General features: G+C 44.9%; 1 protein-coding gene and 1 long non-coding RNA gene across 5 annotated transcripts; one reads left to right on the plus strand and one right to left on the minus strand.

Annotated features, from left to right (window-relative positions):
* The first annotated feature begins 25,407 nt into the window (after window positions 1-25,407).
* On the plus strand, window positions 25,408-29,322 carry LOC309372854. Its single transcript, XR_014169711.1, has 2 exons — window positions 25,408-27,562; window positions 27,601-29,322. It is a non-coding gene; the product is annotated as an uncharacterized lncRNA (long non-coding RNA).
* A 3,256-nt stretch (window positions 29,323-32,578) lies between these two features.
* Window positions 32,579-115,885, minus strand: TRAF3 (TNF receptor associated factor 3). Of its 4 annotated transcripts, none has more exons than XM_081912108.1 (13): window positions 115,610-115,885; window positions 113,981-114,041; window positions 79,402-79,521; window positions 71,784-72,042; window positions 66,160-66,211; window positions 60,664-60,768; window positions 58,771-58,938; window positions 57,112-57,192; window positions 51,606-51,680; window positions 45,357-45,449; window positions 39,875-40,015; window positions 39,327-39,501; window positions 32,579-36,069 (listed from the first exon to the last, which is right to left on the minus strand). In XM_081912108.1, the coding sequence occupies exons 4-13, from the start codon at window positions 72,020-72,022 to the stop codon at window positions 35,498-35,500; spliced, it is 1,701 nt and encodes a 566-aa protein (XP_081768234.1). In that variant the 5' UTR covers window positions 72,023-72,042; window positions 79,402-79,521; window positions 113,981-114,041; window positions 115,610-115,885; the 3' UTR covers window positions 32,579-35,497. The 4 variants fall into 4 exon arrangements, with proteins under 4 accessions (XP_081768234.1, XP_081768233.1, XP_081768235.1 ...); XM_081912107.1 differs by lacking the exon at window positions 115,610-115,885 and adding an exon at window positions 114,616-115,538; XM_081912109.1 differs by lacking the exon at window positions 113,981-114,041.
* Between the last annotated feature and the right edge of the window lie 28,294 nt (window positions 115,886-144,179).

Consider the following 144,179-nt stretch of genomic DNA (forward strand, 5'->3'; position numbering starts at 1 on the left):
TTTTTGCCCCCCTCTCTCCCTGGCGGCAAAATTAGGACAGAGTCTCAGAAGCAAAATTTGTAACACTTTCCCTGATCTCTCAACATGTGAGAAATAGCAATGCTTTACTGATACCACCAATTTTCTGCAAGAGTGCTTACCCTCTGCATCTCCTGGTTATATAAAATAGAGATTTCATAACAGAAATCTTTATTACTTCGATAAACCATTTCAGTGGTACCTGCAGGAAGTCCCTGCAGCCAATCGGGAGCTGCGGAAGTCACTTTGGATGTTCAGGTTCCAAAGAACGTTCATAAACTGGAACACTCACTTCCGGGTTTGCGGTGTTTGGGAGCCAAAAAGTTCAACTCACAAGGGGTTCAGGCTCCAAAGTACAACATCATCATCATTATTATTATTATTATTATTATTATTATTATTATTATTATATCACAGGGCAGTTCACAACATAAAAATACAAAACGAGAACACAAAATATATAATAAATCAAGAACAAACCAATAACTCCCCTCCCTCAAACACATTTAAAAGACCAAAGAATGTTATTCAGCCAGGAGGTCAAATCGGTCATGATCAAATGGACAGAGGATATAGGACATAGTCTGGAGATCGTCCAGAGACAACGATGGAGGCCTGCCTGATGAGGCTGCCCGATGGCCTTTGTCTCCCTGGCAGTATCCCAACACAGCCTCCTCCTCATAGATGAGGGAGGTCTTACTCAGAGTCGACCTGGCATTCAGCAACAGCCGCCGCAGACCAGGTAGCTGGCTGATAGGTCAACTACAATTCCCCAGGTTGGAGGAGGGGCTGGTACAGGGCACAGCCATTCTTCAAAATGAAGAATATTCATAACATCACCCCAGTCCTTCCAGGCATAGCTTTGCTGGAATGCTCTTTCCCAGAACAGCTTCCATCACCTCCACACCATAGGAGTCAGTGGTGGCAGAACAAGGCAATGGTCTTTTGCATTCCTCTGTCCAGGGTCCTGAAAGGTCTTGCCTTGCCTCCCCTTGCCTGAATAGCACTTTGCCTCACCTGAGCATGGCTCAAAGCATCCGTTACCCCTCTGCTAAGAGGTACCACAAACATAACCTGTTCTCTGGATGCAAGTTGGAGCCCAGCTGGGGGAGACCAGGACAAGTGCATCTGCTCCTATTTCTAAAAAGCTAGATTATACAGAGGGACCGTTAAGAATAATAATCACCATTCCAGATCGCAGCAGTTTCTTATTGAGGTTGCACCAGTTTGCCATCTAGCTAGGGGCTAAATTCACGAGGAATCAGGCTTCCACATATGTCTCCCTAGGAAACCACAGGCACAAATGTTGGCTTAATGAGCAGTGCTCCTCTCTGTTCCTTCTGCCAGCGCTGTGCACATGGAGACATCTTTTAAAAATAAGTAGCCACACATACCAGTTCTTTGGAAGGGGTACAAGGGTACAGAAGAATAATTACTCCTCCCAGCATGACTACTGATTCCCAAAGAGGGTTTCACATTTGAAGCCACAGCTACAGAGTGTGTCTATAGCTGGAGAGCAGCCTGCGTCTATTTCTGCAGTCGTGTTGATCCCTTTTTTCTTGTTGACTTTGAAAAGGATGCATAAATACAGCCAAAGTGGTGTTCTGAGAATAGAGATGGGCAGATCTGCCAATTTCAGCTCTTATTTGTCCAGTCTTAAATGAGGTCCTCCACATTTCTGCAGCAATTTACATTTTCTTTAATTAAAACAAACCCAAAACCCTCAAGAAAATTCTTCAGCCTGTTAGTGTGAATTTCTCCTAATAAACAGTTTTGACTAATGTACACATTTTTTTGCAAGAAACTTCCTCTAATACTATGCACTTGTATGTTATTTTCACCAATATATTCATATATATATATTTGCGCCTATTCCCCTAACATATGCTCTTTTGTGAATGGGCCTTTTCTGCAGTGGTCTCCTGTTTGTGGAATGCTCTCCCCAGGGAGGAGCCACACTCCCCACAGAAGTGGAGTGGTGGCCAAACTTGGATGGCTTTAAAAACGGATTAGACAAACCCAGGGAGGACATGCTACAATCGCCATGTAACTTCACTTTCAAAGGTAGTTTGTATCTGAATATCAGTTGCTGGGAACCGCAAGTGAGCAGAGTGCTGTAGCACTAAGGTCCTATTTGTGAGCTTCCCATGGGTTGACTTCATTGAGAACAGGGTGCCACATTAGATGGGCCATTGGCATGACCCAGCAGACTCCTCTTACGTTCTTGACATTTTGAACTGCACTCAGCAGCCAGTGCAGAAGAGTTTGGATTTGATATCCCGCTTTATCACTACCTGAAGGAGTCTCCAAGCGGCTAACAATCTCCTTTCCCTTCCTCCCCGACAACAAACACTCTGTGAGGTGAGTGATGCTGAGAGACTTCAGAGAAGTGTGACTGGCCCAAGGTCACCCAGCAGCAGCATGTGGAGGAGCGGAGACGTGAACCCGATTCCCCAGATTACGAGTCTTAACCACTACACCACACTGGCTCTCAGTGCAGCTGTTTAAGCAACAGGAAGATATGTTCTGTATGACCCAACTTGCTCCAGCAGCCGTGCTGCAGTAATTTTGGACCAACTGAAGTTTTCAAGACATCTCCAAACTGATCCCACGCATATATCCAAATGCAATAGTCTAGCCTGAAAGGACCACAGCAGCAAGTCTATCACTATGTTTTGTTTTGTTGTTTTAAAAAGTTTTTTTCAAGTTTATACATTTCATTAATTTTACAATCAATTTAACATTTCCAAATTTGACTTCCTTCCCCCTCTTTCTGCAGTTCCTTAATTATTATTTTTAATATCTTCTGTATATCCAAATTCATTTAATTTGCTCATTTAATTATCTACTTTAAATATATATTCTTATGAAACTGTAGGTTATTACAATAATCCTGCTGATGTTTTTATCTATTTGCAATTTATCTGTAAATATTCAATAAACCATTTCCATTCTTTTATAAAAAGTTTGTTTATCTTGCTTTCTTATTCTTCTGGTAAGTTTCGCCATTTCTGCATATTCTATAAGTTTTTGTATCCATTCTTCTTTTGCTGGGACTTCTTCTTTCCACTTTGGGGCAAGTAGCATTCTTGTTGCTGTAGAAGTATACATAAACAAATTTCTATGCAATTTAGGTAGTTCTGTCCCTATAATTCCCAAAAGAAAAGCTTCTGGGGGTTTTTTTAAAGAAAAGTTGCTTTGAACACCCTTTTCAATTCATTGTATATCATTTCCCAGTATGCTTTAACCTTACTACAAGACCAACACATATGATAAAAAGAACCTCCTTTCTCTTAACATTTCCAACGCTTGTTTTAGATTTATACATTTTTGCCAGTTTACTCGGTGTTAGATACCAACTATATATAATTTTCATATGATTTTCTCTTAAACCATAACATGCTGTAAATTTTATATCCATAAACAATTCTATCACTGTTAATGAGAGGCCACAGCTGTTACACAATGCTTAGGCAGTAAAAGTTTGCTTAGTTCAGTGGTTTGAGATGGGAATCCAAGAAGGGTCAGTTTTAAGAGCCTCCACCTACTCACTCTGAGCTACAAACCTGATCTTTCCAGGGGAGTCCACATCAGGTTGAAGAATGCTCACCTGATTGACCAAACCACACCAACAGTATCTCCATCTTGTCTGGCTTGAGCTTCAGTCCACAGTGGGGGAGGCTAGCCTGGACACAGTGTATAGTCAATAATTCCTTGAACTTATTTCCCATGCATGGACTCAGGGTGGTGGATATAACAGGGGACAAGCTCCACTTTTCATGAACAGTGAAAAGACAGGCTCTCTTGTGTGTGCAAGGCAGAGCTAGGTTGCAGTAAAATTGTATGCCTTATCATAAGCCCATAGAAATTGGTGGGTTGCACTGGAAAGGAAGGCTAGCTCATAAAAGCTTCAGGAAAGAGGAATGGCTTAATTCAGAGGTAATCACAACAGCATAGCCTGGAGTGTGAGACAATGGCCAGTTTTACCATTCTGCAATGCATCTGGTGTGCAGCTAGGCATTCTCCAGAAAACCCTTAAATCTTAGCAAATATCCACATATAAAAGCAAACGCCAAGTCCCTGCATCCACTGGCGGGTTGCGAGTGCAAATCAAACACGAACCAAAAGGGAAGTTTTTGCTATGAAACTTGTGCTGTTAAAAAAACCACCTGAGAAGCAAATGGCAGTGTTTTCAAAAGCAACACCCTCCAGAGTGGAGCACAAGGCTTGCAGATGCCAAATCTAGCAGCTTGCTCTTCCTCAGCAACAACACCGCTTGAGCAAACTGCACTCACCAACAATCTAATAATAAATTAATAAATGACATACCCGGTGAAGAAATGAAATGATGAAATAGCTGGCCACTTGCTCTTCATTTAAATTATGACCACAGTCAGCCACCTGGGCCAGGGTCCTCACTCTACCACACTCAGGCAATAAATAGGCATGAGAAATCATTGCCACCCATTAGGGATGGGAGGAGAAAGAAAGCAATCCAGTTCACTTTTAAAGTCAAATTTATCAAATTTGTACTTTCCAAAACAATATGGGAATCCAAGCACGCTCATCCTTCGAAATCCCCACTTATCTGAATTTTGCAAGCGTTCAACCAGTGTTTACAAAAATGCATATATCAGGTAAAAGGGTGCATTGAAATGAATGAATTGGTGAAAATAACAAAAATGCATTATGCAAAAAATGTGTTCATAGGTCAAAACTGCAAACACAAATGTGTTATATCAGGAGAAACTCATACCAAAATGCTGAATAAATTTTCATGAGGATTTAAAAAGAAAAAAGAAAATTCACCACTTGCTGCAGAAATGTAGAGATTGGAATGTAAGATTGGAAAAAGGAGAAATCGAAAGACCTGAAATTGACAGATCCACCCATCTCTTCTACCACCTATTTACTATTTCTCTGTTCTTATTAGTAAGTGTATCAACCTAAGTGGCCCTTTAATATGAGAACTGAGAGACATAACTGATTTCTTTTCTGTTTTGCTTTGACTGCTTTCATCCTGTTAACGAACACACAAGCTGTTATTATTTCTACGCGACGCAAGCCAAACTGAACATTTGAGATGGAAGATTGCTGGGATATCTTGTCTAGGCTATTAGTACCCCGCTGTATTTGGCCACAGATCTTCTCAAGTGATGCTGCAATCAAACCACTGGTGTCAAGTCGGCTGCTTTTAATGAAACCAGGATAAAGGAGCTTGATAAAAAAAAACACCAAGCTGCGTTTCCACTGTCTCACAGCCACTCCTCATGGAGCTCTTTGGCATTAAAGCTTCCAGTGCTGAAGGTTCAGTGTCCTAAAAGTCTCCAGGTGAGGAATAACCATTTGGAAAGGCAGAATCAAGAAAGCAGATTATTTTCTGCTTAACTTGAGAAGTGGAGCGTTGGGGAGGCAATGGTTGGCGGGGGGAATCCCTCTTGCACAAGAAGGCAGCCCTGTTTAGGGAAGCTTTTAATGTTTAATAGATTATTGTATTTTAATGCAGTGGTACCTCGGGTTAAGTACTTAATTCGTTCCAGAGGTCCGTTCTTAACCTGAAACTGTTCTTAACCTGAAGTACCACTTTAGCTAATGGGGCCTCCTGCTGCCACTGCACCGCTGGAGCACGATGATTTCTGTTCTCATCCTGAAGCAAAGTTCTTAACCCGAGGTACTATTTCTGGGTTAGCGGAGTCTGTAACCTGAAGTGTATGTAACCTGAAGCATATGTAACCCGAGGTACCACTGTATTCTGTTGGAAGTCACCCAGAGTGGCTAGGGAAACCCAGCCAGATGGGTGGGGTATAAATATTATTATTATTATTATTATCATTATTATTATTATTATTATTATGCAGGTCTTTCACTGGCAGAACTCAATTCACATTCATGTGGCTGTGCTTCATCCTCACTCCACAAATACTATACAGTGGTGCCTCGCAAGACGAAAATAATCCGTTCCGCGAGTCTCTTCGTCTAGCGGTTTTTTCGTCTTGCGAAGCAACCCTATTAGTGGATTAGCGCCATTAGCAGCTTAGCGGCTATTAAAGGCTTAGCGGCTTAGCGGCTAAAAGGCTATTAGCGGCTTAGCGGCTTAGAAAAAAGGGGGGAAGCGAAAAAAATCGCAAGACTCGCAAGACGTTTTCATCTTGCGAAGCAAGCCCATGGGGAAATTCATCTTGCGAAGCACATCAAAAAACGGAAAACCCTTTCGTCTAGCGGGTTTTTCGTCTTGCGAGGCATTCGTCTTGCGGGACACCACTGTATATAACACTTGCTGCTTCTAACAAGTAACAGCAAATCTTCAGGCTCCCACACAAGATGGAACACACAATTTCACACCCAAGGTGACGCCAGCTCATGTTTTTATCTGCCTTAAGAGAGGAAAGGGGTTGTCTGTCCCACCACTTGGGTGGCCTGACATTAAGGCAAGTGACTTTATGAATCAAATGCAGAGGAAGGCAGAAACCAGGGTTTTCTCCAAACCATCTGTATGGATATTTAAAGAAATGCATTCATTTATGTGTCAGTGCTGTAGGAAACATTGGTATAGGCTGCAGGGTTGCCATACGTCCAGGATTTCCCAGACATATCCGGAACACAGGAGTCAGAAGCTCAAAAACTTCCATTTCCTTTGTGAATTTGCCAAAAAAAACAAGCTCAACAACTTTTCTGCCTGGGTTTTCACTGTTTGAAATATGGCAACCCTAATAAACAGAGCAATCATATATGCTACATAATATTGCAGATTCAAGGAGGTCAGCCTGGATGACGTTGGTGAGTTCCTAACCTGCGATCCTGTATCTGAGAGGGTACAATGTATAAGAGAACAAGAGAATGGGCCTTTTCTGTAGTGGCTCCCTGGTTGTGGAATGCTCTCCCCAGAGAGGCTCACCTGGCACCATCATTACATGTCTTTAGATGACAGGCAAAAACATTCCTCTTTACCCAGGGCCTGTGGCTATTAGGTAATCTACAGCCTGTGAAAGTGTGGGGGAGAGGGCTGTTATTATAATGACTACTTTATTATTAGGCTGTCTTTCAGCATGCTTTTTATTATGCTTTTATCATTGATGTTCTGGAATGTGCATTTAATGGGATCGTCTGATAAGGGGCGGCATATAAACTGAAATTATTTATTTATGTATACATACATAAATAAATACATATATACCCTGCCCATCTGGCTGGGTTTCCCCAGCCACTCTGGGCAGCTCCCAACAGAATATTAAAAACACAATAAAACATTGAACATTAAAAACTTCCCTGAACAGGGCTGCCTTCAGATGTCTTCTAAAAGTCAGAGAGTTCTTTATTTCCTTGACATCTGATGGGAGGGCGTTCCACAGGGTGGATGCCACTACCGAGCAGGCCCTCTGCCTGGTTCCCTGTAACCTCACTTCTCGCAGTGAGGAAACCGCCAGAAGGCCCTCAGAGCCAGACCTCAGTGTCTGGGCTGAACAATGAGGGTGGAGAGGTATACCAGTATACTTCAGGTCTACTGGGTTGAGGCCATTTAGGGTTTTAAAAGTCAGCACCAACATTTTGAATTGTGCTTGGAAACGTACTGGGAGCCAATGTAGGTCTTTCAGGGCCAGTGTTATATGGTCTCAGCAGCCACTCCCAATAATAATAGGAAACCAGCCAACCCAGTCCCTTTGTTTAGGGTAGTAATGATATTGGCTGACCAGTTATGTGCTGTCATTTACATACCCTAAGCAATTGAAGTAGAGGCAGATGGGAGAGCTTTTCTCCACTGCCCCTCACCTGGCTGGATGCCACGCCATCCCAGGGTGGGGGACAATAAGCCAATGAGTTTTTATATGTGCATTAGAGTTTTGGCTGGAAGCTGAAGACACAGAAGCTTGTCTTGTCCAGCTCTGTGCTGGATCCAAAGCTGTGACCTAGGGCTTCCCAGGAAACTTAATGGGGAAGCAAGGTTTGCAGGAGTGTTAATGCTGTGAGCCTCTCCATCCTATGCTCAGGTTGTGTACAGGGCCGTCTTTACACGGGGGTGCAAGGGGTGCGGTGCATCCGGGTGCTGAATTCTGGGGGGCACCAAATGTATACCTACTCTCAATCGGCCGCAGTGAAAAGCAATGGAGCAAAAGCCCCCGCCCCCCTCCACCACCGCTCTGTTACTCCGTAGCGTCAAATATTCCCGACGAGACCCGAAACAAAAGCAGTTATTGTGACGTTAACATATGAGAGTGCTGGAGGTGAAATAGTTAAACAAGTTACCCAATCAGAACCCAGGGGGGTGGAGTCAGAGGGACTATAAAACCAGCTCTGGAAGGGGTGGAGGGGGGAGTTAGTTGGGAGTTAGCTGGTTGGTTGGAGTGGGAGTGAATTGGGATAGAGTCAGTGGGTAAGTTGAGTTAGTGTAGCGAAATAAGCTGGGTCAGGAACAGTTAGGGGCTAGGAAGACAAGTAAATATCTGAGAGGTGGTTTAGTGAGTGAGAGCAGGTAGCGGAAGTTATAGGTCTGGATAGGCACCCCATGATTGTAATTGACCGAAACCCTTTATGAAACCACACGCTTGTTAAACTGCAATAAATAAACAGAAGTTTATGTTCCAATTTAACCCTGACTGGACTCAGTATTGTACCAGGTAGGGCCTGGGTGGTGGCAGCGAGAAATAAAGTGGTGGCACAGGAATCGATAGACGGTGAAACGTCCGGGGACCCTGTGTGATCGCCAGTTATTTCCGCTGCATCGTTGTTACAGGTGAGCGATTTTCCTCCCCCAGAACAACTTTGGCTTCCCCCCTCCCAAACAAAAGCACAACAACTTTGAGTTCGTCTCCCCTAAAAAAATCTGGGGGTGGGTAAAAAAAATTTGGGGGCGCTGGGCGGATCTTTGCACCTTGGCAAATAGAAATAGAATAGAAATACTGTATTATCACTGTACCAGTTGTTTACAGTGAGATTAAACGAGCCCCCCCCCCCACAATTTCTCAGTCCCTGTTACACTCTGTGTGCTGTCGTAAGACCACCAGCCCCGAACGTCAGCTGCAATGTTGCTGTCTTCCATTCAGCAGCCTCATGGCCCACGGGTAGAAACTGTTCTTTAACCTGTTGGTGTGACTTATCATGCTTTTATATCTCCTGCCTGAGGGCAGGAGATTAAAAAGGTGCTGGCCAGGGTGTGAGTCATCCCTGAGAATGTTCCTCGCTCTTCTGAGGCAACGGTCTCCTGCGATAACATCTAGCGGACTCCGGGGACAGCCCATGATATCGTGTGCTGTCTTCACCACCCTCTGTAGGGACTTTCTGTCCATGGCTGTCAAACCAGCGTACCACACCGTAATGCAGTATGAGAGAATGCTTTCTATCATGGACCGATAGAAGGAAATCATCAGTTGCTGTCTAACATTGTTCTTTCGCAAGACCCTAAGGAAATGACATCTCTGTTGGGCCTTCCTAACCACCTGGGCTGTGTTGACCTTCCAAGTAAGGTCTTCACTAGGATGGCCTCCCAGGAATTTAAAGGAAGAGACTCTCTCCACACAGCCATCCCTGACATACAACGGGGCTAGCTCCCCTCTCTTCCTCTGAAAGTCCAACACCATCTCCTTTGTCTTGCCAATGTTTAGGTACAGATTGTTCTCTGAGCACTATGTGGATACCTTCTGAACCTCCCTTTGTCTCCGCCTGTAATTAAACCCATTATGGTGGTGTCATCAGCAAACTTAATACAGTGGTACCTCTGGTTATGTACTTAATTCGTTCCGGAGGTCCGTTCTTAACCTGAAACTTTTCTTAACCTGAAGTACCACTTTAGCTAATGGGGCCTCCTGCTGCTGCTGCTGCCACACCGCTGGAGCACATCTGGGTTAGCGGAGTCTGTAACCTGAAGCGTATGTAACCTGAAGCGTATGTAACCTGAGGTACCACTGTAATTGCAGTAGATGGGTCAGATAAAATGCAATCATATGTATACAACGAATACAGGTATGGACTTAGCACGCATCCCTGGGGAGTGCCAGTGCTGAGCTTCAGGGAGGTAGATGTAACAGGCCCAGTCCTCGCTATTTGTGCATATGCTAAAGACGGCCCTGGTTGTGTATATGGGTAAACAGAACCATATACCCTACAGGCACCATAGTTTTCATTGACCTTCCTTTCAAGGAAAACGAACCGCTCAGAGATTGCGATTCACGCAACAGTAATCTCTGTAGCTGCTCCCTGTGCCTGGATGTTTTCTGCAAACCCAGGTTGCATCCTGGCACACATGCACCCTCCACCCCCAGTGCAGAATCAGCCCAGAGTGACCTCCCAGCAGAGACTCCAAGGCCCTGGCAACAGATGAAAGAGAGATGACTTGCTTGGAGAACACCATGACCATTTCTTTGAGAGCCGCAAGCATCCGCAGCCACCACAACTGTTTTCCCTTTTTTCTGAACATGGAAATGTCGTTCCCTGACAGAGAGGTGTGAGGCAGCGACAGCTCAGCGCTGCTGTTCTTGACTCGAGGTGAATCACTTCACCTCACTGTATTTTACCTTTCCTGTCTATAAAAACAAAAGCAAGGCAAAAAAGATTTGAGATAATGATACAGCTTGGAGACACAAATGGACATGAATTGTTTAAAACTACTATTATTTCCCAGGATTGACAGCCACCCACCGAGAAGGACAGCGCAAACCAGCTGCCCGTTTTCTCCATGGAAAGAATGTCAGCCATTTCATGGCACACATTCAATATATGTATTTGTTTGCTTGTTGTTGTTTTTAATTCCCCCCCCCCCAGACATCTTTATTAAAAGTTTAAAAGTACATAATTATACGTAAATAAAAGAGAGAGAAAGAAAAAAAGAAACAGTGTCAGTGTAGAAGGGAAAGTAAAGGGCGGGAAGGGGACACACAAAACTGTATACTTTACAAAGTTGTTATTGTACTTCACCAGATAATAATAATAATAATAATAATAATAATAATAATAATAATAATAATATAATAATAATAATAATAATAATAATAATAATAATAATAATAATAATAATAATAATAATCTTAACCTATTACAGTATTTGTAAGAATGGATTCCAAATATCATTGAATTTGTCCATGGCAAGTCAGCATTTATATGCAAGTTGTTCATATGTTGTGAGTTTGTATAAATCTTCAATCCAATCGTAGAAAGGAGCCGCATTTTTATTTTTCCAATTCATCAGTATCAGTCTTTTTGCTGTAGTAATGGCACAGAGAGTCCACTCGTATTGTCCTTTTGTAAGGTTCCATGTGCTGGGTATATACAGTAATTCAAAAGGATATTTTACTCTGTAAATGTAAGCCTGTTCCGTACTGTTCTGTTGATAGTTTCAGTTAACTTCTGTCAAAACTCTTTCAATATAGGACATATGTTTTAGAGAAGCATTATCCCTATTGCATCTCCAACAGTTAGATACCTTAAATAGCCCTTTTTAAAGCAAACATAATGGGGTCCAGTATAATCCAGATATTAATGTTTTGTTGTATGAGCCTCAATTTAAGGTCCAGAGACGCCCTTGTTATAGCACTTAAAACAGATTCAAACTGTGTGGTCAAAATTAATAAATAATAATAATAACAACAATAATAATAATAATTGCCACTGACCTAGCCACTGTGATCCACACGACGGTCACTTCCAGACTGAATTATTGTAACTCACTCTATGTGGGGCTGCCCTTGAGACTGACCCAGAACTCCAGTGGGTACAGAATGCCATGGCGAGACTCCTTACGGGGTCCTCGCTGCGAGATCACATTCGCCCGGTGCTATACCAGCTGCACTGGCTCCTGATGGAGTACAGGATCAGGTTTAAGGTGCTGGTTTTAACCTTTAAAGCCGTATACGGCCTAGGACCCTCATACCTATGGGACTGCCTCTCCTAGTATGTCCCACGGAGGACCTTAAAGTCTTCAAACAAAAACACCTTGGAGGTCCCAGGCCACAGGGAGGTTAGGCTGGCCTCAACCAGAGCCAGGGCTTTTTCGGCCGTGGCTCTGATCTGGTGGAACGCTCTGTCACAAGGGACTAGGGCCCTGCGGGATTTGACATCTTTCCGCAGGGCCTGCAAGACAGAGCTGTTCCACCAGGCCTTTGGCCAAGGCACAGTGTGATCCCCTCCTTTGGTAATTCTTCACAGAACTCTAGCCCAATGGTTGCCATCAATTTGGTATGAACTGATTTTATAATGAATTGATTTTAGAATGCTGTATTATTTTACTGTTGTTAGCCGCTCTGAGCCCGGCTTTGGCTGGGGAGGGCGGGATGATGATGATGATGATGATGATGATGATGATTATCTACATTGGGAGGAAGGGTGGGGGGAGAGAAGCAGCACCTCCTGCCCACCAAGAGGCCTCTGTAGAGGCAGCATTGGGGGCACTGCCAAGGATGGGTAATATTTTGGTGCCACAGCAATGGCAGCAGTAGTGGGCAATGCATTCCTTGGAGGCTGGATCTGCTGCCCCTGTAGATCCTGTTGCCTGAGGCAGCTGCCTCACTTTTGTTAGTGACTCGAATTGATCCTCAAAAACGTTTGCCCATAGCAACAAGTTTGACCCTGGCAACAGGTCTTCCCCAGCAACAGGGTTGCCCTTAGCAAAAAAGAAAAGAAAAAAGGCTTCTTTTTAAGGCAGGGTCTGGAGGAGAGAAGGCGTCTGTGGTGTGAAGGCTGTTAACTCTGGCCAAGATGGCTGAAGAGCAGTGAGACAGAACGATTCTCTGCATATAGTTCTGTTATGTACTGAAGTTCTCACCCTGGGCCAGCAGGGGGATACTGTAGATAGTTATGCAAATAAGGGATCGAAAGTGACGTTCAGTGATTGGATAGTTTTAGAAAATTGTTACAGTTACGTTGTACTGGAGCTCTATATAAGCAGGCTGACTGAACCCTTCAGTTCAGTTCTCTTCTGGCCTGTGAATAAACAAGAGCTGTTTGAAGAATCGCTGTGTCGTCTGATATGTTCACTCACAACTTAACAAGTTCTATTTCACTTTCCTCTAGACCAGGAGTTATATAGGTTGTAGTGGTAATTCTGCAACAAATACTTTAAGAAGAACTGAAATGGGTGAGGTGTTTATTCCCACGTGGGAGTTCACCAACCGATGAGCGGAACTGAGAAAGGAGATTCTGGAAGACTTTCTGGGTGACTCTGGTGACTGAAACGGGGAACCCCAAAGGACTGGCAAGCTGCACTAACAACCATGCCTCATGGGTGAGCCAGCCCTGGTGCCCTCTACCCAAAGGGCTGTCCAGTCCAAGACCAGTTTAAAGAACCACAAGGCAGGACTGAGCAGTTGCGCATCTGGAACATAGGAAGCTTATTCTGAGTCAGACCCTTGGTGGAACTTTCTGAGTATCACCTATGCTGACAGACCCTGAGGCAGCCTTTCTCAACCTGTAGGTCCCCAGATGTTGCTGAACTACAACTCCTATCACCCCTAGCTAGCAAGGCCAGAGCTCAGGGATGGTGGGAGGTGTAGTCCAACAACATCTGGGCACCCACAGGTTGAGAACCGCAGCCTAGAGGATGGTAGTGGCCATTCTCAGCCCTACTTGGATTGAACTTTCTGCATGCAAAGCAGGTGCTATACCACTGAGCTGAAATCATAGGAGCCAACTCCTAGGGGCCGAAGGGTCTTTTGTTGTTGTTTAGTCATTTAGTCGTGGCTGACTATTCATGACCCCATGGACCAGAGCACGCCAGGCACTCCTGTCTTCCACTGCCTTCCGCAGTTTGGTCAAACTCATGCTGGTAGCTTCGAGAACACTGTCCAACCATCTCGTCCTCTGTCGTCCCCTTCTCCTTTTGCCCTCAATCTTTCCCAACATCAGGGTCTTTTCCAGGGAGTCTTTTCTTATTATTAGGTGGCCAAAGTATTGGAGCCTCAGCTTCAGGATCTGTCCTTCCAGTGAGCACTCAGGGCTGAGTTCCTTAAAAATGGAGAGGTTGGATCTTCTTGCAGTCCATGGGACTCTCAAGAGTCTCCTCCAGCACCATAATTCAAAAGCATCAATTCTTCGGTGATCAGCCTTCTTTATGGTCCAGCTTTCACTTCCATACATCACTACTGGGAAAACCATGGCTTTAACTATGCGGACCTTTGTTGGCAAGGTGATGTCTCGGCTTTTTAAGATGCTGTCTAGGTTTGTCATTGCTTTTCTCCCAAGAAGCAGGCGTCTTTTAATTTCATGGCTGCTGTCACCATCTGCAGTGATCATGGAGCCCAAGAAAGAAAAATCTCTCACTGCCTCCATTTCTTCCCCTTCTATTTGCCAGGAGGTGATGGGCCCAGTGGCCATGATCTTAGTTTTTTTTATGTTGAGCTTCAGACCATGTTTTGCGCTCTCCTCTTTCACCCTTAATAAAAGGTTCAGGGGGATGAACCGGCAAGCCACTCCAGTATCCCTGCCAAGAAAACGCCATGGACAAGGGGTCTTTGCCCCCCCCAATTGAAACATTTGCGATGGCAGCCACCCCCAAGTTGATGGGCATTCCAAAATGCAACCTGGGGAGTTCCTTTCCTTTTTAGTGTTCTGCTCGTCCTTGCATATTGATGAGAGAGGCTTCCTCTTCTGCTTCCTTTACCGCACCAGTCATTGCAGTACGTGCCTTCTTCACCCTTCTGCATGTAGCACTTCCTGCTCTCTGTCTTGTCTTCTCTCAAAGGGAAACAACCCCTGTCATTTCAGCCTTTCATCACAGGCTGCTCCTGCTCCCTTAATCGCTTTCCCAAAGCAACTTTTGCCAGCCATATGCCAATTGCTGCTCGGGTGTTGTTGGGGAGGGAGGGCGAAAGGCATGCATGAGAATGTAACTGAGCTGAATTAAAAGCACTTTGCAAAAACGCACAGACCAGCTATTATAACCGTGCAAGTCTTTGTAGTGATGCCTTTGCCAGATGAAAGGAGGCAGGGACATTACGCTGGTGACCTCACAAATGGATCCTGCTCAGTTAAGGTTGCATTTCAGGTCGAACCCATTCCAAGGACTCTCCCCCCCCCCCCCCGGACATAATGTATGATTCAGGAGATAATGCAAAATTTTGTAGCTTCACGAACAGAGGGAAATGGCCCTGACATATGGCAGCCATCACATTATACTTCAGGATAAATGAAGAGGGGAAATACCTCTTTCATTGGTTTAGCTTAGTGGTGGGGAATCGTTTGGCCTGGGCAGGCCAGATCTTTAAGCAGATTCCAACTACAGTGGTACCTCGGGTTAAGAACTTCATTCGTTCTGGAGGTCCGTTCTTAACCTGAAACTGTTCTTAACTTGAGGTACCACTTTAGCTAATGGGGCCTCCTGCTGCCGCTCCATTTCTGTTCTCATCCTGGGGCAAAGTTCTTAACCCGAGGTACTATTTCTGGGTTAGTGGAGTCTGTAACCTGAAGTGTCTGTAACCTGAGGTACCACTGTACTACATGCTCCCCCTGCATGTGTCTCATGTCCACCCACCCTTAAAAAAATCTGATCCAGAGAACTGGGGGAATACCTAGAAGAGATTTGTGGCCTACACAGGGAGAGGTGAGGGCAGGGATTTCCAATGCACAAATGGAAATCTTTGCACTGATGGGATGCATTAGTTTGATACCCCCCTTGATCTCTCCCTCATCCGGCGCTGTGGTCTAAACCACTGAGCCTCTTGGGCTTTCTGATTGGAAGGTTGGCGGTTTGAATCCCCATGACAGGGTGAGCTCCCGTTGCTCTGTCCCAGCTCCTGCCAACCTAGCAGCTCAAAAGCATACCAGTGCAAGTAGATAAATAGGTACTGGTGCGACAGGAAGGTGAACGGCGTTTCTGTGTGCTCTGGTTTTTGTCATGGTGTTCCATTGCGCCAGAAGTGATTTAGTCCTGCTGGCCACATGACCCGGAAAGCTGTCTGTGGACAAACAGTGGCTCCCTTGGCCTGAAAGCAAGATGAGCGCTGCACCCCATAGTCACCTTTGACTGGACTTAACCATCCAGGGGTCCTTTACCTTTACCATCTGGGCAGGACCACTCACAATCATCTTATGTAATACAGTGGTACCTCGGGTTACAGATGCTTCAGGTTACAGACGCTTCAGGTTACGGACATTTCAGGTTACAGACTCCGCTATCCCAGAGATAGTACCTCGGGTTAAGAACTTTGCTTCAGGATGAGAACAGAAATTGTGTAGCGGTGGCATGGCAGCAATGGGAGGCCCCATTAGCTAAAGTGTTGCTTCAGGTTAAGAACAGTTTCAGGTTAAGAACGGACCTCCGGAATGAATTAAGTACTTAACCCGAGGTACCACTGTAATGAGATGGCAAGTCGGATTGTGCTCCCCACATATCAGCTTATAGATTCAACTGATACTATGCAGGGATTGGGTGTGCAACAGAGGATCTCTGACAGGCTGGAAGTTCAATCCTGCTTTGGGGGGGAGGTTAATGCTGGGGGTGGGGGGGGACATGGAGCTGTTCTTTTGGCAGAGCTGGTGGAGTGAATCCTCCCCCTCTGCCATAGACAAAGAGAGTGGCAACTGGTAGATGACAATGAAAAAGATAAAAACTCCTGCTGATCTTATGCAAGATCTAGAAGACATCCCAGCCTTTTTATGCCTGGCAGCTGGACACCAATTGAAAAGCTGGCATGTTCCTTTGCCAGCAGAAGTTGGTCCAATAAAAGACCAGCATTATTTTTGTTATTTCGCAGATTTGGCTTTCCGTCGCAGTTCGTCAATAGCGGACTCTGAAAGGCGTCCTCTCCATCTCCTTTTATCCTTGCAGGTAGAATTAATGACATGGTTTCTGTGACAGCGGCAGCTGAAGGAAGCAGAGATGACTTTATCACACCCCTGAGATGATTTCCAGCTGGAACCACTGGAGGCCAAATGCATTAATTTCAGTTACTCTCTCTCTTGCCCTGCCATCCACTCCCAGGGCAATATGTGATGATCACGGCTGGTACCTCTCCTTGGCAAACTTTTGGGTTCCAATATGTAGCCTGTGAACAAGAGAGACTGAAGTATATATTACGCGCTCTGCTGTCAGATGCAGTAACTTAAATTTCGGAACAGAAGAAGAGCCTTGCTGCTTTGTTGTTGTTGTTTAGTCGTTTGGTCGTGTCCGACTCTTTGTGACCCCATGGACCAGAGCACGCCAGGCACTCCTGTCTTCCACTGCCTCCCGCAGTTTGGTCAAACTCATGCTGGTAGCTTCGAGAACACTGTCCAACCATCTCGTCCTCTGTCGTCCCCTTCTCCTTGTGCCCTCCATATTTCCCAGCATCAGGGTCTTTTCCAGGGAGTCTTCTCATGAGGTAGCCAAAGTATTGGAGCCTAAGCTTCAGGATCTGTCCTTCCAGTGAGCACTCAGGGCTGATTTCCTTTAGAATGGATCGGTTTGATCTTCTTGCAGTCCATGGGACTCTCAAGAGTCTCCTCCAGCACCATAATTCAAAAGCATCAATTCTTCGATGATCAGCCTTCTTTATGGTCCAGCTCTCACTTCCATACATTACTACTGGGAAAACCATAGCTCTAACTATACAGACCTTTGTTGGCAAGGTGATGTCTCTGCTTTTTAAGATGCTGGCCTTGCTGCTAGATCAGGGCAAAGGCCCATCTAGTCCAGCATCCTATTCCCACAGTGGCCAACTGAGAAGCTCAACAGCACTCTCTCCCTCAGAACTGGCATACAGAGAGAAGCATTTTCCCTCTGACTCTAGAGGTAGAAGGTAGGTACTATAGCTAGCAGCTATATACTCTACAGTATGAATTTGTCTATCCCTCTTTTAAAGCCATTCAAGTTGTCAGAGTGAATTTCATAGTTTGACTTTGTGCTTTGTGAAGAAGTTCTTTGTCCTGAACATTTCAGCATTCAGTTTCACTGGAAGGCACTGCGTTCTAATATTTTCAGTGCCTACTAAAACATTTTTCTATCCAGTTGTGTATTAGCAGGTGTTTTAATCTGGGGTTTTTTAGCTTATCGTTGATTTATTTATTTCCCCCAAAAAATGTTTCAAAAAGGTTTTTTTAACTACTTTTTCTTTCACTGATAATCTTATTTTGTTCCTTTGGTAAGCTGCTTAGAGGTTTTAGGGTTGGGTTTTTTATTTTGTTGATTGTAATAAATAAATAAATAAATAAATAGTTATACAAAGGGTTTATTTTTTTGGGGGGGGGGAATAAATAGGCAATAAAAACTTCTATCCACTGGCAAACTGTGTGAATTTGACAAGATGTCTTCTGCTTCAGTTAGCGTAGTGTTTTGGAAAGGGCAGATTTGGTAGGTGTGGCTTTAAAATGCAAATTGAATCAAATTTCTCCACCAACCCTAGGCACTAGATCCCTGTAAACTAGGTTAGACAGGGGGCCACACATTTTTTTTGGCGCCACGGTTGCTTGAGGTTTTAAAAAGTCAGGAGGGGGGAGGTACACAGGAGGCAACTAAAGCCAGCAATTCTCCTTTCCTCAAATAACAAGCATTCTGAATAAAACCCAAATCTCTCCATGGCTCTGGTGAAAGGGCTCCAAATTGATAAACTGGCAAGAGTTCAGCAATGGCTGAGGTAAAAAAAAGGAGAGAATTTGAGGGTCAAACTGTGCTTTATACGTAATGCATAGTGTGTATCTAAGATCTCTTGTTTTTCTTAAGTTAATTACAGCCACAGGGAGGGAGATGTTTACACTGAATGCCAACCCTTCCACACAGCTATACGAGGCTGAACAAAAAGCAGAAATAGTTTCCGTTGGCAAATTAAGGTCAAATCTACACCATGCCTTTAAGACATGTGGCTCCCCCCCCAAAAAAAAGAATCTTTGGAGCTGCAGTTTATATAATATATAATAAAACTTATATCCCACCCTCCCCAGCTGAAGCCAGGCTCAGAGAGGCTAACAACAATAAAAGTAACACAGTTTACATAAAATCACAATCAAATTAATTGAAATGCATTCTAAAATCAATTCATTCTAAAATCAATTCAAAATCAAATTAATGGCAACCATTGGGATAGAGTTCTATGAGGATTACCAAAGGAGGGGGTCAGGCTGTGCCTTGGCCAAAGGCCTGGTGGAACAGCTCCATCTTGCAGGCCCTGATGTCAAGTCCCGCAGGGCCCTAGTCTCTTGTGACAGAGCGTTCCACCAGATCGGGGCCATGTCCGAAAAAGCCCTGGCTCTGGTTGAGGCCAGCCTAACCTCCCTGTGGCCCGGGATCTTCAAGATGTTTTTGTTTGAAGACCTTAAGGTCCTCTGTGGGGTATACCAGGAGAGGCAGTCCTGTAGGTACGAGGGTCCTAGGCCGTATAGGGCTTTAAAGGTTAAAACCAGCATCTTGAACCTGATCCTGTACTCCACCGGGAGCCAGTGCAGCTGGTATAGCACCGGGTGAATGTGATCCCGCAGAGAGGACCCCATAAGGAGTCTCGCAGCGGCATTCTGCACCCACTGGAGTTTCTGGGTTTACCCTCCAAAGCATTACAGTTCCCAGCACAAATCTACAGTTCCCAGGATTCTTGGGAGGCAGCCATGTGCTTTTGATGTCCTTAACTCTGAGCCCATCAGCTGAACACTGTGTATCCCAATCGATACTCAGGTACATAGGAACCAACTTCTAAGAGCCAAGAGGATGTGGGGTGCTCAGCACAGGAGTCAGTGCAGCACCCAACCTTCTTCCAACCATAGGGTGCTCTGGCGCAAGGTGCAGGGGGCTTGGCACATCGCCCGGCCTTCTCCCAACCATGCAATGTCATGTGAGTGTCTTCACAAGTGCACGTTGGACACCATGCGCATGACGTTACAAGTGCATGTTGCATGTGCAATGTCAGGCCCCCTCAATCATCGGCACAAAGCAGCACTGTGGCTGCCTGGCAGCATGTCTCTGTTAGGATATAGTTCCGTTCCACCTTAAAAGGAACTGTTGTGTGTCACATGCCTGTTTACTTCTAGCAAAGTCTGCTGGGAACTTCCGTTTGTATATTGCTTTTGCTATTGCTGTTTGCTGGACACGAAGTGAAGCAGACATGTTTTTCCTTTGTTCCTGAACTATGCTGAATAAAGGTAAAGGGACCCCTGACCATTAGGTCCAGTCATGGCCGACTCTGGGGTTGCAGTGCTCATCTCGCTTTGTTGGCCGAGGGAGCCGGCGTACAGCTTCCGGGTCATGTGGCCAGCATGACTAAGCCGCTTCTGGTGAACCAGAGCAGCGCACGGAAACGCCGTTTACCTTCCCGCCGGAGTGGTACCTATTTATCTCCTTGCACTTTGATGTGCTTTCGAACTGCTAGGTTGGCAGGAGCAGGGACCGAGCAACAGGAGCTCACTCCGTTGCAGGGATTCGAACCACTGACCTTCTGATCAGCAAGTCCTAGGCTCTGTGGTTTAACCCACGGTGCCACCCGCTGAATAAACGCCTGTAAATAACGCTTACACATGTCTCTGTCCGCCACTTGCGTTGTGAGAAGTTATTCACTCTGCTGATTAGAGCATGCTCAGCTTCTGAACGTATCTGAGGCTTGTGTCACTGATTGATGCTGTTCCGGAGTTTGCCCGGCTGCCGGCCGGTGGGTGGAGCCAGCTAGGACCTGCCAAATGCCCCTGTCTCCCCGGACACATCCCAACAGTCTCCAGGATTTCACACAGAGGTCTTTCACAGTCCTATCTGGAGATACCGGCCAGGAATTGAACCTGGGAACTTCTGCACACAAAGCAGACACTCTGCCACTGTGCTATGGCCCTTCCTTGATTTATCTCCTATATCTTATTCCCTTTCCATTCTTCTTTTCCCATGTCACCAGGTAGTCTGTGACTGCTCTGTCCAAAAGTATTTAAAATCGGATGTAGGCAAACATTTGGGAAGTAACTTTTGCCCTCCTCCTGCTCCCCATCGTGTCATTAGGCAATGGTGCTGCATTATTTGGACAGCACTGCAGGACTGTGAGTTGCCGCACATTTCTGCTCAATATGTTTTCTTAGATGTTATTTTGTTTATTCTCTAGCTACTTGTTAGCTTCAGCTGGTAATAGCCAGAGGCTAGTTAAAAAGAAAATCCTTCTGCTTTTTAGTTTCCAGTATGGAGACGCTTAGGGGCATGGAGGAGTTAGAAGGCCAAACTAAATAAAATGCCACTTCTCCAAATGCAATTTGCATGCATGCTTTTTGTTATGTAAATAATAGCCTTATGGAAACATGAACAGCCTCAGGACAGGGGGCACAGTCGAGAGGGGAGGCTTCTTTCTCTACCTCCAAGGTCCTAACAAAATACTGTCTCTCAGAAGTTGCTCTTTGCTCTATCAGCACAAGAGGCTCGCTCGACAACAGTGCTGATAATCAAGATGTTTCTCTTCCTTAATTTATAACTAGTATCTTGTAAACTTTGGCTCAACCTTGTGTTTGGCGCTGCCTAGCAAAGTGCTCAGCCCAGCCCAGCTTCATGCAGCCTCCCAGTTTAGGGGAGTTAGAACAATAAAACAATGAGATAAAACAATAAATTAAAACAACAAAACGAAGCACTAAAAGGAGTTAAGACGTAAAATGGAAGAGAGGATAAAAACAAGTGCTAAGGGTTGATTATAGAGCAGAAACCTGCCTTAGAGTTGGCCTTAGAGCTCAGAACCCTGGTTCAAGTATTCGGCAGCCATCTTCCTTTTCCAAGAGGGAGCTTTCCTTGAAATGCAAATAGCAGTTTTTGGTGGGGGGGGGGAGATGTACCTCCCTCACCCATCACTCCCAGAGTCTTGAGGTTGTGCCCAGGTTTCCCTGTAGCTAGGGTATTGTTTTTGTAAACTGCTTCGAGGGCAGTGAATATGAATATAAATATATAAATGTTACTGTTGTGCCTGTGTCCTGCTTGTGTTAGTTCCTTTCCCTGATACTCTAATCATGGTCCAAGCAGCTTCTGCAGCAGACATACACAGGTGGCATAGTGTCATCCATTTAGAGCCACCATGGCTGCTGTACTGTGCACATGGAATATACCATAACTGCTGGTTGTGATGGCTATGTAGGCCTAGCAGGACCCAGATCAAGAGCTTATAGGATTCCCACAGGCATTTGGTGCAGCTGAACTGGATGGGACACCTGCCAAGGCAGGAGCCAGGAGTCAGTCAGCAAGAGCTCCCAAGGTGTCAGTTTCAAAGAACAGCTCAAGCAGTTCTTCCCAGTAGGTCTTGCCCCAATGAAGCAGTTGCAAGGACTTGTCTTTCCCACCACTCTCTAAGTCTCCTCCTCCCCGGGGTCCTTCCCAAGCGACCTGAGACTTCTTTGCCTGGTATGCCTTTGCTCTGCCCTCTTCATACCTCTGGTCTCAGTACAGTGGTACCTCAGGTTAAGTACTTAATTTGTTCCGGAGGTCTGTTCTTAACCTGAAACTCTTCTTAACCTGAAGCACCACTTTAGCTAATGGGGCCTCCTGCTGCTGCTGTGCCGTCAGAGCCCGATTTCTGTTCTTATCCTGAAGCAAAGTTCTTAACCTGAAGCACTATTTCTGGGTTAGCGGAGTGTGTAACCTGAAGGGTATGTAACCTGAAGCGTATGTAACCCTAGGTACCACTGTAAAAGGGGAAGACTCCCTGGCTCCTTCAGCAGCCTGCCTTATCTCTGCCTCTTAGCCTCCCCTTCTCTCCAGCCTCCGCTTCTGCCTCCGATTCTGGCCGGCTCTCTGCCACAGCCTCTTCCTGCTCACTAAACCCTGTTCCCTCTTCAGCTTCTGATGCCTCCTCATATTTTGCCCAGGTTTCAAATGGGCATCTGGATGGCCACCGTAAGAACAGGATGGTGGAACAGATGGACCTTTGGCTTGATCCAGCAGACCCCTCTGCACTTAAAATACTAGATTAGGTAGGACTTTGGTCTGATCCAGCAGAGCAGATGGTGGGGAGGGGCGGCTCAAATGGATTGATTTATTGAAATAATCAAACCCAGTCACCCTCTTCCTCCATTTTGTCCTTCTCCATGTCTTTAATTTGTAAGCCATCCATAGCTCTCAGATTTGGACCTGGCAGAATGTCGAAGTCAATGGCATTTTTGTATTGTCAGGAAATCTGTTTTTCTTCCCTTTACAGATAAAAGGGAAATAATATCCACCTATATAGGAAGTAAATGAAAGGAAATGGGTCGGTGACAGATTGTGGTAAATTGTGAGAATGGAAGAAATAAAAAGAAGACGACTCTGAGGCAAAATAGTGTTTGACAAAACTATCTGTCACTTCTAAACTAGAAGCAGTAAGAATAACAAAAAACATTCCAGTTCCTGCATGTGATAATGAAAAGTCCCATGTGTGAATGAACACGTAAAAAAGCCTTTGTAGAGTCTACATCATTAAGTGCGCAGTAAATCCCTGAAGATTTTGTTTTTGTTTCAAGTTTAAAACACTGGGAGGCGGGGAGAGGAATGACTCTTAACTTCCTTTTCAAGAAATTCAGGCTGCAGTTATCATTTCTTTCCATCTCCTGCTCATGCAGAGAGCTAGCATCACACACATGAGAAATCAGCTTAATTATTTCAACTTCATCTGCAAAGGGCATTAGGATTAATCATGCAGAGGCTGAGACACAAAGCAGGCTTTAGGTTTGAGATGAAGTATCCTAATGATGATACTACAGTTGTGTGTCAGCTTCAAGAGTGCAGCCTTGAATTTGATTCAGGAGGTATCTGTAAGATTTGAAGATGATCCTTTGTGCGTGCCTTGCTATGCCGCAGGATTCTATTCAATGTGGTGAACTGGTATGTTAATATTGAGCAAACTCAGACCATTAAACCACGGGAAGCTGTGTGTACAATGTCCAATTGAAACATCTCCTCAGAATGTCTCCTCATTCTGGAGCACGGACAGTTGAATGAGAGAACAGGTCATTCCAGTGGTGGCCCTACATTTGTGGAAAACTCTCCTCTAAATAGGTCTGTCTGGTGCCTAACTGTAATATATTTTTTGTGCCGCAGGGCTTTCTACATTTCTTAACAATTTAATGTTATTTTAATGCAATTCATTGTTAGCCTCTGTTTAGTGGATGACGATTAGCTGGTTTTAGCTCGGATGCGGGTCTTTTAAATTTTTTAAACGTTAATATGAGCATGCCAGCGTTGATTTCTATTTTTTTCCCATTTTGTTGGCTTTGTTATCGTGTTTGCATTTTGATGCTTTCATCATACAGCGCCTAGAGCCCTTCGCTGCATGAAATTGATAAATATATCAGACAAACAAAATTATGGAAAAGACTGAGAAAACAGCGTGAAGTCACAGAGCTGGAAGTTGTCCTTCTGATCCGGAGGCATGTATGGCTCCAACGCCTGATCCTTAAGAACTCCAGAGCATCTGTGCTAGATCAGAACAAAGGCCCAGCAACTTGTTTACCACAGTGCTAACAAAATGCCTCTGGGAAGCCTTAAAGGATATGAGGGCAATAGCTTTTTGTTTTTGCTCAGCAACTTCCGAGAGTGGAAGGAGCATATCGCCATGACGACTGATAGCCACAGCCTCTATGAATTTGTCCAACTCCCAAAGCATGTTCAGGGCAAAGGATGCCAGAACCTTATTTGGTGCCATCCCATTCTGCTCCCAAGAAACTGTGATGCCGAAACCTGAATACTGTACCCCAATCAAGTTCATAGCAGTACGTTACTTCCATACTCAAGTGTCCTGGGGAAAAGGGACATCGCAGCAACCTACAGCACAGAAAATACCACCATTTTATTTCTCAACAATGACATCATTGGGCCTTAAGGTCCGTAAATAGCAACACCCTAGAGGTCCCGGGCCCTAAGGAAGTCAGATTAGCCTCAACCAGAGCCAGGGCCTTTTCAACACTGGCTCCGGCCTGGTGGAACACTCTGTCCCATGAGACTAGGGCCCTGCAGGATCTGATTTCTTTCCACAGGGCCTGTAAGACAGAGTTGTTCCGCCTGGCCTTTGGTTTGGAATCAGCTTGATCCCCTTCCCCTCTTTCGTTTCTCCTTCTGTGATGGAACTCCTATTTGGGGACTCCCCTGGCTTTTTTCTGGCCCACGTAGGACCAGTCTGGATAGTTGGCCTTGGCAAAGATTTGACGTTTTCATCCCCAAAAAGTTTTTGAGTTGAGTTTCTACTGAAATGAGGCTGCATTTTAATGTTGTGTTTTAATCTTGTTTTTAAGTTGTATTTTAATCAATTGTCTTTATGCCTGGTGTTAGCCGCCCTGAGCCCGGTCTTGGCTGGGGAGGGTGGGGTATAAATAAAAATATATATTATTATCATAATCATCATCATCATCATCCACATAAGAAAGTCCCAGCTCTTAGTATATCACAACTTTCATTGTTTCATTTCATCCTTTTCAGATTTTCATGCTTTGCCTGTTTTGTTGCTGAGTATATGAAAAAGCTGTGAAAACTGATTGGATTGGATCTCATATTGTTGTAAGACCAGCTCTACAAAATACTGAAATCTTCCCACTACTGTATTGCTGCCAGTTAAGTAAGATGCTATCCATTTCTTTGTCCAAGGTATTAAACTAATGTAGTGAACTATACCTGATAGGAATTGATTGAGAAGCCAAACTTAATAGTTCTTGTTTACTGTCACTCTCCACTCAATAATACACCAAGACTGAAATTGTATGCCCACTTTCCTGGGAGTAATCAATGCTGAACTCAATGCGCTTACTTTTGAATAGGCATGCATAAGATTGCACTATAAATGAAATGTTGAAATCCACCATTTGTCAGACCTTGATAGTTCCTTCACGTTATTAAAAGGATGTCTATGTTAAGCCAAGAGATAGCCTGCATGCAAAAATTGATCCAACATGTATCTCAGTGAAAGAAAATTCAGATCCTTTGTGGAAACAAATCTACACAGGATTGTATTTATCCCAGTGTTTCCCAAAATCAGATCTCCAGCTGTTTTTGAACTACAATTCCCATCATCCCTGACCACTGGTACTGCTGGCTAGGAATGATGGGAGCTGTAGTCCAAAAACAGCTGGAGACCCCAAGTTTGGGAAACACTGATCTATACACCATGAGTTAAGTTGTGGTTCTCCAGATGTTGGGGGACTGGAACTCTTGTAATTCCTAACTATCGGCTATAGAGATAATGGGATTTCGGAGTCCAGGAACATCTCAGGGACCACAGATGATTTTTTTTTGGGGGGGGGTTATTGGGTTGTTGTTGTTTTGATTATGTATTTTGTGATTTTGTATTTTTATTTTGTTCTGTGAACCGCAGTGAGACCTCTGGGTATAGGGTGGTATATAAATTCGAAGAAGAAGATTCCCCATTTGTGAGAGAACATGTTTCTATGAGCCATGAAAGTGAACTGGAAATGGCTCAACACCATACGACAAAATAAAAACACAATTCTGTTTATTTAAAAAATATCACTTCCTATTTAGGTTTATTTCCCCTCCCCCCTTTAATACAGTTCAGCATTTCAAAGTTTTGCATTCTACACACTGTTCTCATTTATTAGCATCAAAACACAAGACATAGCAAGACCTTCAAACACAAATAAATACCAAATAACAATACAACAAACCGAAGGACAACATATAATAATGCTATTGGGAAATCAGGGCTTGTTGCTAATCATTATTAACAACCTGGGTATTGCTGAGCAATAAATTATACACTTCAAAAGTTCTTTTCCTTTAAAAAATAAACATACAAAAACCATTGATTACCAGATTCACTTACTTGCACTGTATCCTTTATAGCTATCAATAATTAAGACAGGCAGAATATACACAGTCAAATGAGGTTGGCCTTCTTTGGTCTTTGTTTCTGGATCAGAAAACCGAACACAACCAATGTACCTTTTTACCAAATATGAAATAAAAAGAAGTCACACAAGTTTTATACAGACTGATTTTGTACACAGTTCATGATTACTGGTGTGTTTTCAACAGATATTTCTTCTTGGAAAAGGATGCCCATTTTTTTTTTCCAGCTCATTCAATAAATGGCATTTTATGGATGTTAAAAGGTTATCCTACTTGTCCTAAAGGAGAATGGATTCATTGCCCATCTCTTCAGCACGGGGGTATCTCCCAACACCCCCTTTTTATCCCTAAAACATGAGAGCTTTTGGATCACAGCTGGGCGGAGAAATTATATATTTTCTTATAGTCATACAAAATGCAGAAGATATATATATATCCTAGATAGCTACATGGAAAACAATACTATGTGAATGATTTGGTGCCTCAGCACTAGCAAAAGCATTATTCCTACCCCCCCACCCCCAATTCTACAAGTACCAAAAACTCCGCGAGCAGAAGCAGGGAAATGATTTGCTCGCAAGCGCCAGCCCAGTTCATAGCTCTAAGAGTATTCTCTCTGCAGGGAACGAGATCCCTTAAAGTATGCCAATAAATGGTTTAATCTCTCTCTCTCTATATATAAACCAGTTTACCAAGCAATCTGCAGGCAGCACTGCCTTTTGTAAGAAGTTTAAAGTCCTTGCAGAACTAGCCACTGCAGTTAATAGTTTTGTTCTTAAGGACGACTTTTGAGTCCCTTACATGGCGGGTGGGATGGATGAAATCTAATCAGCAGAGTTAGGAAGGGAATCCTAATCTTAACTCCAAAAGCATTATGGGATTCCAGTTCAAAGCTGCATGCTTACAAATATTAAAAGTGTTAGCATGAATTCCCCATTAATAATATTGAAAATTATTGAATATTGACTCTCACTGCCTGATCCTAAGCTTCGATAAACCTTGCCGATCCTCGCTTGGAATATGGTCTCCTGATAGCTGGTCCCGCAAGTCACGCTCAGCATTATGCCAGAAGTGCAAACAAATGTTTAGGATCAGGGCTTAAAACTGTGAAGTGGAAGACAAAAAAGCTACATAGTCTTGCCAATATGTCAGAAGGTAATTTAGGACGAAACAGATCCCTTTTGTGGTGTATCATTGCTTCAAAACAATGAAGGATGCCCCCTCATCGGCACCCATTAACGTACTTATTCCTACATCTGGCACAGGTCTCAATAAAGTCTAGGGATCAGTTCCAACGTAATATTTTGCATCTGAAGGATGGCTCCTGAATTAGTCATTCTCATGGGTGCATACTTGGAAAACACTGTCAGAACGGACCAGTAATTCTACAAGCGGAGAATGGAACATCAAACTCCTCAGTACACACATGTAAGTTATGAGCAAGTTCATTGGCTATAACCAATAAGTGTGTGGACAGAGTATACACATTCCTTGGGAATACATTTCAGTAGCCATGCTGCAGATGCAAGAATGTTACATTGGATTAAAAGGCAGGAAGTAATAGTAAAGCCCTCAGTATTTTATTTTTGTTTAAAGTACATAATTAAAGTATTCACAGTGGAAAAGGTGACAGAACCAGAATTAAGTCATGCACTTAAAAATATTTTTAGTTTTCCTTGTCCAATAAAGCCCTTAAAAACTGAATCCTCTAAAACAAAGAACATAAATTGCTGTATCAGAAGATTTTTTTTTTATATATAAAACCAAGACACAGGTTATCGTTTATTATTGGGCACAAGTGGGAATATGTTATGCTAAGCTTCTCGTTAATCTCATGAGCTCTGAAGAGTAAAAAGGGACACTGGAACATGGACAGCTGAGTCAGCACATCACAAATACATTCCCAAAGCATGACAGCCGATATGTCAGTTATAGACTTTGCAATCCGTAAAACAGGTTCCTTGTCCCCCATCCTCTCCCCCCCCCAAATACCCCTTCTTTATGGGTTAGAGATCAAAAAGGATGTTTCAGTGGCCTGAAAGCAGCACAAGGAAGTAAGAGCTGGTGTTTACCATATAGCACCAACACCAGCTTTCCCTCTGTGCAACATTCAATTTCTACATAAATAAGCAATTCTATATTTATTCATTTTTTTGAGGCTTGACTGACATTTTGTAAAGCAGTGCACAGATGAAAGATGCACCAAGCACCAAGAGCTGTTATTTTAAACAGACTTGAAATCCCAGGTTCATTGGCTTGTAATTGTTTTTGGATTTATAACAGTGAAGAGTACTAAACACAGTTAACTGTGGAAGCTGGTAGACATTCTCACACTGCCAATTTACTTCTTGTTTTGTCCCTCCTGTCCCCGTATTCCATTTCGGTCTGCTGAGTTCTATGGTCAGTTTCTAGCTTGACCCTATGGCCCCTCCAGAGGCTCTCAGATATGGATGTTTCCAAGAAGCAAGCAGGCTGCTACTTCACATCAGCCAAAGCTGATCTTTTATGTTCTGGGCTTTCGTTGCCCAAAACTATTACTTACATCCATGAGCCCCTGACATTCGCAGCAAAGGGAGGAGGTGGAAGGTAATTGAGCTACTAGGAAAGGACAAATTTCTGTGAGATTAAAGCTTCTGTCTTTTGCCTTGGAAAAAACCCAAACAGAACACAAGATTTGTAGCAATCCAAGGCTATGATCTATTATATTAGGGTTTGTGCGGCACCAATCTTAAGGTTTCTTTCGTGGGCTTATTTCACAGAACCACAGTTCCCCCACTCTTCTTGGATTTGGCACAAAAACATTTCAAGAGGACAGCCCTGGCTGTGGCACAGGAGCTAATTCTCCCTATCACCCCCTTTTTTCTGTACAAGGGACAAAAGGAAGGAACTTCTTTATGACCAGATGAGACTGTTTTGTTTCTGTCCACCTGGCTATTGTGATTTGCATGAGCCTCCCTGGGTCTCCAGGAGAGGCCTTTTAAATCATCAGATACCTGGGTCCTTTGAGGAGGACATGCCAGGGATTTTATCCAGGACCTTTTTCACGTAAAACATGTGCTCTACCTCCCAGCTACTGCTTCTCTCCCTATTAAGGGACTTTAGAGAACAGTTGGGAGCAGATATTGGGAGTATGTGCTTAGAAGAATTCCGGCATGTGCTACATGCCTTTAGGTCCAGACCTGGAAAAAAAAATTACCAAGTTGTTGTTGTTTTTCTTCTTAAAACCTGCCCACCTCTTTATACATTTGCATAGTTTGCATAAATGAAGGCATCAAGACTACAGGAGATTGGAACTTGTGTCATCGAGGTGCAGAAAACATCTCCTGTAGTGACTGCTCTATGCCAGCCTTTGCATGCACCAATCAGTATTTCTAAAGAGGCTGGTTTGTCAGTGAAATGCCTGTTCAGCACGATGAAAAAGGGATATAAACAGGTGAGGTTTTAGAGAGAGAAAAAGCCCACTCAAAGTTTTATAAGCAGGAGAAATTGGTAGTACAGTCATACCTCATGTTACGTTTGCTTCAGGTTACGTCCTTTCAGGTTACGTCCCACGGTGACCCGGAAGTACCGGAAAGGGTTACTTCCGGGTTTTGCCGCTCGCGCATGCGCAGAAGCGCAACATGACATCACACGCATGCGCAGAAGCGCCGAATCGCAACCTGCGTGTGCGCAGACGCGCTGCTGCGAGTTGCGCTCTTTTCATGTTGCGAACGGCCTCCGGAATGGGTCATGTTCGCAACCAGAGGTACCACTGTACTTTGAGCAATACAATCCCAATCATTATGCCAAATCTCTATTTGAATTTTGACAAAGATTAGTATGGCAAAACATAAACATTCCACATCTTTGAGTTTCCCTTCTCCCAAGGCGTAAGGAAACGCAGCTTTTATAAAGGAACTGAGAGTGCACCTCACTTTTAAAGTTTTAAGAGATCTATTACATTCCATCGCTTGTAGAGCCATATCTCCACTTCTTTTCTTCCTATTCTACATTCTTCTCAAGAACAATGAAAGTTACAGTACAAGGCTGAAAGTCAATGCTGCATTTTAGCCACTCGCATCTTACTCAATAATTGTGTCGCAGACAGCAGCTGAAACGAAATCAACAGAGAAACAATGCAAATACAGTCATGCAGGAAGATCACACGTTGATCTTCAGGCACCGGAACAGTTTACTCCTGTTTGGATCTGAGACTTTAAAAAAAGAAGAAAATAGGAAACAGGGCGGACACATGTGGTGCAAAAATTGTTTGATGCGGCAGTCTAAAGTGCTTTGTAGAAGGTAGGAAACAAAAGCTGCTTTGAAACCTAGAACGGGGAGATAAAGAACAGCAGCAATGGGACTGTGCTTTCTTAAGCAGTCAGTGGCCAGAACCGTATTTTCAACACTGAGTTTTATATACCCTCGTGTTGCAACACAAAAAGCTACAGTTATGCAACACCAGTGCAACTGTGGGGTTATCACAGCAGTGCAGAAGGGTGTCTAATCAACTAATGAATGATCTATGCATCACCAAATTGGCCCTACAGGGCCATGAAGGGAGAAGTGTGATTTTGGGTTGTGCTCCCTCGCAAAACTGTAGGATCCTGACTTTTGAGCATCTTTTCGAGCCATTTTAAGACTTTTAAACTGGGGCTGGCTTTTGCAATCAGAGTGGGGTAATTGCTTGCTATATTCCTTTTATTTAACTTGTCTTTTTATGACGCTTTTTTTTTACCTACCTGAGCATTTGAGATAGGCTACAAATGTAAATAAAATAATTCTGAAAACTTGAGGAAAGTTAATAAAGACATTAACCAATAGTGCAAACCCTAATCTTATTTGAAGGCTGCATATTCAGAGAGTAAGGTTATTTTAATTTCAGGAAACTGCTTCCTCCCCAAACAATTGTCCTGTGTGGCAGGCCAGCCAAATTTACTGCAGTTGTTCATCAGAAAAAGTGAGCCAATCAAGGTATATTCTATGAGCCAGCAAGTACTTGGGCTTACATCCTTATTAAATATCGAGTACAGTGGTACCTTGAAGAACAGCTTAGTTTATGAACAACCTGGATTAAGAACGCCGCACACCCAGAAGTAGGTGTTTTGGTTTGTGAATTTGCCTTGGAAGCAGAAGGAGTTTGGATTTGATATCCCGATTTATCACTACCCAAAGGAGTCTCAAAGCGGCTAACATTCTCCTTTCCCTTCCTCCCTCACAACAAACAGTCTGTGAGGTGAATGGGGCTGAGAGACTTCAGAGAAGTGCGACTGGCCCATGGTCACCCAGCAGCTGCAGGTGGAGGAGCGAGGAAGCAAGCCCAGTTCACCAGATTACGAGTCTACCGCTCTTAACCACTACACCACGTGTTCCGCGTTCTGTTGAGTGTGTTCCATTTGTAAATTGAGTCACCCGCTGCTATGGGAAAGCACGCCTTGGTTTAAGAACACTGTACTGTGATATATAACCTATTTACAACATAGCAGACTGCATACTTCCCCTAAGATTAGTGACCAGTATCCTGAGCTGAACATGATTTTGCTAAGATGCTTGAAATGAGTGACAAAGTTGTGATGTGGAAAAGGGAGTCCCAAGAGTCATGTCTGTTGTAAACAGCACCATGTTTGAAGGTCAAAATCCCACCCAACCCTTTTGGTAGTCCAAGCTACCTCTTTTCCTGCCGGGTTGCGGGAGGGATTCCTTTTTAACAATGGAGAGAATCTGCACTATGTGTTATATGAGGAGCATTTGATATAATGAGGATGGCAGAAAGAAATAAAAAAATCCACGTCACGGTGGAGGGAAAATAATTATAGCAACCCGTGTCGTACCTGGTGCTGTATTTACTCTGATGTTCGGGCTTCTTTAAATGTAGTAATACTTAAATGCCGAGGTCCCAATCAGGATACGGCCCAATGACTTAATTTGAACACCATAAAACGAAAACATAGAACTGTAAGCACGTCACAGAGTTGACTTGAGTTTACAAGCTGAAAATTAGGCTTCCGAGGACTCAGGGGAAAAAGAGGGACTGCACTGACTTCTACTCCGTTCACATTTTCTAGGGTTTCAAAAAGAAAGAGATGTTTTGAAAGGAATTCTGCACTGCATGGGGTCTGGGTTGTCCTCTAGCAGTATCATATTCAAACAGGACATAAACTGTTCGTCGAAGACCGCGCTCGTAAAATGCCCATGACGTAATAGCAATGAGGAGGGTGAGCCCTTTGGACATTTCCACTAGGGAATCCTGTTTTCAGTAAAATTCTGTAATGCATATACAAAAGCTCAGCTGCCTACATTCATGACTATTAAAAGAGTACCACAAGCCAACTTAACACTTTCTTCTAAAGCAGAAGGTTATGGGTTTACACCGGCCTGCGTAAAACTGCGCCAGGTTGTCTCTTCGGCAGGAGAAGTCTTCCTTTCGTGTCAGAGCTAGGATTTTAACGCTTGCCTTTCTCACGGCAGCTTGCACCAGCGGACACAGCTAAGTTAGTACCATAAGAGAAAAATACAGTACTTTGAACCATGGAAGGCAAGAAGAGGAAGACATGTTGCTACTGAAAGCTTTGGCTGCCAGGCAGCAGGCAGTACTTAAGCAGGCGCCAGGGAAAAAATAAAAATAAAATAAAATAACCCCACGAGGATCACTCGGCATGCACGGTACGTATATATTTGTCAACAGAACGGAAAGGGGGGGGGAGCCTTTGGCAGGCACTGAGTGAAAAGGCACAGCCATAAAAGACAATGGCAAGAGCAAGGAACTTAACTACGATGACGTGAGGTTTCAACTGAGCCCTAGACATGGAACTCTGGCTATAACACCCGACCGAAGCGGAAAGGTTGAGTGGGTACAACAATTGACTGGTTAGGAAAATGGGGGCTACGATCCCTCTGCCCGCGTGCACGTCAGCTCTGTCCAGGGGGAGCACTCTTAAGTGTTACACAGCCACCCATGCAATTAAAAAAGCAGCACCCACATGGTTGGTGTAGTACAGGTCAAGCTATGCCATTAGACTTACTAGTCGCACAAGGGACTATTAAAAACAGAAGTCGGTAAGTTCTGTGGGTTGCAATCAGCATGATTCGAAGGCTGGGAAAGATGCTTCCTAGTAAAGGCTCAGGTAGTTGTTTATAAGAGCAGGGTCCTGTGGGTTTTCCCTGCAGGGATGCATGTCGCACCCGCCAGAAAACCAACCCCCCCTGAATACACCCCCTTGCAAATTCTGAATCCGAGCCAGTTTGAAATGATGTTAGCTCTGCTACCTAGGAGCATGGCATCATTGAACAGCCGCTCTCCTTGGAAACAGGGGCGCTGTCAGAAGTCCTGGCTCCATAGGAGCACCGTGCACCAAATATATATATATATAGCACCTGAAGAAGTAGTATTCCACAACACTGAACGGATGGAATATCGGGTTAAGTCAGAAGCGCAGCTGTTGGGCTTCTGCTTCCGTATCTTGCGAAAAATATTGGCGTGGGTTTTTACAGATCAGTCAGCACATTATGCCTAAAGTCCAGTTAAAAAAATGACCGTTTCAGGAATCTGAACTTAAAATCTGAATACAAAGCTATGAGCTATAAAGCAGCACGTTACAGCTAAGGCACATGAATTGCATGCAAGCCACCGTTTCTCCATTTAAGACACTGCTTTCTCCTAACGGATTGTCCTCTGCAAGATGCGGTTAATTCCCAAGCAGAGGATCAATTAGCAGGTTTCCTATATAGGTATTACTCAGCACTATGCCCCCTTCTCAAACACCAAAAATATGTCGCACATTTATGCTTTAGCAAAAAAATAGATTATATATAGATATATAGATATATTTTTATAGAGCTTGGTCTGAGCGCATGAGGCAGAACTTTAAAAACATACAGGATTCCGTTTAGAACTCCAAAGTTCAACAAATGCCCTATTTTAGGGTGAAAATTATAAATCTGATAATGATGCACAGCATCCATGAGTGATTATTTTTTTCTTAATTTTGAAATAGTGTCATTAACTACGACATATATTGTTAGGTTTACATTTCTAAAGAGAAATAACAGCTGTAGTTGAATAGTTTCTTTTCATATCACAAGTGATAACCTGCATTTGATCTTTTTTTTTTCTTCCAAGAAATATCAGTCTATCAACAGTTTTAAAATAAAATGCTTTTTTTTCTGTAGCAATTAATAGAACTCTAAACAAAAATATGACTCTGATTTAGACACTTTCGAGAAGATCTGGACATTCTGTCGAGGTCTTCTGGCAAAGTAATTATTTTAAAACAGAGACCAGGAGAGGCCTTAAAAATAAACAATATACTGTATTTCAGACAGGATTGCACTTATCGATTTTCAAAGTAATAATATCTTTTAACTGCAATGTTACTTCATAATTTCTTCTTCTTCTTTTTTTAACTTAACATGCTGACAGTTTCTAGCTAACCCACATGTGAACTTTTACTTTTGTTTTCTAGTTAAAAAGGAATAAAAGTTTCATGTCTTTTCCAGCACAGGATATTTTGTCTCCCCCCCCCCAACCGATTAGAGATTACCAATAAATTACGAAAAGGTTTTCTGACTGTAATCGTTTGTCCTCGTGAGGATTAAGTGACTTGTCAGAACTCGAAGTGTTCCTATTAGTTTTAATTAGAAAATATACCATGGTATGACTTCTTAATGGGTTGCTACGTTTGCCATTGGACCCCTATGCAAATTTATGCCTCCAAACACTTCCTTCTGATAACACAAGGTGGTCCCCTCTGAGCTTTAGGGACCTCTTATTGAAGACAGGTAGATATAAAAAAGAGCCCCAAATGGAGTTGTCTTCTGTTGAATCTGCCTCTCTGCTATACGTCAGGGGTCTGGTAGGTCCGAGGTATCCACTATGACTTTAATAAAAATAGTATCATCTTTAATATATGTTCCGTTTTCTAGAACAGTCTGTGCAACGAAGACTGGGCAGCCAGAAGCAATATTCATTTCTCCGGTGGGCTTCTTGAAACTACTGCTGTTGGGGTCTGGTTTGAAAGCATCCCCTAAATGGCGCCTGGAAGGTCCTTGATCCATCAACATAAGGGTGACTTTTTGCTTGAAGGGCCACGGAAGCAAGGCGTCGTATTCTCCCCGCATGATGACAAAGAACAAAGACAAGTGCGTCCCTTTCCCCATGCCGTCTCCGTTGAGATAAACTCTGGCACACATCTTATAGCCGAAGTACCCCGTATAAAAAGGTTGACTGTATAAGGACAACGTCTTGCCCATCACCGCCTCTTGCTTCCGACGTTTATAATCTCGGATTTTCCAGATCAATATTCCATTGTAGCTGGCTGTTTCCAAAACTTGAAAGCGGAGATCCATATCAGCCAATCGGATGTCGTGGACGCTCAGCATCTGATCATGCCTAGATAATTGTGATTCTAGCAGACCTGGAAGGAAAAGAGAGGAAACCCAAGCATTATCAAAGAAAAGCATTTATCCGGGTGGTTTTCAGGTCAGCTTTTAAAAACGGTATTGGGCTTCTTTTTTCTTGGGACCTGAAAACACAACATGAACAATGTAATACGATGGATTTCAGCAGTTAGCCTATATATACAAGTGGCACCTCAGGTTACATACGCTTCAGGTTACATACGCTTCAGGTTACAGACTCCACTAACCCAGAAATAGTGCTTCAGGTTAAGAACTTTGCTTCAGAATGAGAACAGAAATCGCACTTTGGCATCGCGGCAGCAGCAGGAGGCCCCATTAGCTAAAGTGGTGCTTCAGGTTAAGAACAGTTTCAGGTTAAGAACAGACCTCTGGAACGAATTAAATACTTAACCCAAGGTACCACTGTGTGTGTGTGTGTTTTACTGCTCGTGCGGACAGATGTATCCCAAGTGCAAAAAAGATGTAAAGAGCTCGATATGAAATGTTATCAGCAACAAAAATGCAAGGAAAGAAAGCAATACTTTGACAACATGACCCAAAACACAGCCTTAAGACAAGGCACACCTCACTGCCAGTTTCTAATTAATGCTTAGTCCACAGCGCTTTCACTGTGACATTTTGCTCTGTGAAAGTTGCAAAAAAGGAATAAAAACCTTGCAATTTTGACTAACCGTTGAAGAAAGGTGGGTGCACAATAGCAACCACAGCAGGCAGAACTGGGTGTGGTGGGATGTCTTACCTGGCTTCCTAACCCAGTGGTGGCTGCTGGGAACCAAGGAAGGAGGGGCGAGGCAGCGGAGAGGTCAGCAAAGTGTGGACACAGCAGCAGGAACGGCTGATCCCCTTCCCTGCTGCACCTGCCCCTACCTCTCCACTGCCTTGCCCATCTTGGTTACTAGCAGCAACCTGGGCATTAGGAAGCCAGGTAAGCAACATCCCACCCCACTTGCCACTACTAGTACTTGTTAATAATAATATAATAATTTATTATTTATACCCCGCCCATCTGGCTGAGTTTCCCCAGCCACTCTGGGCAGCTCCCAGTCGAGTGTTAAAAACAATACAGCATTAAATATTAAAAACTTCCCTAAACAGGGCTGCCTTCAGATGTCTTTTAAAGATAGGATAGCTGCTTATTTCCTTCACATCTGGTGGGAGGGCGTTCCACAGGGCGGGCGCCACTACCAAGAAGGCCCTCTGTCTGGTTCCCTGTAACCTCACTTCTCGCAATGAAGGAACCGTCAGAAGGCCCTCGGCGCTGGATCTCAGTGTCCAGGCTAAACGATGGGGGTGGAGATGCTCCTTCAGGTATACTGGTCCGAGGCCATTTAGGGCTTTAAAGGTCAGCACCAACACTTTGAATTGTGTTTGGAAACGTACTGGGAGCCAATGCAGATCTCTCAGGACCGGTGTTATGTGGTCCCGGCGGCCACTCCCAATCACCAGTCTAGCTGCCGCATTCTGGATTAATTGCAGTTTCGGAGTCACCTTTAAAGGTAGCCCCACATAGAGCGCATTGCAGTAGTCCAAGCGAGAGATAACCAGAGCATGTACCACTCTGGCGAGACAGTCTGAGTGCAGGTAGGGTCTTAGCCTGCGTACCAGGTGGAGCTGGTAGACAGCTAGTAGACTTGTTGGTATTTTAACAACGTAAGATGCCCATGGGAAGCCCACAAGCAGCAGAGGACCACAAAAGCACTTCCTTGCTCGCAACATACAACAACTGTGGTTCAAAGGCATACCAGAGGTACTCTAGCAATCAGCTCAGAGGAGGAGAAGTTATATGCTTAATGCCTGTATATATTCTCTGTGATCTCAACTGAATAAGAGACCTGCTCTATGGGACTCCAAAATTCATGGTCTCTAGCAACAGAGGTCTAAATGGCTGTGTCCCATTGTGCCCCCCCTTTCAGGTGGCAAGGGGGAAAGTGCCCGGTGTGCTGGTGAAATTCCACCAGTCGCCATCAGGCACAACACCCTAACCTGAGCACTGAGTTATAGATCTATATACTACTGTTCAGCAATGAATGGACTGCATATTTACACAACAGTCCAAGCAAGGTGCATTAACAGATGGCTTATTCTTCATAAAAGTTTTTTTTTTTCCTTGCTGATTCGCGTTTGAACCAAACCGTATCGGATAAACCGCTAAGAAAGGCCTGCGTCATATTTGTGGTTTTTATTACTTTGTTCACAGAATAAGGCAACGGTCTCCTTTATTTTATCATGGTGATGCTCAAATAAAACATCCCTCTGAACTACACATAAAAGACTGTAAGCCCTACAGTAAAAGCAGCCACAGATTATAAATGGGGAGACTATAAAGGATTGGGGGGGGGGGGAGAGCGATGACATTTTTGAAAACCGATTATGCTTTTGAATACTGATTATGCTTTTTCCATCACAGCGGCTGAAAAAGCATACCAGCAACTTGTTTGGGAGGTACTAATGCCTGTTATGAGGAGCATCTAAAAGTTGTTATTTCCATCAAATTTATCACCCACCCTTCACCGGCAGGTCACAACAACTTAAAATTCAAGATTAAAGAGAGTTAAAGCGGGTTACAACCACAGGAATAATGTGGGCCCTGGAAACACAAAATTTCAGGTGTCAAAGGCAAGGTATAAAGAGGACTCATAATGTTCGGGGTTGGGCCACACAACAAGAAGAAGAAGAAGAAGAAGAAGAAGAAGAAGAGGAGGAGGAGGAGGAGTTTGGATTTGATATCCCGCTTTATCACTACCCTAAGGAGTCTCAAAGCGGCTTACATTCTCCTTTCCCTTCCTCCCCCAGAACAAACACTCTGTGAGGTGAGTGGGGCTGAGAGACTTCAGAGAAGTGTGACTAGCCCAACGTCACCCAGCAGCTGCATGTGGAGGAGCGGGGAATCGAACCCGGTTCACCAGATTACAAGTCCAGTGCTCTTAACCACTACACCACACTGGCTCTCAAAACTGCATAGCCTGGTTTTCTCTGACAGCCACATGGTTTGGCAAGGAAATCGCATAGGCTAAGGTCCTCAATTGCTGCTGTAGCACAGACACAATGGGGATGAACTTCTGAGATGGCTATTAAGCAGACAGCTCTCAAGAAACTACAAGTTTTGCAGTTATTGCTTGTCTTCAGAGGGGAAACATCCCCAGCAGGAGTTCCATTTCAGAATGCACCTTATTAGTTATTTTGACAGGATCTGCCAGGCAAGTTCCTTGCTGGCTTTGTGCTCAGATTTATTTATTTTTTAATTATTTTTTACCTGCATTCCTATTTCCTTGCCCGGCATTCTTATCGACACTTTCCAGCTCAGTCACTCTGTTCTGGAGAGACTCGACGCTGCTCTTCATGCTGTCTGCCTCCTCCCAGTTCTGTCGGAAGGGACGGATCTCTTTGTCCAGTTCTTTCAGCTTCTCAGCTTGGCTGTCTATCACTCGCTTTGAGAAAAGAATAAATCTTTTTTTAAAAAAAATAAATATTTAAAAGGAAACCTCCAAGGGAAACAACAGATGAGGGAATACAGGAAGACTCCCTATTACTGAAGGAGGATGCGGGAACTGCTACGATGCAAGCATTTAAAGTAAATAAACGTGCACAGATTGTATTGAACGCTAGTACAACCCACCCCAATAAGCCTTCGTAGCAGCAAAGTAAATGGCAACAGACGTGTTCAACTGGACTTTATTCCTAGGAAAGTGTATATAGGACTACGGCCTGAATTGTCATACTTTGCTCTGCAAACAGGAAGGCAAAGAGGAGAAAAATGCTCACCATGCTCTGCTCAAGCACGGGAAGAAATCAATAACTTACCTGTAAGTGATGTATTTTGGACTCATTACTCCGCAGCATTTCCTTCTGTCTCTCAATTTCTATTTCAAAGCTACAAATCTGATTATGTAAAGTTTGTATACTCTTGTTCTTTTCCAAACTTTCATTCTGGAGCATGGCCACCTGGGAGGGGGGGGAAGAATAATCTACAATTACTCCCACCAGACGTACGCAAAAAGAAACAGCCATCTCTCAAAAACAAGGAGGAGCGTTCCAAATAAAATATATCTTCACTGTGTTTCGTGTATTTTCTAGCCCTTCCTGAAAGCAGATTTCTTCTTCTTCCTCCTGGATTAAAAGGAGGAGTACAACACTGGTCATAGCTCTTAACTTCTAAGCAAGTTTCACTTATTTAGTTGGTCGTTCCCAAGGCTTTGATTTCTGGAGATAAGGAAACTGCATTATTTGAGGGCAATCCATAGTGGGCACCCAAGTCCTTTACAATAGACAGGCCAGTAGAAAGACTTACAGAAGAAAACGATGACCGAAAAGAAAAACAGAAAAGAAGAGGATGATTAAAATTGCTTCACCCCACTTGGTGTCTAAAAAGAAATAGGCTGTGGCTGCTTTAAGAATCGTATTTGAATAGTTCTTCAGTAAAGGACACAAGTCAAAACCAGCCTGTAAGGATTTCCATGAATGAAAGATACTTAGGGAGCAATATGAAAGAACAGGGGTGTGCACTGATGATATCATCTAAAAGAAACCAGCTTGTGCTTTGTTGTTGGAAAATACTTAGCGCACCTACTGGACTGTGCTGGAACCACAAAGAAGAGCTGACTATCATTTTTCAGTCACTGTGAGGATCTTTGCTCTATTCATCAGTGCTTTTCTTCCCTTCAACCAACTCACACCTGGAACCCTGCCCTCTCGTCCTGGCAAAACGTGAAGATTGCCATTCAGCATTCATCAGCAAAACAGCCAAAAAAGGAAACAGCTAGAGAGGGTATTTATGTACCTGAAATACCACCACAGACTGCCTAGGACCACCACTTGTGACCCATCTTAAAAAAGTAGGGAAGGTTTCTCAAATGTTTCCGACACAATGCTGCCTTATCAATAACAGTAAAAGCACACCTGTGCCAGTATTGATAAGGATGAAAGCACCCGGTTTTCTACCACAAGAGGGGTCAAACTCTTTATAAAACTGGTTGCCCTTCATTTTGCAATAAAGCCACACTTCCTTGCCAAAACAAAAAAAAATTTGCTTCTTTCTCCCTGCCCCCAAAATGAAATTGTGTATGAGCAGGAAGCAGGTGCTTTTAAGATGCAGAAATACTAAAGGGGTGGGGAATTTAACAGGCAGATTAGTCGGCCCACTGAAATGGCATAGTTTGTCAACCCTCGGATTTCAGTCCTCAATCTGCTCTTGGCTTTCCTGTTGGTTCCTGGATCTATGAATGATTTGAGCATTCAGCCCAGATTCCTCTGAGACATCGCAGTTAAGCGCACTCACCATGCCAAAACATATACCCAAGCCTAGGGGTTAAAAAAAACAAAATAAAAACTAGAGCCAGATTTGTTAAAAGTAGTGGGAGAGATGAGGGCATAATACATGCTGGTTTTCTTTTGACATCTGAGAAGGGAACAGACCGTTGCCATCCTCAAAGGCATGGGTAGGCAAACTAAGGCCCAGGGGCCAGATCCGGCCCAATCGCCTTCTAAATCCGGCCCACGGACCGTCCGGGAATCAGCATGTTTTTACATAAGTAGAATGTGTACTTTTATTTAAAATGCACCTCTGGGTTATTTGTGGGGCATAAGAATTCGTTCATTCCCCCCCCCAATAGTCTGGCCCCCCCACAAGGTCTGAGGGACAGAGGACCGGCCCCCTACTGAAAAAGTTTGCTGAGGCCTGCTCAAAGGGCTGACAAGGGGGTTTTCTTGGTAAACATCTGAAGAAAAACATCATTTTTCAGGTTCCTCTTCTGCACCAAAACAAAACAAAAACCCAAACCCAAAAATCTTGTGGCATTTGCCAGTTATATTCCAGCTATTTCGCACTGGACAAGCTGTCTAATACATTAGTGCACTAAATTCCCTGATTATTTCAGAAGGCTATTTTTAGAAACCCAACCACAAATGAGCAAACTTCTCAGCTTGTACCAGATTTGATAAAATGCTTATCACTATTGCCTCGGGCTAAAAGAATAAAATCTATTTCATCAGCTAATAGGTTTTATTAGAGAGGGGGCGAGGGGTTCAAAATTTGAATTTGGATCGCTAGTTGCGAGATCCTTTTTGAAAGAAGTTTCCGTCTTGTAAAACTGGGGAGGGGTTGCCATCCTACTTTGGAAAATTTTCTAAGTGAAAATTTTCTGGCAACTCTTCTCCAGCTGTGCGAAGACAACTTCAACCAAACAAAATGGTAAAATCAGTGCCAATCTGAAGTACCAACTGTATAACTGCATCTGCAGATTATAGATACTACTCAGAGGTACTGCTGGGTCTTTTGAGAGAGCCTTTTTGTGTGAAAATGGTTGTGTTTACTATGCTACTCAGGGTATAGCTATGTAAGATGGCAGTTTGGTATCAGTTTAACAATTGTGGCTTCCTCCGAAAAATCATGGGAATTGTAGTTTAGTAAGGAGAGCTGGACCATAAAGAAGGCTGATCGCCGAAGAGTTGATGCTTTTGAATTATGGTGCTGGAGGAGACTCTGGAGAGTCTGCAAGAAGATCAAACCTCTCCATTCTGAAGGAAATCAGCATTGAGTGCTCACTGGAAGGACAGATCCTGAAGCTGAGACTGCAATACTTTGGCCACCTCATGAGAAGAGAAGACTCCCTGGAAAAGACCCTGATGCTGGAAAAATGGAGGGCACAAGGAGAAGGGAACGACAGAGGATGAGATGGGTGGACAGTGTTCTCAAAGCTACCAGCATGAGTCTGACCAAACTGTGGGAGGCAGTGGAAGACAGGAGTGCCTGGCGTGCTCTGGTCCATGGGTCACGAAGAGTCGGACATGACTAAACAACTAAACAACAACAAGGACATTGAGACCTATTTAAAAGATCTTTAGCCATGCTCACAGAACTACAGTTCCCATGGTTCCCCAGGGAAAGGAGATGGCTTCTGAAGTCTGCTGCACAGATTACAGCTCAGTAGAGCAAAAATAAGAGCAAAAAGAAAAAAAGATTCTTTGATAAGGGGACTGCTGAGGATGGCTGTTTTTTTGTTTTTTTAATCTGTCAAACCTGCCTTTTATGTAGGCAGGCTAGAAATCTCACAAATAAACAAACGAGACATGAAACAACCCTACAGAACAATCGTACGTAATTTTATTCCAGTAAGTGTGCGTTTTCTCCTTTGATTGCTAAGGATTTATAATTGTTCAACTTACTTTATGCTGATTTGGAAGAAAAAAATAAGTTTTAAATTTTAACTTTGGTTAGTCCTGCCAACCAAACCTCTCACATTTTAAACCACATATGGGACTTCCGTTTTCTGAATACCTGATCAGTTTGCATTGAATTAGGTCAGGAGTCCATTTCCCCACCCAACTCCACTCCAGAGCTTTGTTTGCACCATGAACACAGTAACATGCAAAAAGGGAACAGGCCAATCAGGTTGTTGTTGTTTTTTCCTTTTGCTCTTGGGGGCTGTCAGGGAACTGGCAGTGATGCTGGAGAGGGGCCAAGCAGGGAAAGAGGCAGGTCTCCGGCTGGGGAAGATAATCAGCGCTACACCAGGGATAGAGGGGGGCCGATGGGGTAAGCAGAGAGGAGGCTCCAGGACTCTTCGCAGGAGACCAGCGAGGAGAGCACAGGGCCTCCGCTGCCCACACCCACCCTGCGCAGAAGACTTCCGCGCAGGGAAAGTAGGCGGCGACTTGGCGTCAAAGAGCTTCTTTGCTGGAAGAGGTTCAAGAAACGCCCACTGACGGATTCTGCCAGCGACTGAACAGCCACGGAGTGGATGGCTGTCCAGTGAGAAACGGTTTAACCAGGCAACCTAGCCCAGAGAGGCGGTACCTTACGCACAAGCAACCCCCTAAAGCCATTACAGGGGCTTTGGAGGTGGCAGCAATAAATGTGAACTATAACTACATATCAGTCCCTAAGTAGAAAAATGAATCAACTTAGAGCAACACCCATGGCTATTTCAAACCTAGATCTAGGCATCCAGGGAATTCTCCATTTTATTGTTTAACCAAATTAACAAACACCAACACACAGAGAGACACGTATATTAAACTATCTAGTGGGGGAGGGGGCTATTGGTTTGTTTTGTTCTTATAAAGGTAAAGGGACCCCTGACCATTAGGTCCAGTCATGACCGACTCTGGGGTTGCGGTGCTCATCTCGCTTTATTGGTCGAGGGAGCCGGCATACAGCTTCCGGGCCATGTGGCCGGCATGACTAAGCCGCTTCTGGCGAACCAGAGCAGCACACGGAAACGCCGTTTACCTTTCCGCCGAAGTGGTACCTATTTATATACTTGCACTTTGACGTGCTTTCGAACTGCTAGGTTGGCAGGAGCAGGGACTGAGGAACGGGAGCTCACCCTGTTGCGGGGATTTGAACCGCCGATCTTCTGATCGGCAAGTCCTAGGCTCTGTGATTTAACCCACAGCGCCACCCGCATCCCCTGTTTTGTTCTTATTCTTGTTCTTATTATGTATTTTGTGCTTTTATCTTGTCTTTTTATGCTGTGAATCGCCCAAAGATCTACAGATGAAGGGTGGTATAGAAGAAGAAGAAGAAGAAGAAGAAGAAGAAGAAGAAGAAGAAGAAGAAGAAGAAGAAGAAGAAGAAGAAGAAGAAGAAGGGGCTCTTATGCCAAGAAGGGGGGGGGGACCTTTTGTACAACGAAAGAGAGACACGGGTGCACTGATTCAAGTGTAGCCCTTCGTGGCACTCTCCAGATGTTGTGAGACTACAACTCCCATCATCCTTGAAGATTGAGCATGCTGGCTAGGGATGATAGGAGTCGTAGTTCAATAACATCTTGAAGGCACCACATTGGCTACGCCTGCCAAGTCTACCCAAGCAAGACCCTTTAAAACTGAGATGCCAGAGAATGGAAGTTGACACCTTGTGCCTGTAAAGTATGAGGGGTCAAGTACTGAGTCATGGCCTCTCGCTCTATGCTGAGCTGTTAGAAAGGCCCACATTAAAAACATCCTTAATATCAAGCAGCAATGCAGGTTTTAATAGCGTAGGTTTTTCTTACTTGCCTGTCTTTGTAAGGCAGCCCAGTGGGGGGGAAATTATAATTAACCAGTTGGGAGTGAAAGACAAGTTTACCTATCTATATTATGCACATTCTACCAGTTAATGAAAACCTCTTTAGAAGACTTCTTGTTTTTCAAACCATAAAACCAAAAATCCTGCAGCTACACAATTCATTGCTTTTGGAAACAGAGAAGTATTTCAGCGGCCGTTCCAAACTCCCACAATGCTATCCCTGCTAGACGCATAAAACATAAAAAGCAATGCAGATAAGGCGAGGAGGAGATGTACCTTATTTTCTAGACAATTACTCCACTCTTTCAATAAGTCTACATGCTGCACTGCTGAGGTGGCTTCATGTGCTTTAACTTGCTGGTTTGTTCCCTGTGACAAAGAACATGATTTAGCCAACTTCATTTCTTAGCCAACCCTGCATTCAGTGTAGCACCAACCCACCCACCATAGGTTTGACCCATGATACATTGCTCAGGCATATTATTGCAACAAACCTCCTTTAATAATAATAAAGACACACAACACAGAGACCGCATTTGCACATCCTGCTAAACCATAGGCTGGTGCAAGGTGCACAAGCAAACGAAGTGCCACAGGGAGCCTTGAGCTTGTGTGCTCCAGTCTTCCTTTTCCTCCACCTGTGCAGCTGGGAGGAGGAGTTTCATGGCCCAGGTGTTGAAGCTAGATTGTTGTAAGGCAGCCTTCCCCAACCTGATGCCCTCTGGATGCTCCTGGACTACAACTCCCATCATCCTTGCCCATTGGTCATACTGCCAGGGCTGATGGGTTTTGTAGTCCATCAACGTCCGGAGAGTACCACGGCCATGAGGGGCAGCTACTTTAACCTAACCATAGGGTGTGTTTTTTTAATTAATATTTTATGAAGAGAATTTCTTTTATTAAAAAAAAAAACAGGGTAAGGAAAAAAGTGAGAATGAAAAAAGACAAATACTGTTACACTACCACATTAATATACAGATGAGAATATCCTTATCCTAATACACATATAACTGTCAATAACCTAATATATTCTGTGCAAACGCATTCCAAATGTCACTGTATCTATCCAAAGAAAGTCTGCGTCTATAAGCTGCCTGTCCATATGTTGCCAATCTCACGTTGTCAATCATTGATTAAGGGGAATTGTATCTCCATTCTTCCAATTCATCAGTATCAGTCTCTTGGCCACGGTTAATGGTATTTGCAGTTTGCCTGCCATGGCCAACTGTGGTTAAGTAACTGCAGAAGTAAAAGCTTCTGAACTCCTCCTGGCTGCATAAGAGGCATGGGGAGCGCATGAGCCCAAGCCTTGCTGCAGCTCATGCGCTTCACGGTAATCTGTGGCTTAGCATGATGTGCAAACACAGCCTGAATTCACCTTCCATTCATGGATGCTGGAGCCCCCCCCCCAAAAAAAACCCCCTTCCTGTGTGGCTTTAAAACTACCATGCAAAAAGAGGTTTTTGTTTAAAATGCATTTCAGAACCATTTGTGTAACCACCAACACACACACACACACACCAGCCTTCAAAAGGTAAAGGCTCAATCCACCAAACCTTGCCCGTGGGAAAAAATATCCCTATTTATTTCATTTAAACAGTATGTTGAGGAGATGAACAAAGGTGCAGGAACCCTATTTTTCTACAGTGTTTTGTTAAGGTGAGACCTGAATCACTCAACTGCTTCCTCTACTAACCTGCCCTTAATTGTTGGCCATATAAGCAAGAGTTCTTCCACCAAGGGTCCCCAGAGGTAGAGGTGCCTCCACACAATCTGCTAATTAAGCATTCAACCAGCTTGCCCAGTGGCTGTTACGGCACCTGCCAATTAGGAAGCCTCCAGCCCAATTAGATTTGCACGGAGGTTGTACAACTACCCACCAATTGATTTTTCTCGTAGAATCGTAGAGTTGGGAGGGACCCCAAGAGTCACCTAGTCCAGCCCCCTGGGGCTCAACTAAAGAAAGCATGCCTGACAGACAGCCATCCAACCTCTGCTTAAAAACCTACAAGGAAGGAGAGCCCACAACCTCCAGAGAGAGACCGTTCCACTGCGGAACAGCTCTTACTGTCAGGTTTTTCCTGATGTTTAGTTAGAATCCAATTTCTTGTACAGTGGTACCTTGCAAGACGAATGCCTCGTAAGACGGAAAACTCGCAAGACGAAAGAGTTTTTCGTTTTTTGAGTTGCTTCACAAGACGAATTTCCCTATGGGCTTGCTTCGCAACACAAAAACCTCTTGCAAGTTTGTTTCCTTTTTCTTAAAACCGTTAATACCCAGGGAATCTGTGCTTCGCAAGACGAAAAATTCGCAAGACGAAAAAACTCGCAGAACGAATTAATTTCGTCTTGCGAGGTACCACTGTAACTTGAAGCCGTTGGTTGGAGTCCTACCCTCCAGAGCAGGAGAAAACACTCGTCCCACAATAGCTAAAGCAAGCACGTCCAACTCCCAAGAGACTGTGATCTACTCCCAGTATAAAAAAAACTGGCAGTGGTCTACCCACTGTTATTGTAGGGAGGAAGAGCATGTGTGAGGTGGGTGGATTGCCCAGAGTTGTTGAGTTTTTGGGGGGGAGGATTGCACAGAGTTTTTTTAGCTTTTTCCATGAAACTTGTACACGATCTACCAGGATCAGCCAGGGATCTACCGGTAGATCATGATCTACTGGTTGGACACCCCTGACCTATAGCATGTTTCCCCATCCCTTCCCACTTATCACATTTTTTTTTGCTGTGCAAGATTGCTTTAACCCATTTAACAATGCACACCTAAATTTGGCAGCATGCAAATTCAACTGAACTCCTCCTGCAAAACAGCGAGCCTGGAAGGGACCTACAATTCACACCATCCCTGAACGTTGGGCTAAGTTGACTGGAGATAATGGGAATTGTGGTACAGTGACATCTGAGGACCCACGGCTAAAGAAGCACTTGTAAAACCTAAATCTTCCATGTAGACTCAGAACCCTGGAGCTATGGGGGCCATTCTCTAAGGGGCACAGACCCTGGGTTGCTGGGCTCTCTCTTCCACCGTTAAGCATTGGTGTGGTCTGGAGAGAGTGCTTCCAAGGTCATCCAGTGCGGGTGATTGGCAGGAGATCCAGGTCAAAACAGTTTCTTCTTGCATAGCATCCTTGGGATTTGCTGCTGCAAGATGCTTACGAAGCTGCTTTTACAAGGGGGATTAGACAAGTACACAGAAGATGAGGCTGTCAAAGGCTGTGTGATACTTCCTGGATCAGAAACAGCATGTTTCTGTATGGCAGCCCTAGGGAAAAGGCTGCTCCCTTCATGTCCTACTTCCCAGATGTGTCTAGCTAGCCACCATGAAAAACAGGATGCTGAACTGATAGGCCTTTGGTCTGTTCTCTCTTCAAACCTTTAAGGTTGGAAGCGAATCACAGATGTCCACACAGTCTGGCTTCACTGTGTCTGGGGGGGCACAACAATGCAAGCTTGCCAGGGGGCAATTTTTATTTACTCCCCAGCAAGTGGCTATTTGCAACCTGCCTTCCCAAGCAGCAGTTTAGCACAATGCCCAATTTTTAAGCAACAAATTAGCCAAAATTACCTTTCGAATCTACGTGCTCTATTTTATTTTACTTGCCTTTTCTACTCTATGGTTATCACGTTCCCAGGGAAAAGAAGGAAGTGTGAGGCAGAGAGAGGGAGAATGGTGGAAAAACTGTGAAAAGCAATATGCCTTCTGCTCTCTCCTGTGGCCAACGGGACACAGGGCTAGTTCTGCTGCTGCAAACCATTGCTCACAACCTGTTCTGAAGCCCCTGAACGTCTTCACTCATTGGCCTAAAGGGTTAATTCCACAGGAGCAGAACTTGGTGGATTGTCTACCCAGGAAACTAGGGAAAGTAAACCAACAGGATTTGATGCTTTTATATATGGAAATGCTCATTGGCTGCATTTGGATATAATGCTAAACCATGGTTTAGTGTTACAAGGACAAGCTTCAGTGAGTCCTGCCCTTCCCCTTTCCTCCTCTAATGCAGCTGCAAGGAGTCTGGAAGCTACCACTTCTGTTCTATATTAACAGCAGCTTTAAAAAGAAAAACCTATCTAGGCCACTTTTTTTTTAAAAAAAGAAAAATGTGTGTTGTAGTTTAGTGTTTTTTCAACTCTAAACTTTGGTTTAATTTTAACTATGATTAAACCATAGTTAAAACAATAAACTATGGTTTGAAGTTGGTATGTTTCCACTAACCACAGTTAAGATTAACTGCAGGTTGTCAAGGTTCTGATGACACACTAAACTATAGTAAAATAGAAAACAGACACAGACACTCCGGATTCACTGAAGCTTGTTCTCATAATGCTTAGCTATGATTTAGCATGACGCCCAAGCCAGTCCACTGAGTAAAAAGAGAACAAGATGTTTGTGGGGTGGGGGTGGGGAGCAGATTGAAAGATTAAAATTTAATTCATCAACCCTAAAAATGGCAGCACTGCTTCAACAGAGTGAAATTTCCCATTCTAGACAGTTTCCAAAATGCTCTGCTTAACGCTTTTAGGTGATCAGAAAATATGTGATCCTTACAAACACACACATCAGTATGAATAACTACTACATACAATTACACAGAAAACAAGTAATATGCGGAGTATGTACATCTGCTTGTTTCAGTCCCTTTAGGGGATGAGACACCGTGCAAAAAAGGTTTGTGTAAATTAACCTTTTAAACGTGCGTAAATTAAGATGCAAGTTTAATATTTCTGCGATTTCCAATGTACATGTTCTGTATAATAGGTACTGTATTCCAGTAAAATATATATCTACATACGCACAGAAACACGGAACATAAAAATAGTGATTGGTGATAAGGGAACAGAAAGCAGTGCCAACAAGACAAACTATTTCTACCATTGAGAGCAATTGTGTTTGTGTGCAAACTGTTGAATGCTTTGTTTCCCAGGTGTTAAGAACCCCTTGGAGGTTTCTTCACAGTGTAATCCTAATCAAGCCTACTCAGGAGTAAGTCGTATTAAATTCAATGGAGCTTGCTCCCAGGTAAGTAAAGATAAGATTACGGTCCCAGCCCTGTTGCTCCTCACTGCTCTTATGGCCTGTCTGTGCTACAGATATATAAAGGAAAAGGTAAAGGGACCCCTGACCATTAGGTCCAGTTGTGACTGACTCTGGGGTTGCGGCGCTCACCTCGCTTTATTGGCCGAGGGAGCCGGTATACAGCTTCCGGGTCATGTGGCCAGCATGACTAAGCCGCTTCTGGCGAAGCAGAGCAGCGCACGGAAACACCGTTTACCTTCCTGCTGGAGCGGTACCTATTTATCTACTTGCACTTTGACGTGCTTTTGAACTGCTAGGTTGGCAGCAGCAGGGACCGAGCAACGGGAGCTCACCCCGTCGTGGGGATTTGAACCGCCGACCTTCTGATCGGCAAGTCCTAGGCTCTGTGGTTTAACCCACAGTGCCACCCGCGTCCCTACTACAGATATATAACCCAGTTTAAAAGAATATTGAGAACGGTAGCTCTATATGGGATTAGGACACAGCTACTCACCACCCAAAAACCACCTGCAAATCTCACTAATTTTGGGATACCTGTGAGTTTTTGGGGCTCACATTTGGGCTAAAGAGGGTTTAAAATTTCAAACTAAAAAAGCAATAAACTGCAGGTCTGCAGAATGTCTCTTTATATCCTTGTCCCGACACATTTCCTCCAAAGGAACAAGAAACGGGCAATTTATATTAGACTGAGCACTTCCCACTAATGTCCAACCGTCGATGGGTTTCACTGGAGAGCTAAGACAAGAGGCATGGCAGGAAAGGAAGAATTGATCTACCTGGCAAAAAGTCTCATTTTGAAGTTCACCGTCTTCCACACTCATTCTTGATGGCTTCTTTTGCGCATGCCAAGGGTTGGACAATGAACCTACTCGTTGTAGGTATGAAGAACCAGGCTCATCCTTCCCCCAGCCCAGAGTCCAGCAGATGTTTGGGGGCCACTGGCCACACTGGGTACCCCGGCCTAGGCTGACACATTTTTAACTCCTTAAAGGACACTCACTAAACCTCCACATATACCCTGTTTAAACGCACAAAGGCAGAAGTTGCAGGACAGCAGCTTATAGCAGGTTAAGCCTTCTGTAGATTTTATTGGGCACAAGCAGTATTAAGGGCCAAAAGTTTCATTGCAGAAAAGTAGTAAGTTTTGTGGAAACAACTTAAGTAATTGCAGTCTGCTTTCTTGAGGGGCAAACTGTGCCTTTCGAATTCCAAATGCAATGTATCTATTATCTATTATGTACAACAGAGTACTGGAACCCTGACACACTGTGGTTCCTAGAAACACGTTTACACATTTAAATTTCTATGGCAGGTAAACTGATCATCACCCAATACATAACTTCAAAATCACTCAAGCCACTGGGTGCCTTTCTCTTAGCGGATAACGAGAGACGTCAAGCCCAGTCGAGAGAGCTATCAATAAGTATTAAGTTTTCTTATTGTAGACTTTCAATCAAGTATATAAATCATTATATACTGACCTGAAAAATGCAGCCATAACGCTTAAAACTACAGGTGCTTGGGGCATTAATACATTCTGACAAATGTGCATTCAACTGTAACGGGAAAAAAATGTGAGTTTTTTTCTTTCTTTCTTTTTTGAACGGAAAAAAATGTATGCACAATACGGTTCATAAGTATATTGGGCACACAATGCAGGTTTGTGCATTGTGTGGCTTGGTTTTGTTTTTGTTTTCTTGCTTGCTTTAAAAGCATGTGCTCATATATTACCTCCAGTTGTACTTGAGGGGTATACATATACACATGTAATCACAAGAACATTTCAATAAGATATACAAAAGTGACACATTTACAGTGAAACCTCTTCGGGTGGCTACTGCAACCTGATTCGACAAGGACCTCTGCACGCTTCCCGCGTAATTTTGATTTCTGATGAGAGACTAATTTCTCAAAGTTATCATGGTCCGCTGAGCAGCCACTCTCGACAGCAGTTTCACTGTATTAATAAAGCACACACACCCTCCCTCCTGCCCTCTCCGAAACTGTTTTTAATTCGGAACGGGTTTTTTCCTCTTCCCGAAACGTGTCATGCAAAATTCCAGTGATAAGAATAAAGAACAGAATGACAGAGACTTAGAACAAATATTGCATGAAACGGACATATACATTTTCAATAAAGAAACATGGGTTTTATATTTACAGAAGCAGCAGGCAGAAATAAGAGTTACTTAAAGTAGAGAAAGGATCTTTCACACTCAGCATATATAAGCACCCTGGGATTTCAGCTAGTTTTGGCTGAGAGGTCAGCAGCTAAGATCAAAACAGAAGACAGCAAGGAAATGGATAAATAATAAAGGAAGCAAAGGTCCGTAAGTTTCCATGAAATGTTTTTGGACAGGCGTTGCTAGACTACCACTCCCATAATCCCCAACCACTGGCCATGCTGCCTGGGGATGGTGGGAGCTGGAGTCCAAGAACTTCTGGAGAACCATGTTTCCTGTTTCCTACATCTGCTTTAGGACCTTTCGTGGTCCTAATATTGCCTATTCCAGAGCCTAGGGCAGGGTATACCAAACTTGGGTCTCCAGCTGGTTTTGGACTACAACTCCCATCATCCCTAGCTAGCAGGACCAGGGGTCAGGGATGATGGGAACTGGAGTCCAAAAACAGCTGGAGACCCAAGTCTGGCCTATCATGTACAATCTCTCCAGAGCTTCAAACCGCCTCACTCCTCGGCCCATCCTTGCAGCTAATAAGAAGGCCTAAATAGCCAGCTTTTTGTTTGAGGTTTGTAGCACATGGTGTGAGAGAAAAGCAGGAGAAACAGCAGATGATGTGTCCCTATTATCACAGAAATAATCTAGGAATTTACTAAAGGTCTAATCCTGAAAACTCTTTAGGAGATGGAACTGATGGATTCATTCCTCTTACATTTATACCCCACCTTTCTTCCATCATGGAAACCAAGGCATCACAAATATTATTCCCAACAGGCCACTGACCACATCCAGAACTGGTTAGCTTTGGTTCGTTTTGCCTCCAAAACATCCCTTGGGAGTTGGTGCTGACCACAAATATTGTCTGGCCTCAAAAGTTCAGATCACCTGATCTGGGGCATTACCTCAGGTTGCTTTATTAAATTTCAATTTACCTTTCCAAGTTCACTACATTGTCTGTGCACAGTCTACACAGCCCAAACCAGGACAGCTCGCAGGAAGTTCAATCAGCTCGTATAATCTTTGCACCAGACTCGCCTGCGGATGGAAAAGGTGGCTCCACAGCACATCGATAATAATGACCATGCTCCTCACTTTCAGAGATTCCTGTGGGATTGTTCCCCGCCATTTTGGGGTGCGGGACTGAAACCTGTCGTTTCGTAGTATATTACTCATGAGAGAGCAGGCATTAATTACCGTATTTTTCGCTCTATAAGACGCACCAGACCACAAGATGCACCTAGTTTTAGGAGGAGGAAAGCAAGAAAAAACATATTCTGAATCTCAGAAGCCAGAACAGCAAGAGGGATCGCTGTGCAGCGAAAGCAGCAATCCCTCTTGCTGTTCTGGCTTCTGGGATAGCTGCGCAGCCTGCATTCGCTCCATAAGACGCACACACATTTCCCCTTACTTTTTAGGAGGGAAAAAGTGAGTCTTATAGAGCAAAAAATACGGTATATGCTCTCTTTCTCTCTCTCTCTCTGCTCCCAACCTCTACTCAGCACACACACTTTGACTTATGACAGGCCTGCTCCCCCAGTTTGACAAATCACCTCTGTCGGTCGTGTTGTTGTGCTAAAATATTGATGTCTATTAGTATGTCCCGATATCAATACTGAGCATTCTTGGGGTGCTCTTGACTCTAGGGTCAGATTCAACAGAATCTGGCACAACAAGACTTCCCTCTCATTTGATCTCCCCCCAAATCAGCTCAGGAAAACCTCAGAACAGCATGCAGGGGAGAAATAGGGGAGATGGTTCCATCTGGCAAGTGAAATTCTTGTGTTGACGGAACAATCAGCTTAGCATGACGCTAAGTTAGCATCTTCAAGGGTCTCAACTTCCATGTCAGTGGACCATTAGTAAACAGGCTTAAGGATGTTATCTCATAAGAAAGTTAACATCATTGATCCATACAGACAGCTAAATAGTATGCCTTACCAGACCATCACAAATACTATTTTTCCCCCCTATTTAATACCAATAAACTAATGTGGAACAACACATGACGCTGGTCGATGTATTTCCATAAATGTGTGTGACAGTTAATGATGCGAGGTGCATTTATGTGTTCGTACGAAAATGACAAATGAGAACTGAAGGGCAGAATATGGGGTACTCCCAGAGATTTTCCGCTAGGGCCTTCCTTCCCCGCAGTTTGTTTTCAGTTTTGGACATGGTAGGGCACGGGCAAGGAAAAAATGGCTGGACAGTGTTGCAGGGGAGAAGCAATGGACAACAGGCAATAGCTGCTCTACCTCTTCCACATCTTCCAGTTTTACCCTGCAATCCCATAGGATGTTCATTCTTACTTTCTGCAGCTAGATGTTTATCCTAAAGACTGTGTAATGAAGTCACTATTAACGCTATACTTGAAAATGATGGTTACAGGAGCTGGATCACCTCTTTAAAGTTAAATTACCAGTGCATACGTTTTGTTCCCAGTGACAAAAAAAATCCACAGGTCAAATTAAGTGTAGCGGGAGATGTCTGTGCGTACACAATATCAAATGCAAAGGGTGGTTGTGACGGACGGCCGAGCCAGACCAATCTGGTGGTGCAGTTCCCCTGACTCCACCAGAGTACCAGAGCCTCTCTCTGATTGGCTACAGAGTCGGCTAGTCACACAAGGGGGAGGAGCAGCACTTTGAGAGAGAGAATAAAAGGAGCGGTTTCAGAGGGAGAGAGTTAGAGAGGGCTAAGGTTCAGGTTATGTGACAGGGCTTGATTTGAGATGTTAGACAGGGTTTAGGTTGAGAGATAGGGCTTGATTTAAGAGGAGAGATAGGGCCGGATTTGAGAAGATGGACAGGGCTTGTTTTGAGATGGGAGTGAGACTGAGGGAGAACTGGTCCTGAGTTCAGTTAAACATCCACACTGAGGAGACTATCCATAGCGAGAGGACAGAGACTCACTGCTTAGAGGGTCTGGGAAAGGAATACAGACAGGAGTGTCCTGGGAAGGCTGTGACTGAACTGGGAGAGGGAGAAACTGTGGGAATTCAGGCTAGCGGCATCTCTTTCTAGCCAGGAAGGGAGACTTCTTCTAGGTCCAAAACTCCCAACCCAGTAACAAGGGGTGAGGTGATTCCCTGGGTCTGTTATGCTATTATGAAATACCTCAGGAGTGAGATTGTTAAGTGAGTGGGTAAGTGGGGGACAGTGCCCCTTGCTCATGAACCAGGGTAATAAATCTGTGAAGGAAGCTGTGTTGCAATAAAAGTATTTAATGGAACCGCCTGCCATAGCTAAGTAGCAGAAAGTGATTTAAGCATCTTACCAGCTGATTAATAGCAGCTGAAGTTTAAGAAGAGCTGTGCCTATACTAGTGTATTTAAGCCCGTGACATCTTTTCTGCCCACTTCTAGTAATAAGTTAACTTCTCTTTGTTGAATACACTTTCCTTGTTTCTTTGATCAACTCCTGACTGGGACTCTAAATCATTAAGTTTTCCCTCACACAAGTCCACCCCGCCCTCCTGACCCCGTGATAAATTTGCAAAACTCTGTATTAATTGATGTACGGTGAGGTGTGCACGCTATATTTAATAGGGGGCAGTTAGCGGGGTGAGTCCGCCACATTATTAATTGGTGATAAGCGTCTGGATCCGCTACAATGAGGTAGTTCTTGTTGAGGTTCTTTCAATTGCTGTTGAAAATCTGGTGCCCATGTTTCACTTATCTTGCACCTGCAGGTCTTGTAATTAGTGTTTGAAGGTCAAAGTGACCTGGCAGCTGGCCAAGAAGGTCACTGTGACCTGGCAAAAGGGTGGTCGTTCTTGGGTATATTAAGAGGGGGCCATGCATTGCCTTCTTGCTTTGCTGCAAGAAAGATCTGCCAGATTGATACTGAACTCTGTGCTGGATGTATGTTGTGAGTTGTGCTTGCTTTGCATTTGAAGCCTGCATCTTCTACTACAGATCTAGTGGAAGTATATAGAGTATTGAAACTGCCTTAAAGCTTTGGACCTGGTCAGTAAAGGACTGAACTGACTGAAAAGTTGGGAGTCCGACTGAATTTCTTCCAGCACAAACTGGGGAGCTGCACACGTTTGGTACATGCCATACGCCAACAGTCCTACTGGTGCAAAGACTTCTGGTTGCATAAAGGAACCTCCCATCCCCAACCCCCTAAATCCATTTCAGGGTTTCTCCCAACCATCCAGAACAGATATGGGGAGAGCGCAGAGGTGCACAGAGAGCGTAGAGAGCAGGGATTTGTACTCACAGAAATCCTTGTGCTAACGGAACTGGTTTGTTGGGTACTACACAAAACATTTTTAAAAACTGGGTCTTTTGTAAAAACAAAAAACAAAATCCAGCTTCAACGTTGGAGAAGCAGACTGCAGGACTACATATTATGAACTCTTATTCAAATTATTTTAGGGTGTGTTTTTTTTAAAAAAAAACTTTTAAAGCATTTAAAGCTACAACTTAAATTCAGAATACGAACAGCACCTAGATGATGCAAAGGTTACACGGTGCTGAGAAATTCTTCTTTGATACCTGCAGTAAGCATTTTGAATTTAGCTCTAACTATGACTGAAGCGATGAGAAAATAGATGGGATCAACGCCAAAAATTTAGGAGAGGGCGAAGTGGAATTTGCATTACAAAATCAGAGAAGTCTATAGAGATTTCTTTATAACAGTACGAAGGTTTGTTTCCTTTTCACAAAAAAAAGCACACTAGAGCTGCTTCTCGCAAATTTCTTGCACGTTATTACTAAGAACAACATTCTAAGCAGAGTAATATGACAGGCTATTCTTCATTCTTTCATTTTCATGAATGGCTGTGCAATATGATCTCTTACCTCTTTTCTCAGGAGCGCTGAAACGCTACATTTATGAGGACACGTGACCATAACGCAAGGGCAGTCTGCATCTTCATGTTTCTAAGCGGAAGAAAGGGGAAATCACACACTTGAAAGTCCATTAATAATTTTCGCAGGAGGACATTAAAGAACCAGCACGTCTCTCCTTCGTAATTTACATCTCAAGACTCTGATCTTCGGAGACATATTGCGGTGTTTATGAAGTCGTGTAACCCTCGTTACTGAAGTCACACTTAGAGCATCAACACACTTATTTCCTTTCTGATACAATTCACAAGGGTGCACATTAGTTTAAAACGAATTATTAACATAAATAAACTAAAAACCCTTGCTTCCAGCTGTAGCACACTCTTCAACCTCGGGTCCCCAAATGCTATCATCATCATCATCATCACCACCACTATTTATTAGATTTCTTCCCTACAACTTCTCTCCCCCCCCCCGCAAACTCCATAAAATATTAACTGCATGGATTTCAGCCTATACAGCTGCAATTCCAATGTTATAGTTTTAAACCATTTTAATTTTCATTGTATTGCGTTCCTTAGACACAGTTGTGATTAGGTGATATATGAAATCTATAAATAAATATCAGACATGCACGTGGGGGTGGGGGCTGACACCGTGAATTCACAATTCTCTGTGTTGTTAAGTTTATTATTATTATTATTATTATTATTATTATTATTATTATTAATTCTACCCTATACCCTCAGGTCGCAGGGGAGTTCACAATATAAAATAACAATATAAAAACACAAAATACATAATGAAAACAAGAACAACAACCCTATAATCCCTAACACATTTTAAAAGGGCACTGGATGTCAAACAATCAAACACCTGGTTAAAGAGGAAACGTATTTTGCCTGGTGCCTAAAGGTGTATAATGAAGTTAAACTAACTGATTAATTAACAGGCTTCTATTACACTGGTCATCAGTGCAGATACCAGGGCATGAAGGATAAAGCTAAGCATTTGAAATATAAGAGACAATAAAACAAGTTGACAAAACGGAAAAAATTAGGAACCAGTGCAAAAGTCGCCAGGCTCTGGAAAGCTATGGAAAATCGGTTTGTTAGTTCTTGAGCTACAAAGGGGATTTCCAATTCTGCGAGGCATGCAGAGTCTATGAATCCTTGAGTTCTAGCTAGCAGAACAAAAGATATTTAAAGATCTCGTTTGCATAACTTTGATTCCCTTCCCTCCCCACCCAAAAAAAAAACCCCTTCCGAAAGGGCAGAGAGAATTGTTTGCTTTCTTTCATTTTCAGAATGTCACTGGAAGGCTGCCTGATATGATAAAACATGGATGGGTTTATCTTGTGACCACAACAAGAGGCGCCTCCAAGGAAGCAGCTGTTAATTAAGAGCAGGTCTTCTTTTGATCAGCTTAAAATGTTTCTCCAGTAAAGAGAAGAGGTGTCTTCCTGCACTGGGCACAGTGTCCCATTCACTGTGGATCAGATTAGATTCTAAGCAGAGATCACAGCTTCTATACTACAGCACCATTTGTGGGTCCAAATGCCTCTCTACCGTTAAAAAAACAACAACACTTTTTAAAGTTCCTGCTATACAGAAGTTGAAAAGCAATGGCAACTTTTAGCAATGAACTATTTTAGTGAAAAGCAACACTCACCTGTATCATAATCATTGGGACTTGGTTTTTACAGTATTTACACGTTGTTTCCCGATATTTACAGGTCTTCTCTACGTGGTCTGGCAAGTCTCTTCGCAGTATTTTCTCCTTACAATCAGCCCGAGGGCATGGAAGCTCTTCAAACAGACAGTCATTTCTCAGGTGGTTCTGAAGCAAACATGTACCAGGCGGTCATGTACACTTTTGGGTTTCACATTTTCTCACTTTAGCCATTAACAGGTGAATCTTACCAAGTTAATTTAAAGAGAGATAGCACCACTCTTTCTCAAAATCAACCCTTTCCCTCGTTTCAGATTAAGTGCAAATATACTGTATTTTTCGCTCTATAAGACGCACCTAGTTTTTGGAGGAGGAAAACAAGAAAAAACATATTCTGAATCTCAGAAGCCAGAATAGCAAAAGGGATTGCTGTTCAGTGAAAGCAGTGATCCCTCGTGCTGTTCTGGCTTCTGGGATAGCCGCGCAGCCTGCATTTGCTCCATAAGACGCACACACATTTCCCCTTACTTTTTAGGAGGGAAATGTGCATCTTATAGAGCGAAAAATACGGTAACTAACCAGCACAAAGCTGGAAAAATCTCAAGACACCTGGCTACCTACACACCTGCGGTTGCCACCCAGAAAAGCTTTAAATATGACTTTTGAAGAAGTGGTGGTTGATACCTTTGAGGCTAACTCCTAAATCTTACTAAAGTAGCACCTAGAAAAGGTAAGGAGGTTTCCCAGCTTTGTTCAAAAAAGCAAAATATTGGTACCTGACATCTTTCGTGACCACACAAATCCTAACGGCACAGTTCCAAACATCTTGCCTCCTCTACCCACCGTTCCAAAGGCTTCCTTTTCACACACATTTAATGAATTAAATGTCCCACCTTTCCTCCCAAGGGAGCTCAGGATGGTAATCATACAAGCGATAAAACAATCAAAAAGTCGAAAAAGCAATTCCAATAGATGCAGATGAAAATGTAGGTTCTGCCAACGATGCTTGGATAACCAGCGCCTTTACTCACATTGCATTAGGAGCTGGTTTACAACACCCCCTGCCAGATAGTCACTTTATTCTGGTGCTTTGGTTTTGATCTGACAGGTCACAAACAGTGACTGGAGTGTGACCTGACTGAGGGCTGGACCAGGAGAGAAAAAGTAGGGGGAGTAAGTGTTGGGAAAAGCAAGAGAAAGATGCTTGGTCTGGTTTTTTTTGAGATCTCAAAATCCACCCTTAATGATTTCAAAAGGGAATGATATTCGAGGTTTCGTAGTCTAGAGGTCATTAGCCGCTCTGCATTCCAACATTCATTCCCTCGTTTTGGTTAATAGGGTGGACACGTTTGCACATCACAATAAGCCAAGGTTTCTGGCGTGCCGTAGTTTGCTTTGGATGAACGGCACGCTTGCACATGCTGCCCAATCATTCCCTCCCTGTGCATGAGCCAGGAAGCAAAACAAGCAGCTGCAGTTAAAAACTGGCTTCCCATCACATCCAAACCCAGGACTGTAGTTGGTTCCTCCCTAACAGGCTAGGATCTGCTAAGCCTATTGACTAACCATGGCTTAAGTCAATATCAAACCACGGCTTAAGGTTGAGCAGCAACCCTGCCTTATTAAGGAGAAATAAACGAGATGTAATGGGAAGCCATTCTTAGATGCAACTTCCTTTTTCATTTCTCCCACTTGCACCAGGGGAGGGGTGACGCAGGAGCATCTGGGCAGCTCGTGGGTATTAAAGTGCATAACTGAGCAACCTTGGCTTACCTAAATGTGCGAACGCAGCTGCAGGGGAACTTTAGTTAGTTGACCACAGAACACAGACCACACCATTCTGTAAACTGGGGGGGGGGGGGGGAGTAATTGCAAGATATTCCAACTACTTACAAGCAACTGTCCCAAGGTCAATTGTTCTCTGCAACCTTTGTTTTCATTCCTGCAGAATATCTGAAGGGCAAGAAGCTCCCTCCGACAGCAATTATCTTTAAATATCTAGAATTAAGAGACATTTAACAGATGGTTATAGCAGTGGTCCAAGTCTTCACACTATTGCAGCTCTACTGCATGATTGTAAGTGGCTGACTAAAAGGCCAGCTTTTTAACAGCTATATAAAGACACACAGAGATTCGCATGAAATGAGGAAAATTGTTTTCGGAGCAATTTCTCAAGAACAATATCAGCTAACACCAGTTTTGAGCGCAGGTGCTGCTGTTGTCACCTCGTGCCGACAGGCTATCAATCAGCACAATGAAAACATCCTGATTTCTGCATGCACAGCAAGACAACAGTGCTGCTGTGATGTCCAATGTAGCCTGGGAAAAAGCTCTTTTTTATTTATATCATGTTCTTCTGCTGTGCTATGAATACAGGTCTGAAGGTTGTCTACACTTTTAGAACACTTGTTTCTCTGGTCAGATAATTTGCCTTTTTTTATTAGCAGGCGCACGAGTACAAAAAGCTAGGACACAAGCAGGTTTGCTCTTGGTTTTGTGCAAAGCAACGTGAATGAGGAGCTACAAATTTTTTAGCTGGCACCCCAATGAATCAAAGGGGAGAGCATGATTGGCTATTCCAAATTAAATCAGAAGATTGCTACTGAATATTCTCTGTAGGTAACCTTTCATATCCTCAGCTGGTAGAAATTTATACTTTAAAAAGCCCAGCCATGAAGAAGCCTCTTAGACTGAAGACACTGAACAGCCACAACATCACAAAAACTGGGGAAGAAGGTTCTGAAGTGATCTACGTTATTTGACCGTGTTATTCCTCACCTAACCTTTTGCGGGGATGATGAAGTGGCAGACCACAGACCACATCAGCCCAACTGGCACCCTTCCAAAGGGACTACAATTCCCATCATCCCTGACCAATGGGCCATTGCTGGTTCGGGCTGATGGGAGTCGAACAACATCTGCAGGGCACCAGATTGGGAAGGCTAGACTACATACACCAGTAAACTTGCTTTTATCTTGTATTTTAATCTGTGGACCGCCCTAAGATTTTAGAATGAAGGGTGGTATATAATAAATAAACAAAATCACCCAGACAGTTTTCTAGGCCCCATGGAGCCAAGAGAGCCTGAGTGAAGTCAATGAGCATTCATTCCTTCTGACCAATATGATGCCCACAGGTTGATTGTGGTGTATGCACAGACAAAGTGAGATCACAGGTCACTGATATGGTCCCTTCTACATATGCCTCCAACATAGGTTGGAGTTGAGGCTTGGGCTGATGCGACCTGGAGAGAACCAGTGTCTACCCCATCACAGGTGGCAGAACACACTATACTTCTTGTGGCCCAGCAAACACCCAACTCTCTTTTCCGCAGACCACACAGACCCAAGTTTAGAACATCTGAAGATAGGACAGACGGCCCATGGGAAAGGAAATCGGCTTTATGATGAAACAAAAGCCTACACTGGGTTATAGAAATCCGCCATGAGCAACCAGGGAGGAGAGAAACGCAATAGGACAGTGAAGAGTGTGCACCAATAACGCTCTGTAGCCAAAATGCAACAAGCTCAGCTGCAGTAGCAGCAAAGGAACAGAGAATGAGAGAAGGGATCAGGTGGCCAAACCCATGATGGAGTGAAGAAATATGAAAACAACCACAAAACAACAGTTAAGATTTGTCTTTACTAGGCACTGGAGAAGAGTCAACACTTCTGAGAAGCCTCCAGCTCAACTAGCTTTGGCATGGTGACGCATTATCAATTCCCACCTCCCTTCCCGCCCTCCACTCCAATAAGGAAGTAGGGGGAGTCTTCCTGGATGATGTCGTCAACAACTGCTGACCACTGCTCCATGTGGCAAACCATCTCTCTACAGCTTCTTGAGGAAGAAAATTCCAGACTGGCCTTTGGTTGCTCCTGGGGATGGCAGAATACAAGAGGGATAGCTGCCTTAGTGGATATTTGCTTGAGCAACAGGGCCTACCTGAGCTGTTGCTCACCTTGTGTTTCACCATTTTCCTGCATTATGTTGGGATTCACGTTTATGTGCCTCTATGGGCATTAATTGCCCTTGAGCAGGCACCTTCGATTCTCTGGACCAATGCCCAGTCTGACGTCAATGCTATTGTTATATCCTCCCTAAGTGTCCAACATTTGGCCCAGGTGCTTGTATTAACTTGCTTGGGTATGGTTTTGGAACGTGAGGTGTGCCTTGTGCCACCTACCTCTGATCCCACACTGGTCTTGATCACAGATCATTGACCATAAAGCCTTGATCTTGACACTGATTCATAGACCACCTGGTTTTAAGGATTCAGTCCTGTTGGGTTTTCAAATGACCCAATTCTCACAACAATGCAACGGAGACATGGGACTGGTATCAACAGCCGTCCTTTCTCCTACCCTGCATGTTTCAAATACAACTACTGCAGTCTTGGTGTCCAGCTCCAGTCTGGATACCAGGATTACCTTCGTATGAACAGTCTCAGTATCCTGCTAAAGCTGTAGTACCTAGAGCATTTCTTGGCCGGCTCCAGTTCAAGCCTAAACACCTGGCATCCCTTGGATCTGGAAGTCTCAGTAGCCAAGCACATGCCTTGGTACCTAGAGTGTTTCTCTCAACTGGCAGTCTTGATGTTTGACTTGTATTCTGGTCTTTCGGTTCCTCAGCACCAACTCATGCCTAGTGCTAGTCCCAATATCTAGCCTCTCTCTGTGTCCTGACAGGTTTGAATCCCAGCTCAAGTCTCAGTTATTGGAGTTTTTTAATGCAAAGTTTCTCTGCTTACATTCCAATTTCGGTACCTAACATTTCTCAGCAATGATGGTTTCAGTGGCAAGTCCCATCCTTTGCCCCTGATATACAACTCTATCCTCGGCATCGCGTGTTCTCTGTACAAAGGGCGTTCAAGCTTCAGTATCTCCTGTCTTCTCATTACTGGTCGCTCTAGGACCCGGACTCAGCCTTGGAACCTCGCATCCTCTACATTTTATGGGCTCAATGTGGGCATCTTCTTTGGTACAGATGGCCTTGACACCTACGATGGTGTCCCTGGGTGGGCATGAACCACCAACCTACTTCAAGACCTAGTGGCCACTGGTGGCCTTGACATCTGGCCTATGACTTGGTGCTCATTACAGAGGCAGTCCCAGCCAAAGCCCACTTGGCAACCCTTGGCGTAAAGCACATACAGTTGAAATGCACTCAACAAGATAGGCGCCACGTTTTCTGGGTACATAACTGCTTTTCCCTGAATGATCTGGGTTCCCAACAAGTTCTAGCACAAAGTGTATGCTGTAAGGTGAGAGGAACCTTAAAATGTGGCCCTCCTTGCATCTCCATCTGGTCCTTCGGGGGTCTCACCTGTCACCAGCCCTGCTTAGTGCCTTCCTGGAGTGCTCTTGCCTAACTAAAATGTCAACAAATTTTTTTGCTTGCCATGATGGGAGGCAGGTATGTGTGTCTACAAAACCTCTGGCTTTTGCACAATCGTCAAGAGTTGCATGCAGCTTTAAGTCTGGCCCCACATGCCGCTGGCATCTGGTCCCCAGAAGCCTGTCCATGAGCAAAGGCAGCTCTAGGGGCCAAAATTGCTCCCTACCCCTGCTGTGCAGACTTGCACCAAAAAACCTGTAGCCTTGTAACCTGGCTTCAGTCCTGGAGCGTGCGGCCTTCGCAAGGAGTGTTTGGGTCTGTGATCCATACCACAACATCTAGCCTTCTGCTATGAATGCCTTATTTGCACAGCAGGCTTTCTTCTACTCCTTCTGCGCTGTCTGCATGCTCCTCAGCATCCCTCCGATTTGATTCGCCTTCAAGTGAACTTCATCAGCAGCCCACGTCTCCACAGCCCTTTGTTAGCCTCTATCTGCATGGCTGCACCTCTCTGGGACTGCGGAATGCAGCATTGTTCTCAGAGACCGCATGCTGTTGACTACCTGGCTGTATATATCGTTAAGGCTCGAGTTCCTACCTGCCTGTCATTCATTAGCCTCATCCCAGTAGCAGCAGAGGAGCTGTCCTTACGAATCAAAGCAGATTACACCACGGCTATGTGTCTCCTGATCAGGGACAATGCGCACCAGCACACTTTCTGCATAGGGAGCATCTAACCTTCTAGGGCTTCTGGGACATGCTCTGCGTGTTTTCCTTCAGACAGCTGTCTTCCAAGCACCTGCCCAGCTTGAGTGTCAACGCAGAGCCACTAACTGGTGCAGCAGGACCAGAAGCAGGGTTTTCACGGCAGCCTCAACCATCCCGCCAACTTTTGCCTACTGACAAATCTCCATCAGATGATCGCTGCCAAGCATCACCTGCTGGCTTTGCTACAAGACGAGTCAATACTTGTACTTGAGAGGAATACCTGCTCTTTCATCGCTGGATGCAACTTCATCTACTTTCCCCCAAACTCCACACTAGTAAAATGTGAAGAGACAAGTCATTCTAGTTTTTAACATTGATGCTGCCATGGGGCAACTATCTGCTTCTCTGGTGAATTGACCATGACTCTATAAACCTTCTACAGCTTCCCTTTCTTGCATGGATCCACATCCATGAGGCTCTATTCAACTGCACAAGCAAAACGATTTCCACTTGTGCCAAGGGACTTCCTCCTCTCCCCCCTCCTCTTTCCCCCACAACCCCCAAATCTGCTCCAGAGTGTTGTGGGCACCTCCACAATAGGTTTAGGGGGTGAATGGGGTGAAGAACGTTCTGATGCATGAAGAGAAATCATTGCACTGATGAAACATTCCCCGTAGCACTCTGGGGAATACAACCCATGATCCTCAACGCTACTAGCTCCTACATTCTTGGGGAGAACTGCAGGGGTAGCCAATGTGGTGGGGTTCTCCAGAAGATGTGGGACTACAACTCCCATCATCCTTGGCCATCGTCTCCACTGGCTGGGGCTGATGGTAGTTGCAGTCTAACAGCATCTGGAGGACACCATGTTAGCTACCTGTGGTGTATTGTTTGCAAACTCCCTACTGCAGAACTATCTTGTCATGCTTGCCTTGTTATAACAGAACTTGTGCAAGATAACTACATCTCTATCCGCCTGTTATGGATTGTTGGCTACACGCACCTAGGCTGATTCCTCAGGGATGAACTGCAGTTATGTGTGAATGGCGAGACAGTTCATCATTAGCTGTCTGCTATCAGGAGTCAGAAGATCAGCTATAAGAATCCTGCTCTACCTGCTTTCCTGGGGGTCAGGTGGGCCCTGTTTTTGAAAAGGACAACCCATACAAGAACTGCACTCATGAAAAATTCTGGAGCAAGAGAAAGAAAGCTAGAAATGCATTTACACTGCAGAAAGTAAAGGCCAATTCCTTGTCTGAGATAAGCAAAGCAACCTAGTTTAAGATGCACAATAAGGTGGTTCGTTTTTGGTTTTTTGGGGAGGGGGTGGGGAGATGGAACTATACCTTATCTTTCACTATTGTTTCTTGACATGCTGTACATTTTGGAATTGCAGAGCTAGAAAAGAAAAACAACAACAACAACTGATCTTACACCAAAACTTTGTTTGCATACATGTAGCATTTCATATATGTTGACAATAAATTTAAACAGAGGTCAGTACATTTAAAAGGAAAAAAAAAAGAAAACTAGGCAAAGTTTGGGACCGCACTGGTCACAGAGGTTAAATGACACACATACACACAAAAAGCAGGCAGAATACAAACAATCAAATCAAAATGCACCTTATAAGTTGAATCCAAAACTTTCTCCTGTATGAAAGGGCAAAGGAAACGTTGATCCAACAGAGGCTCCCCACTAGTGAAAGGGAGCAGAGTGGCAATTTCTATTGGTTTCCCCTTTCCACTGCAACCCCCAGCACAAGCACCTATGCTGTTCCAGAAAATAGTCTCCCACGAGAGGTGGTGGACTCTCCTTCCTCGGAGGTTTTTAACCAGAGGTTGGATGGCTGTCCATCATGGATGCTTTAGCTGAGATTCCTGCATTGCAGGTGGTTGGACTAGATGACTCTAGGGGTCCCTTCCAACTCCACAGTTCTATGATTCTACGACCCCCTCAACCCTCTGGGCTGAGCATCTCAGGGGGCTCAGCCTCACATCCCATCCTTCCAGGACAAGGAGAGCTCTGCTCAGCGCAAGTCTGGGCCCAGCCCTGTGATGTTCACAGCACCTTTCCTTCAAGCAGAATTTTATTATTTCCCCTTCCTTTTTGTTTGTTTGTTTTGTTTAATCTGCATGAATCTCCTGGTATTAATCTCCTGGTATGCCCCGCAGAGGACCTTAAGGTCCACAAATGACAACATTTTGGAGGTCGCAGGTTGCAAGGTGGTTAGATTGGTCTCAACTAGGGCCAGGGCCTTTTCAGTACTGGCCCCGACTTGGTGGAACGCTCTGTCACAAGAGACTAGGGCCCTGCGGGACTTGACATTTTCCCCCAGGGCCTGCAAGACAGAGCTGTTCCGCCCGGCCTTTGGTTTGGACTCAGTCTGACCTTTATGTTTCCCTCCCCTTATGGTCTTGATTTATTGGCTACTTTTAAAATGACGCTGCATTTTAAATTGCATTTTAACCTGTATTTTAAATTGGTTTTCTTGTTCACCCCATTATGTTTTTACTGTGATTTTATTGGAGTTAGCTGCCCTGAGCCTGGCTCTGGCCGGGGAGGGCAGGGTATAAATAATTTTATTATTATTATTATTATTATTATTAGCTCAGCGAAGACTCCCAAGAGAGGTTGTGCCAGCTTCTCTTAACCAGGTGCTTCTTGGTCAGGGATGATGGGAGTTGCAGTCCTAAACAACTGGAGGACACCAGGTCGGAGGAGGCTGGGTTACACTATTTAAGGCTATTATGAAAGTTTATGACATTAAATGCCTGGACAGCTCAGTTGATTAGAGCGTGGTGCCGATAGCGCCAAGGCTGCAGGTTCAATCCAGCTGCATATTCCTGCATTGCAAGGGGTCCCCTTCCATCTCTAAAATTCTATATTTTAAAAATGGGAAACCATAACTTTCTTAATGATGTAGCAAGCTTACTGTTCCGGGTCAACTTTTAAAAGCATGGCTATAAACAGTTTTTTTTAAAAAAAAAAAAAACTACTTGCGCCGTAAGACTGTCTACCTGCAACACTGAGCCAAAGCTCTTGCAAAAGAATCATAATGCTATTGCAATGCTCCATTCACAATCACTTGTCGGCTTTGATGCAACAAGAAGATTACCTTAAGAGCATAAGAGAGTGAAAGCTTCCTTTCTTACTGACAGCAACAATGCTGGGAGATAAGGTTGCTTCACAGCTGATGCCTTCAGACACACTGTGTGCACACACAGTTCTTCATGAGTGGCGGGGGGTCCACTCCCGTAGAGCTCACTATGCCCCCCTGACAGCTGGACATGCACAGTGGTAGCACAGCGATAAAGTTGGGGGGGTAAACCTTCCTAAGGGCACCTGCTGGCATCTCCCAAAGAGGTCCAACATCTCTGCTCTTCTCCAAAGCTCCAGTGCATAATCTGTATGTGTGCTAAAGTTTCAGCCCAGATTGTCTGCCGCTCAATGGATGAGTAGGATGCTAGCAATTCAGTTGTGCAAAATGCAGCGGCAATTGCTGTTCTAGACGGTGCCCTTGCATCACCTATATTAGCTACTTCAATTGTAGCCCTTGATTACTCTAGTCAATTTAATCCTCATCTTTTAAATGCTGTCATGCTAACAGCAACACACTTCCTAACGTCTTAGTAGGCCCACAAGCTTAACATGAGTTAACAGAGTGATGCAGCAGCAAAAAGAAAAGAAAGCTAATGCTATTCTAAAGGTAAAGGGACCCCTGACCATTAGGTCCAGTCGTGACCGACTCTGGGGTTGCGGTGCTCATCTCACTTTATTGGCCGAGGGAGTTGGCGTACAGCTTCCGGGTCATGTGGCCAGCATGACTAAGCCACTTCTGGAGAACCAGAGCAGCGTACAGAAACGCCGTTTACCTTTCCGCCGGAGCGGTACCTATTTATCTACTTGCACTTTGACGTGCTTTCAAACTGCTAGGTGGGCAGGAGCAGGGACCGAGCAACGGGAGCTCACCCTGTCGCAGGGATTCGAACTGCCGGCCTTCTGATCGGCAAGTCCTAGGCTCTGTGGTTTAACCCACAGCGCCACCTGCTATTCTAGGCTACATCAACAGAAGTACAGTGTTCAGATCAAGGGAATAGTCCCACTCTGTTCTGACCTGGTCAGACCACACCTGGTGTCCAGTTTTGACAAGTTGGAGCGTGTGCAGAGGAGGGCTACCAAGATGATCAAGGGTCTGGAAACCAAGCCTTATGAAGAGCGGTTGAAGGAGGTGGGTATGTTTAACCTGGGTAAGTGGAGACTTAAGATGAGATGTGATAGCCATTTCCAAATAGCTAAAGGGCTGTCAAATGGAAGATGGAGCAAACTAGTTTTCTCCTGCTCTGGAGGATGGGACCCGAACCAATGAACCAAGTTACAAGAAAGCAAATTCCAACTAAACATCAGGAAGTACTTTCAGATGGTAAGAGCTCTTAAGACAGCAGAACGGACTCCTTCGGAAGGTGGTGGGTTCTCCTTCCTTGGAGGTTTCTAAGCAGAGGTTGGATGGCCATCTGTCATGGATGCTTTAGTTGAGATTCCTGTGTTGGACTAGATGACCCTCAGGGTCCCTTGTACGGTTCTACGATCTCCACTGACTCTCTTCATTTCTTTCCTCTCTAATTTTCCGTCCCTTTGAGATGAGGATAATGCAGGAAACTTGTGTTCTGCATTAGAACAAATACCATTCATCTGATACTGTGCTATTGTCTCCTAGTCCTTATTGAATGCACTCAAGCATTCTGTTTGCTCTTTTAAACTACTGCTGCATACTGAGCAGTAATCTTCACTGGGCTGTCTTCAGTGGTTCTTGTCTCTCTATCCTCAGATGACCCAGAGAGAGAGAGAGTGCTAAAGGCTCCACGGCATAATCGTTATATTCTAACAAGTACACGAGAACCGAGAATGGAATTGCTTTCCACCCACAGCTCCAAACCCAATGCGGTGGCACGCTCTCCATTCATTTTAACAGTCGGGAGTTGGAGATGGAAGCGGAGCCCACACAATCACTGCAAACAATGATTCTAGAAGAATTATACAGAAAGGGGTAATGGTATGCAAACAACAATGCACGAGGAGCGAAACACCACAAAGCCATTTACTCTTTGCAGCTTTCAGGTTATTTGAAATTCATATTATTATTTCATTCACACACACACACACACACTTTCAGAAGGCCATTTGCTTGGTACAGCACAGAAAACACAATTAACATTCAATCACATATCTAAACATCTTAGGGAAGTAGATGCCCACCAACTTAGCATTTTGGATCACAAGTCTCATTCTTCCCAAGTTGATTTCACCATAACAGGAACCTCCCCCCCCCCCCATCTTTCACTTTACCTCATCTAATTGTTATTAATTATTTTGCCTCCCTCTTATCAGCTGTTAACAGCGTGAGATGACAGCATTCTACTACGGAAATTGTGTGTGTGTGTGTGTGTGTGTGTGTGTGTAAAGGGACCCCTGACCATTAAGTCCAGTCACTAACGACTCTCGGGTTGCGGCACTCATCTCGCTTTACTGGCCGAGGGAGCCGGCGTACAGCTTCCGGGTCATGTGGCCAGCATGACTAAGCCGCTTCTGGTGAACCAGAGTAGCGAACGGAAATGCTGTTTACCTTCCCGCCGGAGCGGTACCTATTTATCCACTTGCACTTTGATGTGCTTTCGAACTGCTAGGTTGGCAGGAGCAGGAACTGAACAGTGGGAGCTCACCCCGTTGCGGGGATTCGAACCACTGACCTTCTGATCGGCAAGCCCCAGGCTCTGTGGTTTAGACCACAGTGCCACACACCCAATATACACAAACAACTTTCATCTCTAATATATCCTGCATTGAAGGGATTGGACTGGATGGGCCTTTGAGTTCCCTTCCAGACCTATGATTCCATTATACATATATCCAGGAAGAAATAACTAGACTTTATCCTATATTTGCAATAAAACAGCACTTTTGTAGGACTCAGTAAGATTTGTTTCTGATGCCTGTATATTTAGTGATGGATCAAGAAGGACAAGAAACCTAGGTGCTGCGCAATGAGCTTAACAGCAGTAGCGAGCAATTAACAACTGCCTAAAACAATATTGCAGCCCATCATTCCAAAAGCTCAGAGCCACTAGGAAGGCCCTAGGGCTTGGTGACTTCTTCACTTCCCTGTTGTCTTCTACAGCTATATCATTGTTGACGTGGATGTTTCATATCTATCCGGCAAAATACGAAAATGTCAACTCCTTCGTTTCTCTGGACTATTTCTGAACCGGCAAATAATTTATGCTAATGTTATCAGCATCAACTTACAAGAGATGCAGTTTAAAATTAGCTACTCTCTCAGGTGTTTCAAAACTCTTTCTTTGGTCTCTGGGGAAAATATAATCCCATTCTTTCCAACTATCTGTCTGTCATAAAACCACAGAATTGTAGTGTTGGAAGGGACTGTGGGAGTCATCTAGTCCAAATCCCCTTGCAATGCAGGATTTTTTTGCCTAATGTGAGACTTGAACCCACAGCCCTGTAATTAAGAGTCTCATGGTCTAGCATGGTCTGACCTATCCAGTCTGTCTTCACTCTCAGTGACATGTATCAAGCACTAACTAAGGAGCAAAGGAGTTTTGGTTGGCCTTCCATGGTCAACCAAAATGTATGGTTCCCCTAAGTGAGGTGGGGGGCAGAATCTCATACCTGGTGTCACATGGAGCACTATTTTCTGGAATGCCTGTGAAGTCCAGAGTGAGGTCACAGGGGAGCCCACCTTGACCCAATTAAAAAATGACTGGTGAGCTCATTTGTGGATTGCTAGATATGAAACTAGTCCAGGTGTTTGCTCTTTACTTTATGCATATATATATTCAACATGCAAAGTTACTTCATGCCTAGAACTTGACCATGAAAGGATTTAGGTTAGAAAGCCAGCACTTTGCCTTCAGTACTGTTTTACCCCATTGAAACAATACCAAGAAACACTAACCTTAGCAAAGCATTCATACAGGTCTCACAGTACCGATGCCCACATTCTGTCTGCTTTGGATTGCACAGTATGAGGTGGCACTTTTCGCATTTGTACTTGTCCTCCACTGCGTTCACAAATTTCTCTTTGTAGCCACCTTGTTCGGGCACATAAATGGATGGCACTGGGCTGCGGTCGGGATTTGCCTTTTGGACCAGTTCCACTGACACCGGGGGATCTGCTTTCTTGCTTGCGTCCATGTTGCAGTTGATAAATATTACTAAAAGAAAAAACATATCCACACATGCATGAAGAGAGAGTCTTGTACCCACACAATTCAGATGAGAAACAAGTGCGTATTTCATGCAAACATTTGTCTAACGTTCCTCCAACACCATGAGCATTGGAACATATTGAGTATACAGAAATACGCAAAAGCACTTCCCTCTCCTTCCTTTGAAGAGAAAGTACACACATGCAGATTCCCTACTCAAGAGCTGCAGCAGCAAGTGGTGATTTGCATGCATGGAAAAACAGCTTCAGACAAAATTCCCATATCATCTATCGCCTCAAACACAATGCTTCTCCAATGAGGTTGTTCCAGCATTCAGTTGCAAACGACCAAATGAAAAGTCACCAACTTGTGTCTTTGGTGGGGATCCTGCAGCCCTGATTAGGTCCATCAGACCGCTTACCTGAAGCCACAGTCACCTGCCCTACACCTGACATCAGGTATTATGTTAAGGTGTGGTGCAGATAAAGACGCAGCTCCCTGCCGAAAGGAAGGTTTGAAGGCAACTGCAAAGCCATTCCTTTTATTCCAAACTACGCTGGCCAAAGAAATGCATCACCTGACCTCAAGGTGATGCAAAGGTACAGACAGGTGGATGGCCAGGATGAAGCCCACCAACCAGATCCTGTGCCTCCACTCCACCCGAACTTACACTGAAGATGTTGGAATTTGATATAGTTGCCTAGTCTGAAAGTAGTAAGAACCGATTAATATACTTATTTTATCTAAAATATTTATACGCCACCCTTAGAAGCAGACTCGTTCAAGGTGGCTTCCAAAAAAAATGCCAATTAACAATACAGGCGCAATAAAATATTAACAGGTCAGCGATTAATACGACTTAGGCCTCCAATTTTTGAATTATGGTGCTGGAGGAGACTCTTGAAAGTCCCATGGACTGCAAGAAGATCAAACCTATCCATTCTGAAGGAAATCAGCCCTGATTGCTGACTGGAAGGACAGATCGTGAAGCTGAGGCTCCAATACTTTGACCACCTCATGAGAAGAGAAAACTCCCTGGAAAAGACCTTGATGTTGGGAAAGATGGAGGGCACAAGGAGAAGGGGACGACTAAACAACAACAGACCTCAGATATTTGAACGGACAGCTCCTTCCCTACAAACCCTCTCAGGTTGTAAGGTCAACAGAGGGGGTCTTCTGGGTAGTCCCATATCCCTCAGAAGTTCAGGAAGGGTGGCCATGAAGAGGGCATTACCTGTTGCAGCCCCTGAGTTTTAGAATTCTCTTCCCATAGAGGTGTGTCTTGACATATTCAACTTTTGGCAAATGCTGAAGAGGCACCTCTTTGACTACCCGAGATGTGTGTGTCCTCAGGGCCCATCCTATTCCTGTGTCTGTACTGCATTTCAACCGTATTTATAATTCAGAATTTTAAACTCCTGTCATATGCCCCAGGACCTGCTGGCGAAGGGCAGGTAATAATCATCAGCATCATCCCAAAACTACTAAAATATGACCAAAAAAACCCCCAACGATAGCCAAAACCCTAAACTAAAACACCTTCTGTGGAAAGCCAGAGAGGAAAGATGGGTTCTCCGACATTTTCAAAAGGCCTAGAGTGCTGGGTCTGCTGGGGCCCAATTGGCAAGACCCTCAATGAAGCTGGCAACACTAAAAACCACAAGGAGTAGCCAATATTCTCCTTAAGCTCATTCACAGCCCCAAAGAGTTAGGGTCATTGCGAAGACAGCAAAGAACAATAGAAGCAGTAGGCTATCTACTCTGCAGCCTCCATTGCCTCTAGCCGTATTCTGCCCAAGAATACGGTGTTAGGAGACTGAAATATAGTAGCTGTCAACATACTACTGCAGAAACATCTGACCTGGTTACCTGTTGTTTATCTCTCTCCCTGGCCTTCCCCTTCTGTCCCAGTTCCACACTTCAGTCAACTCAGAATGCCTTGCTCTTAGATCAAGGTCGGCCAGTTCCTCAGAGGCAATGTAACGAGATCTTCTTACAACTGACAGCTAGAGGGCATAAATTAAATTTCCTGCCATCGCAGCCTTCCCAACAGTCTGCGCTGTCACCAGAATGCCTTCCCTCCTGACTCCAGCCTACTAAGCATTCCCGGAGGGCGAAGAAAAATCACATTTCGAGCCGAGAAGGGTAAAAGAACCAACGTACATCTCCACTGCACCTCAATGGCTACAACCTTCTTGGAGCCATTTATATTCCCTCTGTTTAAATTATTGTGAGCCGCTCTTGACGCTAGTCCCTAGACATAACTTAGCATGCCCTTGGTGTTAAGCAATGAACAGTAGCAAACAGTTACACACTGCAAAAAATCAAAGCTTATATTAAAAGCCGTTATAGAATTCCCTTCCCCTCATGCCAAATCCGAGGGTGCACGGCCATTTTGTTTCCCAAGACGTTTAATGCTTGCTAACTTATTTTAATCAGGGCTTTGGCTATGTTAACTGCTTCCCAAAGAGGCTGCTGCTGCTGCTGACTTGAATAGCTACTTTTTCTCGCTTCTTTTAATTTTTTTAAAATTAATATTACCGCTTCTTTTTAATTCGTTTGCAAATTCAAAGGAAAAAGGAGAGGGAAGAGAACTTTTTTTAAAAAAATAATAAACATAGTATTGTTATTACTTTTGTGTATTTTCATTTGAAAAAAATTATTAAAAAATAATTGGTTTTTAAAGAAATTACAAAGACTTCACAGAATGTAAAATGTTATGGGAACTTTAAACAAAAAGGCAGGATAGAAACTATGCAAAATAAATAAATATAGGTGATAGATTATGGAAACAAACAGCAAACTCTCCATTAGAGAAGCAGGCTTTCTACACCAAATGGAAGTACTCACTATCTATCCAGATATACTCTCTTCAAATCCTCTGCTCTCTCATTCTTAAAGGTAAAGGAGCCCTGACAGTTAAGTCCAGTCGCAAAAGGCTCTGGGGTTGTGGCGCTCATCTCGCTTTACTGGCCGAGGGATCCGACGTTTGTCCGCAGACAGTTTTTCCGGGTCATGTGGCCAGCATGACTAAGCCGCTTCTGGCGAAACCAGAGCAGCGCACGGAAATGCCGTTTACCTTCCCGCCGGAGCAGTACCTATTTATCTACTTGCACTTTGACGTGCTTTTGAACTGCTAGGTTGGCAGGAGCTGGGACTGAGCAATGGGAGCTCACCCTGTCACAGGGATTCGAACCACCAACCTTCTGATCAGCAAGCCCTAGGCTCAGTGGTTTAGACCACAGCGCCACATTTTGCTAATGCTTGTTCAGTCAATATACACCCAAACCCATTTCTGGTAATATAAGAATCCATCAATATCCCATTCATACAGAAGCTTCCCATGCTTTGCTTGGGTTGCCTTTCAATGGCTAACCTTGTTTAAGATTAGTTTTTTTCATCGAATGTGTTTAAATCAGGACTACTCTGCTAGAAGAAGAAGAAGAGTTTAGATTTGATATCCCGCCTTTCACTCCCCTTTAGGAGTCTCAAAGCGGCCAACATTCTCCTTTCCCTTCGTCCCCCACAACAAACACTCTGTGAGGTGAGTGGGGCTGAGAGACTTCAGAGAAGTGTGACTGGCCCAAGGTCACCCAGCAGCTGCATGTGGAGGAGCGGAGACGCGAACCCGGTTCCCCAGATTATGAGACTACCGCTCTTAACCACTACACCACACTGGCTCTCTAGAGAATTAAAAGCAAATGAAACTGGGTTGTTACACAGTGCTTGGATTAAATACTACATCTGCCTCATGCAGAATTCATGTGGCATTTGAAGTGTGGGTATTTCTGCAGAAAACGGGAGAAAACCCAAGCACTGGTCACTGAGAAGGCAACTGTGATCCGCCGCACGTTCAGCTTATGTCACTCTTTGCCTCTGAGGCTCCTGATTCGGCGGTATCTGTTTTTTGGTGGGGCAATTTCATTTTAACACAAGTGCACCCCCCAGACAATTGCTCATTTGAGTTGAATCCGATTAATAGTCGTATGTTGCCTTAGAGCCAGGGCGGAGAAACAGATCCGATCACAGGGCCGGATCCTTATTTCCTCAAACTCTGACAAACCCCTGACTGACACCTGTCAAAAGTTCAGAGGAGGAGGGGTTACAGCAACCTCCTTCCGAGATGCTCCCTGCAATTGCCCACTGGCTGATCGCAACTTGGAAGTCAATGGAGACAGGGAAAAGCTTATTGAAAAAGGAATATTTTCTCCTCTGCTGAGAAAGTGGTTTGTATTTAATGGACTTCCTCCAGTGCCTGGAATACAAACTCCTTCCTCTGGGAAGAAAGAAAAAGATGCTGTTTTCCTTTTCTTTCCAAAGGTTGCAGTTTGTATTCAAAGCTCTGAAGGAAGCACCATGAATGCAAGTCGCTTCCTCCAGCCCCCGCTATGCTAGGGAGTTTCCAGAGGATTAGAGCAGTTTATCCCAGCTGATTTGGGCAGCTTTGGCTGTGCAGGTCTCTCTTAAAGCTCTGACAATCAGCAAGGCTCTTCAAGGAGCCTTGCAAAGAGGCGTGCAGACTTTCTAGCCCAGCCACGATTTTACCTGTTCCACACCTGACCTCACATAGGGCATCAGGTGTAAGGCTTGTGGCCATGTTTCCCTGGTGGGCCAAATGGGCAGGACAGGCCAGCAGGCCAAAGGTACCGCACTCCTGTCTTACAAGTTAACAGGCAGTGTATAACTTACATTTCAAAGAAAATAAAATTATTTATTTCTAGTCCCTTTTTATGGAAGAAAGGAGTATTATTATTTATTAGATTTGTATACTGCCCAATGCACGCAGGTCTCAGGGCAGTTCACAGCATAAAACCGCAATATACAGTGGTACCTTGGGTTACATACGCTTCAGGTTACATACGCTTCAGGTTACGGACTCTGCTAACCCAGAAATAGTGCTTCAGGTTCAGAACTTTGCTTCAGGATGAGAACAGAAATCGTGCTCCCGCAGCACGGCAGCAGCAGGAGTCCCCATTAGTGGTGCTTTAGGTTAAGAACATTTTCAGGTTAAGTACGGACCTCCAGAACGAATTAAGTACTTAACCAGAGGTACCACTGTAGAAGCATAAAATATGTGGTAAAAAATAAAAACAAGAACAACCCAATACAGTCATACCTCATGTTACATTTGCTTCATGTTACGTTCTTTCAGGTTACGTTCCGTGGTGACCCGGAAGTACCAGAAAGGGCTACTTCCGGGTTCCGCTGCTCGCCCATGCACACAAAATGACATCACACACATGCGCAGTAGCGCCGAATCGCAACCCGTGCTTGCGCAAATGCGCCGCTGCGGGTTGCGCTCTTTTCATGTTGCGAATGGGCCTCCAGAACAGATCCCGTTCGCAACCAGAGGTACCACTGTAATTCCTCCATCCTCAGCACATTTTCAAAGGGCATCAGATGTCAATCAGCCAGAGGCCTGGTTCAAGAGGAAAGTTTTTGCCAGGCGCCTAAAATATAATGAAGGTGCCAGGTATGCCTTCCTGGGGAGAGCATTCCACAAATGGGGAGCCACTGCAGAAAATGCCCATTCTCGTGCTGCCACCCTCCAGACCTCTCATGCTTAAATAGCTGTGCTTAAATGAAGCTGCCTCATAATCTGCCCTCTCGATCACCTATCCCATCTATAGCAGGATATTAGCAGACATGAAGCACTTTTACAAAACCAAACCAAAGCAAGAAAACTGGAGAAAGCATATATATTCAGTTTCCTCTAGTCCTCCTCACGACTTCTGCCACCCCTTGGTTTTGCAACATCTACTTGTCTGTAAAAAATAATAATACCCAAAATTTCAAGAAGAACAGTAGACAGGACAAAAGCTGTCCCTCTCCTTCCCATTTTCCACTCCCAACTGCAATCCTTCGAGCTTGCCTTTCATTTAAAAAATAAAATAAAGGAAATTGAGATCAGTAGGAAAGAGATCAGGAACTGTGCATCGTGTATGGTTTGGCCCTGAGAAGAGGTGGGCAGGTCAGCGGCTGATTTAGGGACTCATCAGAAGAGGTTGTTAAGAATTCACCTGAGCAGATGAGATCACCAAGAGAAATAAGCGTGGGCTTAACAAGTTTCTCCACTCCTGAATAAAGCATAAATTGGGGAAGAGAAGGTGACTAGAGAAGGCGATGAAGAAATGGTTTTACAATTTGAGGAGAATTACAGAGAGCGCAGGATGTCAGGGGCAGAAAGAAGACAGCCATTCAATGTTTAATAGACACGCAGCAATCAAAAGAAGAAACAGGAAAATAGCACAGACCCCCCCCCCAAAAAAACCCTCCCAAATAGCAGTATTTTGTCATATGGAACTGAACAACTTGATACAAAAAGGAAAGTGGTAAAACACTGCTATTTGGAATAGTTTTTTGCTGCTATATTTTTTATAAGTGTCTATTCACAGAGGCTCAGAACCAAATTCAGAAAGAGCAGCCTACGAGGGCTTTCTGTAAGCTTTAGGCAGCTTGATTGTCAGCTGGCAAATCATGTTTCCTATGAACTCAAGACATGGCTCCTCAGGGTTCCATTTTATGAAACAGCATATATTGGCTATCGATTTCCAGAAAACAGCCAGAAAAAATGCACCAGTAAGCTATATCTCAGCAGGAAGTAGTGCTGACATACTAAAGACTTTGACAGGAGGCAGAAAAGTAATGCAAGGTGCCCAGGAGGAAGAGAACTTCACCCAGGTGCCACCCTGGATTCTTGGGTGCGATGGGAACATAAGGGTGAGATTGTCCACAAAATTCGGAACCAACTAAAAATATGAATAAACAATTCAGTATAATTTGAACACTACACTTACAAAAAAATTAATCCAGAAAATGAAAAATTTGCACTCATATTGGTCCGTAGTATGGAAGTGAAAGTTGGACCATAAAGAAGGCTGATCGCCAAAGAATTGATGCTTTTGAATTATGGTGCTGGAGGAGACTTGAGAGTCCCATGGACTGCAAGAAGATCAAACCTCTCCATTCTGAAGGAAATCAACCCTGAGTGCTCACTAGAAGGACAGATCCTGAATTTGAGGCTCCAATACTTTGGCCACCTCATGAGAAGAGAAGACTCCCTGGAAAAGACCCTGATGTTGGGAAAGATGGAGGGCACAGGGAGAAGGGGAAGACAGAGGAAGATATGGTTGGACAGTGTTCTCGAAGCTACCAGCATGAGTTTGATCAAACTGCGGGAGGCAGTGGAAGACAGGAGTGCCTGGCGTGCTCTGGTCCATAGAGTCACGGAGAGTCAGACACGACTAAACAGCTAAACAACAGCAGTATGTCGCTATACCACCAATATTCTTGTTTCCCTACACAAAATTTATCCATTAAATTTGTATACCACCATTTCTCCCCAAAAGGAGCCCAACAACTTACCTGTATAATGGCAGACAAAAGGGGCAAGGACATCTACGTTCGAACAGAGAAGAAAAGGCAACAAAAAATGAACTGTGAATCCGTTTCCCAGTTGATACCGTCAAATGTTGACTCCTGTAACTTAAGAGACAGAAGAAAACGCAATTTAAGTCCAAGTGCAAAATTGAGATTGCATTTAAAATCACAAAAACTTCTGGAAAGTAGGGATAGAAGGACCTTGTGAAATTTGGTTGTCTTAATTTCTCATTTTTCCACGCTTAAAAATCCAGTTTCCCACATTTCCATAGCAATCAGCATTTTATTTTTTAAAATCCCCATGAAAACTGCATACACATTTTTAACTAAGGCACGTGTTTTTGCAAGCAATTTCCCCAGAGCTTCAAAAGGGCAGGCAAGGCGGCGAGGAGCAAAATGTGCCCCCTAACAAATGCGCCTGGGGCCACCAAGCCTCTGGCCCTCCCCACACAATGTCATTGCATAGATTTATTGATGACAAACATCCTAGCAGAACATAAAAGGACAATGTCTTGCAAAAACGAAACAACAACAAAAAACCCCTGATACTTTTCAATCAGATGCCCAAGCATACTTTGTACTTGGCAAGCAGGAGAACAGATTTTTATTGATCACAAGCAGTGCTACTTCCAGCACAGTTACAGATCTCGATCAAGACTGATAGGTTTAGGTGGGTGCTTTATGAATGTCGTTTAGGAAAGCAGGTCACAGGACCAATGAATCATGTAGCCTTGCAGCTTTGCATATCTGGCTCACATTATCCTTCGTGGAGCCCCATGACGAAGACATGCCCGGGCATCCTGAAACACAACGGCAAAATCGACACCTCCTAGTTATAAAACAGAAGCAGCAGCTACACCTTACGCAGGAAGAACCAAGAGTTCAAAAGGTCTCACTTGTGAATAACATATTCACGATCTCACCTCCCTTTTCCCCCCACGTTCTGTCAGAATTGCTTTTCTGAGAGGGGAAGAATTTGAATTGTCACAAGAAATGCATCTTCCGTGCTCCACTCTAATGTATGTGAGTAAATCGGGATAGCAGCAGTGCCAGATTTGCATATAAGCTAAACAAGCTATAGCTTAGGGCCTCACTCTCTTGGGCGGACCCAAAAAACTTAAAGGGGATAAAACCCTGGATGTACATTTCCAAAATATAAGATAAAAAACAAATAAAATAAAACCTACGTACAGCAACAGTGTTTTGTGTTGTGTATGCTCCTATGATGTAAGTCATGGGCCCCGCCTGCTAGCCTGCTCCCTAAAATATCACTGCTTTGCTCTTTTCTATATATAGGGTGCCTACATTCTGCATGTGCAAATGGCTTTAGATACCTATTAGGTCCATAAGTTACCATATAGCATATATTCAACACAAAAAACAGCAGCAATTTGTTGTTGACAAAGGACACCTGGACATATAAAGGGCCCCATTTACCTTCAGTAGCTTAGGGCCTCATCAAACCTAAATCCGGCCCTGGCTAGCATTTGCAATGTTGCAAGCCTAATCGAAAGGACATTGTTATGTTTGCGGGTGCACGAACACACCTCTGCTTGCCCAGGTAAGGATCCAGCCTTTGCCAGCTTTCAACTGAAATGCAGGTTTAAAAGCCTAAGCTTTCTCAACAAGTCTTGTTTGAATGCTTTCAAAACATCTTGGAGGGCGCGAACAAACCACTCTCCACTTTCCCATCTCTTCCTGCTACGAGGTCCCAGAAAACTATCTTTGGGGCAGAGAAGAGATGGGTAGGGCAGGTTAGAGAGCAGCAGTGAGCACTCCCCAAAACCCTAGCGAAGTGGCATTTCCTGCAAGGAATGGGACCCTCGGTCCCAGAAACCCCAACAGAAATGACTTAATAACATAGGCTTTGCACCAGGGATTCTAAATGACCTTTGAAGGATACATCAAACAAAAAAATGCATTTTTTGTAGCAGACAGTGCCAAGAGCAAAACAATACTGTAGGTTTCTGTGTGTGTTTAATGACTACTTCTGAAAGACGCTTAAATCGTGTTACGGGGAAAAACTGGGCTGCCTCCTTGTACTTAGTCCTGCAATAAGTTTCTCTAGTGCTGCAGGTACAGTGGTGACTTTCTAGTAAGTATAAATTGCCCAGCTTGAAATCCTTGCCTTCAACATTTTAGGTTATAGTTCATTCCAAGGGATGCAGTAATGTTTCTACCCAGCCTTCCCAGCAAGATGCCTTTCAATATTTTGGCTGCAAAGAACAAAGCTTTTCGACTGAAAAGAGTACGTTCTAGCGAGCAAAACATCTGAAATGTTTCAAAGAGAACCTTGATCCCTTCCACTGGTTTAGACTAAACTTGCAGTACTACTATTGAAAAGTGTACTTTAAAACAAATATATATCAGTGACAGCAGCACAGCGGAGATAGCACACGTATATTTCCACTTGCTCTGACAAGAAGAGGTATTTATTTCACTTAACCTAGACCTGGAAGGCCTTTACCATAGTTTGCTTAAATGTGGCCTAGAAGCAGTAAGAGTACCTGTGATTGATTGGGTCTTAGTAAACCCTAGACAGAATCATAGAAGGGTCAGCTAGTCCCACCCCCTGCAATGCAGGAATATATGATCAGCTGCTTCTGCTGCTGAACGGAAAGCTACATTCCCATTCACTGCATATTTCCTTTAAAAAAATAAATTCAGGGAGTATATATCTCAACTGATATTTCTACCCGAAAGAGTCTCCACCCCCATCGTTCGGCCCGGACACTGAGGTCCAGTGCCGAGGGCCTTCTGGTGATTCCCTCGCTGTGAGAAGCCAAGTTACAGGGAACCAGGCAGAGGGCCTTCTTAGTAGTGGCACCCACCCTGTGGAACGTCCCCCCACCAGATGTCAAAGAGATAAACAACTACCAGGCTTTAAGAATACATCTGAAGGCAGCCCTGTTTAGGGAAGCTTTTAATGTTTAACAGACTACTGTATTTTAATATTCTGTTGGAAGCTGCCCATAGTGGCTGGGGAAACCCAGTCAGATGGGCGAGGTATAAATTGTTGTTGTTGTTGTTGTTGTTGTTGTTGTTGTTGTTATACCCAGGAACGTGTGCAGAGGAAGGCAACCAAGATGACCAAGGTCTGGAAACCAAGCCTTATGAGGAATGGTTGAAGGGAATGTTTAGCCTGGAGAGGAGGTGACTGAGAAGAGATATGATGGCCATCTTCAAATACCTTTATGGAAGATGGAGCAGGCTTGTTTTCTCCTGCTCTTGAGGGTAGGACATGAGGCAATGGCTTCGTTACAAGAAAGAAGATTCCCACAAAACATTTGGGGGGAAATTACAGACAGTAAGAGCAGTTCGGAAGCGGAACAGACTGCCCATGAGATGCGGTGGACCCCTGGAGGTTTCTAAGCAGAGGCTAGGTGGTCATTTGTCATGGATGCTATAGCTGAGATTTGTGCATTGCAGGGGGTTGGACAAGATGACCCTTGGGCACCTTCCAACACTATAATTCTATGAAGCCCAACTGAGAAGTATTGTTGCTCTACGAATGCTTCTGCAGAAACGTAAGAACAGCCTGCTGGATCAAGCCAGTGACCCATCTAGTCCAACACCCTGTTCTTACAGTGGTCAACCAGATGCCTGCAGGAAACAAGTGAGCAGAACATGAGCACAAGAGAATTCTCCCCTCCTGTGGTTTCCAGCAACGGGTGTTCAGAAGCATTGCTGCCTCCAACTGGGGTGGTAGAGTATAACCATTGATAGCCCACTCCTCCTCCATGAATTTGTCCAATCCTCTTTTAATGCCATCCAAGTTGGTGGCCATGACTGTCTCCTGGGGAGCACATTTCATAGTATGACTATGACTATGAGGAGGTACTTTCTTTCAACTCCCCTTAATCTTCTGATGTTCAACTTCATTGGATGTCCACAAGTTCTACTGCTATGAGAAAAACCTTTCTCTATTAAATTTTCTTCATGTCATTATAAGTTTTTATAAACTCGTATCATGTTGCTTCTTACTTGCCTTTTCTTTAAACTAAATAGTCCCAAACGCTGCAACCTTTCTTCATCCTCTTGATTATTCTTGATGGCACTTTTCTAAACCTTTTCCAGCTCTACAATATCCTTGCGGAGGTGAGGTGGCCAGAACCTACAGCTTGTGTGCTCCACTCTCCTTTTTCATGAATCAGAGAGAGATTGAAAGGTTCTATTTTCAGTTTCAAACAGACCACAGTTCCCGGTGACCTCCAAGCTCTGTGAACTGTGGTTTGTTTAAACTAGGGTTTAGTGAGAACAAGGCAAGATCTAAATGCAATTTTTACTGACTACGCAGTAAACAAAGTTTGAACAAATGGTGGTTCCCCGACTTCCAAACTCTCTGAACTGTGGTTTGTTTAAACTAGGGTTTAGTGAGAACAAGGCAAGATCTAAATCCCTTTTTACGCCAGTGTGGTGTAGTGGTTAAGAGCGGTAGACTCGTAATCTGGTGAACCGGGTTCGCGTCTCTGCTCCTCCACATGCAGCTGCTGGGTGACCTTGGGCTAGTCACACTTCTCTGAAGTCTCTCAGCCTCACTCACCTCACAGAGTGTTTGTTGTGGGGGAGGAAAGGAAAGGAGAATGTTAGCCGCTTTGAGACTCCTTCGGGTAGTGATAAAGTGGGATATCAAATCCAAACTACTCTTCTTCTTCTTCTTCTTCTTTTTACTGACTTTTCAATAAACATAGTTTAAACAAATGATGGTTCCCAGAGTTCAGACACCACAGGCAACTGTGGTTAGTTCAGAAGTAAAGTGGAACATTTCAGTCTTACCAATGAACTCAATGGGACTTACTACTGAGTAGAGCTGTACAGGATTGTGCTGTAAGGGTTGTCAATCTGAATTTAGAACACCTTTGCATTGTAACACACATAAACCTATGTGTCGCGGGGATCAACAAGGGCCATGTATTGTAGAACAAACCCATCCATTACAGAAAATAATTTAAATGTCAAGGAACAAATCTAATTGACCTTATGAAATTTGCAAAACCCCTGTTCCAGAAAAGAAGAACGTCTTGTCTAGGGACACAAGAGTGACAAATGTAGAAGCCTTTTAAAGGCAGATACAAGAGAAGATTGTCCTCTATTACAGCGTTCTCCAAACATGTGCCCTCAAGAACCACAGCTCTCATCAGCTCCACTCACCATGGCCAAAGCATCTGAAAGGCACCTTGGAAGGCTGCTCTAATACAGCTTTTCTGCCATAACTTCAAAAACTATCTTTCTATACATTACATGATTCTTTATTTCAAACTCACATGGAGGTTATTATAAAGAGTTTCACATAGCACGTTATCGTAGGGGTGGGGTGGGGGAAAGAGCCCTAATTTGCACCTCTGAATGAATTATATAGTTGAATTAATTAATCTATCTTGAAATCTGCATTTCACAGTATATTTCACACTTATCAACTAGCAAAATATTAATCAAAAAGGGAATTTCGTATGAAGGAGTTGTCCCGGCTATTGCTCCTCTCTGTTTAAGTCCCTGTTCACTCTTGGCTTTCAACTTCTATCCCTTTCAAACAATCAAGTATGGTGGTTCCTGCACCTCTTCTTAACATGAAGCGAGTTGGTTGCTAGACATGCAAATAGATTTGAGGTGAAGCAGCAGCCCAGCTATGGAATGCCCTCCCCTCAAAGATATAGGTGGCAACAGAATTAGCTGACGCTGGATTGTAAGCAAAGAGTTCAAGTCTTTGCAGGGGGTTAATGCAATGCAGCCAGTTGTAAACCAATAGACTGCCTGTAGTATTACTCATGGTGTTTACAAAATCTGATGTTTTAACTTTTACACTGCAATGCTCTTTGTGGTTGTAATCCTTTGCGTAGGTTCCATGATGCAACCCACTGTGGGATTGTGTATCAATGAACAGTGGACTAGAAACTGAATTATTAAAATTATTTGCTCCCGATGGCACCAAGGCAGCTATGGCTCCTTTAAGAAGGAGAACACCACGTTCCTCTATGTAGTTTGGGGTGTGTGACCTTTTAGAGGCTCTCTGCCAGATGGAAGGATATGATATATTATCTTCCACTCTCAGTTTTCCCAATGGTACCTCTTCACACATCCAAAAAAGAAGAGAAATAGCAGATTTCGTGAAGTCTTTTGTCTGCTGGCTATGCATTGGTCACCTTTTAAGATGTTGTACCCAAATTTTGCAGAACTGCTCCTGAGATCAAGGAGCAGGTTTTCATCTATGAACACCACTGGGCACCATTTTGAACCAAGATGGCGGACTGAACTTTTCATAACTGCCCTGGTTTTTCGGTGTCTCAGAATTCCTGAGAAATGCCAGGTAACAAGGCTGCTAGTAGTTCATGCGAAGAACAGCAAGAAATGGACAGGTAGGAAATTTCAAGAAAGCCCAATAGAATTGGGTGGCAAATCCACTGACACACGCCCTTCTCCTTCCAGCCCCCAACCTACACGAGCTGTGCCAGTGAACAAGGCTCTAGACATGACAGTAGCTCCACAACCAATCTCCCCTACTCAGGAAGGTCGGATTGCTCTGACCATGTCACCAAGTCAGAAAACTTAAGTTTTATTTATAGAAATCCTTTGCCATCTTCAGATCCAGAAGTCGCTGCTGGCAAACACTAATGGGATAATGGAATCAGTTGCCAACTGGTTTTTGAAGCCAAGGAACTTTAAGATAAAATGCATTAATAGCCGTTTGGCATTTAATAAGGTTTTTTTAAAAAAAGAAAAAGAAATAAATTAAGACATGAAGCCCTACGTAAGCTGCTCTTGCAATATAGTTAGAATCACTGGAGGGTCCACAGGGATTTCTACTGACAGCGATTTGTCTGGTGGTATTACAAGAAGCTGTACAAGGACGCTAAAGATATTTGGGATGCATATAAGTAGCAGCTTCTAACTGGGAAGCTGCCAGATCAAAAGGTACCCAGAGGACACCCGCCATTTTTTATCCTGCAAGTCATTACAGCATAGTAGAGGCTATGGAAATAGATGGTAATAAATGCACTGCCTCAGCAGCTAAGTCTATTTTAGCTGGTGGTAATCAGGATTTCTTCAAATAACCAAGATTAATTTTTTTGTATAAGCGAATAAGCAAGGAGGCTGGGTTGGAGATCCCGAACTAGTCAGCCCCAGTTCCATTGCTTGAGAAGTAATCCAGCTTCACCCCATTGCCTAATGATCCAACGTTATCAGGTAACCTCCTCCTCCTTTCCCTGAACCTGCTCTTCAAATCTTAAGAAACGTGTGTGAAGCAATTATTCCCTCGGTAAAACGTTAACAGGCTGAATCTCGCAGAAAATCTGCAGGGCTATTTCACCCATACAAATCAGCAATTTCTGTTAACGTTTCCATAATTACTAAATGAGACAGTGTTAAAAGACAAGTTAATTGCCAAAGGAGGTGTAGCTGTCGTGAAATAAATTATATTAATATACTTCCTGTGTGGATTTCCCTGGTGCCGTCATGGAGCAAGGGTGGGCAAGCTGTGGCCTTCAGCCTAATTTCGCGCACGTGTGGGTGACTAGAGGAAGAGACGCGGGACAAGAGGAGAACAAAATGTGGGAGAGGGCGGAACAAATGGTGCAATGGAAGGGGAGAACTCCTTGGTAAGAAATCAGAGGACAAACATCTGCAAGAGAGACTTGTATGTCCCTTGGCAGCCCACTCAGTGAGGAGATAAGGAGAGAAAAGTGTCTGGTACACTCAGTGAGGAGATAAGGAGAGAAAAGTGTCTGGTACACAGATAAATGGGTGGTAGTAAGTTGCTCCCCAACAGATTATCCTAAATTAATTTATTATTACAGTGGTACCTCGAGTTAAGAACTTAATTCATTCTGGAGGTCCGTTCTTAACCTGTAACTGTTCTTAACATGAGGTACCACTTTAGCTAATAGGACCTCCCACTGCCGCGTGTTTTCTGTTCTCATCCTGAGGTAAAGTTCTTAACCCGAGGTACTATTTCTGGGTTAGTGGAGTCTGTAACCTGAAGTGTCTGTAACCTGAAGCATTTAGTCGTGTCCGACTTTTCGTGACCCCATGGACCAGAGCATGCCAGGCACTCCTGTCTTCCACTGCCTCCCGCAGTTTGGTCAAACTCATGCTGGTAGCTTCGAGAACACTGTCCAACCATCTCGGACTCTGTCGTCCCCTTCTCCTTGTGACCTCAATCTTTCCCAACATCAGGGTCTTTTCCAGGGAGTCTTCTCTTCTCATGAGGTGGCCAAAGTATTGGATCCTCAGCTTCAGAATCTGTCCTTCCAGTGAGCACTCAGGGCTGATTTCCTTAAGAATGGATTGGTTTGATCTTCTTGCAGTCCATGGGACTCTCAAGAGTCTCCTCCAGCACCACAATTCAAAAGCATAAATTCTTCGGCGATCAGCCTTCTTTCTGGTCCAGCTCTCACTTCCATACATCACTACTGGGAAAACCATAGCTTTCACTATACGGACCTTTGTTGGCAAGGTAATATCCCTGCTTTTTAAGATGCTGTCTAGGTTTGTAACCCGAGGTACCACTGTACTACTAATTAAATTTGTATACCGCCCTATGCCCATAGATCCCAGGGCAGTGGACAACACAGAATGTGGCCCTCAATAGAGAGGGGGGGGGAGATTACCCAACCCTGACATAAAGAAGTTGCTGTTTTCCCCAAAGGTTTTTGAGGGAGGAATCAGATTTCTAAATCCAAAATAAATAAAACATGCTATGCTTTCAAAAACATTTCAAGATGCCCCCTGTACAAATCCTGCTAGAGGCACAGTCTCCACCAGAAGCTGTCGCAGTCAGAGAAGGATAACACAATGGAGAACCCTCCTTCGGTACACTTTTGACACTGCCTCCATTTAGACTCAAGATTAAAGAGTGATCTCAGCACCACCACCCAAAATATGAGCTCCAGAGAGTTGGGGGACCCTCCAGAACCGGGTGTGGAGGGTTGTAGGAGAAAGGCGAGTCAGTAAAACTCACTTTTTGCCTTCCTGTTTCTGAGCACAAGGCTATATACTGTCCAATGAAGTACAAGCATCCCCCCATGTACGCAAGTATGAGCGGCCGTATAAATGCACAGTGCCAGGAAATAAATAATTCAATTCAAACTTGGAAACGCTGGGAAAGAGAGGGAGAGTCCTCGTGGCTTGCAAGGAGAACCTCCCTGGAACCCAGAGAGGGTGTTGATGAGGGCAGAGGGATCCCCAAAGGACCAGAGATGCAGCAGCACTTTGTTGAGGCTGCTCAGCCTCCCCGGCGAACAGCTAGTGTGTGGGGTTGCGCAGCAGCCGCTTCTCACACATCCTCCAGCTAGACCCAGAGCTTCAATGCTAACTGTAGGTATTTTAGATACGGTGTTTTTGTTTGGGATTGGCGAGAGAGCACCAGGGAGGGCATTTGAAGGGTAGTCTCCACTTTAAGCAATTTCACTTACACACGCAGGGGCCCGGGGCATAACCCCCACGTAAGTGGGGGGAAGGGGACACGTGTATATAATGCAAAGGTGCACACAAAATAAAAATCAAAGGCAGAAATCACAGGCATTGGAAACATCTTTATTAACATGCCTAAACACAATCTTCCCGAGGTACTGTTTGCTTCACATTTCCTAGCACAATTAACATAAACTGCACCCAAGTATTTTAAGTTCTGTTTGCACCATTCACATCCATGTGGCCAATTCAGTTTAAATTCAGAATTCTGACCAACTCAAGTTGTGAAACAGGTATTTGAAAGGTAAATGATTGGGGAAAACAAGCAACAGGTAATATATGGATCTGCAGTTGCTATATCCCTCCATTTTATAGCTATAGTTCAGAGGTCAGCAAACTTTTTCAGCAGGGGGCCGGTCCACTGTCCCTCAGACCTTGTGGGGGGCCGGACTATGGGGGGGGGGATGAACGGATTTCTATGCCCCACAAATAACCCAGAGATGCATTTTAAATAAAAGGGCACATTCTACTAATGTAAAAACACGCTGATTCCCGGACTGTCCGTAGGCCAGATTTAGTAGGCGATTGGGCCGGATCTGGCCCCCGGGCCTTAGTTTGCCTACCCATGCTATAGTTCCTAGCAATAATATCCCAAATCCCAAATCAAGAGGAGCAACACTATCTATAGCGTGAAACTGGTTTGCATTAGTTGGAATCATCTGCAGCTAAGAGAACAAATCTTACCTTAATCCAATAAATGGCCTGAAAAGAAAGCATAACTGTTTAACAGTACCGTTCTGGTACAAAATATGGCGAAGGCCCATATGCTGAATTTAAGTCCAGTGCACTGAAATAGACCCAGAGAGATACACAGCCCCTGATATGCAGTAGCAAAACTTCACAGAAAAAAGCATATTTCTACTTTCTTGCCTAACAGTCAAGCCTCAAAAATTCCCCTGCACATAACACAAGACGCTACCTTTCTGACTCATGAACTGCACACCTGCCTGCCCCTCCTTTGCAAGTGGGAAGGGGCAGGCAGAGGAGTAGAGAAATGTTACCATAGACTTGCACTTTTCACTGTCTAATACTAGCTCACACCAATTACTGCATTGCAGTCTTCCTTGATGGCTATACAATCAAGTCAGCATGGGAAAGAGCTTTAGGAACACAAGTATACAGTAAACTGCTTTTGCAGGAGCCATATAATTAAGCAGATTACCTTCAAGGCATTGCAAATTGAGTCAGGACAGAGGTTACCAAAGTAGGGTGGAATCTTCATGGCCTGACCTCTCTCTATTCCTTCCTCCAAGCCTCTTTTTGCTGCTCCAGGAAGTGTTTCATCACTGAATTTTTCATGGAATACCTATTTCGCATGACCAAAGCGGAATTTGTGAAGAGGAAAAACCAGATTTTTATCGCTACTTAGCTCCAAGCAGATTTTCTTTCTTTCTTTTCACTCTAACACGTTTCTCTCTCTCTCTCTCTCGCACAAAATAGTGCTATATAAGACATTCGTCAGCAAGCAAAGAATTTGACCCGGTATTCCATGTTGCAGCAAAGCAAAAGGTCCATTATCTGGTATTGGCCAATACTTTTAAAACAGGGGTAGTTATGACAATGTTCAGCTTTGCGAATGCAGTGACACCCACTACTGTGTTAATTAAATATAGAACATAGCAAAATGTGGGGGTAACCACTTTGAGATCAGCCTGGGCTAAATGGATTTTTAAGACGATTCCACTGAACACAGCAGAACCACCAATTCTGAATTCCATCACACTGCTTTTCCACTACTGACACGTTCATTTTGCCATAGGAAACATGGGAAGGTGCCTTATTCCAAATCCAATGACTAGCTCAGTAAAGCCTGAGAGCCAGTGTGGTGTAGTGGTTAAGAGCGGTAGACTCGTAATCTGGTGAACCAGGTTCGCGTTTCCACTCCTCCACATGCAGCTGCTGGGTGACCTTGGGCTAGTCACACTTCTTTGAAGTCTCTCAGCCTCACTCACCTCACAGAGTGTTTGTTGTGAGGGATGAAGGGAAAGGAGATTGTTAGCCGCTTGGAGACTCCTTAAAGGTAAAGGGACTGCTGACCATTAGGTCCAGTTGTGACCGACTGTGGGGTTGCGGCACTCATCTCGCTTTATTGGCCGAGGGAGCCGGCGTACAGCTTCCGGGTCATGTGGCCAGCATGACTAAGCCACTTCTGGCAAACCAGAGCAGCGCACGGAAACGCTGTTTACCTTCCCGCTGGAGAAGTACCTATTTATCTACTTGCACTTTGTGCTTTTGAACTGCTAGGTTGACAGGAGCAGGGACTGAGCAACGGCAGCTCACCCCATCGCGGGGATTTGAACCGCCGACTTTCTGATAGGCAAGTCCTAGGCTCTGTGATTTAACCCACAGCGCCACCCGCGTCCCTTTTCAGAGACTCCTTACGGTAGTGATAAAGCGGGATATCAAATCCAAACTCCTCTTCTCCTTCTTCTTCTTCTTCTATAGCACACTGACTGGCAACAGGATTTCAAGCAGGGGATATTCCCAGCCCTACCTGGAAGATGCCAGGGATTGAACCCGGACCTTCTGCATGCAAAGCAAATGTCCTACACCGAGCGGTGGCGCTTCCCTTCCATATTACATCCACATCTGCGTAACAGGAACTTCGTGCACGTGCTTCTTGAACCCAGAAGCATTTTGACAGCACTGTTCACGTGCCACAATCCGAGGTGGATGATCCCTACCACAATGTGCCCGAAAATCATTTGCGAAGCAGATCATCTGAATTGCTATTGCTTTGCCAAGAGGTAGGGAGGATTTCACCACATTGAAGGCAGGCATCCATCAGAATTCCCAGGCGTATAACTGTAGAAGCACAAAGCTCATCACCGTTTACTTCCAGCAGAGCATGTACTATGCTGCCAACTAGTGCCCAGATCAACACAACACATTACAATGTAGAGACTAATATGTCAGTTTCACTTTCTCATTTTTCCAGCCTTAAATTTGGTTTGCCATAATTCCACACCACTCTGAAGGTCCTCATGAAAATTCGCTTGCATTTTATTGCATGTTCCTCCTCCGCATTTTTGCAAGCATTCCAAATAATGTTTTTGTTATTTGTTATTTTCACTTACACATGTGCTAATACATGCATACTTTCCCCTAATATGTGCATTCTTTGTATGTCCCTTTTGGTTGGAGGCATCACAAAATTTGTACCTGTTTTATACGCTGAATTCATGCCCAATTTTAGCAGGGGCAGGAGATTCTGTGGTCAACCAGGGGAGATGGCTGCAAGTACATAGGTGCCTGCTAGCACCATGTTGGCGCTCCTGAACTATAAGGGCAATGAAGAGAAATCCAGCAAACAACTCCCATTATCCACAACCACCCTAGACAATGGTTATGCATTATGGAAATCGTAGTCCAGAAATATTTGGGAGCCCAAGACTGAGAAAGACTGCTCTTGGCAAATGCTGAATGCCACCTTAAAAGTTTAACCCAGAGCTTTCCAAACTGTGTGTCACAACATGTTAGTGTGTCACCTGCAGTGTGTAGGTGTGTCGTGTGTGCGCTCCTCCCGGGGCGGGAGAGAGGTTTGTGTTTAACCTCTGGTTTACTAGTAAAAGTGAATTACTGTGTCACGAAATGATGCATGTCTAAAAAGTGTGTCGCCAACATGAAAAGCTCTGGTTTAACCTGTTGAAAAACTACACCGACACTTGGTTTTTACAGCCAAATAAAACTCTTCATATTAGCAGGCAAAATAAAAATAAAAACAGAAATAAATGTTTTGTCTGTGGCAAGCAAACAAAGGAGATATTATATCAAAATGTCCAAACAAGAGCCTTTGGGCACCTCCTGGCACAACCAGATGAAGTGTGATGCATTTGCTGAATACTTGAAGCCATATAGTGCCTAAGGTGATAATGGGGGATGAGATTGACAGCCTGGGGCAACTCTGATTCCAAATGAGAAACCCTCAGCAAGCTTCATTCACCGGGACATAGTTAACCTCGTAGGAACATTTTTAATTAGCAGCCAGATGGAATAGTTTACACTACAGTTCTCTCACCAATCACATATTCCACAAAGTTGCTTGGCGAAGAAGAAAAAAGTGGTTGTTTAAATATATATACATATATATGTGTGTGTATCTTTTATTCAAGTATTTACTGGCCAGCTTCCAGGCCCTCGCCCTCACATGGGACCATGCACAAGAGAATAAGATGAATTTTATACTTTGAAACGATCCGATCTTAGCACAGCCTGAAGTTTAAGAGAGCAGTTTTTAAGACAGGGCTAGGCTCTCCAATAAGGGACATGGGTGGTGCTGTGGGTTAAACCACAGAGCCTAGGACTTGCCGATCAGAAGGACAGCAGTTCGAATCTGCGCGACGGGGTGAGCTCCTGTTGCTCGGTCCCTGCTCCTGCCAACCTAGCAGTTCGAAAGCACGCCAGTACAAGTAGATAAATAGGGACACTCTGGCGGGAAGGTAAATGGCGTTTCCGTGCGCTGCTCTGGTTGGCCAGAAGCGGCTTAGTCATGCTGGCCACATGACCCAGAAGCTGTACGCCGGCTCCCTCGGCCAATAAAGCGAGATGAGCGCCGCAACCCCAGAGTCAGCCACGACTGGACCTAATGGTCAGAGATCCCTTTACCTTTACCTAGGTTCTTCAACAGGGGTGGCTAATCTCCACACACACACATCACCTCCCAGCCAAAAGCAAACCTTGGTGACATCTGGTTTGCTGAGTTAGACGACTCGGTGGAGCATGAGATTCTTTATCTCAGAGTCATGGGTTTGAGCCCCCTGTTGGACAAATATTCCTGCACTGAATGGGCTTGGACTAGGTAACGTTACCTCTCTTTTAAATCAGAACCAGTGAAGGTCCTGTGTGAGTGTCTGGAGGCGGTTGGAGGATGGATGGCGGCTAACAGATTGGAGTTGAATTCTGACAAGACAGAAGTACTGTTTTTGGGGGACAGGGGGCTGGCGGGTGTGGGGGACTCCCTGGTCCTGAATGGGGCAACCGTGCCCCTGAAGGACCAGGTGCGCAGCCTGGGAGTCATTTTGGACTCACAGCTGTCCATGGAGGTGCAGGTCAATTCTGTGCCCAGGGCAGCTGTCTACCAGCTCCATCTGGTACGCAGGCTGAGACCCTGTCTTGCCAGAGTGGTGCATGCTCTGGTTATCTCCCGCTTGGACTACTGCAATGCGCTCTATGTGGGGCTCCCTTTGAAGGTGACCCAGAAACTACATCTAATCCAGAATACGGCAGCTAGACTGTTGACTGGGAGCGGTTGCTGAGACTACATAACATCAGTCTTGAAAGACTCCTAGTACATTTCCAAGGACAATTCAAAGTGTTGGTGCTGACCTATAAAGCCCTAAACGGCCTCGGATCAGTATACCTGAAGGAGCATCTCCACCCCCATCGTTCAGCCCACACACTGAGGTCCAGCTCCGAGGGCCTTCTGGCAGTTCCCTCACTGTGAGAAGCGAAGTTACAGGGAACCAGGCAGAGGATCTTCTTGGTAGTGGCGCCCGCCCTGTGGAATGGCCTCCCATCAGATGTCAAGGAAATAAACAACTATCTGACTTTTAGAAGACATCTGAAGGCAGACCTGTTTAGGAGAGTTTTTAATGTCTGATGTTTTATTGTATTTTAATATTCTGTTGGAAGCCGCCCTGAGTGGCTGGGGAAACCCAGCCAGATGGGCGGTGTATTAGTAGTAGGAGTAGGAGTAGTATTACAAGACTGGGTTCCAATGTAAACACTAGGCCAAACAACGGCTTAGCTCCCAGGAGCGTGGCATCAGCAGCAAGGGAAAGGAGCAAAGCAGCCACAGTTTCCCCAGCATGCTTCCTTGTTTGACCTGGTTTGCACGTAACACTAAGCCAATGCCATGCTTTACATGGAGACAGCAGGCAAGGAAGTCAGGAATTCAACATGGATTTCATCATTTGGCAGGGGGTAGCAATGTGCCATTTGTAACATCCAACTCTGCCTTTTAAGACACTTAGAAGTCTTGCAGACTTGGAAATTCTGCCACAGTCCTAACTCCATTCTTCCTGCCTTCCAGAAGGGCCATGGCTCAATGGTAACAGTATGTGCTTCGTTCAATCCTCAACATCTCAAGTTAAGGGTGGGTTAGACCCTCCTGCCTGAATCCTTGGAGGGCTGCTGCCAGTCAGAAGCACTGAGCTATACAGTGGTACCTCGGGTTACAAACACCTCGGGTTAGACTCCGCTAACCTGGAAGTAGTACCTCGGGTTAAGAACTTTACCTCAGGATGAGAACAGAAATCGCGCACCGGCAGAATGGCGGTAGCGGGAGGCCCCATTAGCTAAAGTGGTACCTCAGGTTAAGAACGGTTTCAGGTTAAGAACGGACCTCATCACCATCATCATTTTTTAATTTGTATAACGTCTTTCTATCTTACAATACTCAAGGCAGTTTACAAACTGAAGAAACAAAAAATGTACATCTTATATCAATCTAATGCAATACAAAAATGTGACAATAAAACTTTAAAATAGGCAACCTACATCAAAAAAGTAACATTCAACAATCATTAGAATAGTATTAAATAATAACATATAAAAGTTAAACAGAAATCCACTCAACAGTTACAATAAATAATTTCTAAACTATAATCAATAAAACAACGGCAAGCCACAGTACATAAAATAATACAATTTAAATTGAGAAGCAGAGACAAGGCAAGTGAACCTCCGGAACGAATTAAGTTTGTAACCAGAGTTACCACTGTATAGGCCATTCAGCTCCACAAATATAGTAAACTGGACTTCTTGTTGAACACACGTCATTCTCTTTTCATAAGACTGTACTACTGGAAGAGTAAAGTAGTGCTCAGCTGCTACAGAAGGAAGGTAGTTTGCCTGCACTGAGGTTCCCCGATTGCCATAACGTAAACAAACAATGGGCTTGAAAAGGTACTAGGACCTTCCACCCGCACTAGAAGAGGCTATCCATTACTGCAGAGTGGCAAAGCATGATGCAAGGCTCCACTCCACGTTTCCGAGTGATAAATACATTATATACTACTTGGTCCTGTTTCTATTGGAAATTTAAACACCCTGGGGTTTCCTGCTGGGAGACGAACCCGCAAAGCTCGTTTTAACTGCCTGCTATTAATATGCACAAGCTATAAATTAGCAAGCCTCAAAGGCAGACAATAAATAGAAATTTGGGCATACGCCGCATCTTTCCAAAGTGTGTACACAAATATTGAGACTACATTCCCTATAAACATTTCTCTCTTCTGACTGCTACTACCTACACGGGTCGAATCCAATGAAACATAGGGGAGAATATTTTGCTCCAATACCAAAGCGTCTACAGACAATTGACAGCATAGTTTTGAGCTACACATCTGATTATCACAGAACTATAGAATTGTAGTGTTGGAAAGGGTGCTTAGGGTCATCTAGTCCAACCCCCTGCAATGCAGTAATCTCAACTAAAGCATCCATGGCAGATGGCCATCCAACCTCTGCTTTAAAATCTCCAGCGGAGAGTCCATTCCACTGTCAATTATATGGGGCTTACGAAAATATTACGTTTAGACATAGATATACAGGAAGCCCAAAGGTGGTGTCAACAGAATGGTCTAGTAGGCAAGTAGATATAATTCTACTTTGCCTCCTGATCATTGCCTGTGGTTAGTCTGTGGTCATCCAAACCGAGCGAAAATAGTGCTTGCAGGAACGTTGAACAATCTGGGCTCTACATTTTGCCAGGACTCTGAATCCAATAAACATTCAAGCAGTCACTTTTTTTTTCTCCTTGGCAATCATTTAAGTATTTTCATTTTAATAATGGGATAAACTTTACGCAGAATTTTTAAAAATAATAATAATAAAAATAATTTATATATATATCCTGCCCTCCCCAGCCGAAGCCGGGCTCAGAGTGATAAAAACATTGCAGCAATTAGTCATTCTGAAATATTTATTAGAACACATTCTGGCCTCCTGGTAGAGAATGCAAACTGATTTTTTTTAAAAAATTTTTTTATAAACTTATAAATGAAATTCTGGCTCCACCACGACCATGTAAGCTGGCATACACAGGTACGGATGGGTCCCCAGTGCCTGAAACCCTGGAGAGCCACTGCCAAAAAGTGTGGACAATATTGAGCCAGACATGCTAATGGGTCCAATTCAATGTACCTAAGAGACCCATTATTTTCTTCCCTTGCAGCTAGAGAAACTGAGGGTCAGTCACTTAGCAACAGCCAGCTACAGTTATTCAGTATTATTTTGATATCCTTTGTTTGATCGTAGTGGAGACCTACCAAGAATGTGCATCCTTACTTGCTTCAAGGCCCTCCATCAAACTTCGACAATCGAGATATGGAGCCAGCACTGAAAAGGCTCTACCTGAGGGGCTCTTCCAATGGATGGGTGGAGCTGGGCTCCATCTTTATTAGTTTTATACAAACCTTAAAAGTTTATTTCAATATTTTTTTATTATGAACTCTGTGAGCAGGATGCATACTGTTTTTTAAGTACTGCTGTTTTCAGCTTTATCTCTGGATTGTGGAAAAATTAAACAACTGTTTCTTTAAAACATAAATTGCTTATTTTAATTGTTTTAAGTAAGGAAGGGCTTGGTGCCATATAGATATTGGATGGAAGTATTTCATAGGGAGAGAAATCAACTGCCCCACATAATCACCACCACCATCTAGACCTCCGTAAACAGAAAAGGCTTAAGATTTCCCTACAATAGTTGTTTAACTTACACACTTGAGTATCTATTGAAACAATGTGATTGCTGGTGGGGTTTCAGCATTCCTTTAGAGGAATTATAATCTGGATTGCCAATTTGCGTTGTTAATTGCATTATCGTAAAAGATACTATCTTATTTCCAATTTTTTGCAATGAAACTCAAGGCGGCCAACTAATCATTAACACAGAGTGTGTGTGTGTGTGTGTGTGTGTGTGTGTGTGTGTGTTTAATCCCCAAACTGAAGCTAAGTACATAATCAAAAATAATGACAACAAACTCTGAACAAATAGAACAATTCCAGGACAGCCATCAAATCATCACAAAATGTAAGCTGGGACAGGTATAACTATCCATCTGCAAGTGTTTTTGCTTGGCAGGCGATTCCACAGAGCAGACTCCACAGCAGAGAAAGACCTAAACATGGCTGATACCAACCTAATCTCAGACGACATCAGAGAAAGCAGGCAGGGGCATATCGCTCGCCTCTTGCTGAATTGCACATCCTCTTCCGTTCCTTTTAATAGATTAAAATGGAAACCTACCAGCAAACTATTCAGTCACTTGCCCAATTTGAAGGGTCTGGAGCAGATGTATGTTGAACAGATGGAGCTTACAAAACACTTCAAGGGGGCTTCTTCCAGGCTCTGAATTTGGTTCATTCATTCAAGTGACTTAGCTCTTCAAAGGCTCGCCTGCGTCAAGTGTTACAGCGATTCTATCCCGTTTGGATATTGGTACCTCTTGTTTCTAGATTTCCATAAACTGGTGCTTTCCTTTCTTCTTACATGTATCTGTGTCAACCTTGAGGGACCGTAAATGCTAATTGTATCTGAAAACTTCCTGCTTGATTCCCACCCCACCCCCATCCCAACCACCAGAAACACGAATTCCTCATTAGGCATTAATTCCTAATTAGGCGCTGTTATATATTTAGGAAGGTGATGAATGTCAAGGTATAAACTCCTTCAGCTCGTGCTTCAGAACACATATTTGTCCTCAGGTGCAAGCTAAGTGAATCGTCAAGAGGTTCTTCAGAACGAACAAGAAGATTTCAGTTCAGAGACTACAGTGCTCGCTGGTACTCCAGGCTTGAAAAACACCTTCATTATCTTCTCCACGCTGTGGATCTCTCAGCAGCAAGGAATCAGGGATCAAGCTTCAAGAACGGTGCAGACTGTAATGGAGTTAGTTTGCTCTTGTAGCAAAAAGCATTAACACAAAGAATTTCTTCACCCACCACTCTGGTGTTAAAGCAACAACTGATGCAGAACACACCACCTCTGGGACGGTGCCTTTAGGACACAGGTGGAGGAAAAATGTGGTTCTTCATGTCTTGTGGACAATTCTCATTATCCTTGGCCACTGGCCATGTCACCTTGGGCTGATGGGTAGTGTTCGAAATTAGCAAGGCGCCAGGAGCATTTTGCACCTGGCTTTTAGCCACTTGCGACCAAGTGAAGGTGCCTGGACGCCAGGATGGCACCTGACATCTCCACCATCTGGAGGTGCATGCCTGGAAATCCTTGGATCTGAACTGTTTTCATGGAATTCTACCTGTTATATTTCATCTGCACAATTGGAATGAATTTCTGGAACCAAAATGATTTTTTCTGAGCGGGAGCAGTCACACTTAAGAAAAAGAAGTCAGAATAAGCCAAAATATGCGTGGACCGTCCCTGGATCAAGGGACTTTTCTTATTTAAGTTCTCAAAGCTCTTAAGTTAGCTGAAGGTGGTCATCTGAACTAGTCAGATGTTTAACTGATGTTTATTTGGGGGGGGGGGGAAGACTTAAGAGCCATCTTGCCCCAAAATGTAAAAACTAGACATTCCATTTTGGCATCTCTAACCTTGGTTTAGTACACCCCAGGTAGTGTGGTTGCTGACCTTGAGCCAGACATCCTGAAGAGTGAAATCAAATGGGCCTTAGAAAACACTGCTAATAACAAGGCCAGTGGAAGTGAAGATATCCCAGGTGAACTATTTAAAATTTTAAAAGATGATGCTGTTAAGGTGCTACACTCAATATGCCAGCAAGTTTGGAAAACTCAGCAGTGGCCAGAGGATTAGAGAAGATCAGTCTACATCCCAAACCCAAAGAAGGGCAGTGCCAAAGAATGCTCCAACTACCGCACAATTGCGCTCATTTCACATACTAGCGAGGTTATGCTTAAATTTCTACAAGGCAGGCTTAAGCAGTATGTGGACCGAGAACTCCCAGAAATGCAAGCTGGATTTCGAAGGGGCAGAGGAGCCAGAGACCAAATTGCAAACATGTGCTGAATTATGAAGAAAGCTAGAGAGTTCCAGAAAAACATCTACTTCTGCCTCAGTGACTACGCAAAAGCATTTGACTGTGTCGACCACAGCAAACTATGGCAAGTTCTTAGAGAAATGGGCATGCCTCACATGTCTCCTGAAAAATCTCTATTTGGGACAAGAAGCTACAGTTAGAACTGGACATGGAATAACTGATTGGTTCAAAATTGGGAAAGGAGTACGACAAGGCTATATATTGTCTCCCTGCTTATTTAACTTATAGGCTGAGGCTCCAATACTATGGCCACCTCATGAGAAGAGAAGACTCCCTGGAAAAGACCCTGATGGTTGGGCAGTGTTCTCAAAGCTACCAGCATGAGTCTGACCAAATTGCAGGAGGCAGGAGTGCCTGGCGTGCTCTGGTCTATGGGGTCACGAAGAGTCGGACACGACTAAACAACGAAACAAAAACCTTGGTTTAGGGTGCCATTTTGGTACCTAGCTGATATATCTGAGTTTCTAACGCTACTTATGGGAGTTGGAGTCAATCTGCATCTGGAGAACCACCAGTTCCTCACCCCTGAAGCTAGTTGTTCAGAAACACACACACATCTGCAATTTACATTGGGGTGGCGGAACTCCAATTAAAGCAAATGGGAGCTTTTTTCCTCATACAAGTTGCAGGTGCCGGAGCTTGATTTGGACCAAGGCTCTGGCATGAGCAGGGGAGGGTGGATTAAAGCCACTCTACCTCCACCCACCATGGTTCCAATCCAGATCAGGGACTCGCTGTGTCTGCAGTTTTCAGGTCTGTTTGTTCCTCTTCTGCAAAGTGATGAACAATCCGGGGCGGAAGAAGAGGGTGGTATCGAGGAAGAGAGGCCACATGGGCTGAACTCTCTAAAAGCTACCACCTTAAAGATTTAACGTATTTATTGAGAAATGCTCTTCTTGGTTCCTGCAGGAGCCAGTTCTGCAAAGTTTAGTGTTATTTTCCAAGAATTTTGTTGTTGTTGCTGCTGCAAAGTTCAATGGTGAAAACGTATGTTTGAGGAACGAGCTCCCTCCCTCCCAACACCGAATTGTCACTGGAGAGTAGAAGCAAGAGAAGCAACTGAACCACTTAATCGAAATCACAGTATGTAAGAGTTTAAGAGGCCGATAGGAAGAAGCACCCTCCGGACTGGCCATTGATCTGGTTCAATTGCAGGGCATTTAAGCACCACCACATCCTTAACTTTCCTTTAAAAAGGGGGGGGGAGAAAAACTTTCGTGGTACCTGCTGATTTGCTTACAGAGCCACAGCCTCTCTAGACTGCAGGAAAAGGTGTCTTCTTAAAAGAACCGGCTGAAGATGCTTGGCTGATCAGCTGCCCCCAATGATGTCAAGGAAACATCATTCACAAGCACATTGGAAAGCTATGCCCAAGTTAGGCAAATGGAAACATCTTGGGGATCAACAAGTGGCTGAACAACAGGAAGCAAACAGTAGGAAGAAGTACAAAGGGCATACAAGCAATGAAATCCCCTCAAGGACCTGTATTAGGAGACTGTGAAAAACTCCAGGAAGACCTATCTAAACTGAGAAAACAGGCAATGAACACATAAATAAGAGCCAAAATGAATAATGCACACTAATACCCAAGCACCTGAGTCTGATACAATCTGAACTGGCCATAATTGCTGAGGAAAAGAATGTGGATTCGTGGTGTAACTGTATGTTACACACAGTTGTATGTTGCATATACAGTGGTGCCCCGCAAGACGAATGCTTCGCAAGACGAAAAACCCGCTAGACGAAAGGGTTTTCCGTTTTGGAGGCGCTTCGCAAAACGAATTTCTCTATGGGGTTGCTTCACAAGACGAAAAAATCTTGCGTCCCCCGGCGGTTTTTTTTTTTTTGTTTTTTTGCCCTTTTCCTAAGCCGCTAAGCCGCTTATCAGCTGTTCCGCTGATAAGCCGCTTAACAGCTGATCGCTGGAAGCCGCTTGACAGCTCTAGCACTAATCCGCTAAGCTGTCAATGGGCTTGCTTCGCAAGACGGAAAAACCGCTAGACGAAGAGAATCGCGGAACGAATTCTTTTCGTCTAGCGAGGCACCACTGTAGTAGCACTAGTGCAATGGGGCTGTCCTCCCTGGCCCGTATCTGCTCTTAGGGATCAGGAAAGCCCCCCAGAACAGCATACAGGGGAAGGAGAGGTTTCATTCCATCTGACAACCAGAAATGCTTGACCTGACTGAATGGTCTTAATAGTGTAATGTTTAATTCAACACTAGGTTGGGAGTTACTAGAAGAGGCAATGTTCGAAATTAGCCAGGTGCCAGGCGCGTTTTGCACCTAGCTTTCAACCACTTGCGACCAAGTGAAGATTCCTGGGCGCCAGGTTGGCACCTGACATCTCCACCATCTGGGGATCATTGGATCTGGGCTGTTTTCACACTCTAAAACCCCATCCTGCAGAATTCTATCCATTATATTTTATCTGAACAATAGGGATGAATTTCTGGAACCAAACTGATTTTTCTGTGCAGCCTGAGAAGGAACAGTCACCACTAAGAAAAAGAGATCAGAACAGGCCAATGCACATGGTCAAGGGACTTTTCTTCTTTAAGTTCTCAATGCTCTTAACCTAGCTTCAAGGTGGTCATCTGAACTAGCCAGATGTTTAACTGAGAATCAATCAGTCAGTCCGTTATTTGAAAAATAAGGCTTTAGAGCCATCTTGCCCAAAAATGGCAACTAGACATTCTGTTTTGGCGACTGTAACCCTGGTTTAAGGAAGCCATTTGACACCTAGTTTATACATCTGAGTTTATAACACTGAGAAAGAGGGATTGGATAAAGGAACATAAGGCCTTCATCCAATCATGTTGAATCTAAGCAGGCCTAGAAAAAGGTTGGGGCTCCTTTCAGGGACTTTCAAGTTTAGGAAAAATATACATTATACTCTTTATTTTAAAATAAATAGAGACACCCCACCAAAAAAAAGCCATAAAGGGGTATAAAGTAATTTAAAATGGGGTTCTGACAAATTCTTGAAGGGTAAAGCTATTGATGGTCACTAGGTGCATACTATCTAAAGTATTGGGAGGTGTTATGGCTCTGTATACCAGTTTCTGGCAACCACAAGTGGGGAGAGTGTTGTTGTGTTTGTGTCCTGTGGGGGGGGGTGTCCCATAGTCATCTGGTTGGCCATGGCGAGAATGGGATGTTGGACTATTCAAGCTTTTTACCTGATCCAGAAGAGTTATTCTTATGTACACCACTGAAGAACAATCGGTAAACCAAGGTTCAATGAACCCTAAACACTCTATTATATTTCTTTAAAAAAACAACCTCTGTTGAGCTGGTGCCTATTGAAAGGAATAAGGGAGGAACAAGGCTGCATGAGGAGCAGGTTCAATGGCCTTGGTACCAATACTGAGAAGGATTCACCCCGTGTCTCACGACCCTCCACTCTTTCAACAGAGGGGGTACCCATCCACCTACCTTCATTAGAACCTTTGTGATTTTTCTAAATTAAGAATGGTGTACAAATGAGCCTAATAAAGCAAGTACATTCCTCCAGTCCAAATTAAATTTAAAAATATAGTCTTTTGTCCCAATCTAGGTCATTAATAACCTTCATGCCATTAGGCTGGTCACATGAACAAACACAAATTTCAAAAATGGAAATTCCCACCAACACCGCAGAGTCCAAATCCTGACATAATTTAGACTGACACTTGAACCATCCACCAAGTATGGTTTGTTTGCTTCTTTCTTTCTTACCTTCCTTCCCAAATCGTTCTCAGTGGTGTCTGGCGTCACACATTTCAGGTGGCATGCACAGAGTCCTCCTCTGGCTGCACTGAATAGGCCCCAAGGAGCATTTTGGGCTCCATTATCACAGGTTATTGCCACCCACGTCTGCCTCTGCAGAATTACTTTCAGGGGGGGGGGGAAACAAACCTGAAATTGCTTTTATCTCCTTCGCCAAACGCAAAACTCAGAAGGAAGGTCATATGAGTTGAAGAGAGCACACACTTTATATACAGAGGTTCCCAGGTTCAGGCACCTCCTGGTTAAAAGGACCAGGTAACAGGTGATGGGGACGAATATCTGCCCAAGATCCTGGAAAAACCACTGCCAGCCAGAGAACAACAGGCTAAACTGACAAAAGTCTGATGTGGCACAAAGCAGCTTCCTACATGCCAAACTTTTTATTAAATGTATATGTTAGTCTATTGATTACACGTTGCAAAATCAAAACCATTGTATACACAAATTCCAATAATGAAAACAACAGAAGTCCCACACCACCACAAGGCCTTCCCTGGTGTGGATGGAATAAAACAGCTTACAGCTCACCTTAGAGCCACACCAAGAGAACATCATTATTTATAATTTTTATTATTACTTATTTCTAGACCACTTCATATTTTAAAGAAATGAATCTCAAAGCGGTTTACGATATAGACGTAAGATTTATTTAAAACCATGTTAAAATAACAAAGACTAAGGTTTGTTTTAAAATCAGTCAATTCCCCATCAGTAGTTACAAGAAACACAGCCCAAAGATTTACAGACTGCAAGAGAATTAAGCCCCAGTAAATAATAATGACTTATAGGATTAAGTCTTCATGAGAAACGCATGGGTAGCAAGGACAGTGCCAGAACCACAGCTAGTGATTTCTCGTCTTAAGACATGGGTAAGCCCTTCAAGCTGTTGCTGGACTCCAGATCCCATCAGCCCCAGCCAGCATGGGCAACAGTCAGGGGTGATGGGAGTTGTGGTCCTACTACATCTGGAAGACAACAGAGTCCTCATCCCATATCTAGGAAACAACAGAGCCTGGTAGGCATGATGGCTATGCTGAAAACACATAGAAATCTCACACAGCTTTGGGTTTCGTTCACAATACACACTTAAGGCACATAGCTTTCCACTATGTGCCCTGGGAACTGCAGTTTGGTAAGCATGCTGGGAATTGTAGTTCCCTGAGAGGTTAAGCTACGATGCTTTAGGGAAGCTGTGGCTGTTAAAGTAGCACGAATATGCTCTAAATGTATTGCGCTCATGTGGTGTTGGTTGAGACTCAAATTTTGGTGGCTCGTGCTAACCAAGTTCTAGGTAGTCTGCTAAGTTAAATAAAGGCGGAGTTTTCACCCGAAATAACTCACATTACTCAAAAAGATGGGACATACGTACGGCAAATACTTGAACTAAACTATGCCCCACTTCTACATGGACCCAAGAGAAATTCTGCCACTCTATATCGAAAGTAAATAGCCTTTCAACCCCTATTCTGAGTGCAATGAATCATTCTGAGAAGGTAGAAAGTGGCTGAATTACTTGCAACGTACTTAAGCCTCTCAACAACCGCTTCCATCGTTTTAAGCAGCACCATGAAAACGGCATTGCAACTACTACCCACGTATAACCAAAGAAAGCAAGAAATCTACTAGTAAATCTCTGGGTGATTTGCAGCACCCTCCTCTCTCTCCTTTTCTATCATGTCTATTGGGGAGATGTGCAATAAATCAACAAGGGTTTCCATTTATCAATTGTTGAATAACAGCAACACCGAAAGTCGTCCCCCACCCCACAAAAAAAAAAAGGCTACTGACACAAAGAAAGCTTTTAGGGAAAACCTGGAATGGATTTTTGTATGAAAGGATTGGGAGCTGTGATCTAGTGTTGGATGGAATCCAACTGGTGCCACTGTGCTCATGCAAGCACTTTAATAATAAATAATAAGAATAAGAATAAGAATAATTTTTATTTATACCCCGCCCTCCCCAGCCAAGGCCGGGCTCAGGGCGGCTAACAAGAAATAATAAAAATAAGTTGAATGAATGCAACTTAAAAACAAAATTAAAATACAACATTAAAATATTGATACATTAAAATATTAAAATGTAGCCTCATCGCAGGAGGAGAAAAGAAAAGAATCAAATTGGCTCCAAGCCAAAGGCCAGGCAGAACAACTCTGTCTTACAGGCCCTGCAGAAAGAAATCAGATCCTGCAGGGCCCTGGTCTCATGAGGCAGAGCGTTCCCCCAGGCCAGAGCCAGTGTTGAAAAGGCCCTGGCTCTGGTTGAAGCTAATCTAACTTCCTTAGGGCCCGGGACCACTAGGGTGTTGCTATTTATGGACCTTGAGGCTTCCGTGGGGCATACCAGGAGATGCGGTCCCGTAGGTACGAGGGTCCTAGGCCATGAAGGGCTTTAAAGGTCAAAAGCAGCACCTTAAATCTGACCCTGTACTCTACTGGGAGGCAGTGCAGTTTGAAAAGCACTGGGTGAATATGCTCCCATGACAGAGACCCCGCGAGGAGCCTCGCTGCAGCATTCTGCACCCGCTGGAGTTTCTGGGACAGCTTCAAGGGCAGCCCCGCTTAGAGCAAATTACAGTGGTCAAGCCTGGAGGTGACCATCGCACTGTGGCCAGCAGATGTCTCTGCTAATGAGAATGAAGGGGTTTGGGGTGGGGTTTTTTTGTTTGTTTGTTTTGTTTTGTTTTTGGCCTATTTTCTATTCTATTGCAACACCCCACCACCACATCCCACGGTGTTCTGTAGGGTTCCCTGGCAGTCAAGACCTATCTTGGGTGCAAAAACCGCTTCTCTTCCTCTTTGATTCTCAAATGTGTCTGCTAGATCAAAAGCCCTTCGATTAAGTGCCCTTAACAAAGCCAAAGGCTCAGACACCAGGAAGCTTTAAAACTATTTAAAAATACCACTTTTACATTATTTTTTAAAGAAGATTCTATAGATAGCAATGCATGTCTTCAGCAAGGCTTACATGAGGCACGCCCCAAGGGAGATTATATTTTAATGTCTCCTGGATTTTATGGCAGAACTCTGAAATATGCAACTCTATTAAATTCATGAAGCCAGAAAGTTTCAGCTGTTGCTCCACAAAGGATGTATTGCCACACAACGGAAGCCTCCTCTTTCGCCTTCAGCATCTGTCAAACTCTTCCCTTCATCTAATTTCTCTCTCCCCTCACCGAGAAAGTCTCTGTCCTTTGAAAACATCTCTACATTGCCTCCCTCTTCCCTCCTGGATTAAGTTTAAAGCTTCTTTTATTTTGCTTTAGTGCCTTTGTAGTATCAGCTGTTAGCGTTTTCTTCTTCCTCATTTTGGCATTATTCTCACTTCATCATATGATAAAGATGCAGAGGTGTGTGGTGTTTGTGGCCCTACAGATCAGCCTTTCTCAACCCTGGGTCTCCAAGCTGTTGTTGGACTACAACTCCCATCATCCCTAGCTAGCAGGACCAGTGGTCAGGGATGATGGGTGTTGCAGTCCAACAACATCTGGGCTGCTCTAGATGTTGCTCAATGCCTGCTCCCATCAGCACAAGTCAGGGTTCACAGAATCATAGAGCTGGAAGAACCATGAGGGTCATCTAGTAAAACTCCTTGCAATGCAGGAATCTTTTGCCCAACATGAGGCTTGAACTCGCAACCCTGAGATTAATGGTCTCATGGTGGGAGGAGGAGATAACATCTGGAAGGCTTCAGGATTCCTATTCCCTGCCTTATATCACTGCTACACCCAGCTCAGTGTTTCCATCTCCGACAACATTTCCCCAGGGTCTTGAGAATGGATCCTTCCCAGTCTCACTGCCTGACCTTCTTTCTACTCCAGCACAGGTACTAATAAACCATGGTCCATGAAAACAAGACCAGACCAAGGAAGCACCCAGTATCACTAGCATTCAGCGTGACTTGAGGTCACACAATCTAGGTCTGCAATGCAGGCAGACAGAAAATTGTGTGCAAAATTCCAAGGGTTCCAGGCACTTAACCTGGGGTTCACATTTCCATTTGGAAATGAGGCACAGCAGAGACTGGGGTGGTTTACTTACACATACAGTGGTACCTCGGATTAAGAACTTAATTCGTTCTGGAGGTCTGTTCTTAACCTGAAACTGTTCTTAACCTGAAGCACCACTTTAGATAATAGGGCCTGCTGCTGCTGCCGTGCCACCAGAGCACGATTTCTGTTCTCATCCTGAAGCAAAGTTCTTAACCCAAGGTATTATTTCTGGGTTAGTGGAGTCTGTAACCTGAAGCGTATGTAACCTGAGGTACCACTGTATATACAACCTGAGCCTACGGCGAAGTGGTTCACAGCATCAACACCCCAAGCGGGTCTTGACTCTTCTACAACATCTGCCTTGGATTCAAAGATAAATCAACCATCGTGCTCTGAACCTCATTCCAGCTTGCCGCCTTTACCAGTCTGAAACCCTTTTTGTCCTCTAGAGCAGTGTTTCCCAACCTTGGTTCTCCAGCTGTTTTTGGACTACAACTCCCATCATCCCTTGCTAGCAAGACCAATGGTCAGGGATGATGGGAATTGTAGTCCAACAGCAGCTGGAGACCCAAGGTTGGGAAACACTGCTCTAGAGCACATCACGGCCAACTCTAAAATTCTACTCCAAATTCTGCCTTTGTCTTCTAAGAGCTGAAGGAGGTGCCCCCACCCACTTGCCCTCTGTCACAGAGCCCTCTCACCTTGGCTTTCCTAATGGCTTGTCACCTTTACTATGTTATTCTGATGCTCCATCACCACCTCAGGAAAAGGGTCAAGCTTACATTTTAACATTTGTTGAATCCAGGAGTGTGTGCCACCCAGAAACTCTTAACATGGGGGAGTCTGAAACACATAGCACAGGAGAGTCGGGCACCCACAAACTCACTACAATATATATCTGCCTGTGGTCTGTGGAGAGGAAAGTATCTCCTTTATGGCACTCACAATAGCACACAATCAATGGTGCTCCAGGATCAACATATAATAACTAACAATCCTTGATCGTCCAGATTTTATCCCAAGCAACCACTGAACAGGCACATCAGAACCTGTCTTGTATCGCCTAGTATAGGAACCCTGACTTGGTCTCTTTCTGAAAGCAAGTGTTTCTTGGGTAGGTCTAATGACACAACACCGGGAACTTCAATGCTTCCTTTGCCACTACATACTCAAGAGTTACACCATGGATTCAAGTAAGGCAGGAAACGTGGAGTTTTTTGGGGGAGGGGTAGTATTCAAATATGGGTTTTCTCAATTTTGTGCAGTATTACCATTTTACTGGTTAATACCATTGTTAGCCACAGAACGAAGACTTATAACTGGTGGGTGATCTGAGTCTCTTGTTATTCCTGGCTGAAGGTCTGGTTTTCAAAGTGATAATAAGTTTATGTATTGGAACAGAGGTGTCCTTCTAAAGATCTTGAAGGAAAGGGTTCCTTATGTGTAAGGTAAACTAACCATGACACTAGAAAGATGGATGACTGCCTCTCACCATCATCAGAACTGGGTATAAACCATATTTAACAGAGTAACACAGAAAAATAGTTTCAACAAGATCAATGTCTGCTGGTATTTTGAAAGTTATTAATCCAGACACATTAATTTCGGAGACTGGCTCCTTTCATCAAATCTTATTCAAAGAAGAACTGGTGCATCTACGCAGCCTGTATGATGACGACAGCAGTCAGCGGGAGTTCCAAGTGACAGAGCCAGGATCAGGAGCCTGTAGCCCTGCAGTTCTTGTGGGACCACAGCTCCCCAATCCCTAACCACTAGTCATGCTGGCTGGAGCTGATGAGAGTTAGAGACCCAAAACACCTGGAGAACCACAGGTTTCTCACTGCTGTCGGCACTGGGAATCTAGAAAAGCAGGCAAGCTTTACTTTGCAATGTATTTATTAATTGCATTTGAAACAGCTGTTTCAAGTACAGCATCAAAACTAGTGTGGTACAACGGCTAGAGTTTTGAGCTTGAAAATAGGAAACCCGTGTTGAAATTCCTGCTCCAAGAAACCTTGAACAAGTTGCTGTCTCTCTCTCTCTCTTTTTCCCTCCAACCACAGTGGTGAGTTGCTGATCCAAGTTTCCTGAAGGAACAGCTGATACAAAAATCAAAATAAATAAATCAAAATAAATGTCACCTGGAGTTACCAGTGGCTTCCAGCAACAGCTCCAAATCAATGGACCTGTGTTCATTCACATTCTCTCCCCAACCTCAGTTTTAAGGGTTGATCTCCCAGCCAAAATTCCACTTCCTCCAAGAAGGCTCTGGGATGAGTAGTTAACTCTGCAGTATGGAGATAAATCAGCTGACTGCAAGGATCTGCAAAGATTGTGGAGGTAGTTCTGCTTCTTCTTAGAGGGGAAGCCCCCTGGAAGATATTGCTGGTCATCTTCAAGAACTTCCTGGTGGGACCTGCAGGCTTTCTTCCTCCACCGCAGTGCATGAAAGGACACAGGGCAAGATACGTAGGTTTGGGGACAGAAAGCAAGGCCATCTCAATAGTGGTTTGTAGGCTGGGTAGTTCCTTCCTAAGTGAGATTCAGAGCACTTCCTCACTAGTGAGGGCAAAAAAGGACACTAGTGAGGGCACTAGTGTATGGGCAAAAAACTTGTATCTTTGTAGGGGTTTGGAACAAATTGTGGATAACTGGTTGTTCCTACTATTTTTAACCCTAGCTTCAAATACATTGGGATGAGGGAGTTTAAAATTAATACAAATTAACTCTCCGTTTTTAAAAGGCTGTACAGGGATCTAAAATGATGCTCTTGAGTAAATGGTAGGTACCTGCGTTTCAGGGTTTGTTTTCAAAAACGAATCCACAAGGACCCAATGAAAGTTTCATGTTGGCAATTCTCTCGCGCCTGCCATGCGGCATTTACACAAAGTCTCTTTGAATACGTGCAATACTTTCCGCTAGTGGGGTGGAGCTATAAACTCAAGGTACAGTCCTGGTTGTACCCTAAACATTGATTGTTTTTGCTGCAGCAACATTTTAAGTTTCGTTTGAGGAAAGGCAGCAACACTTCTGTGCTTTCCTACCAAATCCAGCCATATGGAGTAGAGTCTGCAGTAAGATCCAGAATTAGCTCTGAGCATCCTTAGGAGATTCTTTCGAAAGCAAGGAAGGACCACTCCAGAATTCTACACACAATATAAATTGCTAGCTAGAACGGCTCTGTCAAACAAGGCTGACACTATTACTACCTTCTACAATCCCAAGAGGCATAAAACAGTAAATCCCAGAAGAAAAGGCACTGGCATGAAATTATTACTGAAACAATAATACCATATATGTGCATGCAGACAAAACCACACACCTTAAAAGGCTACCAATGAATTTACCATGATGGAAGTAAAATCAGATATAACTATTCTAATGTTGGGGGGGGACCCCCAGTCAGAACCCCCAGACTGAAGTACTTTAGGGTTTCCCGTAATGAAGAAATCCTTATTTTAAAAAATAAACCACTTGACTGCAAAAGAAAACTTTATACCCATTTTATAGGTGCATTTCAGAGAACCAAACCTCCCATTGACTACTGCTACCCAATGGGCTAGCTCAAGCTTATTTCACCACCACTGGAGAAGGGGAAGCAAGGTCACACTCTGGCACTTGCTAAATGACCACATCCATAAAATTCCAGCTGATTGCACAGATCAGGACCGCATGCATTCTATTTTGTACATTACCCTTTTTTTATTTTATACATGCAGAGGTCCTATTTTATGCCCACATGTGGGTGTCTACTGCGCCTGGAGGTGGAACAGGTGTGCGCGCTGGGAAAAGCAGAAAGCCACAGCCTTCTTCTGCTTGCAGGGAAGTCCATGCAGACTGACCCAATGGCTACAGCCACGGACAGTGAGGACAACAATCCCACTTTCCACTGGCTAAGAAATTGACTAGGCTAAAAGAAGCCTGTTGAAAAGAGCGTGGAGAGCGCCACTGAGTCAAGGCACTGAGTCACGAAAGGTCATGTCAAAACATTTCAGGAGGCAATTTGCCAGCAGCCGGCTTTGCAACTCTAGTTTTGTTGTTGTTGTCGTCTGCTGCTGCTTATGTAGACTTGCATTGATTTTAAGAATAACTGGGATCCAAGCCTATATTATTATTATTTAAAGAAACCCATAAAGGGAAAACAAAACTTAAGAGCACATTGTGCTATTTAATTCCAGCGTGAATATTCCAACCGCTCCACTGCATCATACCCTTTCCTTTAACCTACAGCCTCTTTTCCATCTCGCCTCGTCTGTATGCACTGCGATGTAAAAGTCACTTGAGGGCATGGAAATAATTCGCATGCATTCAGGCATTCTGAAATGCATCCTCAGCACAGAACCCGTTTCCTTTAACAAATCCCTGCCGGTTGTTTCGGAATTTTCATTGATGCTCTTCTCTACAAATTCATCCCTGGTCATTGAAGGATACAGCTCTCAATGGCTACTACTCACAATGGGTATATATTTCCTCCAGATCAGAGGAAGCATGCATCTGAATGCCCGTTGCTGGGAAACAACAACGGAAGAGAGAATTAACGTCTCCATGTCCTGCTTGCGAAGCTTTCAGAAGCATCTTCTTGTCTTGACCACTTGTGTAAAAAAGGGATGCTGCGCTGGATAGGCCTTCGGCTGGATCCAGCCCAGTTCTTAGGTGTCTTACTACACGCTGACAATTACTACAGAATTCCTTGCTTTTAACCCCGTGATGTGTTTCATACCCACTGATGACTAGATGGCAATAACATACACATTAATTCAACTGAAATGTCTCGTGTACGGCAATCCCAAATCGTATGCCTATTTCACTTCCAGAATGTCTGTGTCCAGCTGTCACAAAAGATCAGCCTTCCTTACTGCTGTATTCCAGGAAAGCTCTGGATGTCCGTATCCTTCCTCACCCACATGCTGGATTGGCTCCTTTGCCACCATACGCAGAACATGTTAAATGTTCGGTGCTACTGAACCAAAAAGCATTTCACTAACGTACCATACAACAACAATGAACGCAGCTTGCATTTAGAAGCATGTGCAAAATCCTAACTACGAAGATAACTTTAGCTGCCTAACCTCAAGTAAGATCACTGTTTCCATTATTAACCAGTATTCTCAGGGGCTTCCCAACAAGACCAAGAAACCACACGTTCAAACACGAAAGTGATTTTGCCTCATACGCTTAATGTCTTTCCTATAAACACTTTAAACTAAATGCATGCATACTATATTCACAAGCATCTTAATCCAGAAAATGTAACTTTGAAAAACTGCCTTCTCTTATTTTAAAGAGCTAAACATACGCCAATTCAAAACCATAAGCTGGACCTCAGTGATTAAACGAGATTGTGAGGTGGGGAGGGAGGAAGACATCTGTAGATGGAAATGTATTCATAGGTTGCAATTCAGCTACCGTATTCCCCCCCCCCAAGTAAGTATCTGAAATAAGCATTTTGCACTAAACAGCCAGGGTCAGAATCCATGTTGAAAGCCATTCATAGTACTGCAATTCAACAGCATATGCTAGAATAGAAGCTACACCCCTTTATGGACCGTACTTTAAGATTACAATACCACTGGTGCAATCCTAGCCTCAAAGACGTCAAATTCAGTCACCTAGCAAAACAGAGCCCAGATGCATCTCTTAAAAGTAGTATAACACGTAATGCTTTTCTGTAAACTCATTGATCACAGTGCACAACGTTCAGCCATCGCCAAGAGACTGACAACTCTTCTTCCCTCCTCACCCTTACACACACACACACACACACACACACACACACAAATACGCAAGCATTCAATATCCTTTTAAAAAAAACAACACCCCGATGATGCGTTGCGGATCCTTCCCATTCTGCTACTGGGAAATGGTAAGAGCAAAGAGGCTTAACTACAGCTGGAAGCAAGGACTCCTGCAGCTGGAAGACCATGCAAATCCTCTATCAGCAATACCCTGGTACAACACTATGGAGACATGACCAGAATGCTAAGCGAACTACGATTTTCCAAGTTTAATCATACCTCCAAGCATTATCTAAATATACATCTCTGTGACTGATCAGTTACTGGCTTTTCCTTCCTGCCTTACTGCGGGGGGACGGGGACAAAAACATAGCAGTTACTGCTTTTAACAAAAGATTTCATCTGCAGAGGAATGACTCAGGATAAAACTTTTAAAAACCCCATTCCCTTTCGTTACACTACGACATGACGTAATCATACACAAGTTAACATTCCCCACATGTTACAACCATGCACATCTAAAAAGCACCGTGGGTTGCAAACGGCTAACCAATTCATAATGTGTAAAGGCCATAATAGATACCTTTCTTTCTGTGTCCTTTACAGAAGAGCTCCCTTCTTCCGCACTGGCTACAAGGCTATTCCTATGAAAGAGCACACAGACACACACACACACAAGGGTTTTGTTTTTTTCAATAGGAGAGGATGCACGCACCCATATTACAGATAATTTATCCTGTATCTTGTCCTAGAGCTCTCCCTCCACTTGCAACTGCAATGTTCCCTTATCCTCCATGGCTGCTACCACTGATTGAAATTCAACATGCAACCTACTGCAAGCATCAGTGCAGTCACCGCGAAGCAACCAAGCCAAGAAATAAAAAGGTTTAGCCTGTGGGAACATGCAAAGTGGATACAACAGGAGTTTGCCACAAGTGAATTAAAACAACCCCCCACCCCAATAAAAGGTTTGCAAGGCAAGACACTTCCCCTTTAAATACCTACGGCCCGCCCACACGGACTGCATATGGAGGGAGTCAGAAATTAAGAGAGCATTCTGCATTCAAACAGCACATCAAATGCATGCAGAGACACCTTTAAGGCACAGCAATGGGAGAGGAAGAGGAGGGGGGGTCCGAAGCATGCTTCCTTCACCAGCAACCCACATATAGACATAAACCATTCTGAATTTATTAATTTATTTTAAAAAAGACTTACTCCGCTGATCCACTTTCCAACACCGAGACGTTAAGGTGTGTGTGTTTTTTCGGCCTTCCAAAGTAGTCTCTTTCAAAGAGCAATAATGCACACCCAGGCGCGCGCGCCCCCGTCTCTAAAGCAAGCACCGGGGCAGACTGAAGCGGCGGGGATGGGGTGGGGGGCGAGCAGCAATAGCAAACAGCTGGAAGGATGAACTTGGGAGATCTGGAGATCTGAGCAAAGCCAGCGGCTCAGAAGCAAGCATTTGCTCCTGGCGTCGAGAGCAAGAGCAGCAGCAGCAGCAGTAGCAGCGAGCGAATGGAATCTACCTCTGAGCCCCAGAAGCCTTTTCCCCGGCAGTCAAAGCATGGAGACCGAATGGGACTGAGCAACAGAAGCAACCGGGTCCCTGCATAGTCCCCGGGCGCAGACCCCCTTCGCGGGCAGCTGCCTCGAGTGGAATGAGGGGGTGGTGGTTTGGGGGGGGGGCGCCAGAGAGGGAGAGCGAAGCAACAGCCGCGAAGCGGGAGAGGGGGGCGGGCAAGCGGGCGTCCCCTCGCGCGCCCTCAGGCAGCCCCGACGGCTCCTCGCGCGCTCCTGCCCGCCGCGGCGCAGCCCAGCCCGCCGACCTTCCTCGGCTCTCGCCCTGCCAGCCCCTCGCAGCAGCAGCTCCAGCCCAGGAGCCGAGGCGGCGCCACCATGAAGGCTGCCCGGCCACCCAGCCGCCCCTCTCCTCCTCCTCCTCCCTCACGCCCCCTTCCCTTTTCCCCGCGGAGGCTCCGGAAAGGACCTCCGGCATCCACCACCTCCTTCCCCTCACAGCCTGCGCGCAAATGCAGCAGCAGCGGCGGCGGGAGCAGCCAGCAGACCAGAGGCGCCCCCCGCCCGCCCGCCTCACACACACAACACACACGCACCCCTGCGCGCGCGCACACACACACCGCCTCCCCCTCGCCTCCTCTCCCCGGATTCCGCCTGCGCCTCGAGGGGCGCAACAGCCCGGCTGCCCTACCTGCTTCCTTCTCTCCTCTCCCTGCGCGAGGAAGGGAAGGGAAGGGGAGACGGAGGAGAAAAGAGCCGTCGCTACCAGCGCCGCCGCCGCCGCCTCCTGCTGCACCAGCAGCAGCCCCGCCAAACGCAGCAGCCGCCGCCGCCTCGCTCCGGCTGCCTGGAAAGTCCCTGGTGCGCTGCCCCGGCTCTCTTTCTCTCCCTCACCCCGCCCCGCACTTCCTCTCCCGCCCTCCCGAAGCCCAGGCTGGAAATCCCCGGCACGCCGCGTTCCCTTCCCCTCTCTCTCGCCCTGCCCGGCTTCTCGCTACAGCACAAGCGCCAGACAGCAGGCGCGGCAAGCAGCTCGCCGTCGCAAGCCAGGCGGGGAGGGACTCCGGCAGGCGCGCGCCAGCCCCTTTTCTGGGCGGCCGGCGCAGCGGACTGGCTGCCTGCCCTGCCAAGCAAAGAGAGAAGCAGCGGGGGGTGGGGGGGGGAGTGGGAGGGGCGAGCCGCTCTTCCCGGAGGGATTTCATTCAATCCGTCTCGCACGATCCGGCCCGCCTTTCTCTTGCAGCAAGCGCGCGGGGAGGCATCGGGAGAGGGTGCTCCCCACCCAGCCAGCAGTAGGCCAGGAATGGCTTCAGGGGCTGCGCTTTTTCCTCTATTGCACACACACACACACACACACACCGCCGGGATTTCTAAGCCTGGTGCTGTGGAGAGCCGATGGCGAGCGTGGCATCTCTGAGCATGTGCTGAGCGCTGCGCCCTCCTTGCACTGGGGACCCGGTTCCTTGCAGGCCTGGTGGTTTCCAGCGCTACCCAGTCGTTGCTCTTCCACTGTGTTGCTCTTGCACGTTGGTCTTCCGGTCCTTAAGGTAAACGGGGAACTGCTTTCCGCAGTTTGGGAGGTATTTTTGTGTGTGTGTGTGTGTGCATCCTGCTGCATTCCATTCGCACTAGTAGGTGTGACCCACTAGCCAAGGAGACGAAGAAGGGACAACTTTGAGCATGCTCCTTTAAAAAAAAAAACACAACAACACACGTACACGTACAAAACCACAATTCTTCAATTTGGACTAAAGTGCTTTTTAATTTACTAAGCCCCAATGCACATTGTGGAACCTGTTCTGAACAAGCAGACATAGGTGTGTGCTGTAAACGATTAAATAGGCATAAACGTGCCGGTGTGTTGTTCAGTTGTTCCAAAGTGAAAAGACATGATTAGTTTTGGGGTGATGCGAGCATGATTCATAAGAGGCACCCACTTAGAAGTCCCTTCATTCTCACCCAGAAAGGGCATGCCTCTTCTATGACGACACTTGCCATTTGCAATTTGTATCGAAAATAGTTTTCCACCAGTTACTAATCTAGCCCAACCTTCGCCAACCGGGTGCCCTCCAGATGTTTAAGACCACCACAGCCATGGTGATGGAAGTTGTGGTCCAAAACATCTGGCAGAGATACCAGGTTGGCAAAGGCTGGGCTAGCCAATGTTTCATCGCTCCTTATTTTCCAGTCGACTTATGTGGAAGCAAGGCAGTCGTTACTCAATGGCACACAATATGTTTCAGAACTGAGCACTGAATTTTCGGTTCTGGGTCTCAGGTGGTGTAGTCAGCCTAAGCAACAACCCAAAATGTCACACTTATGGCTGGGCTGAAATCACACTCACACAAGATCCCACTCCCAAATATTGTCCTCTTGCAAAAACTGGGCCAATCTGCTGCTGCTTTCAAGACAATGGCAGAATTTCTCTTGATTTTTTAAGGAGGGAACCTGGTTTACCAGGTCTCAGCAGGAACGGTGGCTTGCAGGAAGTAGCAGAGAGTGCCTTGCACCACTTCCTCCTGGCGACACTTCCCAGAATGCCTTGGCCAGGGTTGGTCCAAGACATATTGGCACCCGAGGTGAACCACAAAACGGCGCCCTCTCCCCAACAGAGAAGAAAGGGTGAGTTAAGATCTACATCAGGGACAAGGGAGGAATAAATATCTGATTGGGATCTGCGAATCCGCCCCTCAACCTTGCCTCATGGATGTGCCGGCCCCAACTTTGGGAACAACAGCATTCTGGAAACTTTGGCCAACCAGAAGCTGAGCCAAGAGCCTTGCGCCCTCTGCAATGAACTTTTTTTTAAAAAAGGGTTAAAGTGAAGGAGCACAGAAAACCCTTGGCCACCATGTAATATTAAGTTCAGTAAGCAACAGTCCCCTTCTGAACACTTTGAAGAAATTCCTTTCTCTACTCCCAACCCCTTTTCTGTAGAGAGTTTTGTTTAGTTCCCCACCCACCCAACAAATGGTTGAAAAATATATTTTTGCCGCAGTTCACTACATGACAGTGACGGCAGGGACTACTGATTAAGTACACGTTCGTTCGCAATGTCTCTCTCTAATATTTTTCTTACGACGTGTAACTTTGTGATCGGTTGGGTTGCAAAAGTACAACAAGCTTATGCGCATTGTTGGGCTTGCATCCCACACATCTCATGTGTTGTGTTGTGTTGTGTCGTGTAGGATGCTCTGCCAGTAGTGTGTGGTACCCTCCAGAGATGCAGGTGAAAGGTAAAGGAAGGAGGCAGAGACCAAGCCTGTGAATACATTATTATTATTATTACCATTTATTTATCAGCTGTCTTCTAAACCACCCTCTTGAAAGTGATTAACACACAAGGTGATTAGAAACAGTGAAAAACACAGGAGCAACAGATGCATTTAAAATATGACTAACGAGTGGACCCACATAAAGACCCGTTCATCCAACGGGGGAGGCTGTCAGAACGAAAATGTCCTGAATCGTTTCCAGAAAACGCTGCTGGTGGTTGCCTGTCAAATCTTGACAGGAACGCTGTTCCACAAAACGGTGGTCGCCACATTAAAAGCCCTGCACGGAATTACTGCGGAACACACTTCTGAGATCTTTGGATCTTGCAGGGGAATCTCTCCCTCAGACCACAGCAATCTACTTGGGTATATAAGGAGGAAAGTCAATCTCTCAAGAAACCTGTCCCTGAGCTATACAGGGCATCATATTATAGGGCCAACAACTGGAACCTGGCCTGGTTTCAGATGGGTAGCTGCTGCAAATCCTGAAAGCAAGGTGTCATCTGCTGGTGGCACTTTGCCCCCAGGGGTGGCCAAGCCACCATGTTCTGCACCAGAGGTATCCTGTAGGTTTTTTTTGTGTGAAATATGTGGTTTGATGCATTCCCCCCCACACACACACCAGCTAGCTTCGGTCCAGACTGTAGCCTTATTCAATCCAAATTTGGACTGAATAATTTGCAAATTTGTGCAACACCAACTTTCTCTTCCATGGCAGGTGGGGTGTCCTCTATGCACATACATAGATCATAGAATCATAGCATTGTATGGTTGGAAGGGACCCCTGGGGGGCATCTAGTCCAACCCCCTGTAATGCAGGAATCTCAACTACAGCATCCATGACAGTTCACCATCCAACCTCTGCTTAAAAACCTCCAAGGAAGGAGAGTCTACAACCTCCCGAAGGATGAAAGCGATGCTTAATTTTAAATCCTTTCCAACAGCTTGGGTAGTGAAAATAAAGGTGGCATCATGGAGGACAAGGCTATTAATGCCTAGCGTTCACAGTCGGAGGCTGCAATGCTTCTGAACACCAGTTGCTGGAAACCACAGGATCCAGGAAGAGTGCTCTTGCACTCGGGTCCTGCTTGCAGCTTTCCTGCAGGCGATCTGGTCAGCCACAACTTGCCAGAGTGGTGCATGCTCTAGTTATCTCTGGCTTGGACTACTGCAATGCGCTCTACGTGGGGCTACCTTTGAAGGTGACTCGGAGACTGCAATTAATCCAGAATGCGGCAGCTAGACTGGTGACTGGGAGTGGCCGCCAAGACCACATAACACCGGCCTTCTCGGTAGAGGTGCCTACCCTGTGGAATGCCCTCCCAGCAGATGTCAAGGCAATAAACAACTATTTTACTTTTAAAAGTAAAATTGGGAGTCATTTTGGACTCACATCTGTCCATGGAAGCACAGGTTAAATCTGTGTCCAGGACAGCTGTTTACCAGCTCCGTCTGGTACGTAGGCTGAGACCCTATCTGCCTGCGGACTGTCTCGCCAGAGTGGTGCATGCTCTGGTTATCTCCCGCTTGGACTACTGCAATGCACTCTACGTGGGGCTACCTTTGAAGGTGACTCGGAAACTACAACTAATCCAGAATGCGGCAGCTAGACTGGTGACTGGGAGCGGCCGCCGAGACCATATAACACCGGTCTTGAAAGACCTACATTGGCTCCCAGTATGTTTCCGAGCACAATTCAAAGTGTTGGTGCTGACCTTTAAAGCCCTAAACGGCCTCGGTCCAGTATACCTGAAGGAGCGTCTCCACCCCCATCATTCTGCCCGGACGCTGAGGTCCAGCGCCGAGGGCCTTCTGGCGGCTCCCTCATTGCGAGAAGCGAAGCTACAGGGAACCAGGCAGAGGGCCTTCTCGGTAGTGGCGCCCACCCTGTGGAACGCCCTTCCAGCAGATGTCAAAGCGATAAACAACTACCTGACATTCAGAAGACATCTTAAGGCAGCCCTGTTCAGGGAAGTTTTTAACATGTGATATTTTACTGTATTTTTGGTTTTTATGGAAGCCGCCCAGAGTGGCTGGGGAGGCCCAGCCAGATGGGCGGGGTATAAATAAATTATTATTATTATTATTATTATTATTATTATTATTATTATTATTATTATAAAAGACAACTGAAGGTGGCCCTGTTTAGGGAAGTTTTTAATGTCTGACGCTATATTGTTTTTAATATTCGGTTGGAAGCCGCCCAGAGTGGCTGGGGAAGCCCAGCCAAATGGGAGGGTATAAATAATATAATATTATTATTATTATTATTATTATTATTATTATTATTATTATACTTGGCTGCAGGAGCCAATGGGAAGCCAGCCAGCATCGCGGAAGGCGGTCCCTGCTCTGATCCACGCCGGTTTAACGTGGTGCACAGGAGCGGGCAGTGGGGGTCCATGGGCCAGTTAAACAACCCCGATGGGCCGCTTGTGGCCCATGGGCCTTAGGTTGCCGACCCCTGTTCTTGCCCATAATATGAAGCTCTGGCTTCCTAGCTCCAAGTGCCTGTAGGCTTAGCTTTTCAAAAGTTTGCTCAAGAAAGGAGACGAGGTGGGTGGAGGGATGGGGGTAACCAGCCAGGCAAATCGAAGCGGACAAATATATCTCCACCCACTAGGCAAGGGGCAACATGGAAACATGGCCAGGTGCACAGCAACACACAAAACTGAACTGAAACACATTGAAGGGGGCATTATGCTAGTCCTACTGCAGAACAGGACTTCTTGAGAACATAGGCAGGTTCCACTGCTAGTCAGTGTAGGAAATATGGAGCTAGGTAGACCAATGGTCTGACTTCAGACCGGCTTCCTAGGTACCTATAATGGTAGTTGGATTTCGTTTGGTGCTTGGCTTAGCGTCCCCATTTGAGTGGATGTTGCCTTGAGGCCAATGCTGAGCTCCCATCTCTGGTTCGCATTCCTCGTGCCACCCCCTGCCATGAAAACCAATGTGTGCACGATCACTGTGGGACTGTTAAATTGTGAGCTCAGCTGGACTTAATGGCTAGCAAATTCGCTGGTGACTGTAAGCTTAATATGTAGAATTATTGTGCGTATGAAAAATAAATGAAGTGCATGTTACTATTTAGAAAAAAATGAATCGAGGGAGACCTCGGCCTTGTTCTCTTTGTTTTGATTCATGCTATTTCAGCCTGCAGGAGAGGTCTCATGTAGGCCTTCTACCATATGAAGAAACTCCGAAGCCATACGGTTCTTCGCCTACAGAAATACAGAAGTCAAGGGGGAATATTCTGGCCAAACCTTCTTCCCAGTATACTCAGTGTATATTGAGAGCCAGTGTGGTGTAATGGTTAAGAGCAGTAGACTCGTAATCTGGTGAACTGGGTTCGCATCTCCGCTCCTCCACATGCAGCTGCTGGGTGACCTTGGACTAGTCACACTTCTTTGAAGTCTCTCAGCCCCACTCACCTCACAGAGTGTTTGTTGTGGGGAAGGAAGGGAAAGGAGAATGTTAGCCTCTTGGAGACTCCTTCGAGTAGTGATAAAGCGGGATATCAAATCCAAACTCCTCCTCCTCCTCTTCTTCTTCTTCTTCTTCTTCTTCTTCTTCTTCTTCTTCTCATATGCAGGACCACTCAATCATAAGAGTCTCAATCTGCAATTTGAAAAGTATAGTCCAGAAACAGGATCGTCATCACTTTATCTGGTATTTATAAGGACTCTGCTATCTTTGTAAAAGGAGGAACATGGGGTAAGGTACAGATAAAGAAGGCTAAGAAGGAACAGCATTCTCCAATGTGGTGCCCTCTAGATGTTTTGGACTACAACTTCCAACCCCCCTGACCATTGGTCATGATGCCTGGGGCTGATGGGACTTGGAGTCCGAAACATCTGAATGGCACCAGGTTGGGGAATGATGAGAGAAAATGTCCGGCACGGCTGGTTCTGTGCAGAATGAGGCAGAGGCATGCATCGCTTTGCAGCATGTGTGGGGCGTCATCAGAGGGTGGCAAATGTATTCCGCAAGGCAAGAAGCCCTTTGGGATTTTCCACCTCATGTGCCGAGTTGTACGCAATCGCTGGAGATGCAGACAAGAAGAGGAAGAAGGAGCATCGCAAATGAAAGCTAAAATGAAAACGAGTCATTACCACACTGAAAAAAGTTAGCCTTTAGCCAGTGCTGGGAAGTGTTTGATACCATGATCTAATCAGGGTTCAAAGTTACTCATTAGCAACCCAGGGGTCATTTGGTGTGTGTGTGTGTGTGTAACTGAAACGAATCAATCACAGTGGTACCTCGGGTTACAGACGCTTCAGGTTACAGACGCTTCAGGTTACAGACTCCGCTAACCCAGAAATAATACCTCGGGTTAAGAACTTTGCCCCAAGATGAGAACAGAAATCGTGTGGCGGCACAGCGGCAGCAGGTGCTTCAGGTTAAGAACAGTTTCAGGTTAAGAACGGACCTCCAGAACGAATTAAGTTCTTAACCTGAGGTACCACTGTATATGAAGAGAAAGAATTATATCCACTGTTAGTAGACCAATCAAAACAAATTGATTTGACAAACAGGTCCACTGGTTTTAACAGACCTACGCTGAGTAGTTACATAGTTGGACACAGTGCCATAACTAACCACAATTGGTTATGCACCACAATATGGTATGCACCATAGAGTGTGTCCTTTCCCCATATCACTATTTCTAGAAATCTGCTATTTTTCTAGAAAAAGAGGTGCCGGAACTCACCATGAACACCGCCCAGATTCTCTTAGAATGACAACGGCGCCCAACTGAGAGGTGCCGGAAACAAGTTCCGGCTGAAGAAAAGCCCTGTTACAAACTATAATCAAACCCAAACTGTGATTTTTCCTCAGCAGCAGACAGTCACTTTGTTAACATATTCAGTTATTTTCTTTCCACAAGTGATAGGTAGATGGCTCAATTGCTAGAGGATGATGAGACTCTTGATGAGACACAGGTTTCCGGGTGGGAGTTGATCACGGAGAGGTTTTGCCAAACGTGCCTTCCTCTTAGCTCATTTCTCCTTTTCACCCTGAGTTTGTGCTTCTTCAAAGTCCACAACACCTTTGGTAAAGGCTGTTTTCCAGTTGGAGCGCTCGCAGGCCAGTGTTTGCCAGTTATCAGTGCTTATACTACTTCTTTTTTTAGGTTTGCCTTGAGAGCGACTTTAAACTTCTTTTGTAGTCCACCAGCATTTCGCTTTCCATTCTTAAGTTGGGAATAGAGTAGTTGCTTTGGAAGACGATAATCGGGGATCTGAACAGCATGAATCCAAACCCTGATTAGATCACTGAATTAAGAAGTGAAACAATCTCACCCTACAGTCGAAGGTCAAAAAGCTGTTGAAGAAAAGGCACTTGGTGGCTGCTGAACCCAAATCCTATACAGTGGTACCTCTGGTTACATATGCTTCAGGTTCCATACGCTTCAGGTTACAGACTCTGCTAACCCAGAAATAGTGCTTCACGTTAAGAACTTTGCTTCAGGATGAGAACAGAAATCGTGCTCCGGCGGTGCGGCGGCAGCAGGAGGCCCCATTGGCTAAAGTGGTGCTTCAGGTTAAGAACAGTTTCAGGTTAAGAACGGACCTCCAGAACGAATTAAGTACTTAACCCGAGGTACCACTGTATAGGCTTTCATAACTCCACCAATAAGCAAATACCTTTTGTCTCAAATGCTAGGTAACATGTATAGTACATAACTTTCTTTTGCCTAATAAATATTATCCGCTGGCCATGTCATATTTGTGTGTGTGTTATTGAGGGTTATTCATTTGTTTTCTTAGCAGTGTGGTGATAAACCCATAACAAAGGAAATGCCCTTTGCCCATTGCTGGAAACTGCAGGAAAGAGGAATGCATTAATGCCTGAATCTGCCTTGTGAGTTTTCTACAAGCATCTGGTCAACCACTGTGAGAACAGGATGCTGGACTCGATGGGTTATTGACATGATCCAGAAGGCACTTCTTTATGTCCTAATAGAGCAGTTCTGTTGATGATAATGAATTTGGCTGCTGGGCTATGGCAGAGAGAAGACAGAAGATAGCTCAGATCGCTGGTGAACATTGGGGAGCGCAGGAAGAGCCATTAACCCCCAGCAGAGCAAGGACACTTCCTGTAGGGAAAACATTGGGTTGCTGGGGACTTTTAAAAGTTATTTCATGACAGGCAAATAGAGCAGAGCTGAGGATAAGCTTGCTTGGCTTAGCTAAAGGGCAGGGATAGGTCAATTGCAAGCTAGAGTTCTCTGCATAGAAACTAGCATAATACTGGACTACTTCAGCCAAGAGGAATGTGCAAAATTATATAAGGCTTTGTTGCCTACACTAATTTATTTATTTTATAAAAAAAATGCTGCACCAACCCTTGCTAAACGAAACTCACTGAGAAGAGAGAGATGTCTAGGTTGACAAGGTGCCAGTTTCTAATATAAAGGGGACCCCTGATCGTTAGGTCCAGTCACAGACGACTCTGGGGTTGCGGCGTTCATTTTGCTTTACTGGCCAAGGGAGCCAGCGTACAGCTTCTGGGTCACGTGGCCAGCATGACTAAGCCGCTTCTGGCGAACCAGAGCAGCGCAAAGAAACACCATTTACCTTCCCACCGGAGTGGTACCTGTTTATCTACTTGCACTGTGTGCTTTCGAACTGCTAGGTTGGCAGGAGCAGGGACCGAGCAACAGGAGCTCACCCCATCGCGGGGATTTGAACCGCTGACCTTCTGATCGGCAAGCCCTAGGCTCTGTGGTTTAACTCAGCAGCATCAGTTTCTAATACATTGGTACCTCAGGTTACCGTAAGTACTTAATTCGTTCCAGAGGTCTGTTCTTAACCTGAAACTGTTCTTAACCTGATGCACCACTTTAGCTAATGGGGCTCCCGCTGCCGCCGCGCCGCTGCTGCACGATTTCTGTTCTCATCCTGAAGCAAAGTTCTTAACCCGAGGTACTATTTCTGGGTTAGCAGAGTCTGTAACCTGAAGCGTCTGTAACCCAAGGTACTACTGTATAGTGATATGCAAAAGCGAAATGGCATATTGGCAGATAAAGAAGAAGTGACATTGCTTGTATAATATTGTATTGTTAGCAGGACAGTCTCAAGCAAAGATGCGCTCTCCCAAACCCACATTTCCCCAGCTGTTTGCGCATTCCTGTCTCAGCGACGTCTCTGCTGGCTTGGACATGTCCACAGAATGGAGGATGGCAGGATCCCCAAGGACGTGCTCCACGGGAAGCTGGCATCAGGCGCCAAAGGTGTCTGCAAACATGAAGGTTGGCAACATCAAGCCAGCTATGTGGAAATCCCTTGCAGACGACCACAGTGCCTGGAGACATACAGACAGGTTGTGTACCCACAGCTGTGACCAGAGGAGGAATGACCGCTGGGAGGAGCCCAGAGAGCAGAAACACCATGTTGCATCTGCAGCAACACAACCGGACGCCTTCATCTGCCCAGCTGCAACAAAACATGTCTCTCCCGTAACAGTCTCTACAGCCACAGCAGGCACTGTAACTCTCCAAGAGTTTGACTTAACTCCCAAAGGTGTACTCTTCCATTATCTCAGAAGAAAGATAGCTGCTGACAATAGTGAACAAATGAGAGATTCCCCTATAGATTTATTTTTTTTAGGTACTATCTACAGTACCGTATTTTTCGCCCTATAGGGCGCACTGGTCCATAGGGCGCACCTAGTTTTCAGGGGGGGAAATCAAGGGGGAAAATATGACACACACCCCCCGCAGCTCTGGGAGCAGTGGATAGGCTGCACACAGCCTGTGCACTACTCCAAGACCTTCTCCCTGCTTTTGCAGGAGGTGGTGGAATTCCCCCACCTCCCGCAAAAGCCTACAGGAGCCGCGCGCGACTCCTGCGGGCTTTTCGACCACGGGGGAGAAGGGACTGAAACGGCCAGTCAGTCCCTTGTCCCTCCTCGGGGAAAAGCCCCCAAGAGCGGCGTGCTCTTTAAAGGGTGCGTGGCTCCTGTGGGCTTTTCTACGAGGGGAGGAATCCCCCCCCCCCGTAGAAAAGCCAGCAGAAGCCGCGCACCCTTTAAAGAGCAAGCGGCTCCTGCGGGCTTCTCGACCCAGCTTGTGGGGCTGGCGGTGGGGGAAAGCGCTGCTTTCCCCCACTGCCAGCCTCAAAGCCGGGTCGGGGAGCAGCTACTAGGCGTCGCGTGCCTTCCCGCTGCCCCCCAGCTTGTGGGGCTGGGGGGAAGCACTGCTTTCCCCCACCGCCAGCCTCAAAGAGCAGACTCTCCTGGCTTCAGCGAAAGCAATGCGAAGCCTCCGGAGCGCAGGCTTCGGAGGCTTCGCGTTGCTATTGCTGAAGCCAAGGAGCCTGCATTTGCCCCATAGGACGCACACACATTTCCCCTTCATTTTTGGAGGGGGAAAAGTGCGTCCTATAGGGCGAAAAATACGGTATATTGTGCTTGTGGCAGTAAAACCTCTAACAGTGATTGGCTGAGTGAAGCAGAGTATTCTTCGGAGAACACATTTGCAGACCAGCTTCTGTGAGGGAAGAGGAAATTGTCGATTTGGCTGGGATTGAAATCTCACATGCAGACAAGCTAAGAATCGGAAAGAGGTCCTGAATGTCCAGAGGCTAAGGATAGGAATCCTAGAGGCAGGTAAGCTTAATAGACTGTGCAGACTAAGCTAATGGATTGAGAGAGAGCCTGATAGAAGGATAGGTGGCTTGGGGAAAAGGGCAAGCAACTTGGGGTGGGGGCGAAACATCATAGCAATGAAGGTCAGGGGAGAGAGACAAGAATGCTAGGAAGTCTGACAAGTAGTTAAAGGAAGCAGTTACTAGACCTATCGTCTATGACATAATAAGGCAAAGGGAAGCAGCTGGGGGCTGAAAAGCTTATTTAAGAACAGGAGAAGATGCTAGCTGGATGAGGCCAGTGGCCCATGCGGTCCAGCACCCTGTTCTCACTGTGGTCAACTAGATACTTAAGGGAAACCCACTTGTGATCCCCAGCAGCTGATGTTCGGATGCCCTAATGCAGGGGTGTCCAATGGGTCGATCTACCTGTCAATTGCGGGGTGTACCTGGTCGATCTTCTCCCCCCAAAAAAGCTCAACAACTTTGGCTGATCCTCCCCCAAAACTCTGGTCAATCCAATGGGTAGATCACTGCCAGTTTATTTATAGTGGGAGTAGATCACAGTCTCTTGGAAGTTGGACACCCCTGCCCTACTGCATTGAAGGCTGAAGGTAGAACGTGGCCATGAGAATTAGTACCCATTGATGATATTATCCTCTGTGAATTTGTCCCAAGTTGACGGCCATCGCTTCATCTTGGTGGAACAGATTCCATAGTTTGAATAATATCTTCTGTGTAAACAAACGGGCTGGTTCCTTGGCTATGGGCTTCTTGTTTCACAGAAATCTAGTCCTTGTCCCTTGACTTCTGGGTTGTGGCACTGCTCTGAAAAAGTCAATACTGTATATTCATGTACCGTATATTGATATTCCCCCCAGAACGTTTCTCCCTATCACCACCACCATGACGATAGGAGATTTGATTTCAGCATGGAGCATGATGTGTCTGTGAAACCTGCCTGTGGAGATACATGGTGCCTCCCTCCATTTATTTATTTCATAAAATTTATGTACACCGCTTGAGCATGAAGCTCATGCTATTATCATGATTTTAAGCCATGCTTCATTGGCAGTGGCCACTACTTGATCGAGAACCCAGTACTGGGACACCAGTTGTAGCAGACAGGTAACTGGGTGGGCTGGAAATGGGGGTGGGAGGAGGCAGAGAAGATGGGTAGGTGGAGAAGAAACTTGGACCCCATCATTGCGAATGTGGCAAGAAATGAAATGTTCACTGCAGCATCTATAGCTAGAAAACAACTTCATGCCTTATGTTTTTGAATGGCTTTTCCTAGCTTCAGTCAATCTCAGTGCCAATTGTGGTGCACCCACAGTGGGAGTGTTTGAGCACCCAGCACAGCTCCATCATTTCCGAAGCTAGCCAGACATTTGGTGGAAAGATGCCCAATTTCTGGCCACCCCCAGCGAGAACCTTTAAAAACAAATTATGATGTTTCAATATCCTATAGCAACTTTCAGAACCACAATTTTAGTATGAGACATCATCTTCATCGAGCCTTTCGGAAGTGGCAGAAGAAGAAAATGGTTCTTATCAGATGAGAAATGTGTTACGATAATGTTCACGCCTCGTGTTTTGCCTGTCGTTTGTTTTTATCTCTTTCGACGTTAAGCTGGCCTACAACCTTAGGCTGCATTTACACTCCACAATTTGTTGTGCTCTCACTGAGTTTCCATTGCCTGTTTTTAATCCGTGTTCACATGCTGGATGAACTACATTATCCTGTAGTTTGTTGTAAGATACTACTGTGTGGTGTAGTGGTTAAGAGGAGTGGACTCGTAATCTGGTGAACTGAGTTTGATTCCCCGCTCCTCCACATGCAGCTGCTGGGTGACCTTGGGCCAGTCACACTTCTCTGAGGTCTCTCAGCCTAACTCACCTCAGTGTGTTTGTTGTGGGGGAGGAAGGGAAAGGAGATTGTTGGCCACTTTGAGACTCCTTAGGGTAGTGATAAAGCGGGATATCAAATCCAAATTCTTCTTCTTGGATGTATTGCTTCTCAAAACAGCCTCACTCAATTGGAGTCCTTAAGCCACCTGTCTCTGGCCAAGTGTGAACACCTTTACCTAGGGGCAACCCAGTCAGATGGATGACATATAAATAAATAAATTTATTATAATTATTATTATTATTTAATTTGTATACCGCCCTATACAAATGCAGGTCTCAGGGCGGTTCTCAACATAAAATGACAATATGAAAACACAAAATAAATACAGTGGTACCTCAGGTTAAGTACTGAAATTGTTCCGGAGGTCTGTTCTTAACCTGAAACTGTTCTTAACCTGAAGCACCACTTTAGTCAATGGGGCCTCCCGCTGCCGGAGCACAATTTCTGAAGCAAAGTTCTTAACCCGAGGTACTATTTCTGGGTTAGCGGAGTCTGTAACCTGAAGCATATGTAACCTGAAGTGTATGTAACCCAAGGTACCACTGTAATAAAAACAAAAACAACCCAATTGTCCCTGCCCCCTTCCCAACACATTTTAAAAGGGCATTGGATTTAACCAAAGGCCTGGTTAAAGAGGAAAGTTTTTGCCTGGTGCCTAAAAATATATAATGAAGGCACCAGAAGAACCTCCCTGGGGAGATCATTCCACAGATGGGCAGCCACTGCAGAAAAGGCCCATTCTCATGTTGCCACTCTCCAGACCTCTCGTCGAGGAGGCAAATGAAGGAGGGCCTCAGAAGATGATCTCAGGGTGCAGGCAGGTTCATATGGAGAGAGGCAGTCCTTGAGGTACAGTGGTACCTCGGGTTACATACACTTCAGGTTACAGACTCCGCTAACCCAGAAATAGTACCTCAGGTTAAGAACTTTGCTTCAGGATGAGAACAGAAATTGGGTGGCAGCAGCAGGGGGCCCCATTAGCCAAAGTGGTGCTTCAGGTTAAGAACAGTTTCAGGTTAAGAACAGACCTCTGGAATGAATTAAGTACTTAACCCGAGGTACCACTGTATTACGGTCCTGAGCCATTTAAGGCTTTATGTCAAAAATAGCACTTTAAATTGGGCCCTATATTATTATAGGGTAAAGACATCCCTGTAGGAAACAACTTCACTGTACGGCAGTAATGGGAACACAGCCCTACAGTGAAAAGCAGGATATAAATACCACCCCTCTAAAATACATGCATGAACAAGACATAATATGAACTATGAAACAGCCCTGGTGCTTTCCAAAGGACAGGGGTGGGTGTGTTAATAATCTGAGCCAACGTGGTCCAAGTTTGGATGGGGAACAATATGAATTACAAGATGAGCTCTCATTATTCAAACTCACACCCAGCTGTATTTTAGGCCTTCTAAATCAGCAAAAGCTAAATTATTGCACTGACATCTCTGGGCCGGCAGCCAAAGGGAACTTTCAAAAACGAAAGTTCAGCTGATGCCCAGACAAATAATAATCTGGTTAGGGTTAAATCCATTCTGTTTCAAGCAAGGAAACAAACAGGGGGGAAAATGTGGGAAATGTTCCATGCAGACATGCCTGAAGTCAGGCATTCAAGCAGACACAGCATCAAAAAATATACACTTAAGGTGGCAACAGAACCATCACACATCACCATGCAAACCAACAAGTAAATAGAGTGCAGTGACTGTGACAGAGGAGAGAGAGAGATGTGCTGATGTTTCTTTCCTATACCTGCATCCAGAAAACAAGGAAGTCTGTTGAGTTTGTTGTCTTCGGCTATCACCAGTGACACAAGTTTTCCAATTAAATACAGTGGTACCTCGAGTTAAAAAATGCCTCAGGTTACAAACTCTGCTAACCTGGAAGTGTTACCTCGAGTTGAGAACTTTGCCCCAGGATGAGAACGAAAATCGTGTGCCAGCGGCACAGCGGCAGCAAGAGGCCCCATTAGCAAAAGCATGCTTCTAGTTAAGAACAGTTTCAGGTTAAGAACAGACCACCAGAATGAATTAAGTTCGTAACTAGAGGTACCACTCTAGTTCAAAAGAACTTCATCTTTCCCCACACTCCATCCCAAGGTGGTTGGGGGAACCCTGTAGGAAAGGAAATGTGTTGTTGTTTTACTACTATTATCATTACAGTGGTACCTCAGGTTAAGAACTTAATTCGTTCTGGAGGTCTGTTTAATTAGTAAATTAAAGTAATTTGGTTTGATTTGTAATAATTTGGAAAAATAATAAAAATAATGGGGGGGGGGAGAGAATTGTTCCTCCATGAATTGGACCAATTCTCTTCTAAAGCCATCCAAGTTGGTGGCCCTCACTGCCTCCTGAGGGAGTGAATTCCACAGTTCAACAATACGCTTGGTGAAGCGGTACTTTCTTTGATCTGCCTGTCATCACCACGAGTTCTAGTGTTATGAGAAAGGAAGGAAAACTCTTCTGTATGAGGGACTGGACATCGGAGGAGGAATGGTGGAGACCGCCTCCCACTTCTCTTGGACCTTCCCGAGAAGTCATACCTCATGTTACGTTTGCTTCATGATATGTTTTTTCAGGTTGCGTCCCGCGGCGACCCGGAATTATTGGAAAGGGTTACTTCCGGGTTTCGCTGCTTGCGCAAAATGATGTCACGCGCATGCACAGAAGTGGCGAATTGTAACCCGCGCGTGCGCAGACACCCCATGCGGGTTGCGTTCTGCTCATGTTGTGAACGGGCCTCTGGAATGGATCCCGTTCACAACCAGAGATATCACTGTATAGATTTAGAACAGTGGTTTGCAGAAGGTCATCATTCAGAGGCTACAGAGTGGAGAAGCTGGGAAATATTGGGAGAGGGTCAGGAGGAGAAAGAAGCACCGGGGGGAGACAGCTGACAGACTCACGTCTTTAGAAAGCATTCCTAACCCGCTCCCCTCCCAGGACCAGGCGGGCATTGAAAGTAGGAGAACGGAAGGTTCAGAGGCAGAAAGCACAGATCAGCCAATGCAGGAATGATGTAGAATAGGAGAGAGAGGGGGGTGGGACTTTACTCGGAGCAACGCCATTATCAAGAGGCAACATCCTATGTCCCTCTCTGTGAATATTGACTAAAATACCATGGTAAGACCTTCTTGTTTTTTCGTTACTGGCAGCCTGCCGTGAGAGAGGGAGGGAGGAGTATCAGACAGCCATGCAGAATTTTACAAACTCCTAAGTAAAAAGTCCCAATCTGCAACTTTACCTTGCAGGAGAGCTTCTCCATCCCATTTATCGTTGTGGTTGGGTAGTAAATTAAAATAACAGGAACGGTAGTAATAAAGGATGGGGAAAGGTTTCTAAGTGGTTTGTGATGTAATAACCAATTGTTATGAAAGAGCTCTCCCACCGGTTATCTTGACTGACATCACAAGTCCTGGCGTCAATCAAACACACACCGCAGCATCGGATTTCCCTCATTCAAGAACCCCAGACAGTGTTGCCTTCTTTTGCAAATTGGCAAAAACCGTCGGCATGGGGTACCATGGGGAGAAGCAGATAGGCCACCACTAAGCTAAACAGATTATCTTTCCTCCGGGATAAGGCTTTGGCGTGTTAGAAAACTGCCAACAAGTGCGCCGAAAACCAAACAAAGCATGCTGTGCAGCGTTGTTCTGCCTTAAAACACCATCTGCCATTTTCTAAGTGCACGGCAGAAACGTATCATTATGACACTCAGCTTCTACAACAAATCTAGAAAGCCAAGAACACAACAACAAACAAAAACAATGGTGCGTTATTTTGTTTGTTTGTTTTCCTCACTAGAAGGGATCTGCATCCATTTAAGACCTCTGGACTTGGTGGTACCTACCCAAAGGACCTCAAAGGACCTAGCAGGAGAAATCTCATTCTATTTGAGAAGAAAGGGACAGTGGCATTGCTTCTGCTCCACAGAATTCTACACTATGGTCGTAAGGCTAGTGGCATAGCGTGGATTGCCAGTGCCCTGGGCTGCGCAGGCGGAGGAGGATGGAAGGAAATGGAGTACGCATGCACATTCAACTGCCTAACGGCATCCATGTCACCCAGCTGCAAAGATAAGAAAAGAGTTGTTCTACTGTCTGGAGAAGTCACTTCCTGGTTCGCATGGAGAAGCCATTTTCAATGGAGCCCAGCGACGGAAGCCACAGGTGTTGAAATTTTGCAGCCCCTAACAATTTTCCACCTGGGGCAACTGCCCCTATGGCCCCCTCTCACACTACACAACTGCAAAAGGCCCTTCAGCATACAAGTGCCCTCTCAGGACTAAAGACTGTGTACCAGTACATACTCAAGCGTTTCCTCCTGAAGAATTTCAATGGGGCCAAAATGTATAGCACGCAGGATGCCCTCCAATATGTACTGATGTTCCACAGTCGTTTACCCCACTCCACATTCCACCTCTAACTAATCGCAAGCCCAGCAGCCCAATCCTAGGCTTGGTTACATGGAGGTAATGTTCCACTGCGTTCAATGTAGCTGCTTACCAAATAAGTCTGCACGGAATATGCATACATACTCTGAAGTAAGTCCACCCTGTTCAGTGGGGTTTACTCCCTAGTAAGTGTGTTTTGGGTTGCAGCCTTAATGCATCCAGTCTTGTAATATGCAAGGCCTATTGAAGCAGCGCTGCACAGTGCTCAAAGCATAGCTCCCCTTCCCCCCACAGCCATATGAGCACTCGATAGCCTTTTGAATTTGAACTCAAGCGTCAGCTAGCATTTCTAGGTGAGAAGTAATTACATGCAATTATGTAAGCAGCAAACCCCGCGTGTAAGAAGTCTTGCTCTCAGAAACACAGTGTTGGTTTACTAAACCCTCGTTCAACAGCCAGAGGCAGAAGCTGACAACCACGACTGGCCCAAGACATTTTGCTGCATGAGGCAAAACAGAAGATGCTGCCATCCCACTGCCTCCTTCTCCTTCTCCGCTGCCTCCCCCCCCCCCGTCTGAGGCAACTACAGGCAGCCCAGGGCAGAGAGGAGCAGGCGGGGCGGGGGGGGGGAGACAGAGGTGAGCAACACTGAAATATACTCGGAGTCGAGGGTGGATTTCATGCTCTTTATTCAGCTCATAGCGGTGAGGAGGAATGGACGTTCCCCCAGAATGTCTGCCTTATATACATTATTTACACAATTGGCCCCACATAATTGGCTAATTCCGGGATTCTCCTGTAGGCCAATCAGGTTGTGGATTCCCTTCCACCTGGAGCTGGATTGGGTGTCTCCTGTGGACCAATCAGACTGCTGCATTCTGAATCCTATTGTTCTAGGACCAATCAGACTGCTGCATTCTGAATCCTATTGTTCTAGAACCAATCAGACTGCTGCATTCTGAATCCTATTCAACTCAGTACATAACAAGCACATGCCTGCTCTTCCCAGCTGCCACCCGAGGCAACTGCCTCACCAAGCCTGATGGGTGGGCTGGCCCTGTTGACAACTGTAAGTTGTTGTGAGCCACGGTGAGGATGAGGATATTTCACCCCTCCCATATCCAAGAATCTGCTGATGTTCTCTGCTGATTCTCCAGAGAGGAGGGGCGGTTTCTGCTCTCTACTTATTCTGCTCCAGCCTCACATCAAAGTGTCGGGGAGAGAGACTGACTGTTAGAGAGAGATCATGTGTAGAGATAAGGTTGCTGCTAAGAGCAGCTGCAGACACTCAGTGCAGTTCAGCATTTTTCGTTTAGACCTCATTTAGCTCTGTATATAGTTGTGTATTATAGTTGTAGATAGAATAAAGAAAATATTCTACAGAGCTGCTCTCCGAGTCGTTTATGCTCTGCTGTACTCTGCTATACTCTGCTGTGCGATGACTGTCTTCTTGTGGAAGTGAATCCGGTGCTCACAACTCTAAGCTGTGAGTCCACAACACTTTGACCTGTTGCTGTGCAGAAGGTGGTCTCTGGAAGTGCTACCCCAGCTCGCCTGGCCCAGTCGGGGCTGAAGTGGATGAGTCCAGTTGGTGGCACTGGCTCAAGGGCGATGCTGACAGAGAGACACATCAGGGCAGATTTCACATGCATTTTTCTCAGGCTGATTGTGATTGGTGATTTGCATGTGTGAAGGATGCTCCAATTATTTACTGCAAATAGAACTTTCACCTCACCTGATTCCAGACCCTCCAAGTGTCCCTATTTTCCAGGGACGTCCCTGATTTACAGAAGCCATCCCAGGTTCTGATTTGATCACAGAATGTCCCACGTTTCCTTAAAGGTAAAGGTAAAGGGACCCCTGACCATTAGATCCAGTCGTGACCGACTCTGGGGTTGCAGCACTCATCCCGCTTTATTGGCCGAGGGAGCCGGCGTACAGCTTCCGGGTCATGTGGCCAGCATGACTAAGCCGCTTCTGGCGAACCAGAACAGCGCACGGAAACGCCATTTACCTTCCCGCTGGAGCGGTACCTTTTTTTCTACTTGCACTTTGATGTGCTTTCAAACTGCTAGGTTGGCAGGAGCTGGGACTGAGCAACGGGAGCTCACCCCGTCGTGGGGATTCAAACCGCTGACCCTCTGATCGGCAAGTCCTAGGCTCTGTGGTTTAACCTTAGGATGTTCCTATTTTCATTGGAGAAATGTTGGAGGGTATGGAGTTATCCAATACACACACCCCTCCCCCAGAGCCTCCTGAAGGCAATCCTGTACAGGGAAGTTTTTAAAAAACCGTTTAATGTTTTATTATGTTTCTATATATGTTGAAAGCTGCCTAGATTGGCTGGGCCACCCCAGTAAGATGTGTGGGGTATAAATAGTAAAATTATCATTATGGAATGGGACATCCCTATTTTCATCAGATAAATGTTGGAGGGTATGTGATTCCATGGTTAAAGCTTTCATGTCTGACCAAGACTCATTAAGGTTGCATATACACCCTACATTTAAAGTGCATTACTTCCCCCAAAGAATCCTGGGAACTGTAGTTTACCCCTCACAAAACTACTGTTCCCAGCACCCTTAACAAACCACCATTCCAAGGATTCTTCAAGGCAAGTGCTTCAAACGCATGGTGTGTAGGCAGCTATAGTGGAATGATAAGAGACTGAGCAAAACTTGCACAGGCATGAACAAGCTGAGAGTGAATCTAGGAAATTGAATCTAGTGGATCTAGGAAATTGTCCGGACTGCCTTGAAACCACCCTTTACCTTGGAAATGTCTAGGGCGGTCAGTTACCCAATGCCACAAAAAGAGGAAATGTGTCATTTAAAAGCAGGAGGGCAAAAGAGGAAACACATTTGCATAACATTTGCATGTTACAATGCATAGATACAAATTTAGAAATGATGACTATAATTGAAACAGAAATGGAATACGTCTCAATCAGGGCCTGTTTGTGAGCTTCCCACAGACATCTGGTTGGCCACTGTCAGAACAGGTTGCTGGCCTGGATAGGCCATTGGCCTGATCCTGCAGGGCTTTTCTTATGTCAGATAGCCCTGATCTGGTGATCTGCATGTCTCCCCATTCCACTGCCCGGGTGCTAATTGTTGATGGGCAACTTCAGGCCCCCCGTTTTTCCTTCTTCAAGTCCTTTATCTTTAAATAAAGATATCATCACCGGTCAGCCTGCCAATGGACAGGGATGATTGGAACTATAGTCTATAACATTGGCTACCCTGCACTAGGGATTCAACTGGAGGATTGTTGGTGGCCGGCCAGTATCAACAACAAAAAGCAATTTGGAAATGGACCAGGCACATCCACTTCTCAGGAAGGGTCATTGTCAGGGCTGAACCAAAGGCAGCGGTCTAAAATAAGCCAGGAATCTTCAGTCAGACCAAAGAAACCAAACAGGCATTGGAGATGAGGGTAAAACAAGAAGCATGGCCAGGAAGCAATCCAGACCAAGGTCAGATGTCGGGACCAAAGGACAAACCCAGAATACACACAAGATCACACCAAAAGCTCAGGAAACTAGAAGCCCTCACAATCCTTTCTGTCCACAAAGGTCCACTGGATGGCTGAGGGCAGGCTAGGTTACCAGTGTACTTCAATGCCTAGACCAGAGCTAAGGAAGCTGTGGCCCTCCAGCTATTGCGGGACTCCAGCTTCCATCAGCCCCAACCGTCATGACCAATGCTCAGGGTATGATGGGAGTTGTAGTCCAAGAGCAACTGGGGACTGCATCAAAGGCTAGGTCCATTCTTAAGGATATGTACGTAACTGAAACAATTGCAACAAGCTCTTTGGGGCAGGGCCTGCCATCTTGTATTCTGTGACAATTCAAGCATGATTTGATGGTATTAGTGTGTTTTGTGTGTGTGTGTGTGTGTACACACACACACACATATAATGTTAATCATGTAGGGTGAAAGGAAGAAAGTTCTTTGACAGGCCTCATAATACACACCAGACTGCAAAATTATAATAAATAAATAAATAAGCGGGCGTGCATTGCAGTGTGCGAGGAAGGAGATGATTAGCAACCGCAAAGATGGTAAACAACACCCTGCCAGCTTAAGATGCGTTACGTTAAGCTGCAGCCCAGGGACGTACTCTGATTTTTATTCTTAGCATTTATACACCGTTCTATGAACAGGGAGCTGCTTAGTGAACCTCCAGAGAGGTTGCAAAATAGAGAACTCGTGCAATAGATTGATACTCTTTATTCTTAATTAATAAAATAGATGAAACAGGAAACATTCAAAGCTTTGACTGGAGAAGTGTGTTTTATTGGTCGGATAACTGATCTGGTGCTCCCCTTGAAAGAAGTCCGTTCATAGTCTGGGAGTGGATCCTGGAATCCACCTCTGTTGCTTTGGCCCAGGTGACCTCAGGGGTTAAGGTAAAGGTAAAGGTACCCCTGCCCGTACGGGCCAGTCTTGACAGACTCTAGGGTTGTGCGCCCATCTCACTTAAGAGGCCGAGGGCCAGCGCTGTCCGGAGACACTTCCAGGTCACGTGGCCAGCGTGACAAAGCTGCATCTGGTGAGCCAGCGCAGCACACGGAAACGCCGTTTACCTTCCCGCCAGTAAGCGGTCCCTATTTATCTACTTGCACCCGGGGTTGCTTTCGAACTGCTAGGTTGGCAGGCGCTGGGACCGAACGACGGGAGCGCACCCCGCCGCGGGGATTCGAACCGCCGACCTTTTGATCAGCAAGCCCTAGGTGCTGAGGCTTTTACCCACAGCGCCACCCGCGTCCCTTAACCTCAGGGGTTAGGAGTGCCTTTTACCGGCTTCAGCTGGTTTGGCAGCTACAGCTGTTTCTAGAGTGGGGGAGCCGGACCACCCTCGCCCATCCTCTGGCAAACTCCAGGTTGAATCGCTGCCATGGACTTAAGGGTACCCAAGAAACTGCAGCTGGTGCTCCTACAAAATCTCCTTACCCCACAATTCGATTGGCAGAATTGGCATTAATGCAATTAGTGCCCCATAATACCCGCTCAGCATTTGTAAGAATGCAATCATTTAGTGTGGCATTTTGGAACTCCCTGCCTGTTGAGATCAAGCAGGTGCCTACACAGTCCTCTTTTTTGCACCTGTGTAGACAAGCCTAACCAGAAGCTTAGAAAGTGGAAGAGATTTTAATCTGCTTTAGGATTTTAACTTTTGTATGTTTTAAAGTAGGGTTGTGATTTTCTCTCTCTCAGTTTTACTGTTTTACCTTTTGTAAACCGCTTTGAAGGGATATTTTTTCTTTCTTTTACAATCAAGGGGTGTATAATTTTTTATTACATTCATTCATACATACATACATTTGTTGTTGTTGTTTAGTCAAGTCTGATTCTTCGTGACTCCATGGACCAGAGCACGCCAGGCACTCCTGTCTTCCGCTGCCTCCCGCAGTTTGGTCAAACTCATGCTGGTAGCTTCGAGAACACTGTCCAACCATCTCGTCCTCTGTCGTCCCCGTCTCCTTGTGCCCTCCATCTTTCCCAACATCAGGGTCTTTTCCAGGGAGTCTTCTCTTCTCATGAGGTGGCCAAAGTATTGAAGCCTCAGCTTCAGGATCTGTCCTTCCTGTGAGCACTCAGGGCTGATTTCCTTTAGAATGGATCGGTTTGATCTTCTTGACATACATACATACTATTGGGAGGACCATTCCACATGATGTCAGAATAAAGCCTATAGTGTGGCAGTGGACTGGGAATGGCCACATCGGTCCTAAAGGATCTTCACTGGGTCCCAGTACATTTCCAAGCACAAATTCAAAGTGTTGGTGCTGGACTTCCGGTCGGCGCCAGCGTTAATGGCGGTCCTTGCTTCGAGCTCCGAAGCAGGACTGCTCCGTGAGTTCGGGTCTGACCCGCTACGGCGAGCGGGGGACCCCTAAAATCACAGGCGCTGAAGCCTGTGAGCAAGGAGATTCGGTGGGCACCTTTGCGCCCCCCGGTATCGCGAAAGAGCCTTTTTAAAGGCTCCGGAGCGGCAGCGGGTGTGAGCGCGGTGCTGAGGATCGCAACCCAGCCCACGGAGCGAAGCCGCGTCGCCATTGACGGAGAGCGCCGATTCCTTCCTGAAACTACCGATTGGAAATAAATACCCGTGAGTAAGATCGACAAATAAAGGGAACGGGGCTTTAAAATTTAAGAACTTAAGAAGATTTGGCTGAAAACGGGTCAGGCAAAAATTAAGGAAGTCAGCCTCCCGGAACTACATGTTTGACTGAGCAACGAAAAGAATAAGCTGCATTTAAAGGGATTTATCTATCTTTTGCAACTTCGTTAACCTGACATCGAAAGAGGACCTCCCCCCCCCCCCGGAGAGTGGGAGAGGGGGGAGAAGAAAAAAACTGACTTAATTTTGTTTGGTGGAAGAGAGGAGTTTGGAAACGGAAGTTTTCCGCTGTCAACACCTTTGGCTAGGCTGCCGGGGTAGCGAGCGCCGGGGAATCAACTGTCAAGCTAGATGTGATACAAAGTAAGATTAATCTGAAGTAAAATAACGGGACTTTAGTGGACAGAAACTGTAACATTTAAAATCGCAACAAAATAGGGTTTTTACTTGGACTTTCACTTTTGGAACTTGGTATGGCTACTTCTTTCCCTGTTTCTTTGTTCCTGTATTGGATATAATGTACTCCCTCTAGAGGTCTAAAAGAGAAACAGTTGCTGTATTGAGGCAGAAACAGTGGGATTTTCCACTTGCAGCTGTTCCTGTGGGAACGACCTTGAGTATGAGCGGCCCACTGAATGAAATATCAACAAGATCCAAAGCAAAGCAGGCTCAGGCTCAAAAGAAAAGAGGCTCCTTGTCAGGAGCATCAGCTGCACAGGAAAGAACAACAACAGTATCAATGGATTCTATGACACAGGCTCTACTCAGGATAAATGAATCTTTAGAAGCACTTACCAAGCAATCTACAGAGAACTCTAAGAAATTGACAGAACTGACAACAAGATTGGATTTGAACACAACGACAATATCGTCTAATACAGATTCTATTAATCGTTTAATTCAGGAAAGTACAGAGACAAGGAGAGGGCCGAGGAAACTAAAGGGAAATTTGTTCCTATTGCAAAGAAAGTATATGAACATGATGCAGCCTTGGCCCTTATGGAATTGGAGAGGAAAGGCAAGAATTTGAAACTGAGACTGGTACCTGAAGAGGAAGAGGACAAGCTTGGGGAATTTCTTACAGACAAGTTCCAAGAATTCTGGAGTGATGAATTGGAGGAAGGGGAAGAGGATTTTGCAATAACTACAGCCTTCCGGATTGGCAGAAAGCAAGGTAAGAAACCAAGGGACTGCTTAATTACCCTCAGATCAAAGGAAGAAAGAGACAAGATACTGAACCTACATTTCCGGAAGGCATTGGTCATTAAAAATTCCCAAATACAGATTTTTAAAGATATTCCCAGATACTTTTTGGAGGTGAGAACACAATTTAAAGACTTAGTTGACCTATTGAAACAAAACAACATTCAATTTAGGTGGGAATTCCCACAAGGGCTGTCTTTCAACTTCAAAGGGAAGAAAATCAAAATAAAAACAATTCAAGACAAAGAATACTTTTTGGAGAGAAACTTTGAGGACTTTCAGAAAGGAACCGTGAGAGAGGGGGAAATACTGGACATTACAAACCTATCGTTTGGATTGAACCAAGCACCGACTGACGAGGAACAAGAACTTGGAGCAGTGGGTGGGAAAAATACACAATAACAAAATGTCCCTGCAACTTCTGAGCTGGAACTGCAATGGTCTAAACCATCCCCGAAAAAGAGATCAAGTTTTTCATATATTAAAGAAAGAACAGCTAGATATAATCTGTTTGCAAGAAACCCATATTGCCAGGATACACAGGAAACTTCTGATAAATAAGAGATTAGGACTGGAATTTGTTTCCTCAGACAAAGTTAAGAAAAGAGGAGTGGTGATTTATGCCAAGGAAAAATGGGAACCAAAAATGATTTTCAAAGATGATGAAGGAAGATACCTGGCAGTAGAAATCCAAATTCAAGGGGAAAAGATTTTAATTGTTGGGGTTTATGCTCCTAATGAGGGGAAGGCAGAGTTCTTTAAGAAGTTGCATGAGACTTTAATGGACTTTATGGACTTTAAAATCATATTGATGGGCGACTTGAATGGAGTTGTCTCCACAAATATGGACAAAGCTCAAAGACAAGTAATATCCAAGGATGGGAGACTACCAAAGACTTTCTTTGAACTCACTGACACCATGGACTTGATTGACATTTGGAGAACAAGGAACCCTCTGGAAAGAGAGGGAACCTTCTTCTCTGAAGCAAAAATGACCTGGACTAGAATTGATCAAATTTGGATTTCTAGCAATCTGGCACCAAGAGTGAAAAAAACAGAAATCTGCACAAAAACCTGCTCCGACCACAATGCAGTTAAGATGGAAATGAAATTAACAACGGCTGGAACCTTCAGATGGAGAATGAATGACACCCTATTCAGAGATGAAGAAATTTATCAAAAGGCCCCAAAAATAGTGAAGGACTATTTTGAGATAAATCTGAGAACGGAGGTGGAGAAAAGAATAATATGGGATGCTAGTAAGGCCGTGATGCGCGGTTTCCTAATCCAGCAGAATTCTATAAAGAGGATTGGATTGGATTGATCTTTATTACGGCCATTGGCCCATCACACGACAGTTTCCCATACCACCATAATGTACTTGAACCTCCAAATTTAAAACCTCCAAAACTTACAAAAAACTGACAAGAACCAAAGCAAAACAAAAACAAAAGACCAACATCATACATTACAAAATTTGTAACATAAACATCGCCCACTGCTCATAAATTGATAGAAGACATCAATGGTGATAATACCTAATTACATCCTAAAACATAGATCATGGTTTAAAGGGATTATCCGAGCCACACAAGAGTCTGTTTCTCTTCTTTAGGGATAGGACGCTGATCAAGAATCTGGCAACCATGAGTGATCTTAGGGGGTCATCATCATTTAATAGATATCTCAGTTTGGCTTCAGTTGTATCATCGGCAATTCCCTTAAGATATTGAGCAAGAAACTTGCTCCTGGCCGATAAGTGAAAAGCACAATCAAGAATTATGTGATGCAACGATTCCGGTGCCCCACAATTACAATCACATAAGAGCGATATCTGTCCATTGGAGAATCTATTTCTCAGCACGTTTGATGGGAAGGTGTTGAATCTTGCCTTTACAAAGGCATATCTATGAGCCGAAGAAGTTAAGGAATTCAAATAGTTTGGGAGCCTTAAGAGGGGTAATAAACCAAGGTTTAGAGGTGAGCAGGTACCGTTGCCCAAGACCATTTTCTGCTGCAAGTCCATCTCCTCTAGTTTACAGGTTACTGTTCTTTTAGCTGGAACTATGTCCTGCTCTAGTAATTTGGATGGGGAGATTCCCAATGCTGTAATTTTCAGCTGTAATTTTTTTACCCATGGGCTCTGGAAATCATCTCTCCACATACATTGTATCAAGTACAAGTGTCAGGGTTTCTGGGAGAGAGGAGGAGATGACAGAGGAGACGGAGAGCGAGTGGGAGGAGGGGCAGAAGGATGAGGAAGAAGATGACGGAATTCTGAGGGAATCCACGAGTCTGAGCAGCGAGTCAGAGGACTCTCAAAAGGGGGTTACCTTAATCAAGCAAAAGGGAGGAGAAGGGAGAAGCGGAGAGGAGCCCAGTGGAAGACAGACGCAGCAAGAGGCGTCTCAGCCGGAACGGAGAAAAGGGGGTGGAGTCGTCAGCCTCTCGGAGGGAGCAGGATTAGGAGAGAACAGAGAAAGGGGGTTGGAGCAAGGTGTTCAGCCGGAAAGGGTGGAGAGCAGAACAAGGGGTGGTGTAGCGGTCGAAAGAAAGGTCAGCAGCAACGTACGCGCGCCAAGTTCAAACGTAGAGGCGCGCGGAAGTGGAGAGAGCTCAGGGGAGGAGCCCGGCCCTAAAGCCAGAAGGAGGGGGGAAGAGGCGGCAGAGGATTCAGCCTCAGGCGAGTCACGGAGAGAGGGAACCCAGGGGGGCAGGAAGACCCTGCGGAAAAGAAAGGAGAGGAAGAGGTGGTCTAGAGCCAGGCTATTGAGTTGGTGTGGAAGAGGGGAGGAGTCAGAGGGGACTTCAGCGGTCTAACGTGACAGACGTACGGCCACGATGCTGAACTGTACGAGAAGCAGAAATCTTCAATAAACTTTTCCTGTAAATAAACTGCAACGGAGTGAGGTCTCTTGTGAGCTGGGACCCGTCCTGGGTGGCCGTGACAGTAAGTCCCCTCTCTGAAAGCAAAAAATTTTTTTTGCGAAGCTCACGAACGGGAGCAGCCATGAGCGCTGAGGAGCAGCTGGTTGCACTGCGGGATCAGGTTACCGCTCTCACATCGGCAGTCATTGCTTCGCAGAAGAAGAATGACGACTTGGAGAAGACGTGTCAGGATTTGCAGGCAAGGTGGGAACACGCGGACAGGGGGGGGGGCCCAGGTTCCAGAGCGGAGGGCATTGCGCTTGGACGGAGGGGGGGTGCCCTGGTTCCGCATTTTAATGGCAACTTGCAAGACTATCCCAATTTCAGAGCGGACGTCGTATATGCACTGCATTTACTCCGTCACGATTTTAAAGATGAGGAGGAGAAAGTGGGGTTCATTGTTTCGCACCTGCATGGGGAGGCCAGGGCTTGGCTACGCAATCTGTGGCGCGAAGATGGACCGGCCCGTCGCAATTCAACTGCGTTCCTCAAAGCGATGGATTCTTGTTTTCAATCCTCTGTGGATGTGGACATTGCGCGCCGTCAAATGCACGGGCTGAGGCAGGGGAAAGCGACTGTGCGCCAATACCACTCTAAATTTTTTGCATTGCTCACCGCCTTAGATTGGCCAAAGGACAGTAAGCCGGTCAGAGATCTTTTTTGGGAGGGATTGAGCCCCCCCATCAAGGATGAGATCGCTAGGGGGGACAGACCCCAGACCCTAGAAGACGTGGTGCAACGGGCTTTAGCTATTGGAATTCGACATGAGGGACGTCCGTGGCACGAGGAGGACGGGCCCCAAGCGCGTGCGCAAGCGAGGACTCTCCC

This window comes from Podarcis melisellensis (genome assembly GCF_964234715.1).
Source record: "Podarcis melisellensis genome assembly, chromosome: 1".
Classification (NCBI taxonomy): domain Eukaryota; kingdom Metazoa; phylum Chordata; class Lepidosauria; order Squamata; family Lacertidae; genus Podarcis; species Podarcis melisellensis.

Excerpts from the sequence above, each read along its gene's own strand:
- TRAF3 (XM_081912109.1), bottom strand. The coding sequence starts at position 72,022 with ATGGACGCAAGCAAGAAAGCAGATCCCCCGGTGTCAGTGGAACTGGTC. Across the intron at positions 51,681-57,111 it reads CAGCGCTCCTGAGAAAAGAG|TTGAATGCACATTTGTCAGA; the intron begins GTAAGAGATCAT and ends TTCCCGTTACAG. Across the intron at positions 39,502-39,874 it reads CCAAAATACATCACTTACAG|CGAGTGATAGACAGCCAAGC; the intron begins GTAAGTTATTGA and ends CTTTTCTCAAAG.